Source organism: Cuculus canorus, chromosome Z, assembly GCF_017976375.1.
Source record: "Cuculus canorus isolate bCucCan1 chromosome Z, bCucCan1.pri, whole genome shotgun sequence".
Taxonomy (NCBI): Eukaryota; Metazoa; Chordata; class Aves; order Cuculiformes; family Cuculidae; genus Cuculus; species Cuculus canorus.
In genome coordinates, this window is record NC_071441.1 from 67,373,409 (window position 1) to 67,505,215 (window position 131,807).

Sequence of the window (131,807 nt, forward strand, 5' to 3'; positions counted from 1 at the left end):
TTATAGAAAATCCTATCTGTGACCCAGGCTCTTCCTCCCAGGCCGCAGCTGTGCCCCTGCAGGAGCTGCTGATAGCTGAGCCGAGCAGATACTGGCTTTACGGACGTGATACAGGCAAGAGAGTGGGAGAGAGCAGAACTGTCCCTACACACAGACAGAATGCCCCAACCTTTGACAGAAAGCCTGCAGGCAGCCCATCCCCTGGGGTTGAGAAGCAATGCTGGCGGGTCGCAGCAATAATAGCCAGCCGGGTCAGAAACTGGGCTGGCTTTAGCACCCGCTTTTGTCCCTTGCCAGCTGGGTCGGGACATCACTGTCCCTGGTGGCTGCCAACACAAGACAAACGGAGGCAGGCAGCCCAGGTGAGCTGAGCCCCTGTCCCGGCACTCCTGATCCCCTCCAGCCTCGCCACGGTGACCCTAAAGGAGAGCACCTCAGTCCCTCTCCATCAGACCTGGGCTGGTCTAGGGGGGCTGCATCCGGGACAGCCTGTCCTTCCTGGATTGCATTATTCCTCTGCCCAGGTGGGTGTAGGAACGCTCTCCCAGGGAGTGAAGAAAAGGCCATTTATCAGCCAGTGGCAGCACTGGGCCACCGCAGCGCTGCTCTGCCTGCTCCAGCTCCCAGGGCAGGCGAGGGCTGGGGTACAATCACAGCAGGGCGGACAAGCTGCTTCCCACCTGGCCCTAAAGGCGCTTGGGGGTTAAGCAAATTACAGCACACCTAAAGTGCGCAGAAAGACCTTGTAGCCAAACCTAGGGGTTGGTCCCTTCCCAAATCCTCAAAACCAGGCTGCTGCAGCCTCCTAGTGCTGTGGTGGCGGAGGAAGTCAGAAAAAGAAACGAAGTGCCCAGTCCTGGGCAGGGAAGCATATGATTTGGTCAAAGGCCAGCCCTGGGAACCACTGCTCCCCACAAAGATGTTTTCAGGAGGAACACTAGGCTCCTTGCCTTCCTCCCTGCCTTGCAGGTGAAGAGAGAAGAAGGGGCAGGTCTCTCATACCATCACCTCTCAGAGAGAAAGGCACATCACACTCCCATTAGCAAAACCCCGCAAGAGCCACCTTGTAATTAGGGCTTGCCTGCCATGCATCCCCTGCCCAGGAAGAAAAGGGGAAGCAATACACCCTCTCTGCTCTAGCCTGCACCCATGGAAAAGATGACACACAAGATGACAGAGACACAGCTGGATGAATTTATTAATATTTTAAAATGATTTATCCCCTATAATGATCTCCACTGCCCACCTCTGGTGCCAGCAGGGAGGGGTGCCACAGTACCAGGCCAGGACCTGCTGCTTGGGCTCCGATTGTCACCTACTGGGGATCCAGGGCTCCCCAGGGAATTGTATCTGCCACAGGCTCTCCTGGGGCTGGTGCCTTGGGGCAGAGCCAGCCTGTTTGCAGTGTCACGTAACGGAGGGACAGCTACAGCATCCAAATGCCTGCATGCACCAGTCCAATGTCCTCACACACACATACACTCACACATTTTTTATGCCTTGCAGGCCAGCTCCTTCATTACTCCCATAAAAGAGAGGTCTCCCGTAGTCCTGGGCAAGGTACCAGCTCCAGTGAAGGATGACTGGGAGTCCTGCAGGCTGTCAGAGCCCCGAGTCATAGAGAAGGGGAGGCACAGGCTCCAGTAGTGCTTCCTTATCCTGCCCCTCTCCTCTCCAGAGGCAGATCACCCACACACCTCTGGCCTCCCTCATGCTCAGCATTGGTGGCTGGAAGCCTCCTGAGGTGAAGGGAATGTAGTGGAGGTAGGGAAGGAAAACAGCAATGTGAATATTATCAAAGAGTGTGAGGGAAGGGTCCCTGTCCACCAGCTGAGGTTCCCCCTCCCCAGTCCCTCGGTGCACCCACTGCCCTGCTCCATGTCATCAGGCTCAAGGGCGGAAGGGGACCTGGGAGGGCTGTGCCGGTGCTGGTGCCTGGCTGGCTCTGCGCTCCAGGGCCAGCTGCATGCTCCAGATGCTAAGGGGCCGCATGTAAGCCAGTGAACGGTAGACTTTCTTCTCCCGATAGGCCTCTGGTGTCTGGAAAGCCATGCCCAGTCGTTCCCAAACTGTTCGGTAGCAGCCCTCTGCAGTACGAAAGCCTTCTTCCACCATTCCCTGCAGCAGATAGAAGACAACCATCAGCCCATCCTCAGGGTGCAAGGAAATGAGACACGCTGAGGAGGGCGGCATCAACACTCACCTCCTGGATCATGGTGGCAGCCAAGGCGTAGACTACACCAATCCACACCTCATCAGACTGCACACTAGAGGTGTCAGGCACACCATCAGGTCTCATGCCATTCACCGCTCCCATGCTGCCACCAGCAAAGCTCATGACATTCTTCTCAAAGATGGTCTTGAGTGCACTGACAATGTGACTCTTGGGGAAGACCTGCATAGAAAGAGAGGGGGCTTTGGGCTCAGCACTCACATGGACAGCTCAGACTGGATTGCCAGGGAGCAGGGTTAAGTTTTCCGTTAGAAAGAGGTTAACACTGCTTGCTGCAAAAATACCGACTTGTGGAAAACAACAGGGGGAAGTAAAAAAGCTTTTTTCCCCGAAGAGACAGGAAAAAAAGAAAGCAGTTGCTCAACAGGAGAAATGCTGAACTTCATCTTCTTTGTAGGGAGGAATACAGCTCATCCAACTAGTGTGTCCAAAAAGAGCCTCTTGCCTTAAGTCACTGGTCAGCCCCTCCTACATCTCCGGGGAATCTGCTTTGAAAACGTGGCCAACCACACCACCCTCATCTTGGTTTATGTTCTCCACTGTTAGTTTCTCAGGCTAACAACTACTTGAGGCCAAGGCTTTCCCCTGGTAAAACCACTGTGCTGTTCTCTCAGCCTGTTTGCACCAGCTACAAGAGGCACTGTAACACACCTACAGGAGGTGGGACACTGGTCACAGGTGGCCAAAGGATGGTCTGGGATCAGTTGAGGATAAAGGTATCTTCTGGTTGAAGGGGAAGTTTATGGGGAAACCAGTTTGAGGAAATCAGAATGAATCTTGCAGCTGCAAAGACAATGTTGTGGATATAGGTGGATTTGTTTCAGTAAATTTTAGAGGAAAAAAAAAAAAAAAGATTCAGCTTCAGCTCACAGTGAAAGCAAAACCAGAGCTTATTTTTTTCAGTGATTTCAAAAGGACTTTTAATCCTTCCAGTTTTGTAATCGGGTGGTGATGCAAATTTGTGGCTGGACCAAGGGAAGTTTGGGGTGAGAGCAGGGGCAGCCCAAGGATGAAGAGGTCAGACTGAGTTGCACAGGATACATGATGTTTTTCTGTGCCTGGTAGGAGAGATTTGAAACTTTCATGCCAAGTGAAAGTTAAAGACTCGTGAAAGGTTAATACTGCTCACTGGTAAAAAGCCATTTCAGGATATCACTAAGAGATAGTAAAAACCTTTTTCCTGCAATAAGGGAAAAAAAAATGTTGTCCAACAAACTAAGGCCAAGAGCTCAAAACAGTTATGAGAACAGACTGAAGTATCATGCTGAGCAAGCTCTTGACACACAAAAAGGAAAAAAGGAAATATCACAAATAAAAAAAACCAAACAAACAACCCCACCTGAGCATGAAAACACCTGCCAGACCAACAAAAAGCAGTGGAGCAGCAATGCAGTGAGAACTGATTTAAGATGAAAAGCCTCTGTGCGTAGCTGACAGTAAATAAAATCTGTTGCACCATTTCCGTTACTGGCAATAAAGTTAGTAAGTGTCAGTGCAGCAGAAGTCACTGCCTTGGTGAGAAAAGCAAAGGTCAAGACTTGGTGCAAAGGCTGGTTCCTCTCCATCCCACATCCACCTAACAGCAAGAAAGACATAAGAACTCCGCAGGATGACCAAGGTCAGAAGCGATATCATGGAACAAGTATGACATCTAACTGCAGGAAAGGGAACATCCAGGCAGCTCATCAGCACAGCCGAGGGATTTGTCAGACCTTTCTTGCCACTTTGGCACCACCAGAGCCAGGGGAAGCAGAAGATGTGAGGATACCAGGCAGAAGCTTGCCCAGGGGGCGCTGGGCAGTCTAACCAGACAGCTTTGGTGGACTTAAAGGAAAGGCAGATGATTATTATTTATGCTAAAGCATCCAACAGTCATTTTTCCTAGGGTGGCAGATAAACTCAAGTGCTTTTAGGGAGTAGAAGCCAGCAGAGAGCTGCTGTGAAGCAGCTGTCTCTGGCAGAAGGTTTCAGGGCACAGTTTCTTCATGACTGCGGTCACAGGTTTTTCTTACTTTGTATTTCATTACTGACCTGTGCAAGCAGCAGGAGTGCGTTAATGAGGTTACAAACAGGAGTGTTGCCAGCCAGGCAAGGGATCAAAGCACATGGAAAAAAACTCTCAATGCTCATAGTAAAAGAAGAGAAGCTCACCAATCCTATTTCCAATAAGCTCAAAGCTCACCAGAGAGCAGAGAACAGTGCCACCTTCAGCCACAGAAGTCCAAGGCTACAGACAGATGAGATTTTTGGATTGCATAGGGCTACTGTCCCAGTTCCCCCACCACCCTCCCAAGAGCGATATTCGGGTACTGCTGAATGAGGTCTGGGCCAGATCCTGCTGGGATTCCCACCACAGGCAGCTTTGATCTGGCAACAGTTTGTGGGTCATAAGTAGCCCATACAATGGCTCTCTGCTTCCCAGGTCTTCTCCAGGTGTTACCCCACCAGCAGCTGCTCTTACAGTCCCATCAGACAAGAGAAGTCTAGCCAATTAATTCTCTTGCAACTGAAAAGCAACAGACTTTAGGGCCTCAACCTAAAATCCACTTAAACCCACACCTTAATCCCCTTCCCCTATTGATTTACAACTTTAAACTGGACAGCAAATAACACATGGAAAGTTTCACACACTTTTTTTTTTTTTTTTTTAAAACCATTTCTAAGCCAACAGCGTTTTGCTGAGAGAAAACTGGCTGGAAACCTGCCCAACAGAAAATAACCTGGGAGGGCTGGTCGACAGCCAACAGAACATGAGCCAGCAGCGAACCCAGGCGGCCAAAAAGGCCAACAGCATCCTGGCTGATATCAGAAAGCGTGGTCAGCAGGAGCGAGGAAGGAATTGTGGCCCTGTACTCAGTACTGGTGAGGCTGCACCTCGAATCCTGTGCTGAGTTCTGGGCCCCTTGCTACAAGAAAGATATAGAGGGGCTGAAACGTGTGCAGAAGAGGGCAACAAAGCTGGGAAGGGTCCAGAGCAGAGGGGTTATGAGGAGCAGCTGAGGGAACTGCGGCTGTTCAGTTCAGAGAAAAGTAGGCTGAGGGGAGAACCATCACTCCCTACAACTCTCTGAAAGGAGGAAATAGTGAGGCAGGTGTTTCTTCTCCCAGTAAGCGACAGGACAAGAAGAACGGCCTCAAGTTGTGCCAGGGGAGGTTTAGATTGGATACAAGGAAAAATTTTGTTACTGAAAGAGTGGTAAAGCATTGGAACAGGCTGCTCAGGGAAGTGGTGGAGTCTCCATCTCTAGAGGCATTCAAAAAGCACTTTAGGACATGGTTTAGTAGGCATGGTTGTGTTGGGCTGACAGTTGCACTTAATCTTACGAGTTCTATTCAAACTTTATTGTCAGCCTCACCTCTGTGCCTGGGAAGATCATGGAACACATTCTTCTAGAAGCTATGCTAAAGCACAGAGAGGATGAGGAGGTGATTAGTGGCAGCCAGCATGGCTTCACCAGGGGCAAGTCCTGTCTGACCAACCTAGTGGCTTTCTATGACAGGGTAACTACAGCAGTGGAAACAGAAAAACCAACAGGTATGATCCACCCGGACTTCTCTAAAGCCTTTGACCCAGTCCCCCACAACATCTTTCTCTCTAAATATGGATTTGATGGGTGGACTGTTCAGTGGATAAGGAATTGTTTGGATGGTTGTATTCAGAGAGTAGTGGTCAATGGCTGGAAGTCCAGATGGAGATATGTGAAAAGTGGTGTCCCTCAGGGGTCTGTACTGGGACCAGCGCTGTTTAATATCTTCATCAATGATATTGACAGTGAGATTGAGTGCACCCTCAGCAAGTTTGCAGATGACATCAAGCTGAGTGGTGCAGTTACCACACCAGAAGGACAGGATGTCATTCAGAGGGACCTGGACAAGCTGGAGAAATGAGCCTGTGAGAATCTCATGAGCTTCATCAAGGCCAAGTGTAAGGTCCTTCACCTGGGTTGGGGCAATCCAGAGTTTCAACACAGGATGGGAGATGATGCGATTGAGAGCAGCCCTGCTGAGAAGGACTTGAGTGTACTGATCGATGAGAAGCTCAACATAAGCAAACAACATGCGCTTGCAGCCCAGAAGGCCAACCGTATCCTGGGCTGCATCAAAAGAACGTGGCCAGCAGGGCGAGGGAGGGGATTCTGCCCCTCTACTCTGCTCCCACAAGACCCCACCTGTAGTATTGTGTTCCATTCTGGAATCCTCAAAGTAAGAATGATATGGAACTGTTGGAACAGGTCCAGAGGAGGGCTACAAAGATGATCAGAGGGCTGGAGCACCTCTCACACGAGGACAGGCTGAGGGAATTGGAAGATAAGGCTCCGAGACCTTATAGCGACCTTCCAGTACCTGAAGAGGACCTACAGAAAAGCTGGGGAGGGACTTTTTATAAAGGCATGTAGTGATGGGACAAGGGGGGATGGCTTTAAACTGGAAAGGGACTGATTTAGATTAGACATTAGGAAGAAATTCTTCACGAGGGCGGTGAGGCACTGGCACAGGTTGCCCAGGGAAGCTGTTGATGCCCCATCCCTGGAAGCATTCAAGGCCAGGTTGGATGGGGCTTTGGGCACCCTGGTCTGGTGGGAAGTGACCATGCCCATGGCAGGGGAGATAGAACTGAGTGATTTTTAATGTTGCTTCCAGCTCAAAAGATTCTAGAATTCCATCATCCTATAAACCCCAGTGGGAACTTCCTCCAAGTGTGCCAGAGCTGACCATGGTTACCCACCCTCGCTATACAGCACTTCCAAGAGCTGTTTTTGGTTTAAGGTGGGTTGCACTGATGTGAATTCAAAAGGCTCCAGCCAAGCACGCAGTGCTGCAGGGGAGAAGGCTGCTCGCGCCAGCCCCTAACACTTAACCCATGCCACAAACTAGCCCTGCTGCTCTCCTCCCATACGTCCCATCTCACCCTGCATGCCCTTTCTCTCACCTCAAACTCCCCTTGGTCCAGGCCACAAGCCCCAAGAAACCACTGACCAGCACACTGGTCTGACATGATGCTGCTGGAAGTGTCACTCCCACTGCTGTCATAGTTGTAGTATTTTCCTGTAAAAAAAGGCAGGAAACTGCTTTAAATGCATAGTTTAGGACCCCAGGTCACATGCACTGTCTCTACACTCCACCTCGTGAGGCAGAAGTGTAGTAGCTTTTCTAGGAGGGTCTCCTCTTTCCTTTCCCAAACCACCATACCTTTCTGTTCCCTCCCTAGTACACGCTCCTTCACCTTTGCTTAGAGGGATGGCATCTACCCTCCTTCACCCATTCCCTGCAAGGCTCTGTGAGCCAAGGAGGAACCATCCCCTTCTAAAGGGACACGCATCTGCCTAAGCACAGCTCCCCACCAGCGAACACTCACCATTCCAAAGCATCCTTTCAAACGCCTCCTTGCCCTTGTTCAGGATGTCCTTGTATTTCTGCTGGATCTCAGCATCCCCAAGCACCTCTGCCATCTTGCACATCATGCAGACTGCGGCCAGCCACAGCCCACCACAGTAGGCGCTGCCAGAGCAAAGGAGAGAAGCATCAGCAACACAGGACACACTATGGGTTATACAGAGCTCCCACAACAGATGCAGACCACGGTCCAGCCCCAAGCTACCACCCCATCCCATGGTCCCTATCTCCAACCCCCATCTGCCTTCCTTGCTCACCTGGCTCCATTTACCACCCATGCATCGTATGTCTGGTCAGCAAAGCCACCATTTTCAATGAGTCCATCATTATCCATATCAAACTTCAGCTCCGACTCCATGACAGCCTGTGGGAGAGGCACGAGACTGTCACGTAGCTCCTGCATCCTGCCTGCCCCTCATGCTCCACTCAGGAGCGTCCATTCTCTTGGGATGTCACAGAGCTCCCAAGGGCAGTGAAAAGAGAGGCAATTCCTCATGGTCTGATCTCCTCCCCAGTACCTGGCAGACTGGCCACATGTCCCGCAAGTACAAGGAGTCATGTGTCAGGTAGTAGTCACGGTACACCTGCAGCACAAACTTCAGGTTGAGGTCCTTCCAGTCAGCTGTATCATGCATCAGGTAGGCATTGACACGCTGCCACGGCTCGTCACCTAAACACAAAGAACATGCAGTATGGCAGCAAGCAAGGCACAACGCCTCTCCTACCCAGCAGCAGAGTCCCAAGGGTGCCATGATCTACCACCACTAAAACAACACGTAGCCTGTGCTGTCTCTAGCAACAGCAGCCTTCTTGCCACTGCTCAGCTTCCCTCTGATTTCTGACACTCCATGCAGCATGGTCTTCCTCACTGTCACCAACTCAAACCATCCAATCTTTTAATCCCCAGCAAAAAACAACAACAGTGTACTCCATAGACTATACCTCTTTTCCTACCCTGAGAAAGTTACCTGAGCAGCCCTGCAGCCCCTCCGCCCCCAAGCCTGCCCAGCCAGACCCCTTACCTGGGTCTCCAATGTCATGCGGCACCACGTTCTTCAGCTTCACCTGGGCTGTCTGACCACACATCAAGTATTGCCGAGGTTGGACATCCTCGTTCACCACTGTGACAGCTAGAAAGGACAAAGTATGAGGGATGTTGGAAAGGCAGCAGGCACTACAGCAATGAGCTCCAAGCACAGGCACGGGCAGGGCCATCAACACTGGCATGTCTCCTCTGGCGCTCTGGCTGCAAGGTTGTAGCCCTCTGCACAGGACTGAGGGGACAACAGGCTGCTCCGGTTGGCCAGAAACACACGACTGCCACCACTCTTAAGCAAGGAAACTCCAGTGGGTTCAGCCTTGCTAGGAGGAAACTCCACTGGGTTCAGCCTTGCCATAGCCCAGCAGAGGGCTGTGTTCCACCACTGGCTGGGCCAAAGCAAGAAGGTTGGGGACATCTGGCAAGATCAGAGAATCCCCCAGGGCAGGCAGAGCCAACAGTGCACCACCAGTGTGGCATGGAGGCATCTCAGGTCTGGGCAGAGAGATGCCAAGAGGCACCAGTGTTGGTGGTCTGCAAGTTCCAGGGCCAGCAGAAGAGCTGGAGGGGGACTGGAGCTTGCTGTGCTCCACAGCACAGATTTCTATGGCGGATACTGTCCCAAATCCTTCTTCTCTTCCCTAGGTGAAGGCAGGCATATGCATCAAGCCAGAGCCTCCTGGGTCACTCACCGATGTCATACTGCAGACTGGTCTGCAGCTTGGGCCACAGCATGACAAGAGCAAAGGAGGCATAGAAGTGGACATCATAGGTGTTGTACATCCGGTACTCCTGGCCTGGAAAGATCAGGGAGATGGTGAGGGATGGGAGACCTGCCACAGGGAAGGGAAAGAAGGGGCAAGTCCTCCCCCACAAGTCACGCAGAAAGGTGGTCTCTTTCCCAGCACAGGCAGGGGCTCCTGTTAGAAGTAGGTTTTACTCTGTACAAGACCTCATGCAATATCCTACAGGGCTTGGCTTGGAACAGCACTGCTCCCCACACACTAGGGCGTGAAAAACATCCCCACAGCACGTTAAAAAACACCTGGTGACAGCAATAGGGAAGGGGTTAGTTGGGACCATCCATCACGTCCCTGCAAGTTACCTTCCAAATAAGCAAACCTTCCGTACTCCCGCAGGACAGGGAGGAGATGGGAGAGGCCAGCCCCCGCTGGCCCCTGCAGGTCCTCGGCACGGCAGTCCGGGGGCAGCTCCACCCAGATGGTGCCCCCATCCGTCACAAAGTACAGCTCATTGAAGAGGGCCGATTTGTACCAGGAAGGCAGCTGGCTGTGGGCAAGAGGCAAACTCAACCACAGCAGCCAAGGTGGTAACATTCCTGGGCTGACTGAAAAGGCGCTCCTGTCTATCTTACCTGTTCTCCAGGATGGGCTTCTGCCACGCTTCGATCTTCCTCTCCCACTCCTCATAGTGGGTCAGGGCATGATGTGACAGGGCAGGAGCAGCATCACCTCCACTGCCAAAAAAGCGGGTGTACCGCCTGCGGAGCAGAGCTTTGGTGAGTGTGCCACGGGCTCAGGCTGGGAAACCCACCCACACAGGAGAGGGGCTGGACTATGGTGAACAGCAGAATAACACAGCTGCTAGTGCGGGAGTGTTGAGGAGCAGGGGCTGGGAAAAAACCTCCTCCATGAGCTGGCACAGCCATGGCCACAGGGAATGGGTGGTACAACACTTCCCAGGCAGCACTGAAGCCAGGAGGAAGGGGGCTTTGGGCATGTGAGCCAAGTCTCACTGGAGACAACCCACCCACCTGGAGTGCAGCTTCTCCCTGGAGCCAAAGTGAACACAAGGCATGTCCCAAGCCATGGCCAGCTCCAACGTCCTGTGTTCCCGGGCAGGCACCCTGCAGCTGGTACACACTGCTGCCGCTGTCACCTCCCCCTTCTTCGTTGGGCTGCTTTTACCTGACATGAAAAAACAAACACATTTACAAGAGACCAAGGAAGCCCACGAAACAATGACTGATGCTCCTACACACCCCAAGGGCAGACAAGATAATTCAGGCATGCCCCAGCCCCCTTGATACCTGGATAGTACATTGAATCCTGTGTTCGGCTCTGGACCCCTCACCACAAGAAGGATGATGAGGCTCTGGAGCGTGTCCAGAGAAGAGCAACAAAGCTGGTGAGGGGCTGGAGAACAAGTCTTACAAGGAGCAACTGAGGGAACTCGGGTTGTTTAGCCTGGAGAAGAGGAGGCTGAGGGGAGACCTTATTGCTCTCTACAACTACCTGAAAGGAGGTTGTGGAGAGGAGGGAGCTGGGCTCTTCTCCCAAGTGACAGGGGACAGGACAAAGGGGAATGGCCTGAAGCTCTACCAGGGGAGGTTCAGGCTGGACATGAGGAAAAAAAATTTCACAGAAAGGGTTGTTGGGCACTGGAACAGGCTGCCCAGGGAGGTGGTTGAGTCACCTTCCCTGGAGGTGTTTAAGGGACGGGTGGATGAGGTGCTGAGGGGCATGGTTTAGGGATTGTTAGGAATGGTTGGACTCGATGATCCAGTGTGCCCTTCCCAACCTAGTGATTCTATGATCCTCAGGGTTTTAAGGAATGACATTACTGCACATGAGTAACTGCTTTTTGCAAGCAGGAAATAATACCTGCCATGGGTGGAGGGGTTAAAAAATAAGTCATCAAAGCAGACGAACAAATCACGCAGGAAAACTCACCAGGCATGAGTGGAAGGGATGGAGAACCCCATGACTTTGTAACTGAACTGCACTCAGAGAGATTGTGACTTTCTAGTGACAGTCATTGTTTCCAGCTTTTGGCAGGGCACTTGAACTGCACCCATATTTAAGAAAAGCCCTGAGGTGACTGCATAATTATACGCTGGTTGTGACATGTATAGCAGGTAAAGTCATTAAAACAACAATTTTAACAGAAGCACAGACCTTGACTATAATAATGCCTGGCACACATAAAGGAAAACCACGTCCCAGTAGCCTGGAGAGCTCTAAGTGCACCTAGGCAGGAAACTTAGTTTTCCAGAAATATTTAAGTAAATACTTTGTTTACATAATTTAAGCTTCAAGAAATCTTGCAAAGACCCAGTGCTAGCATCACTAGTTTGTCAGCATCATCCTTTTTCAAAAGCTCGCAGAGACATTAGGCAAATGGTCACTTCTTATTGATATAAGAGGTTAGCAGCAAGGACTGGGAGAGACTTCCCTGCTCCAAGGCTTCTGCCAAGGGAGGGAGCAGACAACTGAGGATGATGCAGAAGTATCAAAGGAACATCAGAGACCTTCAGGGAACAGATCTAGTAACAAAAGGACAGCAAGCAATGGCAGCACCAAGCCCCACAGAGTGCTAAACACCTGCTGGAACAAATCTGACAGGGCCCAGCTTGCATATCTGGCAATGAGAACTCAGGGAAGGTAGCAGGGCATCACCCTTGTTACGCGGGCAAAATCTCAGAGTGCCACCCTGCAGAGACTAACAAGACACTGACATGTGCAATCAGAATAGCTGAGGACAGTCCCAAGGTGGTGTGAACAGCTTTTGGGGAACCATAAGGACAGCACGACAAGCAATGGAAAATTCTGATACAGCCTAAAGCTACAAGCAAGCCACAGCATCACCAAGAGCCTTTTGCAATGACACCAAGGTGGACTTCCAGCCCTTTGGCCACCCTTGCTTAGGTGCCCTATGCTCCATAACCAGTGTGTCTACCCATGCTCCTGCTCCCCCTCCACATATCCCATAGAGCATGGAGGGACTCACCAGGGGAAGAATCCAACTTGCCATCCTGCAGGAGGTCCTGCCACACTTCTCTACCCAGTCCTGCAGGATTGAATGCCGTGAGGTGGGTGACTGTCGTGCCAGCCTGGTGGAAAGGAAGATTATCATCAGGGACTGGTACTTTTGGGGTGCAGATGCAGGTCGGTCCCCTGCCAACAGCTTTGGGACCTCAGACTCATTCCCCACATGATGCCCAGCAATGCTAAGTCCAAACCTACTCATCTGCTATTCTGCAAGCTTCATTCACAGCTTCTCTCCTAGCACCCACCCCCAAAAGAAAATGCCCTTGAGGAAGTCATGTTCTCATTGCAGCTCCAGTGGTCAGACAAGCAGTGAGGACAGGTGCCAACCCCAGCCCATCACCCATTCACCCTTCAGCAGCTTACGGGAAGCAGCCCCACTGTGTTCAGCAGGGTTGTACAACCCTTCAACAGCGAGAGCCACACCACCAGTGTCAGTCCTTTACCTTCTCCCGGGCAGAGATGGCGAAAGTAAAGGGGTTCACGCATGTGCAATGGTGCAGTAGGACTCCAGCAACTCGCTCGCCTTCCTTCTCAAAGGCAAAAGGCTCGTTCCAGTGCCCTCCGCTCCTGTCTTCTTTTGTTCCTGTGCCGTTCTGCAGGCTGAACATGATGGAGACCTCCACGTCCTCATCCCTCCCGTTCTCTACCTCCCAAATGAACAGTCCCACTGGCAGGCTGGAGTCCTGGTGGAGACAGACAACACTGTGTACAGGGCTGGTGCTCCACAGTCAGCCTTCGAAGAACCATTTCTGTGGCCAGGGAGACCACGTGGGATGCAATGGGAACAAAAGCACCAGGAACAACTTGGTCTTGGAATTTGCCACCAAGCTGGGGAGCAGCAGTGGGAGTAGGAATTTAGGTGACAGGCAATACAAAATTCAGATCACAAGCCCTGGGCTAGCAAACCCCACGCTGGGCAATACACAGAGGGAAAGCACCGTTTAAGACTCAGACAGGTGTCTCACCACTCATCTGCTCAGCAGGTTGACACAGGCTCACGTGCTTCACTGGGGTAAGAGGAAGGTCAGGTGTGTTGGCAGCGCAGCCTGACAGCCTCGCCTGGGGCTGTGAGTGAGCCAGAGCAGCATGCAGGAGCAGCAACACATCCCTTGCTCCCATCCCAAGCTTCCGCATTGCTGCAGGGGTTCCTCCTGCCTGGGAGCATTGCTGAGTGGAGACATGAGGAAACGTTGGGAAAGCCCAGCTAATAAGCAGCTCTTCCCTTGAGGATGGCAGGCAAGAGTCAACTAAAACGCTCTCAGAAACACACAGCCGACAACTCAACCAACAAGAACAAATCAAGAATTTCCCAAAACACTAGCATTGGGTCTTTGGGCAAAAAGGCCACAGCTCTCCATCTGCCATTGCAGGTTGACAGGAGCTGAGATGGACACAGGACAAAACCAGAAACAAGTAATACAAAGAGTCAAAACACAGGGCACAGGGGAAAAGATCAGCTGTGAGAGCTAAGCACAAAAAAGGGATAAACCTTCCAGCATCAACAGCCTCAAGAGAGGCAAAGTTTTTCAGGGTCCCACTGCTACTCTCCTGGCAGCTGGCACTGGGGACAAAGTCTGAGGACAGAAGAGATCAGGCTGGGAAAGAACTTTAACAAGGTGGCAAGCCTGGTTGTCTTCAGGCAACACTCAGCTGGGCAGGAGGGACAAGGAACTCCTCTACTGCAGCATCCCCAGACTCACAGGCAATGCTCAGGATCAAAAACTCACCAAGCCACAAGCCTCTGCTACCAAAACGACACAGAGCATCACAGAGTACAGCCCCATCTCTGCTGTGCCAATCCTTTTCTCCTTCCATGCATGCAGCTCTGCCACATCCCTGCCAACCTGTTCCATATAAGATGTGCTGCTGCAGCGCAGAGTGGCCCAGCATGGAGCCATCACTTCCTTACCTTATAGTCATGGGGGATGACAGGAGAGACCTGGCGGCATGTAAGCACCACATTTTGTCCTGGGAGCTCGTAGACCATCCAGGCACGGGGGTATAGGGCATGGTAGAAGGCATAGTGACCGCAGAAGCCCCAGTTCCAGCCCTGCAGAGCGCTGGGTCTCTCCGTGGACAAAACCTGCTGGTAAATCGTCTGCCCCTTGCAACGCAGACACACCGTGAACTGGGGAGGAGAGGAGCATGTGGAGGGGATGAGACAAGCCCAATAGCAGGCACCCTAACCACCCCAGCTGCTGCAGTGCAGCTTGCACCCCTCACAGGCCCTGTGGCACCTACTTGATTGGCGATAACTGTTTCGTAGTGATAAATGCCAGGGTTCAGCTGCCAGCGACAGAACTCGCCCCGCCAGCCACGGGTGATGGTGCCTCCCCCGATCCCACCCAGTGGACACCCTGGCAAAGATAGCAGAAATTAGCAACCCCATTCCTCCCCATGGTGGGATCTGGCTCAAAGACCCCCCACGTGCCCCTCAGTGCCACCTGCACTGCAGAAGCTACTTGACCTGCCTCTAACACTGTGATGGCCTCATATGAATCCCCGCCCACCCAGCACACCACACCATCCCAGTGCCCAAACTGGATGCTGACCATAGATCTGCTGCAGAGGAACAGCACACAAGAGGTCAATAAAAGCAGACTTCTTCTCTATGCGGGTCTTCTTGTACCACCACCTGAAGTATCTGCAAAGGAAAGAGATGTATGAAAGAAGAGGGGACCAGGTATCACTGTCCTTTCAGTGTCACTTGGCAGGACATGACCAGCACACATCGCAGCTGCCCCTTTTGTAGAGTGGTACAACAGGAACCTGTGTCCCAGGGTATGTGAGGTGGCAGCCCCTGCCATCCATCTGCAGCGTGTGTCAGCAGCCACAAGCAGGCAGAGCTCAGGAGTGCTGGCAAGGGCACAATGTGAAAACAAAGTGTTCTGATACTGGAGAGCAGGGCTCCCAGCTCATTCAGGAGCAGAAAGCTTTTCACTATGGAGAAGTGAGATTGCACACAAGGAATACCACCACAACTGGTAGGGCATGTGCTGCTAACGAAGGTCTGGGAGCAGAGGCACAAGCCCAGAGAGGCCATACACTGCCCCAGAGATAAGCCTTGCTCTTCCACCTCCGTGTTACCATTGTCTGACGCAGCCCTCCCACATCCCAGTGCCACATCCTCAGGTATAGATGGCACAGGGCAGCCTTGCCCTGGAGGAGGTGATGCTTGCTGTCCGCAGCTGGCAGGATCCTGAGGACTCACCTCTGCTCGCATGCCAGCTGTGCAGCTAGGCACTGCTCATCAGATAATTTCTCACCCAAAGGCTTGGGAAGAGACAGTCAAGCAGGGGCACACCTGCACCTGGGTGTGCCGGCACCACTCCAGGCAAACGGAGAAGGGCTGGGCCGCAAATCAGCACTCATAAAAGACTGGCTTTTGCTAATGAACCGCCCCAAGTTAAATCTTCCACGTGGAGACAATTACCATATGGAAGCCAGTTACCAGACCAGAAGAAGCTGCTGAAAAGAGACGTGAGACCCAACTGGCAGCTCCAGGGCCCTGGGTGTCAGTGGCATTGGAGCCCTGTGGTGGGCCACATCCCCAAGCTACTTGCAGGTACTGATGCTGTACTGCCAAGAGAAGAAAGCCTCCCTACCAGGGGGCACACAGCCTGTTCCGCTCAGGGACACAGAGCTCAGGTGACAGGCATTGGGCACACACTGATCCCCCAGGACACATACCCAAGCAGCAAGGGAGAGAGGCTTTTCCACAACACCCCCTGCTCCTACACACTTCTCAAGAAAAACAGCCCACAGTTGCCCTTTTGGCTGCATGGTCACTGGACATTCACCTTTTTTCACCAATATCTAAGGTCTCCAAATCCCTCTCAGGGTGAGATTTTCCAGGCTACAGTCTCACAGGACCCAGTTGCAGCCCGCTCTCCATTTCTACCTACTCACCTTCACATTTGACTGTTTAAGGACACTTTGCCTGCAGAGATCCAGGGCACCACAAGAACCCGCCTGTCCTGCATGACTGCCCTGAATCAGGGCCTGCTGCTATCTTTGAGCTACATCTGCTGCAACTGCTCTTCTCCCAGCTGAGACAGCCCCAGCTTTATGCTTTGGCAGCATACTCACTATCCCTCTCTCAAGGAAATTAAAATAATTTATTTTATCCCAGCATCAGGGAACCAACCCAACTGCTTCCCCAGCAGGTTTCTGGTGATGGGAAATAAGGCGTCCAGGCACAGTGGCTACGACACAGCCCAGCAGGGCATCATAGTTTCTTGGAAAGGAGGTGATGAAGGGATTTTAAAAAGCATTTTTTTCCAGGCGCATGCTGTGGGAAAGGTTTGGGATCTACAGCCAATGACAGCCTGAGCTGTTTTGCCATCTCAAAAGCAAACTCTTCCTCTGCCAGCTTTTCCCAAAAAGTGCATAGGCCAAGAGAAGAAGGTGTTTGATGCCCAGTTGCTGGCTATTAACAGCTCTGCCAAGGCTGCAGATTGACCAGGAGAAAGCCTTCATGTTCTGCAGCACCAAAAGCCCTGCCAAGGCTGGAGGGCATTTCTTTCCCTTCAAACTGGCAGTGGAATTAAGACCTGTCTAGATATCACCCAGCTGTTCCATACCAATGCCATGACCTGCTCCCACAGCAACACCATCCACCTCTGCAGAACACTGCCTCCTGGTGCTGCAGGAGAGGACAAGTATCAGCCAAAGGTTTAACTCAACACAACAGCATGTCAACCCAGTACATGGTTGCTCCTGCTGATCCTTGACCTCCTTAACCAAAGATGTACTCCCAGCCTTCCTGGGAGATGACTTTGCACTTGACACACCAAGCCATGCCAGATTTTGGCAATACCCCTCACATGGGTGCCCCAGATGCTGCTCATCATGGGTCAGGTCATTAGGGAGAGGACACACCAACCTGCAGGACTTCAGAGGTTCAGATCCACACACTGTGCCACAGGACAGAGCTCCAGGCTCCCTGTGCAGCACAATCACCCAGGCTTCACCCAGCTGCCTGCTTGCATCAGGCAGACACACAGGTGCCCACCAAAACCAAGAGCACACAGCCTCTCATGCATCCTTGCATTACCTGCCATTCCAGCAAACGCCACTGCCCTCAGGTCTTAATTCAGACCCAAGCAGGTATTTCTTGCTACTCTGGCCTTTCCTCTCCTCTGCTCTCTAGACTGGAGCCTCCTTGCAATGAAGCTTTGCCCTGCATAAATATTTAGAGACCACAACCAAATTACCTCCTAAATTTACACAGGGGAGGACACTGTAGTTTGACAGTTCACTTCTTGCTGAAAAGCCCTTAAAACCTTTTTTTGTGAGTGACATGAGCTGCTTCCATCCTGAGACACCAACAAGAACAAGCCAGGAGTGGCCTCTCCAAGCTGGCACTGAGGTGATCATGTTTCCTGCCTTCTCACTTCACTAGAACTTCACGCTTTCCCACATGCTCAGCTTGTCCATAACCCGCTGTGGCATCTTTTCCAGCCACCTTTATCTCCCATGCATGACCCATGCACTCTCTTCCCAAACAGCCAGGCTCACACCAGGAATGTCTCAGGTCAGATCGGCATGCCATGTACCACAAAGTGGTCCACTATCCACCCCTCCATCAGGCCTCACAGGAACCAGCCTGGTAAGCAACATCTTCCGAGGATGCCAACCAGAAAAGAGCTCAAAAATTGGAGACAGGAGATAAAAAGCAATTTTAAAGAAATAAATCACCCCAGCATTGGTTTCAAGGTTCAACGCAGTGGTTCCGAAGGTTAAACCAACACTGCTGTTCCCCATGCACATTCTTCCTGGTTACTTCCAGCAAAGCTGGGAGAAGTCCCCATTCTAAAACCCAAATGTGCACGGCACTAATAAAATACTGCCAATCAACCCCAAGTTTCATTTCCATCTGCTAATAAGTGCTGGGCCCAAAGGGCTGGGCACCCGGCAGCAGCCAGGCAAGGTGCAGCAGTGACAGGCACCAAGCCTTGAGGGTGGGAGGTGAGAGTCCTCCAACCACCACCCCCAGAAGTGATGCCCCACACCTTCCCAGCTCCAACTGAGCACCTGACAGCAGCCAGGCAAGATGCCATAGTGATGGGCATCAAGCCTCGGGGGTGGGAAATGACAGTCCCCTTCCCCCGCAAGATGCAATGCCCCAAGCCCTCTCAGCTCCAGCCCAGCACCTGACAGGGCCAGGCAAGATGCAGCGGCGATGGGCACAGGCAGGAACCCTCAGGGATGAGGTCCTTCTATCCCACAGGAGGGATGTCCCAAGCCCTCTCAGCTCCTTCCAAGTTTCAAGGAGCTCCAGCGCTCCCAGCTGCTATCCCTACCGCAGCCTCACCCAGCCCGTACCAGCGCCCCCAGCAGCGGCCGCTGCCCCTATCCCAGTCTCACCCAGCCCACACCAGTGCTCCCAGTGCCGGCTGCTGCCCCTGCCCCGGCCCCAGCCTCATCCAGCCCGTACCAGTGCTCCCTCTGGCCCATCCTCTCCCAGTCCACACCAGCGCTCCCAGCGCTGTCCATACTCCATCCTCTCCCAGTCCACACCAGCGCTCCCAGCGCTGCCCATACTCCATCCTCTCCCAGTCCACACCAGCGCTCCCAGCGCTGCCCATACCCCATCCTCTCCCAGTCCACACCAGCGCTCCTAACGCTGCCCATACCCCATCCTCTCCCAGTCCACATCAGTGCTCCCAGCGCTGCCCATACCCCATCCTCTCCCAGTCCACATCAGTGCTCCCAGCGCTGCCCATACCCCATCCTCTCCCAGCCCACACCAGTGCTCCCAGCGCTGCCCATACCCCATCCTCTCCCAGCCCACACCAGCGCTCCCAGCGCCGCCCCCGCCTCTCCCGAGACCCGGCGCTCCCCCCGTACCGCAGGCCGAGGCCGACGTGCCGCAGGACGTCGCGGAGCGGCACGTCCCCGGCGCCGTAGGGCTGCCGCGGCTCCTCAAAGCGGTGGGCCAGGCAGACGCGCCAGCCGGCGGCCGGCACGCCGCGGCCCCGCGCTGAGCCCTCATAGCACCGCACCAGCGCCGGCGCCGCCATCACCGCCCCCCACCCCCCGCGCGCCCTCTTCACCGCGCGCGCCGCCCCGCCCCTCCCTCCGCCCCGCGGCGACACACCGCCCCGCCCCCCGACCGGCGGCCCCTGGGGCGCCCGCCCAAGCGGCGCCTGAGAGTTCCCGAGCGGCGCCCGAGAGTTCCCGAGCTCTGCCGAGCGGATCCCGAGCGTTGCCGAGCGCCCCCGAGCGGCACCCGAGCGCTCCCGAGAGTTGCCGAGTGCTGTCAAGCGCTCCCGATCGCCTCCGAGACTTGCCGAGCAGCGCCCGAGCGCTGCCCAGAGTTGCCGAGCGGTCCCGAGCGTTTGCGAGTGGCGCCCGAGTGCTCCCGAGCGGCGCCGAGCAGGCCGGGAGGGCGCGGAGCGGCCAAGGGACGCCGGGCCTGGGCGCGAGCGGGACCGCGCGGGGCCGGTGGGGCTGGGGCCGGGCCCAGGCCCGCTGCGGGGCGGCCGCGGGTGAGCGTGAGGGGACAGGAGGAGGGTCGGTAAAGTGCTGCCCCGGGGGAGTGAGGCGGCCGTGGGCGAGAGTGCAGCCGAGTGAGTGAGTGAGTGAGTGTGTGTCTCTCTCTCTGTGTGTGTTTGTGTCTGTGTGTGTCTCTATGTGTTTGTGTCTCAGTGTTTGTGTGTGTCTCTATGTGTGTCTGTGTGTGTGTATGTCTCTGGGTGTGTCTGTATGGCTGCATACGTGTGTGTGTGGCCAGGACTGGGGCTGGCTTTGCCGTGTGTGTGTGTGTGTGAGTGTGTCTGTGTCTGCATGTGTGTGTGTGCACGTGCGTGTGTGTGTGAGAGTGTGTCTGTGTCTGCATGTGTTTGTGTGTGGTCTGCACGTGTGTGTGTGTGTGTGTGTGAGTGAGTGTGTCTGTGTCTGTGTCTGCATCTGCATGTGTCTGTGTGTGGCCTGCACTGGGGCTGGCTGTGCCCACCCTGTGTGTGTCTGTTTGTGTTTGTGTGTGTGTAAGAGTGTGTCTGCATGTGTCCGTGGCCAGGACTGGGGCTGGCTCTGCCCACCTTGTGTCTGTGTGCATGTCTGTGTGTTAGAGTGTGTCTGATTATATGTGTGTCTGTGTGGCCAGAACTGGGGCTGACTGCCCACCCTGTCTGTGTCTGTGTGAGCGTGTAAATGTGTGTGAGAGTGTCTGTGTGTCTGTTTGTGTGTGTCTGTGGCCTGGACTGGGGCTGGCTCCACCCACCCTGTGTATGTCTGTGTCTCTGTGTATGTGTCTATGTATGCATGTGTCTGTGTGTGTGTCTACGTGTAAGAGTGTGTCTGTATGTGTGTCTATGTATGCATGTGTCTGTGTGTCTGCATGTAAGAGTGTGTCTGTATGTGTGTCTATGTACGCATATGTCTGTGTGTGTGTCTGCGTGTAAGAGTATGTCTGTCTGTGTCTGTGTGTGTCTCTCTGTCTGTGTGTGTGGTCTGGACTGTGTGCGTGTCTGTGTGAGTTCATGTCTGTGTGTGAGTGGGTCTGTGTGTCTCTGTGTCTGCCTGTGTGTCTGCATCTATCCATGTGGCCAGGACTGGGACTGGCTCTGCCCACACTCTATGTGTCTGTATCTCTGTATGTGTGTATGTCTATGTGTCTCTGTTTGTTTCTCTGTGTGCGGCTGGGGCTGGGGCTGGCTCTGCCCATCCTGCAAGGCCAGGGCTGTCCGCCTGCACACATCTGCACACTGTGTCTAGAGCTGAGGCTCTCCCTCACCTCTCCGTGCCCATGTGCCCAGCCTGGCTGTTCCCATTCCCTGTCTGTTGCAGCTCCCAGCCATCTCTCCATTCCCACTGTTGGGGTTTCTTTGGCAGGTGTGCGGCAGGGCTGTCTGAGCCATGATCGAGGTGTTGGCCAAGCTGGGCCGTGGGCCCGTCTTCCTGGCAGGGGAAGTGCTGGAGTGCGTGATCACTTTCACCAACCCGTTATCGGCCTCTTCTACCTCCGCCAGCAGGTACGGCAGCCTGTGATGGTGAGCCCTTCTGTGCATGAAGCCTCACAGTCGCAGAGCTGAGGGAACATCCCTCCCTTCCTTCTGAGCAGCCACAGGTAGTCAGGGCTCGGTTGTGGGGCAGTGGTGCCAGCTCAGCTACTGTCGACTTCCCTGCCTGGGGTACTCCCTTGAGGATGTTTTGTGCCATTGCTATTGCAGGGCTAAAATTGACATCGTTATTCTGGTTTTCTGCCCCCAAGAAAGAGAATAGGCAAAAAAGTATGCTGTTTGAGATGCTTAACTGCCTCTCAGGTGAGCCCCCAGCGACAGGATTACTGGCAGAAAATGAAGCCAAACTGGCTGTCAAAGCAGGGTATCTGGTTACACCAGAGTGACAGTCTCACAGGGCAACATCCAGACAACGTCATCATTTCCTGCATTTATGGAAAGAGTTCTCTTTGCTGGGCAGCGCAGTGACGTACCAGCGTGCTCCCTGTCTCCAGAGCTGGCAGGGAAAGGGGCGAGCACTGCCTAGAGGGAGGAAGAGGCAGCCTTCTGCGGTGGCATTTTCTGTGGCCCAGCCTTTGGGCACTGCATCTCTCCCTATCATTAATGTGCCTGAAACAGGCGTTGAGGAAATGTGATAAGATAGGAGCTTCCTATATTGGCTCACAGGGGGTGACTCTGCATCATAAGTAGTCACCCGAAGCTTCCATATCCGCTGAGTGTGTTGCCTTGTGGATATCTCGGGGGGGTGTGGATCTGTTCCAACGATTCCTTATCCTTCTTATGTTGGGGATTCCAGAACTGGACACAGTAATGCAGGTTGGGGGGGTCTTCTGAGAGAGGAGTAGAGGGGCAGAATCACCTTCTTCAACCTGCTGGCCACATTTCTTTTGGTGCAGCCCAGGATATGGTTGGCTTCTGGGCTGCGAGCGCACATTGTTTGCTTATATTGAGCTTCTTGATGACCGGCATGCCAAAGTCCTCTGCAGAGCTGCTCTCAATCATGTCATCCCCCAACCTGTATTCTTGTACAGTGGTAGTGCTGTTTTTCCTGGTTCTGAAATATATACGAGTGCAAAGGTGGAACAGTTTTGGAGGTTTGCAGCACAGTTATGGGAGCTTCATTTGGGAGCTTCAGGTGTGTTGTGGTCCATAGAAACCCGCTCTTTGGAAAAGAGAAATATTTTAAATTCAGGCATGTGACCAAACTGACAAGACCTGGCAAGTGGCAACACTAAACAGATAAGTGGTTTGGAAATCAAAGCTGTGGGTTGCGTAAAGGCAGGTGCCACATTAAAGATCAGTCACTGCAAGAGGCAGATAGACTTGTCAGGGACTGGAAGCTCTCAGGGCTAGCAAAAACTGCTGTGCAGGTGAAGGAGCTGAGAGATGTGGGTTTCAAGCACAGGAACAGAGTTGGAGGGCAGTACATAAATGGCAGAAGGTGAATTTGATTGTAGTGTATAAAATGTACAAGAAACAAAGCTCTTCTGCCCAGAGGCTGCTTGGAGCATGGCTGTTATGGGCTCCAGGAGCTGTAGGGGGAGGTGAGCGAGGAGGGAAGCGACCTCAGCACCAGTGCAGGATCATTCTACACCCTGGGACAGCTGGATGAGCCAAGTCAGCTGGTGGGAAGGCACAGGCAGATTTTGTTTGGGCATCTGGTTGGAAAAAAATAGAACATTCCAGTGGCATATTGTTGGGCTGTACTGAAAATAGATGAGAAAATAAAATGATTCAAAATACAGTGTTTAAAGGTACTGTATTCATGTGGAGCTTATGTAAAATCAGTAAACATTGTCTCTTACAGAAGGGCATTTCTCTGTTTCCTTGTAGCAGGTAGGTTACAGCAGAAAACCTGACAGAAAAGTTGTGCTGGCACTTTGGAAGATACAGGATTACAATTGCGGAGTTAGAGATGACTGGGTAGAGTAAGCAACACGTGTTTGGGTAAAGGCAGCCAGCACATTCAAAAGATCAAATAGCGTGTTGTTAGTCAGCTGTAACGAATGCAGCATGCCTTTTTCTCTCGTTCGCCTAGGCATTTAACTGCTCCGATGTGTCACATTGAGAGATACCCATGTGCCACAGAAAAATCCCTGTGCCACCTAAAACTCTGGTGTCAGTGCTTACTAATCAGATCGTGATGTTAGAAAACACCGGAGGAACTGGATAAATCAGCAGGTCTGCTATTGACATAAAAATAGATGAATGTTTTAGGAACTGAAAGGTGTGAGTAATGCCATGGGAAATGCCCCGTGGAATGGCTAGGGTTGTAGCAGAGTCCAAATCATGAGGCTGGTTTTCATGCTGCATGCAACAAACTCTTGTGGCTGTGCAGAGACAGGGACAGAACAACACCTTCACATCCCCTGCAGCTGTCAGTGAATCTCTTTTTTGATGAGAAGAAAACAGGTCCTTATGAAGCACCCAGAAGTGTCCTCCTCTGGTCTGACACAACCAGCAGTTGATCTTCTTGAGGGAGATGGTGGTGCAGGGAGGGAGCACATCTGCAGCTTGCCTGCACTGGGGAGTGTCAAGCTTGGGGCAGGCAGGTGCTGCAAGCAAGGGCAGCTGAACCTGGGCTGCAGATATTGGCTGCTTTTGAGTCTGCCCACTTCCCTTGTCGTGCCTCGAGGTGCTGCTTTGCAGGTTACTTCAGGCTTGCTGTAATACAGGTTGAAAGCATAGTCACGAGTGTTGTCCCTTCTTTCCTCTTAGTGAGATGCTGGCATGGGCCAGCGCCCAGATCCACTGCCAGTTCCATGCCAGCGAGAACCGGGTAGCGCTTCCTCCCTCCGACAGCAGCAAGCATGACGTGCAGGCAGAGAACGAGACAGTGTTCGTCCCCAACAGAGGTGAGTGCCACTCCTGTAACCGTGGGTTGGGATAGTGAGAGCACAGTGGGATGTCAAGCAGACTATAACATGTCTAAAGTGAGTGGGAGGTCTGTGTTGCTTTTGTTGTGTGATTCCCTGGTTACACCTACAGGACCTTGTTAATACTGAGATCAAAGTGGTGCTATCTTGGAGGGAAATGTGAGGATCTCTGTCCAGCTGTTCCAGGAATGTCTCACAATCTGGCTGGGGCATGAGATATTTCCTCCTCAGCCCCTTCCCGTTCCTCCCTATGTGGGTAGGGCCTGGCTGGCCTGGGTGCGGATAGTGCCCCATTCGGCTTGGGCTCCGAGGTTGGGCAAGATTCATGTGGTTCTTCTCTTACAGGAGAGCGGGGTCAGTGTATCCTGTCCACTCCGCCAAAGATTCTCTTCTGTGACTTGCGACTGGATCCCGGGGAGTCGAAGTCCTGTGAGTCCTGCCTTCTCTTCCGTGCTCATAGAGTTTCTCTCTGGGAAGCACCACTCTCCACACAGGCTTTGCGGATCTGAGTGCTGCAAGGGGGAGACCCTGGTGCTTTCAGAAAGTGAGGTGCTGTGGTGGCAGCCTGAGTGCTATCGAATGACTGCATCATCCAGACTCTGTTCTCCATTGTAAGAGGGCTGCACGCTCTAACTTTTCCCTCAGTCCTGCTCCCGGCCCCTGTCCTTTGCTGCAGCTCCGTTGTGTAGCCATGAGGTATAAAATGTTTTGAAATACCTGGCTGCAGCTGAAGAAGTGGTTGCACACACCTGCGTTTCCTTGCCTTTATTTCTTCAGCCACACTGGAGCATTCTTGGGATTTAGGCTGGTATCCTCCAAAGGTCCTTGCTTCCTCTTCAGGTTGTGGCTGTCCTGAAGATCACAAAGCCTTCTGCCTGTGCTAGTTTTTCTCCTGTGAAAGTAGGAACTTTTCATCTTCTCTGCCTAAAGGCTCTCTGTGTCTACAAAGCCCTGAAGCAGTGTCCTTCTAGTGGGCCCCCTTTAAGCTCTCCTTCATCACTGCCATTGCTGTTTAGAGAAAAGCTCATCCTTTTCACCAGGAATTTGCAGCAACTTATTTTCATTTTTCCAGGCAGATGCTTCTACCTGAGTAGATAGCTGTGAAAATACAAGTTTGTGCTATTGTCTCTGGGTCAGTGGCTGTGTGACTCAGCCTGTCAGTTTGTGTCAGATCTCCTTTGCATTCCAGCGGCGCACAGTCCAGTGGTGGCTTGACGTTAAGTATTGCAGGCTGCACACGGAGAGCTTCCTCTGGTTATCCCAGGGATCTGCTGGGAATGGTTGACAGAGACCTCTCAAGTCACAGAGCAAGGGGAGCAGAGAGGCAGTGCCTGTGGTGGAGGGGGCTCTGCCATAGCATTGAGATCTGGGGAAGTGAGAGCAGAGCTGTAAGCAAGACCAAGGAGCCGTGGGCTGTGATGTGCTGGTTTTGAAGCTGGGATCTCCTGCCTCTCTAGGCTTGGAGGGGCCTAATGGAGGGAAAAGTGGACAGGGTGAAACCAGCCTGGCTTGGCCAGATGGTTCACAGGTTGGGGCAGTGCTCTGAGACTGTCTCTGCTAAACTGCAAAGCTTGGATCTGAGCATGTTTATTTACTTACTATTCTACAGCAGCATGTGAGGGAAAGGAGCTGTCTCTGCCGCATCAGAGCCAAGGTCCCCTGTGCTTTCTGAAAGTGGCTGTGTGAGGAAGGAGGAGGAGGCAGAAATCTCATCTGGCTTCAGGCTCACCTGGATTCTCCTGCACTCCTTGCTGCTGGCAGGTGTGGGGCTGGACCATCTGTTCCCCAGGAGCAGAGGAAGTCCCTTTTCCTGGAGTGTCTTTAGGCATATTTGGCAATCTCAGGGAGAGCAGATCAGTGACCACTGCCCAACCCCCAGGTGCCTGGGATGGATTGCAAGGATTTATTTGTGCATGGCTTTGCAGGCAGAAGCTAAGCTGGTGACAGTCTGTCCTTCCCAGTGACGCATTGTGTGTGCGTGTCCGCTCTGCTACTGGGTAACACTGGCACAAGCAGCCTGCATCTGCCTTGCACTCGGGTGCAGCACCATAGGAAGGATGAAGACTCTTCTGTCCTTTGAGGTTTCTTGGCGGTGTGTTTGAGCCTTTCCCTTGGCTGTGTGATGCATACATCCATGCCACTGTCTGGGGCACTGGGCTTTTTATCAGTGAAACCCCCATATCACAGGCCCGGCTCCACCAGGCTGCTCATACCGATCCCATCAGCATGCGGTGCAGCTCTTGTCATGCGAGACTGCAGCTGGCATGTTTGCAGATCATTCCTGGGGGCTCCTGCCAGCTCCATGGAGGCAGAGTTAAGGCTGTGTGGGTGTGTATCTTAATTCTTCATTTCCTGTTTTTCAGAACTTTTGAGTTCTTCTGCACAGTTTGGAAAGGACAGAAAAACTCCCCAAGAAATCTTAATTCTCCTTCAGCAAAGTACTGTGTTATTAAACTGTAGCCAGAGCTGGCACGTAAAGCTGAGGTTGAGTGGGGCTGTCTCTTGATAAAAGCCCTTGTTTTGAGTTGCTGACCAGCTTATTCCCCAGTATCTTCAACTAGTTATGATGTCTATATGTTGAAGTTGACTCACCTCCCATCTCTTTGATGTGCTTCCCAGACTGAGCCCTTTAAATTTGTCACCATAAAACATTTTGTCAAGCCCTCACATCATTTCTGTGGCTGGTTTTGCCTCCTCTCTGGTTTTGTAATACTTTTAAATATTTGGTAGATCACAGAGAGGGGAGGAAATGGAAGCAGCCTGGACATGGGCTGGTAGCCCAGCCAGAGGGCAGAGCGAGTGGGTAAGGAAGGCATCCTTAACACCAGGAATGTGCCTCCTTGTGGGATGTGCACGGAAGCTGGGACTTCCCGAGTCTCGGCATTCTTGTGCCAGGTAGCAAACCGCCTGTGTGCCAGGTGGCAAACTGCGTATCCTCCTCGAACGGCAGTGGTCTCTGCTGAGATTATGCTTAGTGGGCATGAAGGTCTTTGTGAGCACTCTTGTTAAGCCTGGCACAGTGAGTTACGGCAGCCTGCTTCCTTCCTTGGAAATACCTGATTTTCCTCCCTGTCAGGACAGTTCTCAGGTTTAGCTGCCCCCTGGTCCAGCAACACAGCTTTGTGTTTTAAGGTGTGACACAGCCTGTGGACACTGCACTAGCACGAGCTTTTTTCTTCCTTCCACTTCTGTTAGTTTAAATCTAGGACTTATATTTAAAATGTAACCCTGGCTTTTAATCTAGGCCTCAATGTTTAGGATGTGTCAGACATGGGGAAGGATCTGTGGTTTCACAGCAGGATGCTGCCCTTCCTCTGGCAGGGTCTATCTGCGTCACGGTGGGCAAAACAGAGAGGTGGAGACTTTCCACAGTTCACTGTTTGAGCCTTTCTTATTATACAGTGTGCGGTTTGGGAAAGCTGCAGAAGCATTCACGCTGTGTTGAGAAGCACTGGGGTTTGTGTGGTGGCCAAGAGGCTTTGAGAGGCTTGAATGTGGCGTAAAGCTGGGCCCTGGCACCTCAGAGGTCTCAGAATCAGAGGCTTTGTGGTCTTAAGTCGTCAGTCTGCCAAGGGGTCTCTGCCACAGATTGTTGTGAAGGTCTCTTAATTGTTTCTTGGCCATTTGGACCCAGTGCTTCAGAGAAAAACACAGGAAGAAACTAATTTTTGTTGCTGAGTTTGGGGTTTGTGTAAAGCAAGTATCAAAAGAGACCTGAGGTATCAATTGGCACCTCTATGCCTGTGGCTCTGCTGTGAAAGCAGTGTATGAAGGGAGTGCGCAGAGGCAAATTCAGGTTGAACTCGTGATCAGTAAGTTTAGCTCTCGTGTGTTTGTGTTCCTGGATTTTTCATCTTTCACATTCTTTCAAGGCAGGGTTTGTGTGTGTGGTTGTATGTGCTGGAAGCAGTGTCTGGATGACAGTGAATGGGATGTGAGGAGCAGTGCGCGGGTGCAGGGAAGTTGGGTATGTGCTTGGCCTGCTGTAGGGAAGAGGAGATGGCAGAAAGCACCAGGCAAGCACCAGAGCACCAAGCACCCAGCTGCTGATCCTAACCTTCAGTGCAGGGAGCCTGTGAGCGACAGCTCTGGGAATTTCCTTTTTGCCTTGGAAAGCAATCCTTTCTGCACTCTTTGCAGACTCGTACTGTGAGACGCTGCCCATAGATGGTCCTCCCTCTTTTCGGGGCCAGTCAGTGAAGTATGTGTACAAGCTGACCATCGGTTGCCAGCGTGTCAACTCCCCCATCAAGCTCCTGCGCGTTCCCTTCCGTGTCCTCGTGCTGCACGGTAAGGCCACACGCTGCTCTCCCTGCAGATACAGGCCTGGCTGCACCCTGCCCTGCTGATGTTCTCACCTTCTCCCCAGGGCTCAAGGATTACCAGTTCCCACAGGATGAGGCTGTTGCACCCTCAAACCCCTTCCTGGAGGAGGAGGAAGGCTTGAAGAAAGACTCTCGCCTGGCAGACCTGGCAACAGAACTGCTCATGGTGGCCACCTCCCGACGCAGCCTGCGTAGGTCATGTTCCTTGCTAGAACCTGCTGCCCTAACCTGAGTGTGAAGCACGGATCAGGGCTTGCTGCCAAAATCTCTCGCTGGCAAAGCAGAGCTCTGACAGAAGCTGTGGAGTGGCTCCATCAGTGCCCACTTGAGTCAGAGTTTCTCATGGATGATCCGTGCTACTCTCAGGCTGTTCCTAATTCAGCCAGAGAGACCCTCTCCCTAGCATATCACAGCCAGTGTGTGATTTGGTGTTGCTTACTTCGGTCATTTCCCAAGGGGAATGCTGCCTCCAGGGACTGTCCTTCACAGCCAAGCAGCAGGCGTGGGATCCTGTCTGCTGGGCTCCGTGATTAACCCGGAGTGCTGTATGGAGCAGAGCCTCATCCTGCTGCAACCATTTACCCTTCTCTCCTTGCTCCACAGACCTGTATAACATCAGCAACACTCGTGGGAAGGTGGGGACATTCTGCATCTTTAAGACTGTGTACAAGATTGGAGAGGACGTCATTGGGACCTTTAACTTCTCGGAAGGAGACATCCCATGTCTGCAGGTCATTTCAGGCTTTGGGGTCACTATGGGGAGAGGCAGGGGATTTGGTTTGGGGAGACAGAGAAGTGATTGGGCTGGCATTGGGCTGCTGTGGGGTTTCTAGTGGGACCTTGAGGGTGTGAGGTGTGGAAGGGTTTGAGTTCTGAGCTTGTTTGGGAAACAGAGGCTCTGGGACTTTGCGCCAGGGCTGGGTGAGGTGATGAGAGCGAGCAACCTGTCGATTGCCCTGCAGTTCTCTGTGAGCCTGCAGACAGAGGAGAGCATCCAGGAGGAGTTCCAGCACCGGCGAGGGCAGCCAGTATCCTTCAGCACACACGCACGCCATCAGGAGGCCTGCCTGCACACGGCCCAGAGCAGCTTCAGCCTGCCCATCCCACTCAGCTCTACCCCAGGATTCACCACCAATATTGGTTAGTGGCCGCCAGGGAAGGACCCACTCCTGCTTGTCTCTGTGGGAGAACTGTGATGTCCCCAGCCCTGTCATTGCTCAGCTCAGGGTTATGTCCTGTGGGAGGGAGCTGGCTTGCATGAGTGGGCCTGTTTGCACATCCTTTTGCCAAGACAGCCAGTGCTGAGGCAGCTGCTGTTCTTGTCCCTTGTGATGTTGGCTGCTGACCCCCCTTTTTCCCACAGTGTCCCTGAAGTGGAGGCTGCACTTTGAGTTTGTGACTTCCAGTGAGTCGGCGGGGACTGGCTTGGTTCATGGAAGCCAGTCGGAGGCTGTCACCTGGACTGGGGTGGAGCAGATGGAAGTGGACACTTTCAGCTGGGACTTGCCCATCAAGGTCCTTCCCACCAACCCCATCCTTGCTTCCTATGTATCTCAGTTCTCCAGCACCAACTCAATCACCATCTGAAGTGGGGAGAGCTGGAAGGGGCCTGTGGTTCTGCAGGCATGTGTTACTGGTGGGAATGGCAGACAGGACTGTCACTGGAATGCTGCGGGACACGCACCCCAGTGTCCTCTTGGGTTCATCTGTGATGCTCTGGTGGGCACCGGGCAGGTCTGTCCCAGCTGCGGGTGGAGGAGCATTGCGCTTGCTGCAGTGTCTTGTGCTGCAACCCTCAGCTGGGAGCTGGACTCTTCAGCTGGAAGCCAGACCCTGCCTGCCTACGTAAAGGCGTGAGTCTCAGCACTCAAGGAAAGGAAATCTGCCTCCCAGGGAACAGCCCAACGTGCCTTTATCTTATGAGGGGCATCCAAGAGGGGAACGCCCAGCCCAGGGTGAGGAATCATACAATCATAGAATAGTTTTGAGTTGGAAGGGACCTTAAAGATCATCTGGTTCCAACCCCCCTGCCATGGGCAGGAACATCCCACTTAGATCAGGCTGCCCAAGGTCCCATCCAACCTGGCCTTGAACACCTCCAGGGTTGGGGCAGCTACAAGTTTCGTGGGCAACCTGTGCCAGTGCCTCACCTCTCTCATAGTGAAGAAATTCCTCCTTGTGTCTAGCCTAAATCTCCCCCTCTCCAGTTTACACCCATTCCCCTTCGTCCTATCACTACAAGCCTTTGTGAACAGTCCCTCTCCAGCTTTCTTGTAGCCCCTTGTAGGTACTGGAAGGTCGCTAGTAAGATCTCCTTGGAGCCTTCTCTTCTCCAGGCCTAGCAACCCCAACTCTCTCTGCCTGTCCTCGTATGGGAGGTGCTCCAGCCCAGTCATCTCTGTAGCCCTCCTCTGGATCTGTTCCAACAGTTCTATAGCCGCCTTGTGTTGAGGATTCCAGAACTGGACACAGTATTTGAGATGAGGTCTCACAAGAGAGGAATAGAGAGGCAGAATCCCCTCCCTCATGCTGCTGGCCACGCATCTTTTGATGCAGCCCAGGACACAGTTGGCCTTCTGGACTGTGAGCACACATTGCCGGCTCATGTTGAGCTTCTCATCTACCAGCACCCCCAAGTCCTTCTCTGTGGGGCTGCTCTCAATCACATCATCCCATTAGTTGTTAAGCACCTCAGCCTTCTAGTCTGTTGATACGAGGTCACCATTCCTAACCATCAGTGGGGATATGTTTTCTTTAACCTGTCTTTTCTTATTGATGTACCTGTAGAAGCCCTCCTTGTTAATCTTCACCTCCCTTGCCAAGTTCAGCTCCAGCTGCTTCTTGGCCTTCCTCAGTCCATCCCTACACAACTGGGCAGTGTCCCTACACTCTTCCCAGGTTCCCCGTCCCTGCCTGCACTGCCTGTGCAGTTCCCTCTCAGTCTTCAGTTTGAACAGCAGGTCTCAACTCAGCCACGCTGCTCTCTTCCCTTCCTTGCTTGATTTCCTGTGTCTGGGGACTGAGCACTCTTGTGCTTTATGGAAAGCATCCTTAAATATTTGTCAGCTCTGTTCTGCTCCTGTGTTCCTGAGGACCATATCCCAGGGGGTCCTACTGACTAACTCCTTGAAGAGCTGGAAGTCTGTTTTCCTGAAATTTAGTGTCCTGACTATACTCCTCACCTGTCCCATATCTCTCAGGATCTTGAACTCCACCAGTGCATGATCACTGCAGCCCAGGCTGCCTCTGATCCTAGTGTCACTGATGAGTTCATTTGTATTGGTGACCATCAGGTTCAGTATTGCCTCCCCTCAGGTCAGGGTCTCTATCAGCTGGACTAAGAAATTCTCTTCGATGCACTCCAGGAGTCTCCTGGATTGCGTACAGCTTGCGTTCTACTTTTCCAGCATACATCAGGGTGAAAGGAGAGAGGAGCTTTTCCAGTGAAGCCCTGTATGAGCCCTGGGTGAAGACTATTTCCCTTCAAAGACACCCCATGAGCAGAGGTCTGGTGTCCAGGTGAGGCACGAGGACTGGGTGGGAGCCCGTGCTCCTGCCCTGCTACTTGTAAGGGATGTTTCCTGCGCACAACCCAGCACCCCTGCCACTCTCTCCCAGGGAACTGCTTGCATGTGCTGCAGCAGCACAGCAGTGATGATCTGAAACAGAACCACTGAGCGCCTGTGCTGTTCTCAGCCTGCACGCCTGGGCGCAAAGGCATCCTGCTGGTGTCGGGATCCCTGGGGAGCTGCAGTGAATGCGTGCTGTGCATTCAGGAGCTGGGAGGGAGGTCTCCCTGCTCAACATCCAGCTTCCCATTTCTAACCAATCTTTCAAAGAGTTTTCCTCTTTGCATGGAAATCTAATAAATGTATGAATGTGCAAAACTTAGCCTTCCCAAGAGCCTTATTCCCATGCTGTTCCGCATGGTGGATGCAGCCCACTCTGCACGACAGTCACAGCCTGGAGACCTCCTCTTTTGTTTAATACCTTTATTGCAAGAACAGAAACATCTACACAAGGCTCTGCACAACACAGGCATGGCACCAGCTGGGGCAGGCTGCCAGGGTGGCCGGCTTCACCCTGGCAGATGCGGATTACTTCATCTCCCTGAACTCTTAGCAGGGCGCCCAGGTCCCCTCCCTGCTCACCTGCAGCTGGGATGGGAGTCTCCCCTGGGGGCATCTTCTAGTGGTTTCCCCTGCTCTGCTGCCTGCCCCAGGCTGGCTCCGTTGCAGTAGTGCCCAGGGCTGGCCTGCAGTGCCAGGGACCCACTCTGGCCCCAGGAGCTGTGGGAGCAAGGGTGTTAGTGGTTCCAGAGGTGGGTTGTGCCCCTTGTACTCCAGAGTGGAGAAGGGGCTGGCTGGAACATGCAGGTCCTATATGAAGGGCTGCAGTGCTACCCAGTGAGATACTGTCGGCTGCTGTGCAGGGTGACAGGATGCTCAGGGGGAGAAGGGAACTGCTTAGCTTGAGGCTGGATGCAGGAGTTCAGATTTAGATGCAGGCTAATTTCATCCTGCATCCATTTCTTTAGCAGCTGGAGGTTTTCTGCCCACCTGGGAGATCTCTTGGGATCCACGTTCCTACCATGTACAGGATGTCTCTCGGGGAGGGGGCCCAGTTTGGTTCGGGAGCTGAAGGCAGAAGCAAAGCCATACCGTGGCAGCGCTAAGGTGTAAATGGTGTAAATGTTAACTCAGTACCGTGGTGTGCGGATAGTGGTTTCTCTCAAAGGTGGCAGCAGTGACGTCTCTACAGGATGGGGCAGGTCTGGAGCATGCGGGAGGTGCTCTGGAGGAGGGAGGATGATGCTGGGGAGACACAGGGTGCCACCAAGCCTCTTATCTGCTCAGCCCCGCGCCCAGCACCTTGTTGATCAGTGGCTCAGGGGTGCCAGATGAGCCCCACTCGTGCTCCATGCTCTTCACACAGGGCAGGCTGGGGTTGGCCTTCTGCACCACCGAGATCTGGCAGGTCTGCGTGTCGTAGTGGGCCTCGCACCAGTCGGGGAAGTCGATGGGGTGCTGGGTTCTGTGGGAGAGGGTATGGCCCTGTCAGCTCCCCAGGTCTGTGCCAGGGGATGTTGGTAGGGCTGGGTAGCTTCCTCTGCTACCAGCATCCCTGGACAGGGTGTTTCCAGGGCAGCTGAGACTGGCTGGACGACAGCTCCTGGCATCTCGCTGTGCTGAAACACCCCTGGCCCCCACTTTTATCTCCACAACTCACCCCACCACCCTCAGCGCCCCGGTGAGCTCCTGGCCACCTCTGAACCTTATCCCCCAGGGTCTGGCGCACCACAGACCCCCAGCGCTCTGACATTTGCTCCACTGCGTTTGAAGCCACCCAAAACATGGGACCTCCTCCCTGCTTTGGGTGCAGGGGTGCTGTGGCAGCATCACCAGCAGAAGCCCACCCCAACCCCTCACTCACGTCTCGCAGCAGCCCACACCAATGGGGTGCAGGCAGGTGCAGAGCAGGCAGTTGGTGCTCAGCCACGACTCCCCCAGGGAAAACTGCTTCCCCTCGTACTCACATGGAGCTGCAAAGGAAACAGTGAGGATGAGCACACATGAGCCTGTGCTGGTTGTTTTTGAGCCTCCTTGGCACTCCTTTGCCTTCGAAGAGGGGATGTCACGACCTCCCCCTGCCCCAAGGTACAGAAAGTACTTGGTGGCCTCTCTGCCACACTGCAGGAATGGGATGCCCAAGTGTCTGCCAAGGGAGATGCTCCTTCCCGTCCTTTTGTGGCCATCCCCTGCAGCTCTCCCCACTCCCCTGGGGGCCTGGGGCAGAGGCAAATGGCTCTTGCTTCCCTGTAAAGGGCAAATCTACTGCTCCTTGGAGTCTGAGCATCTCTGCCCTGAAAAGAGGCAGCAGAAGAAAGGCGGGCAGTCCTCCTCCCTTTGATGCTTGTCCTGCACACTTGGCTCCAGCGAGGCTCCTGCCAGGAGCATTTCGTGGCCCAGTGAGCTGTTTCTCAGCCAGAGCCCTGGGGAGCTGTTCTGTGGTTTATAGACTGCTCCTTCCACTCATCACTGGCCCACGGTTGTGCTCCCAAGCTCAGCACAGTCCCTTCCACTCTTTGCAAGCACACAGGGAGAGCCTCACCACCCCATGGAAAGCCGAGGCCTTCTGTTCCCATCAGCACCCTCCCAGCTTACATCCCTGCTTACCTTTAGCCTGGAAGTAGCATTTGGCCTGGGAGCCAGGCAGCTGGAGGATGAGAGAGAGCAGCAGGCAAACCCTGCCCCAGGCACACCCCATCTTCTGTGCTCTGATGGCCATGGCTGGCGTTGAGCTGGGTTTCTTCACTGAGGTTGCCTTACTTCTCTATTGCCTTCACTCTTGTCCCTTCTCTCACTCTCTCTCTGTCTCTCTCTCTGCCTTTTTAATGCTCTTCCCCTGATCCCAACCAGAGATATTTATAAAGTTCAGCTTTACGACCCTGGCCACCAGCTGTGCCCCACTGGAAAAGTTGTAAAACTCATTTCCTGATTTGAAAGGCATGAAAACAAGAGGTAGGATCAAGATTTTTAACAAGCTGTGAAAAGCTGATTCATGCCCTCCAGAAATGTCTCCAGTTGGAAGCCCCTGTGGGTGCAAGGCTCCGCAGCGAGAGGAGATCCAAAGGACCCCAGCAGGGTTGCCCTTGGCAAGGTGGTGAGCACACAAGCGGCAAGCACGGGAGCCCCTAGCCCTGGAACGTCAGAGCTCCAGGCTCCCCGGGGGTCGTGCTGAGCTCTCTCTGACCTTGCACAGTGGTCAGGACCTCAAGAGCGTCCCATCTTGCAGCAACTAGAGCAGCACAGGCATCCCGTTAACAACCAGTGTGGGATGCAATGGCACCGTCCTTGGTGGAGATGGAGGTGCTATCACCCAGCTCCTGGGTACCACAGCATGGAGTTTCGCCCCAGCCTGGGCTGTAGCCCGTGGGCCACACACTGGCTGGGGGTGGCAGTCGCTTTTTTTCAGCCAAAAAAGCAGGTACTGCGGTGATTGCCACTGATGTGGAGTGGGTGAGGAAGGCTCTGTGCAAGCCACAATCCCAGGCTTATCTGCACGGTGCTCGTGAAAGTAGGGTTGCGTACGTGCAGCACCCATGAGACACCAGAATGGAGCAGCCACTTTTGGAGGCTGGAAATCAGCCCCAGCAGAAACAGGGAACAGGAGGGGTAAGATCAGTAGGCGAAGGTGCATTTAGGCGACAAGTAACTTTCGAGGGAAATGAGAGGCTTGGCTGGAAGCAAGAAGCTGTGGGAAGATGCCACAACACCCAGGGACATGCCCATTGTTTGCACAGACCCTTACTCAAGGAGCTATCTCTGGGTTGAAGTGGCAAGGCTGTTATCAGCAGGCAAAGCAAGAGGATGGGTGAGACGGCCCTGGTCATGAAAGCAGGGCCACGACTCTGAACATGCAGCACCCATGAGACGCCAGAATGGAGCAGCCACTTTCGTAGGCCAGAAATTGGCTCCAGGAGAAACAGGAGGGATGAGATCAAGTGGTGAAAGTGCATTTGGGCAACAAACAATCTGTGAGGGAAGTGTGGGGATTGGCTGGAAGAAGAAAGATGCCACAACACCCAAGGACATGCTCGTGGTCTGCACCGACCCTTACTCCAGAGGGGCTGTCTCTGCGTTGAAGTGATAAGACTGTTATCAACTGGCAAAGCAAGAGGATGGATGAGATGGAGGAGGTCAGAGCCCCTGGGAGCCACGTAGCCCAGGGGTACTACACGAGAAGGGCTGAATTGCCAAGAGAAATTCACAGCTCTTGTCAGAGGTGCTGCCAGCTGCAGGAAACGGGGCTCCAGACATGGTCCAGCCAGCATCTCAGCCAGTGCAGGGCCATGCTCACAGCGAGGCGGTGGCAGTAGCAGTAGCACATGTGGGTTATCTGCTCCTGCATTAAGCTCCCTGCTTTCTGAAAGTTTGGGATAGGTTTACACCCTGACGCGTGAGGCTTAATATCCCTTCCAGAATTTGTGTTGGCATCCGCTATTATAGCTGGATATTTTTGTTATCCCCATAAATGCCCAATTCCTCCCTGAATCCTGCTAAATTTTGGCCTGAGTGTTTTCCTGTGACAGCCTAATTAAGCATGAAGTGAAAAAAAATGCTTCCTTTTATCCGCTTTGGATTCGCCACCTTCAGATTTGAAGGCATAATCACTTCGCACTGCTGTTCCAGGCACACTCCCTGTCCAATTGCATCCCCATCCTGCAGCTCGTGCTCTCCTTCTGAGGGAACAGCTCCTGCTTTTCATCCCGTCTCCCCATCAGAGAGTCACCCCAGCCCTCTTATATTGCCCAGAGCAATGCGGTGCCCACCAGGGTGGGGTGGCCGGAGGCGCAGAAAGGGTGGTATCAGTTGGAAAAGGCTGATAATAAATCAGAGAAGCTCAGGGTACCCATGAATAACCTGCCAGCTGCAGGTTGTGAGCTGGGAGGATGAAGTGTGTCAGTGACAAATGAAACACCCTTTGGTGCAGAGATGTTACTATATAAGGAGGATAAAAGCATTCGTAGTCAGAGCAGTAAATGAATATCCCTATTGTGTGTTTGGACAAAGAATCCTGGCAACCACAATGAAGTAATCCATCATCATTTCATCACTGGGTATGACAAACTTTAAACAAAAGTGGTGGGTTTGATTTAGAAGCCCGCATGATTTGACCAGGCTTCCAGAAGGGCAAGTGAAAATCTGAGGCGAGAGCATCTTTCGGCGGCGTGTAGGGGCACTGCCCCTGCTCTGCCGAGCACATGGGGAGGCATTCCTGAAATCTTTGTGGCTCAGTTATTCCGGTTTCCCAAAGAGAAGGTTAAGGTTACTGGCCCACTCACAGCCTTTGGGTATTTTGTCAAAGCAGTTTGCTGGGTAAATGCAGAGGAGGGGTCAGGACACCTTTTATCATGTTGCAGAGACCCAGGTGTTGAAGCACCCTTTCATGCCATGGCTGTGCATCAGGAGATGAGGCTGCTGGTTCCTCACAGTCTGTCAGTTCCACTCTTCACCCTCCCGGCTGCCCTCCTTCCCATGTTTCTTCATCCCCAGGAACATGCCTGGCCCCACCACACACCTCCATGGAGGTCTGGAGCATTTCAGTCCAGCTTGTAGAGGAGGGAGCTGAGCTGGTAGCTTGGAAAGCTGCAGCTGGAAACAGACTTGATGCTCAAGAGCTCTGGTACCCAAGGGATGCTGTAGCTGGAGGAGCTGCACCCTCTCTGCCTGCACTAGCCAGCAAATCCCAGGGGAGGTTTTATCCCAAGCAGTGGAAGTAGGAAGAGAGTATGGTTGCTTACATCTCGGAGGGGATAACCAAGACCTGAAGAAGAGCCACAGAAAGGATGTAGGGTCTTGGAAGAAGTGCCTCACTGTAAGTTCAGGCTCTTTATTTTATTAGGTAGTTGCCAACAGCAGGAACTAACTGCATTTCCTGGCTTGGTGGAAGGAGCAGTCTCCAGCCTTGAGCACCCCAGAACGCTGCAGGAGAAGGTCACATCCATGTCCCCTCATCCCCCCAGCAGGACCCAGCTGCTCCTGCCTGGCCTGGCCCTGGGAATACAGCTATGCCTGGGAAAAGCTGGGTGCTGCACCCTGCTGAGGGCACAGCATCGCAGGACTCGTCCCAGCAATGGTTGGGTGCTCTCTCCATGGAGCTGCAGTTCAAGCTCCTGGTACCAGAGAATGGGACCCTGTGGATGGGCAGGGATGAGCACCCAAGCTGGTGGGTGCTGAGGTGAGTTGGCAACAGCCCAGCCCTGCAGGAGGTAATAAGTGATGCTGGACAAGTTACCATCAGCAGGATCCAGGAGTGCAATAAAACCTGAATCTCCTGAGCCTTCAGCTGGGACTGCAGCTGCAGAGCAGGAAGCAAACAGGATCCCGGCTGGCATTGTGAAAGCAAACACCATAAATCCGAGGAAGTGCTGCGATTGCTGTTTTAGGCACTGGGGAGCTTGGCTCCTGCTCCCCTCAAGCACTTTATTTTCTCTCTAAACAGCGAAAAAAAAAAACACACCAAAAAAACCCAACCAACCCCATCTTATCACTGGCCGAGCTGCTCCAGCTGGATCCCAGTGCTGCCTCGGGCCCTGGGGTGGCTGAGGGATGTGGGGACCTCTTCCTTGTCCAGCACCTTGAAGGTGCTTCAAGCCACAGCATCCCCAAGGCACAGGGCACTGTGCAGGCAGATGCCAGCTCTAAGCCACATCCACTCACATGAACACTCAGTGCGCACGAGAGCATCAGGGCCCCAGGAAGAGTTAAGCAGAGGGATCAGAGGGAGCAGGGCAACCAGGAGCTGTGAAGAGGGACAGGAGAGGACATAGGACTACCCAGAGATCAATTGGCTCACTTCATCCTTCCTCCCACAGCTGGTGAGCCAGACAAGGCAGCTCCCAGAGTCTGGAACTACAGGTGGAACCAGAGCCGACCCCACTAGGGCTAAAGCTGTGAGGTTGTTGCTCCAGAAAGGGAACGAAGGGGAGAGTAGTAGAGAAAACCTTGATGTCACCTTGTTCTGCGGGCTGGCTGGCTGCTGGCTGGTCCTCAATGGCACTGAAGAAGCATGGGCTGGGAGGCATGCTGGCATGCCTGGTGTGTCCTGTGGGTATCCCTGGCCTTGGTGCTCACACCCTGCTCCTCCTCACAGGTTAGAGATGTCTCTACTCCTGGATCGGATGCAGTGTTTCGTAGGGGCTCTACAAACCTGGGTCAGATGGTGTCTGTGGGTCCCCATCTGTGGGATGCGGTCATTGTAGAATCATAGAATTGCTGATTGGAAAAGACCTTTGAGATTATCAAACCCGGCTCTACCTGTCCACTACTAAACCATATCCCTGAGCACTTCATCTACCCATCTTTTAAACAGCCCCAGAGATGGGGACTCAACCACCTACCTGGGCAGTTTCTGCCAGTACACAATGACCCTTTTGGTGAAGATATTTTTCCTGATGTCCAACCTGCCCTGGCACAGCCTGAGGCCATTGCCTCTTGTCGTATCACCTGTCTCTTGAGAGAAGAGACCAGCACCCACCTCTCTACCTTTCAGGTAGCTGTAGACAGTGATAAGGTCTCAGTCTCCTCTTATCCAGGCTAAACAACCCCAGTTTCCTTATCTGCTCCTCGTAAGACTTGTTCTCCAGCTCCTTCACCAGCTTCGTTGCCCTTCTCTGGACACATTTTAGGACCTCAATATCTTCCTTGTAGTGAGGAGCCCAAAACTGAACACAGGATTTGAGGTGCAGCCTCACCAGTGCTGAGCACAGGGGCACAATCCCTTCCCTGGTCCTGCTGGCCACACTGTTTCTATTACAAGCCAAGATGCTATTGACCCCCTTGGCCACCTGGGCACGCTGCTGGCTCATGTTCAGCCAGCTGTCAACCAACAACCCAGGTCTTTCTCTGCCTGGCAGCCTTCTAGCTTCATTGTGGGATGGGGTCATCAGGAGATGGCGTCCGTTGCTCTCCAGTGGTGGGACGGGGTCTGCCCACCACAGGCGGATGGCCTCCTCCCTGGAGCTCATGGCAGGCAGTGCTCCACAGTCCTGGCATCTGCCCGTTGTGGCTCCCTCAGGCTCGGTTACCTTCTTGCCCTCCCTCGCGCAGTCTCATCCTCCATTGCTCACCTCCATGCTCCATCCTTCTCTACCACCTTTGGCTCCCTCCCAGGCCATTTATCCCATGCCAGGCCAGGCTTTGGCACCTGTGTGTTAGCCGTGTATCCCTGCAGCCCTGGTGGGGTGCTGGCACTCACCCTGGCACCCCAGCACCCTAAGTGTGCTGCAGCCCATGCCTCTGTGAGGGGCCCATAAAGAAAACGTGCCAGGATGGTGCAGGGTGTTTAGGAAAACAGTCCTTGGCACTTGCTGGACATCCCGAGAAAATAAAAACATCCGGGCGGGCAGCCGTGCAGCGAGTGCGAGAGGCCAGCTCTCCATAAATCCCCTGGAGCAGGTGCTTTGCAGTCGGCACAAGGAAATGAGCACATTATTTAGCTCGGCTTAAACCCTGAAATGTTTCCTATGAGTCAGAAATAACCCTCAGAGATCATTCCTGGGCCACGCAGGAGCTGCACCAGCCAAAAGAGTGCCATGTGCCTGTGGGGCCTGGGGACCTGCCAGGGAGGTCAGTGGTCCAGGCACCCCACAATGGAAGGGACTTTGCCATGGCAATGCCATGCCACCAGCACTGACCCTGGCACGTAACTGCTCGGAGACGTGCTGCGGAGCTCCTGGGGTCTCCCAGGTCTGTCCTGGGCACTGTGCTCCAGTTGTACAAAGGGACAAGGAGGGCTCCAAGAGATACTGGAGCTTTCTGGGTCCTGGATGGATCCAACAGGTCTTTTCTGGCCTCTCTCTGGGATCAGAAAGACAGATCCCATGCTCCAGCTGTAGGTTTCCTCTGCATTGCTGTTGCATCACAGGATGTTGGTTGTCACCCACTAGAGCACCCTGGGGTGCTACCCTTCTTTAGGGACACCCTACAGGATAAGCCATGGATGGCTAGTGGATTCATGGTGGAAGAGAGCACTTGGGCACAGGGCTGGTCCCTCTCATAGCTCACTTGGGGGTCCCGAAGCAGATGGGGGGGAAGGCAACGCAGCAGGGCAGCAGGTGCCCCAAGCTTGGCACGGGCAGCGCCTGCTTGAAGGTGGTCGCAGATGAGATGTCTTGTCCTGCTGCCCTGCAAGGACACTTGTAGGGTTCCACTGTGGGTTTGGGACATGGAGGGGTGTGGGTGCTGGGGACTCTCCCCACAGACACACGGGGACAACTCCTGCCCTGAACCAAGAAGATGACGTAGCTGCATTTTTCCCTTTAAAATATTTGCCTCTGCTCCATCTTTTCTGCTATTGGCACACAGATCCCAAACCTAGACAAGGAGACCTTCAGGAGCACAGGAAGCCTGTACCTGCAAAGGTCATTTTTGAATGGCATCTGCATGCCTCTGCCGTTCCCTATGTGTTTTGCGCCCACCTGGTCAAAGCCACTTCAGCCTTCTGGAGATGATCCTATCCCATTCGGGAAGGGGTGTCTCCTCCAGCACTGCGAATGGCCCTGGCTCCTACTTGGATGGAAAAGGGGACACTGAGTGGTGCCTTTCGGATTCCTGCCCTCTTCCCATGCCCCACCTTTGCCACCCCATTTACTGCCCCCAGCCTCCAGCGGGGGGGAGCCTGCTATCCATCCATGCTAGACCTCCACGTGACCCAGTGCCATACATGCCCTGTCGCAGCAGTGACTGCACAACTTCTTCACCTGGCCCCTGTGGAGCCAACCATCCTGCAAGCAGCCACCTGTGGTGCCTGCAGTGCTCTTTGCTGCCACCTCCCAAGGCTGACAGGTTTCTGGCCATGGTCTTGGTGCGAAGGTGAAGGCACTTGGCAGGGCTCTGCAGCCCGTTACCTCGTGTTGCTGTGCTCCAGGAGGTGGAAAAACATTTTTTAGCAATTAAACGATCACCAGTACGGGAGACCTGGAGCTTGGTTTTGCTTGCTGGGAACATGGAAAACAAGGTGGGAACGTCTTGGGCGGGAGCTTCCCAAGGCAGGCAGGTGTGGCTGTACCTTTGGTGCTCACCATGCTGTGGTACAGTGCAAGGATGACAATGGAGTACCATGGGCCACCACAGTTCACTATAGAGCATCATGCAACTCCAAGGACTGCCATGGACCACCACAGACCACCATCGAACACCAGAGACCACGAGGGACTATCACAGGTTGTCATGGACCATTATGGACTATCATGGACCACCACATACCACCACAGCCCATTGTACATTACCATGGAACTCTGTGGACTTCCATGGACCACTGCAGTCCAGTGTTGACCGTCATGGACTTCCATGGACTGCCGTGGACCACGACATCCCACCACGGACCACAACAGACCATCATGAAATGTCATGGATCACCACAGACTGGTATGGACTAGCACAGACCACCACTGACTGTCATGGACCACCCTGGATGACCATAGATTATCATGGACCATCACAGTCCACCCTGGCTCACTGTAGAGCACAAAAGTTCACTACAGAACATTGTAGACCTCTGTGGACTGTCATGGGCCACAACAGACCACCATAGGCTGTCATGGACCGCCACAACTCACCCTCATGGAACTCCATGGACTGCCACAGATCATCAGAGATGACTATGGACTTCCGTGGACCACAACAGACTGCTGTAGACTGCCATGAACCACCACGGACCACCAGGACCAGGATACTTGTCACAGCCCCATTGCAAGAAAACTTGTCAGCTCCAAGATGTGGGATGCCAAGCGCAGAAAGACTAAAACTCAGTGTGAGATCAGGGAACGGGGAAGGTGAGATCAAGTTACAGAAACCGTAAAGCATGATGAACCCCAGGCCCGCACACCCCAGGGAGCAGGCTGAAGGTACAACAAACGTACCAAGCCCCAGGAGACACCATACACACCTCAATTCCTCTCCCCACACCTACACTCGTGGCAGGATGCCCTGGTCCCACAAAGAATGCAGAGCCAGGGCAGCTGCCCCTCATGCTCTGCGCTGCCGGAGTGTCCAAGGGCAGCAGGCAGAGATGGTGGGTTACATCTGGCATGCAGGGGTTGCAGGGGTGGACAGTGGACAGTGGACAGTGGACAGGCAGCAGTGACCAGGCCCCCTCTGCTGGCACACAGGTGCAAACACGGGGTGCCCCAGCACCATGGCCCCTGACCTGAGGCACCTCATGCACCCCATCCCACCTCTGGCAAGACCATCTCCCCCCAAGGTGGGCACCCCACACATCCCACCCCACTTCTAGCAAGTGCTCGCCTAGGCTTCCCCCATGCTCCCTCCAATCCACTCTGCTTATTTCCCCTACATTTCTCTTTCGATTTGCAGGCTCGTCACCACTGCTGGTTGCACCCTGCCCGCGGCACGTCCTGCCAGAGCATCACCAGCTCCCAGACAAGTGACTCCTGCCTGTTCCCTGTCTGCTGCAAGCAGGGAAAGGACAGAGTTTAGAGAAGGCTTTTCTCATCCAGCCCCTCTGCCCCTTGCTGCACCCTGGTCTGTGCCGCTGAGTGAGCCCAGCCCAAGGCTCAGAGACGCTGTCGCGGCTCAGGACACAAGCCCTGAGGCTGGGCTGCCTGGTGTGGGGACACATGGGGGCACAGAACCAGGCACCATCCGTACCCTACGAACGTCCCTCAGCATGGGTGATTTCAGAAGGCTGTGTTCCACAGTGGGACCATCACCATGCTCAGCCTCACGCTCCATGGGGAAGATCTTCCAATCCTTCCCAGCATCTTCTTTCTGCCCTGTATTCGCTGCTCGTTGGATTTCGCTCTCCTGTGGCAGTGTCAGCCTTCGGCTCAGGCACTGCTGCCGACTCCATGCCGTGACCAGACCAGCGTATTTATAGCCGGCAACCCAATCCCCCTGGATCGGGTGAGCTGAGCCCCATGCCCTGCATTGGGAAGGACGTGTCACTCATGGGGGGGGCAACTGCAGAGGCACCGGCAGGGACAGCACGAGGGGCCGTGATTGCTGGAGGGACCCGTGCCAGGGCACCCAGGGGTGCCATGCCCGCAGCTCTGCTCTGGTGGCCTGTCTCAAATCCCAGGAGGGGAGGGGGACACTCTACCTGCCACTCAGCACAGCATCTCCCATGCATCCGATCCCCAAGAGACCTCGCAGGGACAGTGGTACCAGCAAGATGTGTGGGGTCCCTAGCTTTGAGCCATAGGGCAGGGGCTGGCATCACCCACACCTCCCCACACTCCCACACTTGCATGATGGAAGCAGGCAGCAGGCTGGGAATGCGAGGAATGCACCGCAGGCATGCTGCCCCCACCGAGCCCCCCCCTGCCCCGCGGAGCCCCCCCACCCCCCCGGCAAACACAGGGTAGCTCTGTGTTCCCCCAGCCTCTGACCCCGCCTCGGGACCTTTCCCAAATCTCCATGGTATCCATGTGTCCTGCAGGGAAAGGCAGCGTCCGCTGCTGGGGGTACGTCCTGCGTGTCAAGAACATCTGGATCCCCGTGTCAGGAACATCTGGACCCTCAAGGCATCCCACTTCTCAGGGCCTTACTCCAAATGTCTTTCTGCATGCCAAATCCCCAGAGACCAACCTCCCCGCGGTGGGGATATAAACATCCAGGACACCCAGATCCCGGGCTCACACTCCCGGTCCCCAACTGTCCCTCTACACCGGAGTCCGAGATCTCCCTAAAATCCCTAGTGAGGACACCAGCACCTGGGATGTCCCTTCTCCTGTTAGCTGGTTGCATCCCTCAGCCATGCATCTCCTCGACCCTCATGCACAGTGAGGACTTCCCTCCCCAGGATGACACCCCTCTCCAGGACACCCCTGTCCCAAGGACCCATCACCCCTCTGCACCTCATTTCTTGGGTCTTTCCCCAAAGCCTGCTGGAGACCCCCAGGACAGGGTGCCCCCTCCTCAGTCTCCAGCCATGGGGAACCCCTAGAACCTGAAGTCCCTTCCCAAGCCCTTCTCATTGGAACCCTATGAACCGAAGTAGCAGTTCCACAATCTCCTACCCACTGGGGACACCTCAAGCATGGATGCCTCCTCCCCAACACAACCCCCCTTCCAGGACCCTTATAACCCAGACACTCCCTCCTCAATTCCCAGCCAGTGGAGCCTTCTAGAATCTAGAACCCCCCTCCCAGTCCCTCCTCACTGGACCCTCTCAGAACCCAGGTACTGCTTGCTCGATACCCTACCCACTAGAGATACCCCGAGCCCAACCCAGCCCCATTCCTTGTCTCCCTAGAACCTAGACACCCCCTCCTCAATCCCAGCAAACCAGGGACTGCCAGACATGCACACCTCCCTCCCTAACCCTCTACTGGGGACACCCATAAGGTGACTACATCTCCCATGCCCTGCACTTAGCCTCCTCCAGACCTGGATTCCCCCTCCCCAGCCCAACACCTCTCCTGGAACCCCTAGAACACAGACACCCCCTCCTCAATCTCAGACAGCTAGAGGCCGCCCTCTTTGGGGACACCCAGAAGGTGACTAACTCCCCTCCCACCCCATAATGGGCCTCCTCCAGACTCAGTCCACCCCTCCCCAGCCCCATCCCACTAAAATCATAGAATCGTTTGGTTGGAAAAGACTTTTCAGATCATTAAGTCAAACTGTACCTGTTGACCACTAAACCATATCTCTGAGCACCTTGTCTACATGTTTTTTGAACACTTCCAGGGATGGAGACTCCACTACTTCCCTGAGCAGTTGTTCCAATGCTTGACAGACCTTTCAGTAAAGAAACATTTCCCAATATCCAATCTAAGCCTCTCCCGGTGCAACTTCATAGAATCATAGAATGGTTTCAGTTGGAAGTGACCTTAAAGATCATCCAGTTCCAATGGCCCTGACATGGGCAAGGACACTTCCCACCAGACAAGGCTGCTCAAAGTCCCAGTCTAAACTTCCCCTAGTGCTACTTGAAGCAATTTCCTCTCCTTCTATCACTTGTTACTTGGGAGAAGAGATCAACACCCATCTCTCTACAACCACCTTTCAGGTAGTTGTAGACAGTGATAAGGTTTCCCCTCAGCCTCCTCTTCTCCAGGATAAACAACCCCAGTTCCCTCAGCTGCCCCTTAAAACCCCAGGGCTCCTGACACTTCACCAGCTTTGTTGCCCTTCTCTGGATGCTCCAGCCCCTCAATGTTCTTCTTGTAGTGAGGGACCCAAACCTGAACACAGGATTCGAGGTGTGGCCTTACCAGCACTGAGTACAGGGGGAAGGATGACTTACAGAATCACAGAATCATAGAATCACTAGGTTGGAAAAGACCTTCAAGATCACCAAGCCCAACGATACCTGTTCACTACTAAATCATATTCCTAAGCACCTAATCTACCCTCCTTTTAAATACCTCCAGGGATGGGGACTCAATCACCTCCCTGGGCAGCAGTTTCAGTGCCCAATAACCCTTTTGGTGAAGAAATTTTTCCTGATGTCCAATCTGAACATCCCCTGGCACAGCTTGAGCCATTTCCTCTGGTCCCATTGCCTGTCCCTTGGGAGAAGAGACCAACACCCACCTCATCCACTCTCCTTTCAGGGAGCTGTAAAGAGAAATAACGTCTTTCTTAGCCTCCTTGTCTGCAGCTAAACAGTCCCGGTTCCCTCAGCCGCTTCTCATAATCCCCATGCCTCTGAACCTTCACCAGCTCCATCGCCTTCCCCTGGACACACTCTGATGTCTTTCTTGTAGTGAGGAGCCCAAAACTGAACACAGCATTTGAGGTGTAGCTTCACCAGTGCTGAGTATAGGGGAAGGATGCCTTCCTCTGGATGCAGCCCCGCAGAGAAGGACTTGCGGGGGCTGATTGATGAGAAGCTCAACAGAAGCCAGCAGTGTGCCCAGAAGTCCAATCGCATCCTGGGCTCCATCAAGAGAAGTGTGGCCAGCAGATCAAGGGAGGTGATTCCGCCTCTCTACTCTGCTCTCACGAGACATCTCCAAGAGTATTGTGTCCAGTTCTGAAATCCCCCAACATAAGAAGGATATGGAATTGTTGGGATGGGTCCAGAGGAGGTCTATGAAGATGATCTGAAGGCTGAAGCACCTCTGCTGTGAGGACAGGCTGAGAGAGTCATTCAGCATTGAGAAGAGAAGGCTTCAAGGAGAACTTAGAGCAGCTTCCAGTACCTGAAGGGGCTAAAGGAAAGCAGAGGAGGTACTGTTTACAAGGGCATAGAGTGATAGGATGAAGGCAAATGGTTTTGAGTTGGAAGGGGGAAGAATTAGATTAGACATCAGGAAGAAATTCCTCATGATGAGGGTGGGGAGGCACAGGCACAGAATGTCAAAGGAAGCTGTGGATGCCCCATCCCTGGAAGGGTTAAAGGCCAGGTTGGATGGGGCTGTGAGCAGTCTGGTCTGCTGGGAGGTGTCCTTTACTGGTGGCTTTACAGTCCCTTCTAACCCAAACCATTCTGTGATTCCGTGATCTTTAGGGTCCCTTCCAACCCAAAACATTCCGTGATTCCATGATCTTTACAGTCCCTTCTAATTCAAACCATTCTGCCATTCCATAATCTTTAGGGTCCTTTCTAACCCAACCCATTCTGCGATTCCATGATATTTCACGTTTCCTTCCAACCCAAACCATTCTGTGATTCCACAATCTTTAGGGTCCCTTCCAACTCCAACAACTCTGCGATTCCATGATCTTTATGGTCCCTTCCAACCCAACCCGTTCCGTGATTCCACGATCTTTACAGTCTTTTCTAATTCAAACCATTCAGCAATTCCATAATCTGTAGGGTCCTTTCTAACCCAAACCTTTCTGTGATTCCACAATCTTTATGGTCCCTTCCAACCCAAACCAATTAGTGATTCCATGATTTTTACGGTCCCTTCTAATACAATGCATCCTGCCCTTCCATGATCCTTACGGTCCCTTCTAACCCAAACCATTCCACGATTCCACGATCTCTACAGTCCCTTCCAACCCAAACCATTCTGTGATTCCACGATCATTACGGTCCCTTCTAACCCAAACCATTCGCTGTTTCCATGATCCTTAGAATCCCTTCCAACCCAATCCATTCCATGATCTTTAGAGTCCCTTCCAACCCAACCCATTCTGCGATCTCACGATCTTTAGGGTCCCTTCTAACCCAACACATTCCGTGACCCCATGGTCTCTACAGCCCCCTCTTAACCCCACGCATCCCCCCGACCTCTCCTCTCCCTCCCACCCCGCGCTGCCCCCGCCGCCCCCGCCGCCGCCCGTTCCGCCCGGCAGGGGGCGCTGCGGGTCCCGGGGCGGCGCCGCGGGGCGGGGGAGGCGCCGGGGCGGGCGGGGGCGCAGGAGCCGCGGGCGGCGGCCGGGGCGGAGGAGCCAGCGCGGCCCCATGGCTCGGCGGCTGCCGGTGCTGCTGCCGCTGCTGCTGCCGGCGCTGCTGGTGGCGGCGGGCGGCGGACGGCGGGCGGCGACCCCCGACGGGGCGGACGCCAATCTGACGGTGGCGGTGGTACTGCCCGAGCGCAACCTGAGCTACGCGTGGGCTTGGCCGCGGGTGGGTCCCGCGCTCAGCCTGGCTTTGGAAGCCCTGGAGCGCGGGGAGCCGCCGCTGCTGCCGCGACCCTTCTCGGTGCGCGTCGAGTTCATGAGCTCGGAGCTGGAGGGCGCCTGCTCCGAGTACGTGGCACCGCTCAACGCCGTGGACCTCAAGCTTTACCACGACCCAGACGTCCTTTTCGGGCCGGGGTGCGTCTACCCCGCCGCTTCGGTGGGGCGGTTCGCCTCGCACTGGCGGCTGCCGCTCATCACCGGCGGCGCGGTGGCGGCGGGCTTCAGCCGCAAGCGGGAGCATTACAGCACCACGGTGCGAACGGGACCCTCGGCACCAAAACTGGGAGCCTTCGTCTCCCACCTGCACGCCCACTTCAACTGGAGCACCCGCGCCGTCCTCCTCTACGTCGACCGAAAAACCGACGACCGACCCTACTACTTCACCGTCGAAGGCGTCTACCAGGAGCTGCAGGACGGCAGCAACCTCACCGTGCGCCACCACATCTACTCGCCCGACGAGGGCGGCCCCGACACCGCCGTGCACTTCATCAAGTCCAACGGGCGCGGTGCGTGGGGCGGCGAGGGGAGGGGGGGTAGAAACTGTGGGGAGGGGGTAGGGAGTGTGGGGAAGGGGGTAGAAAGCGTGGGGAGGGGATAGAAAGCCTGGGGATGGGGGTAGAAAGCCTGAGGATGGGGTAGAAAGCCTGGGGATGGGGGTAGAAAGCCTGGGGATGGGGGTAGAAAGCCTGGGGTTGGGGGTAGAAAGCCTGGGGATGGGGATAGAAGGCGTGTGGATGGGGTAGAAAGCCTGGGAAGGGGGTAGAAAGCCTGGGGAGGGGGTAGAAAGCCTGGGGAGGGGGTGACAGGCATAGGGACGGGGGGTTGGAAGCGTGAGAAGCGGGGCTTAGGAGTGGGGAGGGGGGTAGAAAATGTGGGGAAGGGAGTAGAGATGGAGAGGCGGAGGGTGGAGGGTGTGGGAAGGGGAGTAGGCAGCGTGGGGAGGGGGTAGAAAGCCTGGGGAAGCAGGGGTAGAAACTGGGGAGGGGGGCAAGCCGTGGGGAGAGGGTAGAAACTGTAGGGAGGGGGTAGAGAGCGTGAGGAGGGGGTAAAGAGCATGGGGAGGTAGAGGGCAGGCGTGGGGAGGGGGGTACAAGGCGTGAGAAAGGGGACTTAGGAGTGTGTGGGGGGGTAGAGAGTGCGGGGAGGGGGTAGAAAGCCTGGGGACGAGGGGAGCAGGCATGGGGAGGGGTGTAGAAACTATGGGGAGGGGGTTAGAAACTTTGGGGAGGGTGGCCAAGCCGTGGGGAGGGGAGTAGAGAGCATGGGGAGAGGGGTAGAGAGCGGGGGGGGCGGGGGGCAGAGAAGGGGGGGTAGAAAGCATGGGGAGGGGGTGGCAGGCATAGGGAGGGGGTTGGTAGGTGTGAGGAGGGGTGTAGAGAGTGTGGGGAGGGGGGTAGAAAGCATGGAGAGGGAGGTAGAAAGCGTGGGGAGGGGGTAGAATGCCTGGGGAGGCCGGGGGTAAGGGGGGTAGAAGGCGTGAGAAGGAGGGCTTAGGAGTGGGGAGGGGGGCAGAAAGCCTGGAAAGGGGGTAGAAAGCCTGGGAGGGGGTGGCAGGCGCAGGGAAGGGGGTAGGGAGTGTATGGAGGGGAGTAGAGGGCATGGGGAGAGGCTTGAAGAGAGAGGAAAGGGGGGTAGAAAGCATGGGGAGGGGGTTGGCAGGCGTGAGGAGGGGGTGGCAGGCATGGAGAATGGGGGGTAGAAAGTGTGGGGAGGGGTCCTAGGAGTGGAGACGGGGTATACGGTGTCGAGGGGGGATAGAAAGCATGGTGGTGGGTAGCTTGGGAGTGGGGAGGGGTTAGAAAGCGGGGGGGGGGGTGGCCTCAGACGTGGGGAGGAGGGGGGACAGGCATGGGGAGGGAGGTAGAAAGCATGGGGACAGGGCTAGGTAGCGTGGGGATGAGGGCCAAGACATGAGGAGGGGGTGGCAGGCCTGGAGGGAGGGGACAGGCATGGGGAGGGGGTAGGAAGCTTGAGGGGGGGGGTGGCAGGCGTGGAGAGGGGTCTTAGGAGTGGGGAGGGGGGTAGAAAGTGGGGAGGGGGCTTAGGTGTGGGGAAGACGCACAGGCTTGGGGGAGGGAGAGAAAAGAGTGAGGAGGGGGGCTTAGGTGTGGGGAGGGGGTAGAAAGCGTGGGGCAGGGGGGCAGGCGTGGTGAGTGGATGGTGGGTGTGGGGAAGGGGTTTGGATGTGGGGAGGGGAGGGAGAACATGAGGAGGGGGGAGTCAGGCATGGGGAGGGGGCTTAGACGGCTTGGGGAGGGGAGAGAAGGGGAAGGCATGAGGAGAGAGGGAGGCTTGGGGAGAGGGTTTGTGTGGGGAGGGGGAGTGGGAAGAGGAGGGGGGTGGAAGACAGGGGAGAGGCACGAGGAGGGGAGTGAGAGTGTGGGGAGGGGGAGACGGGGACATAGAGAGGGAGGGGAAGGTGTGGGGGGACCCCACGCGGGGCAGGGTTGAGTGCCTGGGATGAGGGGAAGCAGAGGGGGCTCCCCGCGGGGGAACCATGCAGGGCTTGAGGAAACAACCTTCTCCACGGGGTGCAGCCAGGGGTTGAGGATGCAGAGGGGTGCGTGTGGGCACAGAGAGGGGACAGGGGAGCAGTGGGACCCATGTGGGGCACAGAGAGGGGACAGGGGAGCAGTGGGGCCCGTGTGGGGCACAGAGAGGGGACAGGGGAGCAGTGGGACCCATGTGGGGCACAGAGAGGGGACAGGGGAGCAGTGGGACCCATGTGGGGCACAGAGAGGGGACAGGGGAGCAGTGGGGCCCGTGTGGGGCACAGAGAGGGGACAGGAGCGGTGAAACCTGTGTGGGGCACAGAGAGGGGGCAGGGGAGCAGTGGGACCCGTGTGGGGCACAGAGAGGGGGCAGGGGAGCAGTGGGACCCGTGTGGGGCACAGAGAGGGGACAGGGGAGCAGTGGGACCCGTGTGGGGCACAGAGAGGGGACAGGGGAGCAGTGGGACCCGTGTGGGGCACAGAGAGGGGACAGGGGAGCAGTGGGACCCGTGTGGGGCACAGAGAGGGGACAGGGGAGCGGTGGGACCCATGTGGGGCACAGAGAGGGAACAGGAGCGGTGAAACCTGTGTGGGGCACAGTGAAGGTCCAAGGAGGCAGTGGGCACATATATGGTGCAGCAAGGGGTTGGGGGTGCAGTGGGACCTGTCTGGGGCACAGCAAGGGGATGGGGAAGCAGTGGGACCTGCATGGGATACAGAAACATAGTGGGTGCCAGAAACATAGTGGGACTTCTGTGGGGCACAGCAAGGAGCCACAAACACAGTGACATCTTTGTGGAGAACAGTGAGGGCTTGAAGGTTTGAGGATACCATGGTGACACCTTTGTGGAGAATAGTAAGGGTGTGAGTACACCATGGGACTTGTGTTGGGTGCAGAGAGGGGTCAAGGATGCAGTGGGACCTGTGTGGGGCACGCATTGGGACTCACATGGTGCATCTGAAGGGATGGGCAAAGCAGGTTGTGTGTAGTGCTCGGTGAGAGGTGAGCACATCTCGTTGCAGTGGGGCTTGGGGAGCAGTGAGACCTACACGGGGGGGTGGATGCACAGGGGACAAGGCAGCACGTGGGACCTCCAGGCCACCTCAGTGCCACTGGTGGGGGGTCCAAGGCAGGGTTGGGGGCCGTGAGGTCTCCTTCTTTGTCTCCCTGCCCAGTCACTCTATGCTGGGGAAGAGCTGGGCTGGACCCTCACCTTGGTGGACCAGGTGATGTGAGGGACGCTGGGGCCACCCTACCCTCTGGCGTCAGCAGGATCAGGGCGCTGCCAGGGGCAAGCGGGACCCAGCCACCTCCTTGGAGGCTGCAGGTGACAGTGTGGACGTGGGTGTTCTGTAGTTAAGTGACCAGAGCAGCCTGGTGCCAGTGTGCCAAGATGGTTGTACCATGCTGGGGCAGAGCCCCCCGACCCGGCATGTGGGTTACTTGAGTTGTGCCCGTCCCTGCTGTGCCCCAGGGACAGGGCTGGGAATGGCCCCACCCTGCTGATGGAAGGGTAAATCAATATGGTGCCTTGTGAGCATCCCAGGAGAGCAGCTATATTGGGAGCAGGAGGAAATGGAGGGGCTTACGAAGGCAGCTGGAGAGCAAGGGCAGCCTGATTCTCTTTCATTATTGATGAGCGGGATGTATCGATCCCGGAGCCAGCCACTCTGTGGTGCTTCTTAATGGATCCTGAGATGCTGTGTCATTAAGAAGGACATCGAGCCCAGAGAAGTGGAGCCAGATGGGCCAGCAGGAAACATGGCCGAGGCTGAGGGACCAGGCTGGTGACGTGTGGCTGGTGTGCTTTGGGGTGGTGGACTGCGTTGCCAGGGACTCAAGCTGGTGGGGCTGGGTCCATGGGGCTGGGAATACCATGGTGGGCTGCAGGAGCAGCTTGTGGCTGCCCTTCTCGTTTGCCTGGCCAAGGGGCTGGGATGGAGGCTCCCTGGTGGGCCATCACCAGCCATGGGATGTGAAGCTTCGTGTGGGACAGAAGCAAAGGACCATGCAGGGGAAAAAGCTAAAACTACCAATTCCCATCAATGTTTCCAGCTTAGTGCTGTAAATCACCCTGATGGGAATCGATCCTTCCTGATGCAGGCAGGGCGTCGTGGCTGCTGGGGGTTGAGGAAGGAGACCAGGTGTGGGCAAAGACCTGGGGCATCACCGAGCCAGCCAAGATGCAGGGGAGACTGGTCTCCTCTGGCCACAGCCCAGAGATGGGGGCAGAGTGTGGGGCTGAATGCTTGGCCCTACAGGGTGGGTTCTCAGGACTCTGATGCTGATGTTAGGTGCTTTCCTAATCTGGGAATGTGGGGCAGGGAGTGGGCGCAGTAAGGCTGTCCCATGAGTGCCCACCCTGTGTGGCATGGCATGGAGAGAGAAGCAGGAACTTTGGCTGTGGCCACGTCCATGTCCATGCAATGCAATGGCCCCACATGAAATCCCTCTTGGTCTCACCTTCCTTCTCCCAGGTCGGGGCAGGAGGTTGTTAAAACTTTCCCGGGGGAAGTTGGTTCCCTGTCCTACTGCGTGCCCTCAAAGCTGCCAGTGCCCGATGTTCGCAGCACTAAAGAGTGGGTAAGGGGGCGCGTTGCCTTGTATGGCTGCCTTGTGCTTCCCACTGCCCCTCTCACCGGTGCCTAGGCGACGTGCAGGGGCCCACGTCTCTCCTGCCACTTGTAAAAGCACTGATATAATTAGAGCTGTGGTTGAGGGAATTACCAGAGCATCTGCCTGCAAAGCCCAGGTCCCCTGCCTGGGGAGGTGGCTGGGTGCTGCTGCCGGAAGGGGAGTGCATTTGATCCTCACCCTTGCAATCCCCCTGGGCGTGGGACGACTGCTTGGCCAAGCGAGGACCTCTGTGCCACAGTGCTTTGTGCTGGTGGGGCTGCTCAAAACTGGATTTGCTGCCCCAAACTGGGATTTGCCCTCATTTCAGGGTTATCTTCCAACATGCAGCAGTCAGACATTACACTGCCACCCTGTCCCCAGATGTGTGGACTGTGCCTCCTGCATCGTGGGCACCCCCTAAATGTCAGTGGGCTGCTTGCACACCAGCCTTGCAGGACACCATTCCTCTTGTCGTCGATGATGCTAAAGCTGCCTTTGAGCATTTGCCGACCCCCCGGGGGTGTGTAAGCAGGCAGGGGTGCTGCTGGCTAGGCAGGAGGCTGCCAGCTGGAGGCAGCTGCCAGCATCATGGAGAGCCCTGAGTGCTGACCCTTTCCGTTTGCCTGGCTCATGCAAGCTGACTCTGGGGAGTCGTCCAGGCGCCATCAATCCCCTTGCTTGGTGGCCTTTGACCAGGCAGGCTTTTGCTGACGCCGTTGTGGAGGCCGGCTGCATGGGGTGTCCCACCATCTGCCACCAGCTGTTGTGGCTCCCCAGCCCATGCAGTGGCGCAGGCTGCCTTTTCTTGGGGCCTATGATGAGATTCAGAGGGTCCCACACTGCATCCCCATGGGGACACCCTCAGGCTCCATGCCAGGGAGATGCTGAGCTTCTCATTGTGGCCAAGAAATTTGAATCCGGCACATTTCTGGGTGCACGAATAGTGAGGTAGGAAAGTGGAAAGTGTTTATTTGAAGTATTGCAGCACTCGGAGGGAAACCATTTCTGACCATGAAATGGGCTTTTGCTCATGCAGGGCCCAAGCTGCTGTAATTTCTGTCTCTCCTGAGCCCAGAAGCAGCTGTCCACATTGTTATGGGTTTCTGATGCCCAGGATGGCTGTGCTGTGTTTCTTCTCCCACCTGTGGTCTCTCTTTCTGCTCCTGCAAATGACCCATTGCCACCCCAAATGTCTGTGTGTCCAAGTGCCTGCTGGCAGTAGGGACCCCATCCCAGGGCACGGGGACCCCATCCCAGGGCACAGGGACTTCCTTACTATCCCCAGCCCTCCCTGCACTCCGGATCGGGCTGGGGCACCGGGCCCCATGCAGAAGATCTGTGCGCTGGGGCCAGTGCCCGATCATGACATTCCTTCACCGCCACCGCCTCCTCCGTTGCTCAATCCTGGGTTCCCAGCCAGGCTGGCTGGAGCAGGGGCCCTGGTTTTCCGGGGGGAGGGAGGAGGCAATGGCAGGATGCTAAGCAAAGACGAGGAGGGCCCCTGCTTGGGGGGGTTTCGGACACTCTTGGGCGCCTGTCCGCACAGCCGGTGGTGCCCTGTGCCAGCCCCATGGTGTCCCCATGCAGTATCCATGTGGGCATCCCGTCGGGGCTGGCTGAGGCCCCGGCAGCAGGTAGGGGCACATGGGGTGGCTGTTCGGGGCCCAGGCACCCCCTTGCTGCATGGGTCACACCAGTGAGATGCTCTGTTTCCAATTAGTGTCGGCAGCCGCTGAAGGTGCTGGAATCCGGGAACCTGCACATTCCTGCCGCATGGCCGGCCAGCCACGAACCCAAACATGGGTTTGTCCTGTTCCCCAGCCTGGATTCCCCAGGGGCCTCCAGCACACAGCCCTGACGCCTCTCCTGCCTCCTCTAGTCCGCTGGCTGGGGCTGGCAGGGAGCAGCCAGGGAGCTGATGCCAGAGGAGGCATCCTCTGAGTAGCTTTTGCTGGAGCAGGGTGTGTTGGTCTGTGTGTGGAGTGTCTGCCCCACATTTTGGAGCAAAAGTTCCCCTGTTCTCCTTTTCCCCTTCAGCCCAAGGCAGCTAATGGGGCAGGAAAGGGTCAGGGCCAGCGACAGCGGTGGAGCTGAGTGTGCTCTGCTGCCATGGGACATGTGGCATGCGAAGGTGGAGAGCTAAGCCCTGCCCCATCTGCCTATTCCATGCTCTCATCCACCACCGAACATGCCATTGGGGCTCCTGTGCACCGTCACCCCAAGAGAAAGCATCCTACCCTTCTCCTGAGTGGGATGATGGTTTTGGCATTGTCCCTCTGATGCCCCTGTCTCCCCGCAGTGGTGTATCTCTGTGGGCCGCCAGAGATGCTGCAGCAGATCATGCAACTGGCTCAGCGGGAGAACCTTACCAATGGTGACTACGTATTCTTCTACCTGGATGTCTTTGGGGAGAGCCTGCGGGGTGACTCTGGCCGCGATGCCTTCAAGCCCTGGCAGCAGAGTCCGGGCCAGGACTCAGGGCTGCGTGAGGCTTTCCAGGTGAGCTGCACCTGCCTGTCTGGGGATGGGGATCTCCACAGCCTGGCTCTGTTGTGTAAACCAGGGTGCTGTGCTCGGTTCCAGATGGTGCTGGTGATCACCTACTACGAGCCCCAAAACCCTGAGTATCAGCAGTTCCAAACCCAGCTCATCTTGCGAGCTAAGCAGAAATTTGGGGTGCAGCTCAACTACTCCCTGGTGAGTGAGTCTCCCTGTGGCATGGGGCGGTGGCACCTCACCAAGGTTCCAAAGGTGGGACAGGGCCACAGGCAATGCCAGAGGAGCCATTCCTGGTGGAACAGCCACAGGCACTGCCATGCCTGTGGCGTGTGTGTTGGCCCTGGTTTGGGTCTGTGGAGCCATGGGTGGGTGCATGGCCCTGTGTTGGGGTCCTGAGGTCAGGGTCCCCTGGTGCATATGGCCATGGGGGTGCTGAGGTTCCTCTTGGCAGATGAACCTAGTGGCGGGGTGTTTCTATGATGGGATGCTGCTCTACGCCACGGTGCTGAACGAGACCCTCTGGGAGGGCGGCTCCAAGAAAAACGCCACCCACATCATTGAGAAGATGCGGGACCGCAAGTTCCAGGGTAATGTTGGGACAGGAGCGGCTGGCCTGCATGTGCCACAGGGGTGGTGGGACCCAGTCCCTGTCCCACTCGGGTCTCTCTTCTCACACAGGGGTCACAGGGCTGGTGAGCATGGACAGCAACAATGACCGGGACACTGACTTCAACCTGTGGGCCATGGGTGACCTTGAGAGCGGGCAGTATGAGGTGGGAGCCAGCACCAGGATCCTACCAGCAGCTGGGACTGGGGGACAGGATGCTGGGGAGTCCTCAGCTTGCTCTGTTGTAGGTGGTGGGACACTATTCGGGTGTGGAGAAGCAGATCCATTGGCTGGGACGACCCATCCCCTGGGTGAAAGGAGCACCTCCTTTGGACAACCCACCCTGTGTCTTTGACGTGGAAGACCCCTCCTGTGATAAAAGTGGGTAGACTGAGTTCCCACATCCCTCAGTGCCCAGCACCCTTCCCTGTGGGTGCATGACAGCCTGGCCATGCTGACATCTCTTCCTGCCTGCAGCCCCACTCTCCATGCTGGCCATCGTGGCTTTGGGCACTGGCCTCACCTTCGTCATGTTTGGCATCTCCAGCTTCCTCATCTTCAGGTCAGTCAGGGCTGGGGGAGCCTCTGCCTGGGCACTGGGTACCCCTCAGCCTGGCTGGGGGCCAGGCAGGGCAGGGGTGTCTGGGGACCTGACCCCAGTGTGCACCCCAGGAAACTGATGCTGGAGAAGGAGCTTGCCAGCATGCTGTGGAGGATACGCTGGGATGAGCTGCAGTTTGGGAGCCCCGAGCGGTACCACAAGGCAGCTGGCAGCCGGCTCACCCTGTCCCTGGTGAGAGCTGCCAATCCTAGATTGCCACCCTCCTCCAGCTCTCCTGCCCCTCTGCTGCCCTCTGTCCCTGAATGACTGTCCTCCTTTGTTGATCCCTTTGTGGTCCTGCATCCCCTACAATACCACAGCCTGTTGCATCCATCGTCCACACAGTGTTCCCTCCCTACATAGCTCTCAATCCTCGAACCATACATCATCCATTCCTTGCATGACCTTCCATCCTCTGCAGACCCTCATTTGATCCATCTTCTACACAAGCCTGAATCCCTTACAGAGCTCCATACCTAATCAAGCCTGCACGTGGCCCTCCACCCCCTTCACAGACACCTTATCCATCCTCTACACCTCTTTACATCCCCTGCAGCACAGCATACCTTACCCTGTAGGCTTCACCCTCTCTAGGTAGCATGCAGAAATTGTCCTGACTCTTCAGAGCTCATCCTGCACCATCTCCTGCTCACCCATGGCTGTCCTTGCCCTGCTTCATTGGTGTCTGTCATGCTGTATGCTGGGGCCCCCATCCCTAATCCCCTCCTTCCCTGTAGCGCGGCTCCAGCTATGGCTCATTGATGACCACCCATGGCAAGTACCAGATCTTCGCCAACACCGGCCACTTCAAGGTCAGTGTGGCACTTGGGGAGCTAAGTCCTCTCTCAGAGATCCCCCCAGCCCTGCTAGGGTGCTCCCCGTTGGCTGCACCCCCACTCTATGGGATGCCAGCACCTTCCTACCCTTCCCAAATCTGACCAGCGAGCACTGACTCATTCCCCTTCCCTTGCACCCCAGGGCAATGTGGTGGCCATCAAGCACATCAACAAGAAACGCATTGAGCTGACGCGGCAGGTGCTGTTTGAGCTGAAACATGTGAGTTTGGGGTCTTTGCTGTGATGGACACCCTGCTTGGGAGTGCAGAGGGCACTTGTAGCAGAGGATGAGGCTGGTGAGAGCAGCAGTGCATGGACCTCTGACCTGAGTGCCACTTGGGTTCTGCTTCCACCCCCAGATGCGGGATATCCAGTTCAACCACCTGACTCGCTTCATTGGGGCATGCATTGACCCCCCCAACATCTGCATCGTCACAGAGTACTGCCCACGGGGCAGCCTGCAGGTAGGGGAGCTTGGAGGCACCGTGGGTGACATTTAGGGACTCCAGGGGACCTGGCTGGGCTGAGTGTTGAGCACAGGGCTGTAGATGCTGGTGGCCATCTGAGCCCCAGAAGACACTCAGCAAAACTGCCCATGCAGGTGTCAGAAGCCAGTGGAGGGGAGGGGGCGGGTGCAATGGAGTTCCCTGCAGCTGGGTGTGCGGCAAGGCTGGTGCTGTGCCACCATCCCCTGCGTGCTTGGTGGGGTCCACTCATTGTGCTGGCCCAGGATGTCCTGGAGAACGAGAGCATCAACCTGGACTGGATGTTCCGCTACTCCCTCATCAACGACATTGTCAAGGTACCCAAGCGAGGGGCAGGATGGGTTGGGGGGCCTGAGGGATGCCAGCTTCACTATATCCGATCTCTGCCCCAGGGAATGGCCTTCCTGCACAACAGCATCATCGGCCACCATGGCAGCCTCAAATCATCCAACTGCGTGGTGGACAGCCGCTTTGTGCTGAAGATCACTGACTACGGGCTGGCCAGCTTCCGCACTCCCTGTGATGGCGAGGACACGCACGCCCTCTATGCCAGTGAGTGCCTGCTCATGGGGCCTGGAGCGATGGGGTGGCCTTGCCTCACCACTCCATGGCTGTATCCCACCAGAGAAGCTGTGGACAGCCCCAGAGCTGCTGCAGAAGGGACGCCTGCCCACCCTGGGCATGCAGAAAGCTGATGTCTACAGCTTTGGCATCATCGTGCAAGAGGTTGCACTGCGCAATGGCCCTTTCTACATCGAGGGCATGGATCTGAGCCCCAAAGGTGAGAGTTGGGGGCAGGTATGGGGTGTCCCATCCCCACTGGGGAGGTCCAGTGTTCACCATTAGCCACTCCATGGCAGAGATTGTGCAGAAGGTGCGTAACAGCCAGAAGCCCTTCTTCCGCCCCTCCATCGACATCGGGGTGCACAGCGAGGAGCTGGCGGTGCTGATGGAGCGGTGCTGGGCACAGGAGCCAGCTGAGCGCCCTGACTTCAGCCAGATCAAGATCTTCATCCGTAGATTCAACAAGTGGGTGGCTGGCAAGTGGGGAAGGTGGTCCTAGGTAGGAGTGAGGACCACCTTGGGGGCAGTGGTTGGGGGGCACCTCTTTCTGTGTTGCCACTGTCTGCACCCCCTGCAGGGAGGGCAGCACCAGCATCCTGGACAATCTGCTGTCACGCATGGAGCAGTATGCCAACAACCTGGAGAAGCTGGTGGAGGAGCGGACGCAGGCCTACCTGGAGGAGAAGCGCAAGGCAGAAAACCTCCTCTACCAGATTCTGCCCCAGTGAGAGGGGGAGAGATGGGACCACGTGGGGCTGAGAGTTGGCGTGGGGGCAGTGTGCACCCACTGCTGTGCAAGCATGGGGACCCTTAGCTGGCTTTCCATGCAGGTGTAGGGCAAGGGGAGCAAGGGGAAGAGGGGCTTGTGGTGGGAGCTCAGCACCATCTCTTCTGTCCTCACCAGCTCCGTGGCTGAGCAGCTGAAACGTGGGGAAACGGTGCGGGCTGAGGCTTTTGACAGCGTCACCATCTACTTCAGCGACATTGTGGGCTTTACTGCCCTCTCGGCAGAGAGCACTCCCATGCAGGTGAGAACAGGGCTTGGAGGGCAGCCTCTCTGTGGGGCTGATAAGGGGGCTCATAAGCTGGCAGTGCCATTTCTGGGGCTGGGTCTACATGCCCACTCCTGGCCCCACACCCACTAGGTCGTGACGCTGCTGAACGATCTCTACACTTGCTTTGATGCCATCATCGACAACTTTGACGTGTACAAGGTGAGGGTGCGGTGAGCAAATGCAGCCCCCTGAAGTGAGGTGGGCAGTGAGGAGCCCAGGATGTACCTGCTCTCCCTGACCTCATAGGTGGAGACCATCGGGGATGCCTACATGGTGGTGTCAGGGCTGCCGGTGCGCAATGGCAAGTTGCATGCTCGTGAGATTGTCCGCATGGCCTTGGCACTGCTTGAGGCTGTCAAAACCTTCAAGATCCGGCACCGGCCCAATGACCAGCTTCACTTGCGCATCGGTATACACACCGGTGAGTCTCCGTACCGGCCAGCACGGTGGGTGCAGAATGCTTGCCCACCCACCCTGCCGCAGCCCCAGGCATCTCTGTGCCTGCAGGTCCCGTGTGTGCTGGAGTCGTGGGTCTGAAGATGCCACGGTACTGCCTTTTTGGGGACACAGTGAACACTGCATCCCGCATGGAGTCCAATGGCCAGGGTGAGCCATGGGGGCTGGCAGCTGGCACTTGTGCCATGGGTTGTGCCCTGTTTCTGGACCCAGCCATGTCTCTTTTGCCCCTCTGTGGCATCCAGCCCTGAAGATCCATGTCTCGTCCACCACCAAGGAAGTCCTGGATGAGTTTGGCTGCTTCGAGCTGGAGCTGCGTGGGGATGTGGAGATGAAGGTGAGGGTTTGGTGGCTGTGGCAGGGTGCCAGCCCTTCCTGCCACAGGGGCATGTGATGGGTGGGTGAGTCAGGGCTGGGATCCCTTTTCCCCTTGGGGCTGCAGACGGCACCCACAGAGCAGCACTGGGGGCAGGGAGGGTCTCACTGCTCCACTCTGACCTCCCAGGGCAAGGGGAAGATGCGGACGTACTGGCTGCTGGGTGAAAGGAAAGACCCCAAAGTCATCTGAGCCTGGCAGCAGTGGCGGAACCCCCAGCCTTGATGGGGCCACCATGCTTCCCAGTGCCTGGCCCCTGGGATGCACTGCCAAACCCCTGTCACCGCAGCCCCACCAACAGCACCGCAGCCCTCCTGCTTCAGCAGGGCTTGGGCACGGGGTGGGGGAGCAGTGGCCATGGTACCACCAGCACCCCCTCCACTGGCACCAGCAAAGCCCACCTCCCCCTGCAGCATCCACTGGAGCGGGGAAACTGGTCCCAATCCAGCCCGGGGGCTGGATCCTGCTCTGTATCCCCTCACCCTCTGGGGTTGCTCTCCCCCCTCCACTCTCTCCCCCATGGTTCAGCTGGCTCTGAGCCACTCCCGGGGCCTGGCTGCCCCGCAGGGTATTTTGCCATCCCTTTTAAGTACCTGGCCCCTGGCAGAAGTTGTGCCCATGTCACCCCGTTCTCGGGGCAGTGGGTGGAAACAGGGGATCCTGCCAGGATTGACCCCTTGGCCAGAACAGGCTTCAATGCCCTATCTCTCTCCCCCTCCTCAATCTCTTCCTCCCTGTATATAGCCCCATCGGGTCATGTAAATACGCCCCCAGGTGTAAATATAGGAGTCGCTGCGAACTATTTTGTTGAAATACAAACTTCCCCAAATTCCTCTGTCCCCTGTCTTCTGCTTCCCTCTGCTCTGGAGCTCCAAGTGGATTGGGGGCAGACCCCAACATTCTGGAGCATCCCAGAGCAGCATCGTGCTCTGCGGGTCTGGCTGTGGTGCGGGGTGGGGGTCCAGGCACGGGGAGCCGGTGCACAGCGGCTGCGGCAGTGGCTGGTGAGGGCTCAAGGCGGTGCTGGGACAGCAGGGCTGCCACGGCAGGGTTTGCTTTGGCGCAAGGGCTGCAGTGCGTTCCTCTGAGCTCATGCTCTGGCTGCACTGCCGCTGCCTCTTACTGGAACCCACCTGTGCTGGGGGACTGGGATGGGGGCCACGTATCACCCACTGTGGGTGCCAGGCGACTGCGTGTCCCAGGGGACAGGACTGTGCCAGAGGCTCTCTCTCCCTGATGAAGAAGGGGAGCTTGGGGGGCCATAGCATGTTTTGGGGCAGCAGTGGCTGACAGAGAGGCTGTGGGTTGTCATTGTGCCTGCACTGCATGGCACCATGGGGATTGGGACGCCGGCGACACTGTTTCCTCTCCAAATGTCCTGAGGGCAACCTTGAGGCAGGAAGGACACAGGACCACTGTGCCACCCTGCTTTTTATTGCTTGTGAGGCTGGAACTGCCTGCTCGTGGGGGCAGAGGGCAGGGACAGCCCCAGGTGCTCACTAATGGGAGTGGAAAAGGCTGCCTTCCTCCGAAAGGGACTTTTCCCGCTGCATATGCTGGTGACATCCTGGAAGAGAGGGAAGTGGAGAGGTGCCTGTCAGCAGCCTGTCCCCCAGGTGCTGGCAGGGCAGGGTGCCGGGGAGCTCACAGGCAGGCCGCGGGCTTGCTCCAGCCAGAAGCTGCAGGGCTGGTCGTTGTAGTAGTTGTGGCGCTGCACGTGGAAGCAATGTGACAGTCAGCAGGGAGAACAGAATGCCCGGGGAGGAGAACACAGGAGCTTTATGAGCTCCCTGGGGACTGCCACAAGCTGTAGGGGTCTGTCCCCTGCCTATACCTGGGTGGTGGGCTGTGGTGTGAGCTGTTGGTCCCTGGCGCAGTAGTCCCGGTGCGTGGTGGAGACTGACTCCATGCGCATCTGTAGGGGAGACATCTCCTCCAATACCTCCTTCCTGCTGGCAGAAAAGACCCTGCACCCCTCAGCTCCGGGTTTCTCCCCAACACAGGCAGGCACCCGCAGCAGCAGGGTCCCCTCCTCCAGGGCATGGCTCCAGGGGTGGGTGGCATGCAGAGGCATGGGCTTGCCTGCGTTTTTGATAGAGCCTAGACTCCAGCATGGACTCCCGCTGTCCTGCAGAGGGAAGGTGCCATCAGCTCCACAGACAAGAACTTCCTGCTGCCTTTTTGCGGGGCACATAGCTCAGCCTCACCTCGCCTCAGCTGCACATCCATTTGCGGTGGGCGGTAGGCATCCTTCATGGTGGTGCTGCTGGGGGACGAGGAGGGGAGCTCGTGCGTCAGCAGCCCATGGTGACCGTGCCGGTAGATGTAGCTCTCATTGCCCAGCTCCTGCCCTGGCACGTAGTCCAGATGGTTTGTAGCTCTCTGGGGATAGAGAGTGGGGCTGCAGGAAGGACATGAAAGCCCAGCCTACAGTGTCCCATGCCCTCTCCCAGCTTCCAGGCTTTTGGTAGTTCCATGGGGCTCTGGACATGGTTGGGAGATGGCGACAAGTCACCCTCTCCTGCTGAGCATCCACAAGTTGGGCTTTGCCCCATACGTAAGGCTGTGCCATGCAGACAGGTGCCTGACACAAGTCCTGGGGCAGCCCCAGAGGCACAAGCTGCAAAAAGGGAGGACAGTCTTTCTAGCCAGCTCCCTGGAAAAGCTGGAGCAGGGGCACCTGTGGCTTGGGCAAGACTGCTGGAGGTCAGCCAGCCTCATATGACCACCCTGGTCCCCTGGGTGGCCAGGCTGGGCAAGCACCCTTACGGCACTTGAACAAACCATGGTGTCTGCAGGCTTGCAGGTTTGGGCAACGACTGGTGTTCTTCAGAGGTCTGTATTGGGAATGGTGCTGTTCAGTATCTTTATTGGCGATGTGGACAGTGGGATTGAGTTGCACCCTTGGCAAGCTGGCTGATGGCACCAGACTGTGTTGCACGAGAAAGGATGCTGTCCAGAGGGACCTGGACGTGCTGGAGAAGTTTGCCTGTACAAACCTCATGAAGTTCAACAAGGCTAAGTGCAAGGTCCTAAGAACAAATACAGGCTCAGTGGAGAATGGATTGAGAGCAGCCATGCAGAGAAGGACTTGGGGATGTTGTTTGATGAAAAGCAAAACGTGACCCAGCAATGTGCACTTGCAGCCCAGAAAGCCAACTGCATCCTGAGCTGCATCAGAAAAAGTGTGACCAAGACGTCAAAGAAAGTGATTCTCCCCCTTTACTTCGATCTTGTGAGACTCCACCTGGAGTATTGTGTCCAGTTCTGGGAAGCCAAAATAAGAAGGACCAGTGGGTCCAGAGGAGGCCATGAAGATGATCAGAGGGCTGGAGCAGCAACCTGAGAGAGTTGTTCAGCTGTTCAGCCTGGAGAAGAGAAGGCTCTGGGAAGACCTTATGGTGGCCTTCCAGTACCTGAAGGGGGCTTGTAAGAAAACCTGAGAGGGACTTTTTACAGAGGTTTGGGGTGATAGGACAAAGGGTAATGACGGTAGGTTTAGACTAGATATAAGGAAGAAATTCTTCACTATGAGGGTGGTGAGGCACTGGTACAAGTTGTCCAGAGAAGTTGTGGCCAGGTTGGATGGATCTTTGATCAGCCTGTTCCAGTGGAAGGCATCCCGGCCCATGGCAGGGGATTGGAACAAGATGATCTTTAACCCATGCTATGTCCTCCCCTCCCCAGCGATGGGCTGCAACACTCGATCCTGCTGCCCCAGCAGTGAGCTCTCGGCTCTCCTACCAAAGCCTCGCTGTCACTTCCCACGTGCTTGCCCATGCCTTTTGTGCTATTGAATGTCATTGCTTTTCCATCCCACTGGGCTCAAGGTCATCCAGGGAGCTCCAGCTTGGCCAAGGGCAGCTATTTAAAGAGAGGGGGCTGTGGAGGAGCATGTGGGACACAGTGGCATTTCCCCTTATGGCCCCCCAGCCGGTGGTTACCTCCTCCTGCCAGTTGTGGATCAAGCATCTCCCCCGGCGCAGCGTCTGTCTGGGATTCTCCACTGGAGTTTGTGGGGAGGCAGGCACCGCTGGCACCGCAGTGGGGGGCACATCACTGGGGCAGGTGCCCGGAATTCCAGGGCAGGGTGACAGCTTGATTCCATATGGCTCCTTCCCAGCCTGAGCAAGTGGCAGGACAGCTGGTGTGGCTTTGGGTGGCAGCTCAGCCACGTCTGATGGCATCTTCTGGGTTGCCTTGTCAATGGCTGGTGATGGCTCTCTGTGGCACAAGAGTTTCTCCTTGGGCACCTCAGGCACGAGGACATTGTTGTGGACACTGCCACATCTTTCAGCCCCTCCCTTGCTCACTGTATCCCACGCCACACCAGTGTGGGCCAGGCTCTGAAGCTGGGGACACTGCTGGGCTGGGTGACAAGGGACTCCCGTCCCTTTGGGAAGGCAGTGGCAGCAGTGCCTCCCTCTGGGTCTGCACTCCCCGGGTTCTCCTGCTCCATAGCTCCCATCTCCTCCCCTTCCCCCCTCCAAAGCAACATCCCCGCAGTGTCCCCATCCCAGGCTGTGCCCCCAGTGCTCCGCACCTCCAAATACCCCTGTCTGGGCTCTGCCCCCTCGCAGCACCCCCTGTCTGGGCTCTGCAACCCTGCCAGTACCCCTTTCTGGGCTCTGCACTCTCGAGCACTCACTGCCTGGGCTCTGCACACCCCCAGCACCCCCTTTCTGGACTCTGCCCCCTCCCAGCACCGCCTGTCTGGGCTCTGCACCCCCCCAGCAACCCATGTCTGGGCTCTGCCCCCTTGCAACACCCCGTCTGAGCTCTGCACCTTACCCCATCTTCCAGTGCTCCCTCCCTCCCCGTCCCTCTAACGCTGCGCAGGCCCTGTCCCCAACCCACCCAGCCCCCTGCTCCCCAGATGTCACTCCGGGGGTCACCCCACGCTCCCACACCCCTTAATGCCCCCCACCCCAACCCTACGTGCCTCTCGGCCCCCGCAGCCGCTTCGCTCCCGCCTCTACGGCGTCTGCGCGGGAGGGGGGGTGGGAGGAAACCGCTCTGTCTCCATGGAGACGGTAAACACAGGCGGCTCCGCCCCACCCCGGCCGCAAGCTCATTGGCGGGGCCGGGGCGTGCACCCCTCCCATTGGCGAAGAGTAGGGCTGGGGGCGGGGCATCGGGGCAAGAGCAGAGGGCGGGGCTGGGGCAACAGGGGATGACGAGGGGCGTGGTCATAAAGAGGGGGCGTGGCAGGGGTAAATGAGGGTGAATGGGGCTTGGCCTTGACAATCTGGGTGTGTGAGGGAGTGCGGTCAATGCAAATGAGGGGTGGTGGGGCAGGAGGGCTGGTGGGGGCGTGGCCATGACAAGGGGGCGTGGTCGGGGCAATTCGGTTGTGTGGGGACGTGGCCAGGAACGACTGGGCGTGGCCTATGTAAATTGCAGCGTGGCTCGGATAAATGGGTCTGCGATGTGGTGTGGCTATAAGGGGGCGTGGCTAATGCAAAACCGAGTCGGTGGGGCGGGGCCATGGCCAAATATGATAGGTGAGGGAGCACAGTGAGTGTGAGTGGGCGTGGCCAGTGAAGGGGCGTGGTCATGACAAGGGGCGTGGTCATGACAAGGGGCGTGGTTATGACAAGGGGTGTGAGCGAGGCAGGAAGGGGGCAAGGGGCACAGGGTTGATCCCCAAGACCAGGGTTGTCTCCACCCCAGGTTCCATATCCCCCAGCCCCAGGCGCCTTGGAGCACCATCAGGAAGGGCCAGGCAGGGACCCTGGACCTGGCCAGATGTCCCAGGGCCTGGCCAGGGGGGATAGCAGGAGGCATGTGCCCTGCCCTGGGCACATGGGGACACACGGATGTCCCCAGGGCTTTACCCAAGTGACCCCATTCCCACCATTTGGGTCTGGCCCTCGGGCACACCCGTCTGCCGCAAGGACCCACGGATGAGGTGGGGCAGCTCCCCTCGCCACCAGCCCTCACCGGGCCTCCCTCATCCCCAGGGAGCCCAGGGAGAAGAAGGGCCCTTTGACAGCACGCAGCAGGCTCCAGCACGACGGCTGTTATTCCATCCCTCTGTGGTGTGCGCCGCTGGGGCCACCGAGTGCTCAGCGCTGGGGCCTCTTGTTTTTCCTGGCTGGGGATGTGCCTGGCTTCTCTGGCCTCAGCTGGCCGGGGCCCCCAGCGGGGACCGTTCCTCCTCACGAGTGCTCGGCCCTATGCCGAGCCAGGGGTTCATTGGAACCCATCTGGCACGCAGCTGCAGGGAAGAAGGAGAGATGTTCAAAGCGGCCCCCATGGTGGGACCGCAGCAGCCCTGCTACTGGAGGTGGGGGCGTGGGTGCTGGCGTGCACGCTGCTGGTTGTGCCCCAGCCCAGGCCTGGCTTCTGAGGTGCTCCTGTAGCCCAGCTCATGCACCCCAGGAGCATCCAGAATCCCACTGCAATTAGCAGCAGCGTCCCCTGGTTCCCCACCATGTGTGGGCTTGTCCCCAAAAGCCTGGCTGGGCAGTACGGGTGCCTGGGGGACACTAAAGGGACACCACTGACATAGGAGTGCAGCATGGGACAGGGACCCTGGTGATGACAGACTAGGGCTGTGCACTCACCATGGGGCAAACCATCCTGGTGTGGCATCTGGGCCATTGCCGTGGGGCGGCAGCCCTTGAGCTGCCTTTCACCAGCTGACACATCCCCCGCCACCCCCCCCGCCCGACTCTTTTGGGAACTTGCATCATTTGGGATAGTCTTAGGCTAAGCAATAAAAACAGCCCTGCCTTTCACCCCCCCTGGCCCCTGAGTCCCATGGGGCCGTGACCGCCGTGCTGCAAGGGCACTCACAAAATAAACCCTGAGCAGAGGAAAATGCCCTTGCAGGCGTCCGTCCCCTGACCTCGTGTGCCAGAACTCCGCTGGACATGGTGTCCCTGGGGGGATGCTCTATGTGAGCCCTAAGGAACGATGCACCAGGGATCCCCTGCTCCTTTTTGGGGTTCCCACCTCCCAGAGACAGCCATTTGGGATCCCCAGTCCCAATCTAGTGTCGCAGCCCCAAGACAGTGCTGTCCCACGTCCAACAGTGGCACAAGCAGGTCTCAGAGGCAGGAAGCAGCGGCATCCATAATTTTTAAGGTTCATTTGCACCCCACAAACATTTTTAAGGGTCATTTCCACTCCGAAAACATTCCCCATGCTGCACTGGCTGCATTACGAGAGGGGAGCGACCGGCACTGCTACAGCCCCTCGCTGCTCCCAGGGGCCCCGCTGCCAGCGCCACGGAGCCGGAGGACGAACAGAGCACTCATTCTCCCTGTCGGACTGCGGTCCCCTGCGTGGCTGGCGGGGGCCCAAGCGGCCACGCCGGCGCTGCCAGGTGGGCCGCACGCTGCTCCGGCACTGGCCCCCGCCGCTAAATATAACCATGGCATCCAGCCATGGACCAGCGTGCACCGGTAGTGAGTGAGCACTCCGTGTGCCTGTGGCGTGGCGCTGGTGGTGAGCACGCTGCTGTCTGGGCAGAAGCCCCCCAGCCATGCGCACCCCACTCAGGATGGGCACGGCCACGTGCGGGCGCAGGTCTGTGGTCAATGCACATCAACAAGCGCTTGCGAGTGCTGCTGCGCGTGTACGGCACTGCCCATTCGCATACATGGGGCAGGGGGGTCTGCAGGGTGCAATGCAATGTTTTGCACAGCCACGCACACCCAGGTGGTCCTGGGTGTGCAACGCAATGTGTTTTGCACTGCGGTGGATGTGCAGGTCCTCTGGGTTGTGCGCTGCACTGTGTTTTGCACAGGAGTGCATGCGCAGGGACTCTGGAGTCTGTATACCAAACAGTTTTGCACAGTGGTGGGTGCATGAGGGACCTGGAGTGTACAACACAAGTGTTTTCTGCAGTGGCGCACACCCAATGTGTTTTGCACAGTCGTGGATGCACAGGGTGTCTGGGAAGTGTAGTGCAACATGTTTTGCACAGCAGTGCATGCACAGGGTACCTGGGGTGCACAATCCAAAGTGTTTTGCACAGGGGTGAGTGCACAAAGGGTCTGCAGTGTGCAACACAATGTTTTCCACAGTGATGCACACCCAGGTGGTCAGTCGTGCACAGCACAATGTGTTTCACACTGTGGTGGATGAACAAGGGGCCTGGAGTGTGCAAGCCAATGGGTTTTGCGGCCTCTTCTGAGTGCAACACAATGTTTTGCACCATGCTGCATAGGCAGGGGTGTCTGGGATGTGCAATGGCACTGTATATACGAACAGGGCATCTGAAGTGTGCAGCCCTGTTTTACACAGCGGTACACGCCTGGGGGTGCAATCCAATGCTTTTCACACCATGGTACATGGTCGAGGGGGTCTCAGATCAACAATCCAATGCATCTTGCACAGCAGTGGACATGCAACAGCTCTAGGGTGTGCAGTGCAATGTGGTTTTGCACAGTAGTACATGCACAGGGCCTCTGGGGCAGGTAGCACTGTTTTACACAGCAGTGCAAGCACAAGGGGCCTGGGATCTGCAACCTAACGCATTTTCCACAGTGGTGTGCGCAGAAGGAGTCTGCTGAGTGCAACACGTTTTGCACTGTGCTGCACACACCGGGGAGGGGGTTGTCTGTGGTGTTTAGTGCCACCGCGGTGTATGAACAGAGGGTTTGAGGTGTGCAGCGCTGTTTTACACAGAGGTGCATCCATGCTGCACACATCCCAGGTCTGGGATGTGCAATGCCATGTGTTTCACACAGCGGTGAATGCACAGAAGGTCTGAGGTGTGCAGTGCTGTTGTAGCACAGCGCTGCCTGTACAAGGGGTCTGAGATCTGCAGTCCCATGTGTTTTGCACAGTGACGAGTGCACAGCGGGTCTGGGGCCTGCAGCACTGTTTATACACAGTGGTGCATGCACAAGGGCCCTGAGCTATGCAATCCAATGCACTTTACACATCAGTGCGTGCAGAATGGCTCTACTGCGTGCAACATAACATTTTGCACCACCCTGCATGGGCAGGAGGTGGGGCTGTGACGTGCAGCATGGTGAGTTTTGCACAGCGGTGCACTGCACACGTAGGCGATGCAGCAAGTGTAGTGTGCAGCAGTACAGGGTGTGTGTAAGTGCAGTGTGTGTGGGTCTGAGGTGTGAGCGCAGAGAGACAGGGCAGCCACGACTTCTCCAGGCAACCTGTGCCAGTGCCTCACCACCTTCACAGGAAAACATTTCTTCCCAAGATCTCATCTCAATCTCCCATCTTCCATCTTAAAACCATTCCCTTACTCCATCCCCACAATCCCTGATAAAGAGCCCTTCCCCAGCTTTCCTGTAGCCCCTTCAGTTACCGGAAAGTCGCTATAAGGTCTCCCTGAAGCTTTCTCTTCTCCAGGCTGAACAACCCCAACTCTCTCAGCCTGTCCTCTATGGGAGGTGGTCCCGCCCTCAGATCATCTTCGTGGCCTCCTCTGGACCCACTCTAACAGATTCATGTCCTTCCTGTGCTGATGACTCCAGAACTGAACACAGTACTCCAGCATCTCTCTACAAATACCGAAAGGAGGTTGTGGAGAGGAGGGAGCTGGCCTCTTCTCCCAAGTGACAGAGGACAGGACAAGGGGGAATGGCCTGAAGCTCTGCCAAGGGAGGTCCAGGATAGATATCAGAAAAATTTTTTTCACGGAGAGTCATCAGGCACTGGAACAGGCTGCCCAGGGAGGTGGTCGAGTTGCCTTCCCTGGAGGTGTTTAAGGAACGGGTGGATGCAGTGCTTAGGGACATGGTTTAAGAGAGTGTTAGGAATGGTTGGACTCAATGATCCAGTGGGTCCTTTCCAACCTGGTGATTCCATGATTCTATGATTCTATGATCTCCAGCATGGGCAGGTTGGGACACAGGGAGCCCCCTTCTCCAAGAAGCAGGGCACCAAGTCCCACCTGTGCCCCCACTTCTAGTCTTGCTGGGGTGACAACAGAAGCTACTGCTGCTGTCTCAGGCCGGCCACCCTGAGCTCCGGGAGGGCCGCAGACACAGAGCCACCGAAGCCACTGCCAATGAGATGCTTTATTGGAGAGTGGTGGGCAGGAGGGGCTCAGCCAGGGGGCCAGCCCAGCTGCCGTCCCCCCAGCACGTGGATGTGCAGGTGGTAGACGGACTGGGCACCATGCTTCCCATCGTTGATCACTGCCGAGAGAGGGACAGAGGGGTCAGGCCAACCCTACACCAGGTCATCCCACGCAGCCCCACTACCCTGGGACCACCTGTGAGGGTCCTTCCCCACAGCACAGGATAGGGCCACCAACTCACCCAGACGGTAGCCATCGCCCAGCCCCTCTGCCTGCGCCGTGCGTGCCGCCACCACCAGCAAGTGCCCCAAGAGCTGTGGGGGGTTCAAGCAGGAGGTTCAGCAGGAGGGTCAGCACCACCTGCATGTCCCCCCGCCATCCCAGGGACTGCCCCCAGACTCACCTCAGTGTCCTGGGGACCCACGCGGCTGATCCTGGGAATGGGGCGCTTGGGGATCACCAGGAAATGGACGGGGGCTTGGGGAGCAACATCACGGAAGACCAGGCACTGCCGGGGCAGCGGGGGAACAAGATGAGGCCCGCATCCATGGGTGCTGTTCCCCGTCTCCATGGGGACACACACCCTGCTGTCCCCACTACCTTCTCATCTTCATAGAGGATGGTGGCAGGCACGCTGCGGTCGATGATCTTGCTGAAGATGGTGGGCTGCCCGCTCGCCTCCTTGCTGGCTGTCGCTGCCCGCTGCGCCTTGCCCACCTCCCCGTCCTGCCCGCTGGCTGCTGCTGCCACCCATCGCTGGGGACAGGGGCACAGCAGGGCTCAGCGCCTGAGCCACCCAGGATGGGGACATCACGGCGTAATGGGGACACAGGGCGTGATGGGGTGACAGGGGAACATGGAAGGGGATGCACATGGGGAGACGGGGGGATGCACATTGGGATAGTGGGGGATACCATCAGGGTGACAGAGGTACACATGGAAGTGATGAGGGATGGACACCGAGGTGACGGGGGTGCACAGGGCAATTAAGGGGGGTGTACTTAGGAGTGACAGGGATATGCATGGGAAGGATGCACATGAGGTGGTGGGGAGGATGCACATGGGGGTTATGTGGGATAGAAATGGGGTGATGGGTACACATAGGGCGACAAGGGGAGCACATGTGGTGACAAGAGGTGCACATGGGAGTCACGGGGGTGCACAGGGCAATTAAAGGGATGTAATTTGGGGTGATGGATATACATGGGAGGGATGCACGTGAGGTGGTGGGGAGGATGCACGTGGGGGTTATGGGGGATAGAAATGGGGTGACGGGTACACATGGTGGTGACAAGGGGTGTACATGTGGTGACAAAGAGTGCACATGGGGGTCACAGGAAGTGCACAGGGCAATTAAGGGGGGTGTAATTAGGGGTGTCAGGGATATACATGGGAGGGATGCACATGAGGTGACGGGGAAGATGCACATGGGGGGGTCAAGGGGGATGGAACTGGGATGACAGGGGTACACATAGCGATGACAAGGGGTGCACATAGGGGGTACACATGGGGTGATGGGGGATGAAATTGCAGGCGATAAGGGTACACGTGGGGGATGCATGTGAGTGTGATGGTGGAATAATGGGGGATGCAATCAGAGTGACGGGTACACGTGGGGGTGACAGGGCTACACATGGGAGGGTGCACATGCAGGTGACAGGAGGATGCAGTAGGGGGTGATGGTGGCACACACAGAGTGATGCACATGGGGGTGCAGAGGGTGGTTATAGGGGATGTAATTAGGGGTGACAGGGGTATCCATGGGAGGTGCACGCAGGGATGATAGGGGGATGTAGTTGGGCTGTCACAGTACACAAGAGAAGATATACATGGGCGTGATGTGGGGGTGCACTTGAAGGTTATGGGGGATGCAATTGCGGGTGATGGGTACACATAAGGGGGAACACACATGGGGTGATGGGGATGAAACGGGGTGACAGCAGTACACAGCGGGGGAGGTACAGAGGGTGATGGGGTACACATCAGAGGGATGGAGGGATGCAGTTCAGGGTGATGGATACACAAAGGGGGTGAACACAGGGGTTATGGGGAATACAGTTGGGGGCAATAGTGGTACACACAGGGGGATATAGACGTAATGGGGGGTGCATATGGCGGTTACAGAGGATGCAATTGAGAGTGACAGGGGTACACATGGGGCATGTACATGAGGGTCACGGGGGGATCAAGATGGGGGTGACAGGCGTACACATGCTGGGACACACAGGAGTGATGGGGGATGCAACTGGGGGTGTCAGGAGTGCACATGGGGCACGGACATGGGGGTTACAGGGGATGCAGTTGGCAGTGATGGGCATATACATGCTGAGACACACACAGGGGTGACAGGGGATGCAGTTAGGTATGACAAGGGTGCAGTTGGGGTGCTGGGTACACATGTAGGCGTGCATATCGGGGTTACAGGGGATGTCATTGGGGGTGACAGGAGAACATGGGGTGCGTACATGGGGATTACGGAGGATGCAGTTGGCAGTGATGGGTGTTCACATGCGGGGACACACATGGGGTGACAATGGCAGTGACAGGTGCAAATGGGGTGCTGGGGAATGCAGCGGGGGTGACCAGTACACTTAGGGGGTGCATACTGGGATTACAAGGGATACAACGGGGGTACAAATGGGGGTGCTGGGGGATGCAGTGGGGGGACAGGGGTGCTATTGGCGGTGCTGGGGTATGCAATGGGCTATGCCAGGGGTGCTGATAGGGGTACTGGGGGATGCAATGGCGGGTCAGAGCTGCTAATGGGGGTGCTGGGGGATGTATTGGGGGCACAGGGGTGCTGATGGGGGTGCTGGGGGATGCAGTGGGGGGACAGGGGTGCTAACAGGGGTGCTGGGGGATGCAGAGGGGGGACAAGGATGCTGATAGGGGTGCTGGGGGATGCAGTGGGGGGACAAGGGTGCTAACAGGGGTGCTGGGGGATGCAGAGGGGGGACAAGGATGCTGATAGGGGTGCTGGGGGATGCAGTGGGGGGACAAGGGTGCTAACAGGGGTGCTGGGGGATGCAGAGGGGGGACAGGGATGCTGATAGGGGTACTGGGGGATGTAGTGGGGGGACAGGGGTGCTAACAGGGGTGCTGGGGGATGCAGAGGGGGGACAAGGATGCTGATAGGGGTGCTGGGGGATGCAGTGGTGGCACAGGGGTGCTAATGGGGGTGCACACTGGGAAGCAGTGGGAGGACAGGGGTGCAGGGGGTCCCTCCCCGCCCCGCGCCCACCTGCCCCGCGCGCCGCACGCCCCGCGCCGCCCAGCCGCGAGACACCGCGCGTGCCAACCCCAGCGCCGCCGCCATGGCCGCCGCGCCCGCCCCGCCCTGTTGGACCCCGCGCGCCCCCTTGGCCACGCCCACTGACCGCGTCGCTCCATTGGTCCCCGCCTCTTGACCACGCCCCTGTTCGTTTTACCACGCCCACTACCACCGTCCCTCGGTCTCATTGGTCCCTCCCCCTCACCGCTTCATTGGCCCCTCTCACTGACACCGCCCCCCACCCCCGCTGACCCATTGGCCTCACTCCCTTGACCCCGCCCTTCTTTCTCTTTGGCCGCGCCCCTACTACACCGTCCCGTCACTCCATTGGCCACCGCCCTTTGGCTCCGCCCCCTCGCCCCATCAGCCCCGCCCCACCACACACTGCTCTATTGGCCCCGCCCACCGCCCCTGCCCCACCGCCCCATTGGCCCCTGTCCCTGTCACTCAGGCCTGGCGCCTTAAAGGGACCGCGCGTGGGTGCTGCGGGCACGGGGAGTGTTGTGGGCACATCTGAGGGTTGTGGTCTTGGGTGAGTGCCACGATCACACGTGGGTGCTGTGATCGCACGTGAGTGTCGTGGTCACAAGTGGGTGCTGCGATCATTAGTAGGCGTGGTGATCAACCCTTTGGATCACGGGTGGGTGCTACTATGTCACAACTGAGTGCTGTGACCACACGTGGGTGCTGTGACCACACGAGTGTGGTGATCATTAGTGGGTGTTTTGATGACAGGCGGGTGCTATGTTCACAAGTGGGTGCCGTGACCATGTGTGGGTGTTATGGTCACACATGGGTGCTGTGATCGCATGTGGGTGTTGCGATTGCACGAGTGCTGTGATCATACATGGATGTTGTAGTCATGGGTGGGTGCTACGATCACGCATGGGTGCTGTGACCACACATTGGTGGGTGTTGTGACCAAGCATGCATGTAGTGATCGCGTCCGAATGTTGTGATCGTGTTTTGATCATGGGTGGGTGCTACGATCTCATAAGTAGCTGTGAGCACATGTGGATGTGTAGTGTTCATGCTTGGATGCTGTGGTCACACGTGGGTTCTGTGACCACATGAGTGTGGTGATCAGGAGTGGGTGTTTTGATGACAGGTGAGTGCTATGTTCACAAGTGGGTGCTGTGACCATGTGTAGATGTAGTGATCATGAAGGGCGATCACAAGCGGGCGCTGTAGTCACAGGTGGGTGTTGTAATCACATGTAGGTGCTGTGGCCAGACCTGGGTGCTGTAATCGTGCATGGCATTGCAGCCTCCCCCCACCCCCAAATCAAGGAGGGCACCTGGTGCAGAAGAGGGGTTTATTGGGTGCTCAGAAGCCCATGCGTGGGCGCTTGCGGCGGGTCTGGGAAGCAGAGGAGAGCTGACTCTGGGACGAGGGTATGCAGAGCTGGCTAACCTGGCTGCTAGGGAGCTCTGGTGGCTCAAGGGGACTCTCAGTCCATACCCCCAAGTAGTCCCGCAGCGTCTTTCGACGCTCTTTAGGGATGCCACGGATGCGCAGGCTCTGTGAGGAGAGCAGGGCTTCGTCGGGCACTGGTGATGGTGGGGGGCTGCCTCTTGGTGGGAAGCCCTCCTGAGGAGGCGTGGGGGAGAGCGGCGGCAGACCAGTGTCGCTCAGCTCAGACAGCTCTGACTGGTAGGTGAGGGAAGAGGTGAAGCTGGCTGAAAGGCTGCGCCGGCCACGGGCTCGCTTCTGCCGCCGCCGCCGCTCCCGCAGTGCCCGCTGCCTCTGTGTCCTGTAGAAGCTCGTCCTCTCTTCCCACCACTGGCTCCAGTCCCCAGACCACGCCGCCGTCAGACGGGCGCTCAAGGAGTCTGGACCCTCCACTGGCTCTGGCGGCTTCAGGATGGCAGAACTTTGGCTGTCCAGGAGGTCCCAGCATTGGATGCGGCCCCCCTCCCGCATGGCCTGGTGCATCCGCTGCCGTGCCTGCTGGTGCAGAATGCTGGGTCCCGCCTGTGTCTGCAGCTCTTCACGGGTGAAGAGGCGCTTCTGGCCACAGGTAGTAGGACAGGAGGGCCAGGGAGGCTCCCCACAGCGCTTGGAAAGGGCCTTCAGCCAGCGGCGGTACCGCAGGGCTACAGCCTCGCTCAACACCACTGGGGAAGGCTGGGGGCTGGCGCAGGGCTCCTGGGTCAGTTCAGCTTCCTCCAGGAATGCTGGTCTGCCCCCGTCCTCCTCCTCGTTGATCATCACTTCCAGGTTGGACAAGTAGGAGGTTTGTTCATCCTCTTCTTCCTCTTCTTTTTCTTCCTCGCTGCCCAAGTGCTGTGGGCTGCTGGCTGGATCCTCGAAGAGCGGCGAAGAGCCAGGGGCTGCTGTGGGCTTGTCCCCTGAGGTGCGTGCCAGGGGTTGAGCCACCTCATGGGTCAGCCTCTGGCAGAAGATGTCCCCAGCCTCGGAGAGCTGGAAAACCAGCAGGGATTCCCGTGGCCCATGCTTCTGCAGCACAGCAGCCAGCCCTGTGAGGATAGAGGGAGCATTGCCATTGGGTCCTGCCCCTGAGAGCCCTCCTGGGGCCCAGCTGGAAGTGGGGACTGCCCCCACAGGCATGCTCATTCCTGGCTCCTGTCCCCCACATCCTCTCTCAGCTTATTAATCTCCCACTCTGTGCATGGAGTGGTTCAGGGCTTTGCTTTTTCTGTTTCAGCCTCCACCCTAGGGCATGGCGAGGGCTGTACTCCCCTCCAACCTATGTCCTTCACCTCCCAGAACCCAGGATACTGCAGGATACCCACCGGCAGCTGGGATGCCAAGGCGCTGCTGGAGGAGGCAGTGGCGGTGTGGGAGCTGGGTGGGAAAGTGCTCCAGGCAGCCGGTGATGGTGTGCAGCTTCTGTGGAGGTCCCACCAGCCGGCAGGCCAATTGGCCACCTCCTGTAGAAGGACACACCAGAAACAGGCTGGTGGACACCAATGCCAGGGCAGTAACATGTCCCAGAGGTGAGGAGGCTGGGATGTAGGCGCAGAGGAGACCTGGCCCCACAGCACACCAATCACAGAATCACAGAATCACCAGGTTGGAAAGGACCCACTGGATCATCGAGTCCAACCATTCCTAACACTCCCTAAACCATGTCCCTAAGCACTTCATCCACCCGTTCCTTAAACACCTCCAGCGAAGGTGACTCGACCACCTCCCTGGGCAGCCTGTTCCAGTGCCTGATGACTCTCCGTGAAAAAAATTTTCCTGATATCCATCCTGGACCTCCCCTGGCAGAGCTTCAGGCCATTCCCCCTTGTCCTGTCCCCTGTCACTTGGGAGAAGAGGCCAGCTCCCTCCTCTCCACAACCTCCTTTTAGGTAGTTGTAGAGAGTAATAAGGTCTCCCCTCAGCCTCCTCTTCTCCAGGCTAAACAACCCCAGGAAAACCAAAAGCCACATCTCTCACCCTGGTACTGCAGCAGCATCATCTCCTGGGTGCGGGATGCGCCAAGCAGCAGTTTATGGCTCCTTCCAGGGTCCCCTGGTGTCAGGTGGGCGAAGAGAGGGGGGGCCTTCATCATGTGCAGCCACTTCAACACAGGCACCAGCGGCAACCGCTCGTCTACCACGTACATGGAGAACTGGGATGGAAGGAATAGCTCAGCCAGGTTCACCCCAACGCACCACAGCAACCCCCCTCAGCTGGGCAACAGCCCTATCCTTCGGGTGCTGGGAGGCTGGGCTGTGCCGGTGCATCTCTTCCCAGTCTCTGGTCCCCTGGGTGTGATGGGACTCACCTGGGTGGTGACAAGGTGTTGGGAGGGGTGAGCCCTGCCCAGGTACATGGGCAGCACCACACGCTCACCCTGCTGGCAGCTGGCTTCCTCGCCCACCTTGAACAAGTCTAACTGGCACCTCTCAGGGGCCTGCAGCAGCAAATCGAGGAGCTGTCAGCACACTGGCTGGGGAGCCCCTCTCCCCTGCTGGCCCTGTGCCCACCCTGCCAGCCTCACCCGAGCATCCAGGCACTGCAGGCCGGTGCGGTCGGCACAGCTCAGCACCCGTGGGTGGGCAGTGAAGTCACACCAACGCCAGGGCGAATGGTCCCGAAAAAACATGGTCTGGGAGTCATGACGGAGCCGCTGCAGCCTGTGAGGAGAAGGCAAGACCATGGAGGACAGAGCTGCCTCTCCTACTTGGCCCCCACATACCCCCTAGAGAAGCAGGGATCAGTGTGAAACTCTACCCGGCCCCAAGCGCCCCATCTCACCCCTTCTCGATGTTCCAGAGGTAGGTAGATCCACTTTGGGTGCAGACAGCTAGCTCCCCAGGGATGTGAGGGCTGTGGGATGGACAGCACAGGGTCACCATGGGGGGCAAGAGCATCCCCGGGGACAGGTGCAGAGGCAGTGAAACACCCCCCTCACAACGCTGTTTTCCCCAGTGCCTACCTGACAGTGAGGCAGGAGGCAGGCATGCTGGTGCGGATGACCTGCAGTGGGGTGGGGGCTGCCCCTGTCCTGCCTGGCACCCTCCAAATGCCACAGTGATAGTCTGAGCGGACGCCAACAAAATCTAACATGGGATAGGAGGCGGCACGTGACACACAGCAGTGTCCTGGGGGCTCCCTGCTGTGCCCCGAACCTGGGGTACAAAGCCTTCTGAGGTTTGGATGGCTCACCTTCCCCGTTGGTCCGGGCAGCAGCTACTTGCCGAATGCGCCCATTGAGCTCAAACTCTGCAGGGGAGCCTCGTGCACTGGGCAACTCCTTCAGCACCACGTCCTGGAAATCTGTAGTGCCTGCTAAGGGAGGTGCAACATAACCCTACTCCTTCCCTCCCCAGCAACCTCAGTGGGAAGGATACAGAGATGGTTCATGGCCTGCCCTCCAGGGTACACCAGGCGGCCTGTGCGTGCTCCTGTGTCTTCAGCAGGCAGCCAGGCCAGTGCCCCTCCAGTAGGACCATCATCGAAGAGCAGGCCGGCCCACTGCAGCAGCAGCTCCTCATGCACGCAGTCTGCCAGCAGCCCTATTGGCACCTCGAAGAGCCAGTCACGGGACAGATGGGAGAACCAGCGCAGGCGGGAGGCCAGATACTTCTGGGGGCAGCCACTGCAGGGGTAGAGACGGCGCTGAGCTGGGGGAGAGAGCATGAGGCCCCCCAGCCATCTCCAGGGTAGAAGATATGGGGTCGCTTACCGCCTGGCGTCCAGACGGTTGATTTCTTCCATGAGGGCCGTCATCCGGATGGTGTTGTCCCGAGCTTCTCTCTGTGGGGAGGAGAGGCTGGGGCTGGCAGCTGTGATGGGTGAGGGATGGTGTCTTTACCCCCAACAGACACTGACCTTCACACCGGAGTCACCCAGGTGGAAGTTCTTGTGGAGCAGGCACCCCAGGGAGCCAAACGCGTCTTCTGGGTGATCCACAAAGAAGTGGCTCAGCTGTGTGGGAAGGACAGGTAGGGGTTGGGATGTGCAGGGATCCCATGCTATCCCCCTGGGTCCTCAGCAGGACACAGTGTCCCAGGCCACACCTGCTTCGTGAAATCCACAGCCGGTCCAGAGATGCTTGCCTGGAGCTTTCTGTGCAGAAAGCTGCGGTAAAGGATGTCCTGAGGCGCAAGCAAAGGAAGCCAGCAGGCTGTGGAGAGAGGGCAGGAGCTGGCTTGTACCACACAAGTATGGGGACACTGCTGCAGCATGGCAGGGCAACAGCTCTCCTGCGTGAGCAACCGCGGGGATTGCTGCTGAAGTACCACATGCCAGCACACCAGAGCTAGCAAGGATCTCAAGTTGCAGGGCAGCTCCGTGGGCAGGTGGAACAGGATGTGGCCAGCATCCTGGGCAGCATTCCCCGCTTCCATCCCCCATGGTCCTCACTTGCATTGGGAGGCAGGAAGGGCACAGCAGCAACATCAGCGGGTTCCCAGCTTTCGCCAGTTCTGCCATGGCGGGGCACAAATCTTGTCTCAGCCTGCAGGGAGAGGAGGTGGAAGGTAAGAGCAGCCCCTGCTCAACCCCTCCCGGGCTCCCCAACACCCTGACCCGGGCAGGGTGGCCTCACCTGGTGGTGGCCGCGGCCGGCTTCCAGCACTTGCCCATACTCGCCCCAACCAGCGGCCGGAGCAGGGCCCCCCTCGTCCCGGGGTGGGCCGGTGCTGAAGGAGGAGGGGAAGAGAGTGGCCGGGAACTCCATGGACGTGGAGGGCTGGGTGGGGGGCACCGGTACCGGACAGAGGGCGCCTATGCCGGGCGTGGGGTGGGGGCGCCTATGCCGGCACCGGGCGGGGGCCGTTTATGCTAGGGCGCAGGTACCGGGCGGAGCGGGCGTTGGTACCGACTGGAGGGCGCCGGGACTGGGTTGGGGTGCTCCGGTACAGGGCGGTGGGGGGCGCCTATACTGGGCTGGGGGTACCGGTACCACGCATGGGACCCCGGTACTGGGCGGTGGACCCCTATACCGACCAGAGGGATGCGATGCCTGGCACGGGGGCGCCCGTACCGAGTGGGGAGGCACCGGTACCGGGCGGGGGGTGCGCCGGGGACGGGGCAGGACCAAGTCTCTGAGCAGGCCCCGGCGCTGCCGTTCCCACGTGGAGCCGCGCAGACCCGGAAGTTGCGTCACGCGAGGGTCGCGCGAACCAATCAGCGCGCGGCAATCGAGGAGAGGGGCAGAGCGGCACCGGCTGAGGCGCAGGGACTCTGGCGGCACGGGGAGAAAACGCGCCGCCGCCCGGCCCCGGGGACACCAGGGGTCTGGGTAGTGTCCCCCCATCCATCAGGACAGCAGACGGAGCAAAGGCGCCGAAAATGCCTGGAAATAAAAGCTCTAAGGTTCGTTTTGGAGTTTTAGGAAGCGAGCATCCTTTAATCAGGCTGGGCAACGCGAGGGAGCAGTCTGCATCCATCGTGTGCAGCGAGACACGATGCATTTCCCACTTATAGGCACATGGATAAACTTTCCCAGAAATCTTTTTAATTATACTACTATCCAAGGACTAATTTTGATGTTGTTATAAACTTCACAACAGTAAAATCTCGTGCTAATTTGGAGCTTTGGGGCCAGCTCTGCTTGATCTCGCCTCTGAGATAGGGAGAAATTCCAAACAGAGGTGATAGCAGAAGAGCCAACTGCTCAGCACAGATCATACTTCACACAAGACGTTATCATCTCCAAAGATTGAACGGTATCTGGAAAAACACTGTTTGAAAGAAAACACTCTGTCAGAGGGACATTCCATCTAAGTTTCAAAGAACACAATTACTTAGATGAAACTTAACTGTATCTTAAATAAAAAATATTCCACGTTTTGTAACAGTAACTACTTCTTGTATCAGAGGGAGCCTCAGGAATGAAACAGGACTGGGACAGGGCAGCCATGAGGACAGGACCACCAAGGAATGGGCAGGGTGTGGGCAGTGTGTGTGTCCCCCCATTCAATACAGTAGAGGGGGGGACCCCCTCACAGGTCCTGCTGTGGGCGCTGAGTGGGGCACCCCACGTACCTTGGGGATGTAGGGCTGTGGGGCAGCTCCTGGAAAGCTTGGGAAAGCAAGACTGCTTTAGCTTCCCCTGCCCCTCCAGGTGATTCCATGATGACTTGGCCCTAGGATAACCCACTCCCACCCCAGGTCTGGTGCTTCGTCCTCCTCTCTGAGACAGATGTCTGGTGGGGCCCTGGAGCCTTTGAGGGTTATCCTGGGAGACAGACCCTCACACACCGAGGCAGCCAAAATGTGTTGTGCAGAGCACCCCTGGGAGTGGGGCTGTGCCCAGAGCTCACCCCCCAGCCAACGGAGATGGTGATGTCAGGGAAGCACAGGGATGATCACAGAATCCTAGAATGGGTAGCATTGGAAGGGACCTCAAAGATCACCCAGTTCCAACCCCTCCACCATGGGCAGGGACACCTCCCACCAGACCAGGCTGCTCAAGCACCCCTCCAACCTGGCCTTGAACCCCTCCAGGGATGGGACATCTACAGCTTCTCTGGGCAACCTGGGCCAGGACCTCCCCAGCTTTTCTGGAAAACATTTATTCCTAAGATCTCACCTCAGTCTCTCTTTTCAGCTCTAAACCATTCCCTTTCATTCTGTCTCTGCCCTCCCTGGTCAAGAGTCACTCCCCAGCTTTTCTGGAGAACCTTTCCTTACTGGAGGGCTGCTATAAGGTCTCCCCAGATCCTTCTTTTCTCCAGGCTGAACAATCCCAACTCTATCAGTCTGTCCTCCTACGAGAGGTACTCCAGGCCTTGGATGATCTTTGTGGTTTCCTCTGGACTCACTTGAACAGATCCATGTCCTTCCCGTGCAGGTTATGATTGGCTTTCTGGGCTGCAAGCCCACTTTTCTGGCTCATGTTGAGTTTCGCATCAACCAGTGCCAGGGGAGTTTGGGGATGATGTCAGGTGAGTTCAGGGGTGATGTCAGGGCAGTCTGGGGAAGCAAGATGAGATCATTTTCAGTCAGGATGTCCTCATGACTGCGCACAGTGCTCAGACTCCTTCTGGACACCACCTTCTCCCTGAGATAAGTATTATGATTTATTATAATCACATGGCAGTCACTGTCACGATCCCACCTGACCCCACTGAACAGTCCCTACAGGTCCCCCTAGCCCTGTTCCCTCCCCACAGAGTACCCACTTGTCCCCTGGTGTGTATCCCCCATGTCGCTTTGCACCCCATCCCCACAGCCTCTTGCATCTCTGTCCTACATCCCCCTTGTAGAATGGTCCCATGGCCACCCGCATCCTGACTCCATGTCCCCTGTCCTGCAGCCCTGCATCTCTGATCCCAGCTTGTGGCTCTGTTCCCCAGCTCTTATACCTGTTCCCAGAGTGTACCATGGTCCTCAGCCCTAGGTCCCCATTGCCCCTAGCACCCTGTCCCCAGGATGTATCCCAATCCCTAGCCTATATCCTTGTTCATAGCCCCATATCCCTGTCCCCAGCCCTGTGTTCCTGTCCCTAGGCCATATCCCTGTCCCCAGCCTCAGACCTCTGGACCAAGCTTTGTATCCCTGCCCCCAGTTACTGTCCCTGTCCCCAAGCCTCATATATATGTCCCCAGATCCATGTCCCTGTCCCCATGTCCCTGTGTCACAGCCTTGTATCTCTGTCGTCAGCCCCATGTTCTCTGTGCTCTGCCTCTTGCCCCTTTCCCCAGCTCACGTCCCATCCGCAGCCCCACGTCCCCAACCCCAGCCTTGTATCTCTATCTCTTACTACATGCCCCTGTCCCCAGCCCTGTGAGCCTGTCCCCAGGCCATATCCCTGCCCCAGACCATGTCCCTTTTGCCAGCCCCTTGTACTCATCTCGGTCCCCACACCCTTGCTCTGGACCCCATCCTCTTATCTCTGTTCCCATGTGCCTGTCCCCAGCCCCATGTCCCCATCACAACCTGTGTTCCTGTCCCCAGGCCATACACCCGACCCAGACCATGTCCTTGTTGCCAGCCCTATGTCCCTGTCCCTGTTCCTAGCCCCATGTCTTGTCCCGTCCTCAGCCTCATGTGTCCATCTCCAGCCCATGTTCCTGTCTCAGCTCAAGTCCTTTTCCCCAGACCCATGACCCTGTCCCCAGCCTCATATCTTTGTCCTCAAAATCCACGTCCTTGTCCACAGCCCTGTGTCCCTGTCCTGAGGCCTGTGTCCCTGTCCCAAGCCCTATCTCCCCAGTCCCAGCCCCATCTTCCTGTCCCCAGCTTCATATCCCTGTCCTCAGCCCCACGTCCCTTTCCCCAGCCCTGTGTCCATTCCCCAGCCCCCTGTCCCCATCCCCATATCCCCATCCTGCTCTCCCCAGCCCTGTATCCCTGTCTCCCAGCTCCATATTCCTGTCCCCCATCCCCATGTCCCTGTCCTAAGCCCCATATTCGCATCCCCAATCCCCATCTCCATCCCCATCCCCCATCTCCCCATCTCCCAATCCCCATTCCCATCTTCCAATCCCCATCCCCATCCCTATCCCCATCCCCATCTCTCCATCCCCATCCCCATCTCCCCATTCTCATCTCCCCATCACTATCTTCATATCCCCATCTCCCCTTCCCCATCTCGATCTCCCCATCCCCATCCCTATCCCCATCCCCATCTCCCAATCCCCATCCCCATCCCCATCTCCCCATCCCCATCTCCCCAACCCCACATCCCCATCACCATCCGCATATCCCCATCCCCATCTCCCCAACCCCATCTTCCCATCCCCATCTCCCCATCCCCATCTCCCCATCCCCATCTCCCCATCCCCATCTCCCCATCCCCATTCCCATCTCCCCATCCCCATCTCCCCATCCCCACATCCCCATCCCCGTATCTCCATATCCCCATATTCACATCCCCATCTCCCCATCCTCATCTCCCTATCCCCATCCATCCCCATCCCCATATCCCCATCCCCCTGTCCTAAGCCCCGTATCCCTATCCCTGTATCCCCGTTTCCATCCCCATATCCCCATCCCCATCTCCAAATCCCCATCCCCACATTCCCATCCCCATCCCAACATCCCCATCCCGAAATCCCCGTCCCCATCCCAACATCCCCATCCCCAAACCCCCATCCCCACATCCCCATCTCCAAATCCCCATTCCCATCCCCACATTCCCATCCCCATCCTCATCTCCCCAACCCCATGTTCCAGCCCTCAGATCCATATCCCCGTCCCCATCCCCGTCCCCACATCCCCTTATCCTCATATCCGGGTCCCTCTCCCCATGTCCCCTTCTCCACCTCCATGTCCCCGTCCCCACCCCCGTGTCCCTGTCCCCATTCCCACATCCCCCTACCCGTGCCCCCCTCCCCTCCCGCGGGGGGCGGGGCCAGTGCCGGCGCGGGGGTGGTGCGGTGACGTCACGGCCGGCGGCGCGCAGCGGGGCTGCGGGCGGCGCGCGCCCCTGGGCAGGCGGCGGGGCGGCATGGGCCGGCGGGGCGGCGGGGGCGGCGGGCAACGGGGGCCGACAGCGGCCCGCCTCCGCCTCCCGCTGCCGCTCATGCCGCTCCTCCTGCTCCTCCCGCTCCTCCCGCCGCCCGCCGGTGAGTGCCGGGGTCAGGGGGGAGAGTAGGGGGTGTAAGGGTAAGGTGAGCGGGGTGGGGGGGGGGCGGGAGGCAGCGGGAGGAGCAGGGCATGTAAGGGGGGGAGCTGGAGGAATAGGGGGTGGAGGGGGGCAGAGAAAGGACTAGGGGGTGTGAGGGGGGCAGAGGGAGGAGTAGGGAGTATGAGGGGGGCAGAGAAAGGAGTAGGGGGTGTGATGGGGGCAGAGGGAGGAGTAGGGGTTGGAGAGAGGCAGAGAAAGGAGTAGGAGTTGTAAGGGGGGAGCGGAAGGAGTAGGGGGTGTGAGGGAGGCAGAGGGAGGAGTAGGGGGTGTGAGGGAGGCAGAAGGAGGAGTAGGGGTTGTGAGGGGCACGGAGAAAGTAGGGGTGTGATGGGGGCAGAGGGAGGAGTAGTGGGTGTGGTGGGGCAGAGGGAGGAGTAGGGGGTGTGAGGGAGGCAGAGGGAGGAGTAGGGGGTATGAGGAGGCAGAGAAAGGAGTAGGGGGTGTGAGGGGGTCAGAGAAAGGATTAGGGGATGTAAGGGGGGCACGTGGAGGAGCAGCGGGTGTGGGGGCAGCGGGAGGAGTAGGGGGTGCAAGGGGTACTTGTGCGTTGGCGGGGAGGTGCAGGAGGAGTAGGGGTAGAAGGGGAGCAGACGTGTGTGTGCTGCAAGATGTGGGGCAGCAGGAGGAGTAGGGGACGTGGGTTGGGCAGAGTGGGGAGTAGGTGGTGGGGGAGGAGAGTGAGGAGTAGGGGGTGCAAGAAGGCAGAGGGAGGAGTAGAGGGTGCAAAGGGTGCGTGTGCGGTGGGTGTCGGGCAGAAGGAGGACTACGGTGTGTGTGGGGTGCATGTGCTGTGGGGCACAGGGGACAGAAGGAGGAATAGGGGACAGGGTGCAGGAGTGCACCAGCATGGGGTGCATGTGCCCTGTGGCACAGGGGTGCACATTGAGAGATGCATGTGCGAGGGGTTTGGGATGCAGGTACAGTGGGGTGTGGGATCTGTGTGCCATGAGGTGGCCGTGTGCAGTGGATGGGAGGTCTGCGTGCTGTGGGGCAAGGATGTGTGTGTGGTGGGGTGCAGGATGCTTGTGTTGTGGGACAGGGAGATGAGCTTGCAGTGGGTGTGATGTACGTGAGCAATGGGATGTGGAGAGTGGATGCAGTGGGGCGAGGTGTGGGTGAAAATGGGGCACAGAGGTGTGTGCAGTGGGGCAGTGTCCAGCTGCTGTGGGACACAGTATACTCTTGCAGTAGGACATGGTGAGTATGCAACAGGGCACAGAGTTGCTTTCATTTGGATGTGCATGAGGTGTGTGTGCAGTGGGACTGGAGGTGCACGTGCAAGAGAACATGAAGTCCATGTGCGATGGGACACAGAGTTGCGTGCGTAATGGGCTCTTTGCATAACGGGGCATGGAATTGCATGTGCAGTGAGTATCAGGTGCCTACAGAATGGGGCAGAAGGATGTGCGTGCAGTGGGGCATGGTGATAAGCATGCCATGGGAAATGGGGTACTCATGCAGTGGGGCACAATGTGTGCACACCAGGTGGATACAGGCAGTGCATCTGCAGTGGAACACACAAGGGGAATAGAGGAACATGGGTGAAAAATGCAAGGCAGAGGGTTTTGTGCATGCAGTGGGGTAGCGGGGATGGACAGCCTGCAGAGAGGGGGATGTATGCGTGGCGAGGCATAGGGGTGTGTGGGGCGGATGTCCACAGGACTAGGTGAGACGACAAGCATGCTGTGGAGCATGGGGAACTGGCTTGGCGACGAAGATGCGAAGGGGTACCCGATGGCGTGGAGAGGGCATTCCCTAGGGAGGGGGGCAGTGGCCGGGTTTGTCTGTGCCGGGGGTAGCCGTGGGGCAGCCGCGGGAGCTGTCCGCGGTGCTGACCTCTGTCCGCGGTGCTGACCGCCGATCGGGAGAACTGACCGCGGTGCTGACCGCCGGCCGCGAGAGCTGTCCGCGGTGCCGACCGCCGGGCAGACTTGGGCTGTGGTTCCGGAGTCGGGGGTCCCGCGGCTACGACCACCGTCCTAAGGCAGAGAAACAACTGCTTTCCTCCTTCCGTGGGTGGGAAATACCAATCCATCCTCCAGCAACCGTGTTCTGGCCATGATGCTGCAGGGTTAAAGACTGACCCTTCTGCCTGCAGCTGGTTCCCCCTGCCTTGCCTGGGCAAATAAGCAGGAGGAACCACACTGGGACTGGAAAGCTCTGAGTACTTCCCCTCATGCCACCTCCTTGAGTTGTGTTCAACATCCTCTCCTCCCTGAGATCCCTGACCAGATCACTGTCTCCACGTGGGGAAAGGAGCTGTGGAGTGTCTTGGTGGTTCATGGTGGGGAAGCTGGGATTGTGTGCTTTTGCATTGAGACAGTTATTTTGTGTCTGGCTTCTGTTGGCTGTCAGTGAAGAGGAGGGGGAGCTGCTTTTGTTCCAGGCAAAGGAGCAGATGCATGTCACTGTACAGCCAGCTGGGGCTGCACACACGCAGCAAAAACACATGTGCATATAAGCACATGCACGTACTTCAGCCAGGCACACACTGTACAAAGCAGCCCTTCCTCTCAGCTATCCCACTGCCCACTGGATGAGTTCTCCTGTGTACAGTCCTGCTCCCAGTGCATCCTCTGCTGCCATCCCCGTTGCTGAGACTTGCTTGTTTGAGGTACATGTTATCCTTTGTGCATCTCTGGGGAATAATGAATGGGTCTCCCAAGCTGGAACTGGGGAATTGTATCTGTGGTAAGATGACATTACAGCTGCTATCTGAAGACCAGGTCTCCCTTGTCTCTACTGTGCTGAGGAAGTGGTGGTGCCTGCTGACAGGGCTCCTGAAAATCCCTGGAGATCAGTCAGACAGTTGGGCAGGGAGAGTTGGCCTCAGTGGGTGACACTGGGCTTGCAGGAACTGTCTTGCAGACATGAGGCTGTGCACAGCCATGCACACCTTTGCGTGTGGGTGTGTGCGCCTCCACTTTGCTATACACGCAGACAGCACCCACATGAGCATATGTGCACACATATGTGCACTATTCCTCCTCCGCAAACCATGGAAGAGCTGTGCAGGAAGAGCACTACTCAGTCCTTCTGCTTGTGGATCTAGTGTAGGACTTGTTGGTTTATGAAGGGCTCTATGCTGAGCCTTCTCAGCAGACAGAGAAGAGGAGGGGAGTTTCTGTCCCTGTCAAGAGCTGACCTGTTGTGGTAAAGCTGGAGCTGTGAGGAATGGCCCTTTGTTATAGATAAAACGCAGGGGAGCAGGTCCTCACTGAAGAGGATGGTGAGCTGAAAGAGTTGCATTGCACCTAGCAGAGCCTGAGCAACCAGGGCCCAGGGTTCCTCAGGTTCTGCAGGAGGAGTGCCCACAGCCCCAGGAACTGAGGTCGAGGCAATGCTGAACTAGGCACGATGCAGACTGTGCCGGGACTGGGAGACATTGTTGGGCACAGCTGACATTACTTCTGGGGACACACTGAAATGGCACAGCCCTAACCTCTCCTGCCCCACCAAGGGCTGCTCATTCTGGGGCGTGTTCAGAGCCTGGGGAGGTGAGCCTAGTCTGGGAGCAGTTCTGCACCCCCACAGGCCTCCACCCCACTGAAAACACCTTGGGTCTCCTGTGCAGATGGGCTCTTTGTGACTGACTACTTCACCCGCACACCACGCAAGCTCAGTCCCTTCCGCTCCTTTGCCAGCATTGAGCTCTTCCACTTCCATATCCCTGAGGACACAGTCATCGCTGTCTGGAACCTCATCACTTTCAAGGAGCAGGGCGGCACATTTGGGGATCAATGTCCAGACCGTAGCATCACCGTGTGAGTAAGCAGCCTGGCCTGTCTGTTTCCTTTCTACCTTCCTCTGCCTGTCCCCTGCTTGGAATCGCCTTGGAGCCTGCATGCTCTCTATGTTTTTCTTGCTTGCACGTGCACATGTGCATGTATGTACACGTACGCACACATATGGAGATGCACTCATGCATGCGTATACATGCAGGCAGTCATATGCAGGCACACATGTGTGCACAGATGCCTATCTACACAGGCAAAAATGCACATACATGCACACAAATGCACACATGTTCTCTCCTCATGATTCATCTTCCCAGGACTGTTGCAGGCTCCTCTCTTTTGTGCATCTCATATTCCAACTGTTCATAAACTCCAGCAAGGTCCCACCTTACAGGTGGCTTCCCATGATGTCTTTGAGCTTCCTAATAGTATGAAGGACAGACTTGCACGTGTAGGGCAGAGTGGCCTTGCCACTGCTAACTGCTGTCTCTCCTGCAGGTATTTCCGCTCAGGGGCTCCCTCTGTAATTAACCCACTGCACACACACTTTCCCAGGGACACGGCTGTCCCTGGCTCCTTTGCACTGACTCTCACCTGGACCTTGCCCAACCGCACCACAGGGGTGTTCAACGTCACCAGCCCTCTGCCTGGGGATTGGTTCCTGGCTGCCCACCTGCCCAAAGATGAGGGCAAGATATCCGTCAAGGTGAAGGGCTTGGGGGGGATGATGGGGTGGCAAGGCTTGCTGCAGGGCTGTGCTGGGGTCTAACTGTCCTGGGCTGACAACAGTCAGGGAGGATGTCCCAAGTGGGAACGCTTCCCTGTGATACTTACCTTGTACTACTGTCCTGATGGTACAGGGGCTCTACGAGGAATGCCAGTATCTCTTCCAGCCACAGCTCATTGTGCAGCGCCTGGTGAACATTGCCGTGCTGTACCCTGGTTTTGTCACCGAGCAGAGCATGGCTCCCCACAATCGCTCCTGCCTCTACAAGTGAGTATGAGAGGATCTCCTAAGGAGGGGGCATCCCCAGGGTGGGGATATTAGGGTGCCCCATCCCTCTGGCTTGCCTTCCTAAGCCCTGTTGTTCTCCACTGAGGGACAGAACCTGACTCTGCGGTCCCACAGGGTGTTCGTGCCCAGCTACACATCACGAGTGCTGGTGGAGGTGCTGCAGTGCCGTGGGTCTGAGGGCTGTCCACTGTGGCTGCGTGTGAGGGCCAAGGCTCCCCCTCTGCACAACTCCACAGCGCTGGACTGCCGGGAGCATGCTCCCTGCAAGCTGGTGCTGGACCTGCCCTTCTGGCAGCACTGGTACTATGTGCTGGTGGAGAAACACCCTGGGGTGCCAGGCAGCATCTCTTTCCAGGTCACCGTGCAGCTCACAGGTAAGTGTGCATGGGGAGGCAAGAGTGAGGGACATGGTCTTGACTCTGCTGGGGTTGCTGGTGGGGGATATAGGGTCTGGCCCCAGCTACGTGCAGGGTGATACTTAGCTCTGCTGGGATAGGGACACTGGGAGGTATTAGGGCTGGGCTGCAGATGGAGGTGAGTGATGGGAAGGAAGGGGAGGTGGGAACTAAGAGGGGACTGGAGAAGCTGTGTGGTGCCCAGGCTGATGTCTCTGCCCCCCAGACTGCTCCCGACCCAGCCTGGCCCGGCCACCTTTCCTGCCCTCCAGCGCCTCCATGAACATGCCCCATTCCTTCGGCTCCACGGGTGGGCTGGCACTGGGGGATAGCCCTCCGCCTGCTGACCCCAATGGCACGAAACGCTCCGTTCCCATCCCCACCACCTCTCCTGCTAGCGAGCAGTGCTGGCCGGTCCGCCCCACACTGCGCAATGAGCTGGACACCTTCTCCGTCCACTTCTACATCTTCTTCGGGCCCAACGTGTCGGTGCCACCTGACCGCCCTGCTGTCTTCGTCATCAACCTCCTACCAGTGCTGGACAGTGGTGGGGTGCTCAATCTGGAGCTGCGACTCAATGTGGTGAGCCCCAGGTGGGACAGGGCTGCCAGTGGGGGGACAGGCCCGGGGGTGGGTGATGTCAGGGCTGCAGTAGGGCAAGGGATAAGATTTGGGGTGCTCTTGGGTCACAGGTCATGGTTTAGGAGCTCTTGGGTGATACAGCACAGATTAGGGCACTCCGAGGGAAGGATGATGGTCTGGATTTGGGGTGTTCAAGGGTGATGGAACAACAGGTGCTCTAAGGGCAGCATGGTGGCCTGGATTTGGGGTGTTCATGGGTGATGGACACTGCTAGGGGTTGTGCCATGACCTAGGTGCTGCTGGCTGTCCCCCTGCTCTTGCTTAGGACTATCTCCTCCTCTATCAGAGCTCCCTGTGTGGCGAGAACGTGACAGTGTTTGGGTGTCTGAACCATGAAGTCCCACTGACGTCCAGTGACAATGCATCCGTCACCTGTGAGACGGGTAGGCTGGGCTGTGCATGTCCCTCCTGCTGTGACTATGAGTTGCCCCCAAGCTTTCTGTGAGAGGCTGGATGGAAGATAGCAGAGACCCTGGGGGCATCTGGCACAGCGTTCTCTGTCCCCATCTCATCTCTGCTCAGGGAAAGGGGCTGCCCCCTGCCCTGCTCACCTGGAACTCTTCCTGCCCACAGAGTCCATGGCAGGCTTTCTGCTCTCTGTCAATGCAACGGCCAGCCTCAGCCGCCTGCGGATACCCTACCCCCAGACAGGCAGCTGGTACCTGAGCCTGCGCTCACTCTGTACCACGGAGCATGGGTAAGAGCTCTGACTGTCCCCTCCCTGCATGCCCACTGGGGATGTCCCCACTGTGGCCTGCATCCTTATGTGCTGTGGGTCCGTGGGCATGCCTAGCCCATGTGCTGCTTGCCACCTCTCGTGTTTGTGCATGTGGCTTTGCGAGCTGTGTGTCACCGTGTGAGTGCCTGCGTGGGCATGGATGGCTCTATCTAGTGCCTGCTTGGCCATCTGTGGATCCCCACAGCTCTTCCCTCTGTCTCTCGGTTAGGAAGCGCCTGTCAGCTTGTGAACGCCGTGCATCTGTTGATGCCTGCTCGTCTCCGTGGCAGTGCCCATCTGTACCCATGCCCAGGAGAGGACTGGGATGTCACTACAAGGGCAGGGCTTTTCTGTGTGTTGAGGGGGCAGCTCTGGTCAGGCAGCTGTGCCCCTGCTCTGCTCACTGTATTCAGGGCCTGGTCTTGTGTCTGCAGCTCAGCTCTGGGCCTGTGTATTTGCCTGAGAGCCCTGCGGAGGAGAGAGGCTGTTGTGTGCGTGTGTCTCTACATGTGAAAGTCCATGTGGGGCTCTGTGCTGTGCAGATGGTGCTGTGTATGTGTCCAGTGCATGCATTGCAGGTGGCACTGGGTGTTCGGTGCCTACACAGGGATAGTGCTGCATGCACATTTGGTGCATGCATGCAGACAGAACTGCATGTATGTTTGGGTGTGCACACAGACAGCTCTGTGTGCCTGTTTGGGTTTGTGCAGGCAGACAGGGCTCTTTGTGTTCTTTGTGTGTGCAGCTTTGACTGTGTGAGCACACGCAGGGACAGCGGACACATGTGCAGACTCACCTTGTGCATGTATGCAGATGGTGCTGTGTGTGCAGGTTTGTGCATGTTTGCATGCCTCTATGTGCACAGGCAGCAGCTGCTGTGTGATGCTGAAAGACGGGCCTGTCTGTGCTCCTTTCCTGCTGGATCTGCACAGGCGCTGGATGTGCCCAGAACCCTTTGCACGGACAGCGTGTGGCAGCAGGGGTGCTGTGCCTGCTCTGACTCCTCCACTGCATTTCTGGTTCACATTGCACGGCTGGTTGCAGTCAGTCTTCCCCAGACACAGTCACATGCAGGCATTGCAGGGCACGGTGTTTGCACAGCAAATTCCAATTGAAATAGGAGCCAGCTAAGTGTGTTGCTAAAGGCAAAGCTGGTCTAAGTGAGGCCGCATTCCTCCTGCTCACCCAGCCTGGCACAGACATTTGCAGCACAAAGATCTGTGGGGACCAGCTCTGAGCTGCCGTGTGTAGCACCAAAGCAGCTCATTGCTGTACTTGCCCAGTGTCTGGTCTGTCATAGCCTGCCAAGTCTGGGTGTGACAAGTGTCTGGGTGCAGCTCTGGTGGAGGCAGGAGCTGCTTGAGGGGTGCAAGGCAAGGGCTGACTCCCTTCTCCTGCACCGCAGGTTTGAGCCCTGCAGCAATGTGACGGCTGAGGTGTATCTGCGTGCCTACCTCTCGCCTTGCATCAATGACTGTGGCATCTATGGCCAGTGCAAGCTGCTGCGCACCAACAACTACCTGTATGCTGCCTGCGAGTGCAAAGCTGGTGAGAGCTGCCCCAGACACTCATGGTGCCTACTGCACCCAGGGAGCCACCCCTGCTAGCATCCTCCCTTCCTCCCCAGGGGCTGTGCACCTCAGTACCCACCCCATGTCAGCTCTCTGCAGGGTGCTGGAAAGGGGCATTGCCTCTCCTTCCCCAGCCCCTGCGAGTGCTGCAGGGGTGACGGTGGCTCTCCCTGGCCACAGGCTGGAATGGCTGGGGCTGCACAGACAACGCCGAGGCTTTCTCCTATGGCTTCCAGCTCCTCTCCACGCTGCTGCTCTGCCTCAGCAATGTCATGTTTGTGCCTCCTGTGGCCATTGCTGTTCGCAGCCACTACCTCCTGGAAGCTGCCGTCTACATCTTCACCATGTTCTTCTCCACTGTGAGCCTGGGAAGGGGTGGCTGAGGAGGCAGGCATGGGCCAGGGCTGTGCAGAGTGACTCTTACACCCTTTCCCCTCTACCCCAGTTTTACCATGCCTGTGACCAGCCAGGCATCGTAGTGTTCTGCATCATGGAGTACGATGTGCTGCAGTTCTGTGACTTCCTGGGCTCCCTCATGTCTGTCTGGGTCACCGTCATCGCCATGGCCCGGCTCCAGCCTGTGGTCAAGCAGGCAAGTGCAGGGAGAGGGTAGACAGGGCAGACACAGAGGGGACCCATTCTGATGTGTGCCTGGCTGCCCCACAGGTGCTGTACCTGCTGGGGGCTATGCTGCTGTCCATGGCTCTGCAGATGGACCGCCACGGGCTGTGGAACCTGCTGGGACCCAGCCTCTTCGCCTTAGGGATCATGGCCATTGCCTGGGTAAGGAGATGCTGCCCCTGTCCTCTTATGTCCCCATCCTAGCTGTGCTCAGCATTCTGCCGAGCCATCCAGTCCCACTACCCTGCTATCATCTCCCCATCTGCTGTACTTCCCCATGAACTGTCTCCTGGGGATGTGGCACCATGGCAAGGAGGCCATGCCCGTCCCTGCTGGAGCTGCCCCTTCCAGACCTCCCTTTCTCCACCGCAGACGACTCGCACCATCCGGCGCCGCCACTGCTACCCACCCACCTGGAAGCGCTGGGCTTTCTACCTGTGCCCGGGAGCACTGATTGCAGCGGCCGCCGTGCTGCTCTATGCCTTTGTGGAGACAGAGGAGAATTACTTCTACATCCACAGCATCTGGCACCTGCTCATCGCTGGCAGTGTCGGTTTCTTGCTGCCACCCCGTGCCAAGCCCAGTGGGCGCCTGGGGCCGCTGCCCCGGCGCAAGGGCTGCGGGTACCAGCTTTGCGTCAACGAACAGGAGGAACTGGGGCTCGTTGACCCGGCTGTGGCCTCCATCAACAGCATTTGTACCAGCTGATGCCAATGGCAGCCCAGACTCCTTTGGCATGGACAGCAGCCCTGTGGGGATTCTCTTTGCTGAACACTTGTCCCCTGGGAGTGCCAGGACTTTTCCAGGTGGGCTCACAGCTGCTCTTGCTGCCCTGTTGTTGCAATTACAGCCTGGTTGAACTTGTCTCTGGGAGTTGCTGCGGCTCAGTCCTGTGCAGAACTGGGGCCACGCTCCTCTCTTTGCATGACCATGGAGGTGCCCAGTTGTAGAGGCAGGAATGGCAATGGTCTCTAGCTCGTGCTCAGGGGTCTGTAGGAAGAGCTGCTGCTCTGTGGAGGGCTGCTTTGGGGCTGACACAGCTCTGGCACACAGCAAGGTGGCCAGCAAGAGGTGTGGGACCAGATTCTGCAGTCTTTTGGCTTGCTGCACGATAGGCTGCAGAGCTGGGGTCACTGCTGTGGCACTGTGCTCTCACAGGACATCTGTAATGCCTGACCCATGGGCAGTTCTGCTGTGCCAGGGTACCCTGTAAGCTGCTAGGACTGCAGCGAGCCCATAACCCTGGGGCAGCTAACGCTGGGGAGTGTGCAGTTGTTGGCAGCTGTGCTGATGCATGGGACTGAGAGTGCTCTGCCTGCAAAGGCCACATCCACAGGAACCCACAGCCACACTGATGTCCCAGCACTACCCAGAGCATCCCCCCTCCATGCCCGAACAGAGCAGTGACCTTGCAGCCCTATTGGTGCCACCATGATTAGTTCCTTATTGTCCTGTCTCTGCAGGGCACTGAGCGTCAGTGAGAGGGGGCATTGCATGGACTGTAGCCACCCATGTGGCTGGGACAACCTTATCTAAGCCTTTATTCCTCATCTTCCCCTGTGGCCAGACTCATGGGCTCAGCACCCACCTGAGCTGGTGATGACTGTGGTTTAGTGGTGAACACCCACGCTGTGTGTACAGCTCAAGGACAGGGCATTTCCACCTTGCTTGTGCAGCGTGGAGCGGCCAAGACTGACCAGAGGGGAGAGGTGAAACCCAGAGCCTCTTCTTACCCCACTGGGCACTGCTCCAACCCCTTGGACTATTCCCAGCCCTGCAGATGTCTTTGGAGGTAAGTCCTCAGGCAAAGTTCTGCACCCCAGCGGTCGCATCCTGTCTCAGCAGAGCCCACTTGCCAGCAGCCCCCCCCCTTCCTGTGCCCTGGAGCCCGTCACAGGGAGATTTACTGGATGCTTAACAGGATTAGCAACTGCAGGCAGGCAGGCAACTCCTTAATAGGATTGCAATCCAATTAAACCTGCTGCTTGGGGGCTGGGCCCCAGCTGGCTGAGGTAGGGTGGGCACAGCAGGCTGCAGGTGTGGCTGGAGGGGGTGTCGGGAAGGGGGTGTTGGGGATGGGGTGGGCAGGACAGAAAGAGTGGTGAGGCCCACATCAGCAGAGATGGTATCAGTGCTTTGCTGACAGCATCTTTGGGCTGTGCAAAGGATGGTGGCTGCTGGGAAGCAGCCTGGCATAGACATGTGCCAGGCAATCCATGGCGGCTGTGCACAGCTGTGGTCACTGTGCAACGAGGGTGGGGGACCTACACCTACCATCCTCCTTCCTCCAGGAGCTCACCCTTGGGCTCTTTCTGTGCCACGAAAAATGCCTTGTCTGGTCCGACCAGGCGGGTGATTAAGGATTAATTGTTTAATTAAAAATGTTACTCACTTCAACAGGTTCAATCACATCCCTCCCAGCCACCTGGCAGCAGCAGCCCCCAGAGAATGAGCAGCTCAGCTTTAGCTTTGACAACAGCAACACACTGGAACATGGCACATGCGGAGCGGAGGGCTTGTGTCACCCCAGCACCAGTGGGGTGGCTCTGCGCAAATGCACCCCAGTTTCACAGAGACATCAGTGCTCCACAGAGCATCCTTACCCATCCTTCACCTCCTGGCTCACCGCTACAAGGCTGAAGTGCCAATCTAGTTCTTGCCAGGTTTATGTAGACCCTACAATAACTGAGCCTAGTGAGCATGTAGTGGAATGTGCGTTCCCTAGTGAGCATGTAGTGGAATGTGCGTTCCCCTTGCCAGGAGCTGCACAGCCCCTGGCCAGTGCCATGGCAGGCACCATGGGGAGGCACACGCAGGTCTGGACCCAGAAGAATCCTGGAAGAGGCAGGCAGGAGTTTTAGCCTGCAGACCTGCCCAGGGGAGCCACCACAGGAGCTCTGCTGGACTCTGTTTTTCTCTGCTGCCGGGGCAGCTAAGTGCTCCCTCTCGATTTAATTAAACCTGTGAGTGTATTTTTCATCTCAAGGACAGGCCAAGCAGCCAAATGTGCTGCTAGGGAGGAAGCTTGGCCAAGAACCACTGGAGGGGATCCAGGCACTCTTTTTCAGCCCAACTTATCTCCTGGGGCCTGTAGACAGCCTGCTGGGAACTGGGAATCCCTCTCCCCACTTAATCTCCCAGCCCTAGCAGGACAAAAAAACCTTTCCCTGCCCAGGAGGCCAGCACAGCTGGGGAGCCATTGTGGTGGGGTGCGAGTATATGACCTGCAATCCTGCAGGGCTGATAAAACCTTTTTGATCATTGGTCCTGGCATCAAGCACAGTGAAGCCTTTCCCTCCTGTGGGACACACAGTACAGCGCATGTAGCACTGTCCCTCCCACCAAACCAATCGGGAGTTTGCTGGCACACCCCATGGGAGACCCCTCATCTCCTTAGCTACCTCTCTTTCATTGTAGGTTCAGGCTCGTGTGCTCGTCCGCTCCTATGGGGTTGGATGAGCTTTGCTAGTACGCTCCTCATGGTCTCCAGCTGCAGCTCCGTGGGGATGTACTGGGGTCGAAGGCTGGATTCTGACTTCTCCACTTTCTCAGCAAGTTGTGGTCTCTCGGACTCCCAACCCCCATAGGGTAAACAGCTTTCCTGATGCTCCATCCCTGCCTCTGCCAGGCATAGCAACCGCATAACCATGGTAACAGTGTCCCTATAACAACCAGGTACATCTGACATCCCCATGGCAACCGACTCCCAGAACAGCCAGGCAAGAGCATTGTTTCCCAGTGCAGTGGAGGGATGGGGGTGCTTAGCCCCACTAGGGCTGATGGCTGCAGGGATATGGGACAGACACAGCAAGGAAGTGCTCAGGCTAGATGTCTGGAAACAAGGCTTTGTGGCCTCTGTCCTGCCAGCAAGGCTGCAGGGGACACAGGCGATAGAAGACAATGAGGCGGCTCTGGGGACAGCATTGGTCAGCTCAGCCTCCTGCATCCCGGCTCCATCTTGCCTGTTGGACTGTGAGGGTCATTGGGATAACTTTCCCCACTCCGACATAAGTTACCTGGAAATGAATATCTCAAAGGCCGGGGCCATACTTCCACCCAAAACCTACTCCCTTCCCTAAGTCTCATTGCCTTTTGCCCACACTCTGACCTCCTTGTGGAGGTGCTGGGCCCTTCCACCACTGCCTGCCCGTGTCTGCTGGGCCAGGCTCACCAGACGGCAGCGCTGACGCAGTCTGTTGTTGCAGACGGCAATTGCACACCATGCAACTTTAATGTGTCAGGCCTGAATTATTGAGTCCTGCAGCAGGCTGTGTGCGTGCAGGCAGGAACCATCATCCCTCCTCCTCTCCCTGCCCACGCACACTCAAGCAGGCGGCAGCAGGTATGGGGTGGCAAGAGATCCCAGCCTTTGGGGTCTCCCTGGATGCAGGACAGTGTCTTGCCCAGTGCTAATCCTGGAGGGTCTGAGGTGCAGGGGAACAGTTGTTGCTGCCAGCTTGGTTTCCTAGGGATTGCTGGTCCCTGTTCCACGAAGCCACAAGGATGGTTTTATTTGTGCTGGGACAGTTGTAAAGACAGGGGTGCACCATGTTGCTCTGTCCCACCTTAGCATTTGGTCCCTGCATCCTCATGAAACCCCACGGCCAGAGGCAGCAGCTCCCTAGTGCTTCCCTGGGAGGTCCTTGCCCCACTCCAGCTTGCTCTGGCCCCAGTGAGAAGAAACCTTTCCACTGCAGTCAATGTAAATCCTGCCATGGCTGCAGCCAGAGCTTGCTCCCTGGCCTGGCATTGCTGTCACTGTGCTTGCTCTAGGCATGACAGAAAGCTGGGAGAGTGGTCGAGCTGCTCTCTTTTTTTGCAATTTTCCCAGTGTACCGTGCAGCTGCTTGATGATTTTCTCATCAGAGTAGCAAGCTTTGACCGCCCTCCCTGCTCAGACCCATTTGTCACCCATGGCTGGCGCTGCCACGCACATCACAGCCACCGGAGCCACCTGCCCGGCTCTGTCCCTGGCCATCCCTCAGCCCTGCAGACAGGGGCAAGCGTGCGGGGAGCATCTCTGAGCATGCAAAAGGACATCATTCTTCCTGGTGCAACCCACATGAATCCTGCTGGTTCACTCCTTCTTCTTCTCTATCCTCTAGCTCCATTTCTCACCTTCCTGCTCCCCATCCCCAGCCCTCATCCCATGTCAAGGACCCCTCAAAGCTTCAGCCCCAGTCTTCCATTGTGCTAAGTGACAGCCAGGTGGGAGCTGTGCACCACGAGTGGGAGGTTCATCTACAGACGGACGAAGCCCAGCCCCAGCGCATGGTCCTCCATTGCTCCCAGCATGGGGCATCTCTCCAACCCCAGCGCACGGTCCTCCATTGCTCCCAGCATGGGGCATTTCTCCAGGTCCCTGCTCCAGGCCGGCACCATGGCATGGGTACTTATCCCATGCAATTGGGACAGAGCTCAGCATGACAAAACCAGCCCAGAGCAGGGACAAGGGGCTCAGAGATGGACTCAGGGCATCAGGAGTCTGCATTGCCTCAGCAGTGGCCTGTGCCACAGCTCCTGGAGGTATGAGAAAGCAGGGACTTGAGAGGGGATGCCCAGTTTTGCATGAGGGTATGAGTGCAGGAGCCATGGAGATGAGGGGCAAATGGCTTAGCTGTATCCACAGTGACCGGAGCATTGTGGTGCGGCTATGTCAAGGAACAAACAGCAGCTGCCATGGTTGCATGCCTGCAAGGGAGCAGCAGACAGGGAGGGTCACACTGACACAGGAGACCAGGCAAATTGTGAGGCAAAGTACCACGATTCTATGATTCTATGATTTTTAGCTGCTGGTAACTGAGTTTCTTGGAGAGGCTGGTGGGGGAACCCATGGAGGGAGGGGCAAACTCAGGACTTCATGCTTTGCGGTTTCGAAGATGGCTGTTAAAGAGCTGCTCTGCCAAGCAGAAAAGCCACTTGAGTTGTGCTTAACTTCATCAAGGGAACTGCATAGAAATCAGGGAGCTTGCTAAAGGAAATTAATAGAGCATCCAGGAGGCCAGAGCACCTGCAGGCAGCAGAAAAATTGCTCAGAGCAGCATGATGGAGACTTCCAGTAAATGAATGCAACCTCTAATGAGATTTATGGGGCCACTGTGGCCGAAGAGCAGAGTGGAGAAGGCAAATGGGTGGGAAAGGGCATTCCCTAAGGAGAGGAAATCGTCAAAATGAAGAGCACAGGAAGGGGTGACGATTCATGGAAACCCAGAGAAAAATAAGCTCCCAAAAGGCTTTGAGGAAGGTCTCAGCCACAACGTAAAATTGCAATGCCAACTTTGAGGTCTTGCTCTACCAATGAGTCTTTGAGGGTGCCCAGGGGTGCACCACAGTGCTGCGGTCTAGATTTGCCTCCTGCAGATGAATCTTGGGGTAGGACCTGCGTGTCCTGCAAGCCTTTGCCTTTTGTGTTAGGACAAGAAAGTCACATGTTTCTAGTGCCAGAGCAGACATCCAGTGCCCGTATATTGACACAGAGGGATGCTGCTGTACGAGCAGCCTTGGCGCGATGTGGCAGGCGAGCAGAGGAAGGATCTCCCATGGGCTGCAATCGCAAGAACAAAGTCTACAAGTACAAAGTGCAGCTGCGCTTGCTGTCAAATGGTAGGAAATTAAGGCAGTTACTCTCGTGAGAAAAGAGCCTTGCAACAACAGAAATCAAACTGTTACACCAAATGCAATCCTGGATAAATTTATCTTAAGAAGCAAGCCTGCAGAGGAAGATAAAACCATGTTAGTGGAGGCTGAGAACATTTTCCATGGGATGCAAAGCCACCATTCCCTTTATGGCTTCCAGATTAAAGTTTTCTCATAAAAAACATTTTCCCCCACACAAATGCCACCACTAAAATTTCCCTTGAGAAAAACAAGTGCTAAGCAATATGTTGTTATGTATGAACAGTGTTCTCTGTGGAAGCAGTGCTAAAGAAACCACATTGAATCTTCCTGTTGGAGTATGAGTGATGCCTACACCCAGGAGAATATCACAGTTTATTCTTACTTCATACAAAGGTGCTTCAGCAACTCCCTGGCTAAAAGCCAGGGCTTCACATTTGGAGGACTATTTTGGCTAAAATTAAATGGACTTGGAACAAATGCAATCTGCCTTTGGCTATCTCAGACCCTTCCCCATCAGTGTCCCTGCTGTGCCAGCCCTGGTTCCCCTTGCTGAAACCACCCAGTGCATTCATAGAATGGTTTGGGTTAGAAGCAACCTTAAAGATCATCCAGTTCCAACCCCCTCTCCGCAATAGGCAGGAACACTTTCCACTAGATGGCCTGGGGACCTGCATCCCTGGACAAGGAGCTCATGAGAGAGGGACTGGTGTCCAGCCCTACCCGGAGTTTGTGCCCTCTGAGGACAGAGGGTTGGGGGGAGGACAAAGGTTACTCCAAACCCTATGGCACGGGGTGTTTTTGGAGTGGAGCAAGGGGTGCATTGTGAGAGCCACCACATGGCCCTGGCAGGACACCCCCATGCCTTCCCAGCCACTCACATTCCGCACCCTGTTCCAGGAGCAGGGAGTGAAGCTAATACAGAAAACATGAGCAAATAAACTCTCCAGGATTTGTTTTGGAGTTTAGAAAAGCAAACATCCTTTAATCAGACCTGGACAACGTGAGGGAGTGATCTTCATCAATCATGTGCAGTGAGACAAGAGCTGGGGACAGAATGTGTTTCCCACTCACATGCATCTGTATAAATTTATGCATATTCTATTACTTTCCAAGGACTAATTTTAGTGTAATTATAAACTATATAAGAGCAAAAACTATTGCTCACTGGAGCTTTGGCACCAGTTTGCCAGCTGACATTGCCTTAAAGATAGGGAGAAATTCCAAACAGAGGTGATTGCAGAAGAAGACACAACTGCTCAGCACAGGTCACACAGAAAACAGAAGAAGCTATCACCTCCAAAGAATGAGCAATGTCTGGAAAGACACTGTTTGAAAGTAAACACCCCATCAGAGGGACATTCTATCTAACTCTTAAAGAACACAATTACTTAGATTAAGCTTTACTTTATCTTAAATAAAAAGTATTCCATTTTTTGTAATAGTAACAGGTTGCCAAGGGAAGTTGTGGATTGCTCCATCCCTGGAGGTGTTCAAGGCCAGGTTGGATGGGGTCTTGGGCAGCCTGATTTAGTGGGATGTCCCTGCCCATGGCAGGGAAGTTGGAACTAGATGATCTTTAAGGTCCCTTCCAACCCAAACTATTCTATGATTTTATGATCCTAGGACCCCTCGAGTACCCCGAGGACCCACTTCGCAGCCCCACTGCTGCCCTGCATTGCAACCCCACTGCACCCCACTGCACCCTCCCTGCACACCCAAGAACCCCAGTGTCCCCTCCTGCACCCTCTCTGCACACCCATGAATCCCAGGGTGCCCCCATGCACGCCACCAGACTCTCACAGCACCTCACTGCACACCCGCAACCCCCAGAGCACCCCTCTGCACCCTCCCTGTGCAAACCCCAGGGAACCCCATTGGACCCAACTGTACCCTCACTGCACACTCACAAACCCCAGTGCATCCCAGCCTACTCCACCCTCCTTTTGTGCCCACGAAACCCAGGGCACCCTCCTGCACCCTCACCGCATCCTCCCTGTGCACCCACAATTCCCGGGGCACCCCGATGCATCCTACTGGACCCTCACTGCACCTCACAGCACATCTGCAAATCCTAGGCCACACCAGGGCACCCCCCCTACATCCTCCCTGTGCACCCATAAATCCCAGGGCACCCCACCAGACCCAATTCAACACTCACTGCATGTCACTGCACACCCACAAACCCCAGTGCACCCCAGCGTACCCCTCCCTCACCACACTTCCACTGCACACCCGCAAACTCCAGTGCAGCCCCTGCACCCTCACTATGCACCCGCAAACGTCATTGAACCCCACGTATCCCACTGTACTCCTCTGCAGACTCCCTGCGCTCCTGTGAACCCCAGGGCACCCCACTGGACCCAACTGCCACCTCACTGCACCCCCATAAACCCCACTGCACCCCAGCATACTCCACTGTGGACCCACGAACCCCAGGGCACCCCAGCATACCCCACTGCACACTCACAAACTCCAGGGCACCCCCAGACACGCCCCGCCACCACCATTGCACCTCTCTGTGCACCCAGAAAACCCAGTGCACCCCAGTGTCCCCCACTGCAGACCCAGAAACCCCAGTGCACCCCAGTGTACACCCCCGCACACTCTCTGCATAGCCACAAACTCCAGTGCATCCCAGTGCACCTGACAGGACCCAAATGCACCCTCACTGCAGACACATAAATACCAGTGCACCCCTGTGTACCCCACTGCAGACACACAAACCCCAGGGCACTCCAGTGTACCCACCCTGCACCCTTGCTGCACCTCACTACACCCTCACTGCAGACACGCAAACCCCAGTGCACCCCAGTGTAACCCCTGCACCCTCACCACACCTCACTGCACCCTCACTGCAGACCCTCAAGCCCCACTGCACCCCAGTTCGCCCCCTTGCACCCCTCTGCACTCTAGGCACCCCCTTACACAGTCATAGCCCCCCGTTCCCAGTTTTGCATGCTGCTGTCTCCCACCGCACTTCCAATGCCACCCTGAGCACCTTCCATCTGAAACCCAGGATCCCTGCTGCACCCCATCCCGGGTCATTTCACCTCCTGTGGGGAGCTGCCCCCTCTCTGTGGGGAGGAAAAGCCTGTCTCACTGATGTGGCACCCTCAGTGTCCCAGGAACAGACAGAGGAGCCTGCAGCCTCGGGTGGGGAGCATGGCAGGATGGCAGGGAGCAAGGCAGGGTGGTACAAAGAGTGGTGGGATGATGAAGATCACAGCAGGGTGGTAGGGAGCACGAACAATCGCAGCTTAAAGGTGTGTTCTCATTGCAACCTCACTGTTGCAAGCAGAAGGGCTCAGGAAGGGAGAACCCACCTTTCTCATACCTTCACCCACCCCTCAGCCCCCGGGGAAGACAGGGCAGAGCTGTTTGCAAGCAGCGTCCCCACCAGCGAGGCTTGGGGCCAGAGCTGCTGGCTGGCAGCCACGCGCTTTCTGCCTCCCCGCTCGGGAACACAGAGGAGAGTTTGTGTGTGACTGTGAGAGAAACATTCCCTCCGGGGCTGGCACTGCTCCCCGCAGCTCCTGCCTCCCTGCCCGCTGTGCCACGGCACTGGCGTGCCCCCGCAGCACGGCCTTTCTCTCTGTCCCAGGGCACACAGCTGGCGTGGGATGGTGCTGAGAGAGGTACTGGGCTTTCCTGGTACTGCTCGCCCACGCTTCTCCCCAGCCAGACGCTGCCCGGGCTGCGATGTTGCTGCTCAGGGATGCCATAGCACTTGATGCCCCTGAACACTTCACTGGTGGCCCTATTGGCTATGCCCCCAGCCCTTCACCATGGCTTGGCCACACATACGATGCTCCAGCCAGCTGGTATCTGCTACTCATCCTGATGACGTCCATGGTGGGCCATGTGCAGGCTCAGTACCTCATCTAGAGGATCTGGAGTGCCTTGGAAAGCCCCTAGAAGATGGTATTTCTGGTGGAGCAGGCATGTGAGGCAGCCGTGGGCTGGGCTGCACAGTGGGAAGGGCGAGAGCTCAGGGATATCTTGCTACAGAGATGTGCACAGCAACCTCATTCTGAAGCAGGCCTTGCTTCAACATTGACCGCTTGCCACTTTGCTGGCTGGGCTTGACCTGGCACGGATTAGCAACTACATGGGAGAAGCACCAGGTCACCCGCCAGCCTTCTAGCAAGCAGCACATTGCACGGCAGAACTACAGTGCCGACATCTACCCACCCTACACCAGCCACATCGGCTTCATCCTCTCCCTGGATATGGCCAGGCCATCCTGGAAGCAGCTGTCACATTCACACCATCTCCATGAAGAATGTAGGCATCCTGGTGGTGGTGGTGATCTGGCCAAGAGCACAACACGCCACAATGCATCTCTAACTACTGCCACTCAACGACGATCCATCCTCTGAGCCTGAAGGAGCAGGAGGGGACTCACTGCTGCCTGCTGCAAGCCCACAGCACAGGCTGCAACAGCCACCAGCTCACCTATCAGAAATGACCCACCATGATGGTGGGAACCAAGGCACCACGGCTGTAGCACGCGCTGCCTCCCCAGTCTCAGTGCTGCCCACCATTACGACCTCAGCCCCTTTCCTTGCAGAAGGATGCATTCCTTGACTCAACCAGGATACCTGTCTTCCCCACATTCAGCAGCAGGCTTGCTCGTCCCTGCAGTCCTCTGGGACGGGGTCCTACCATCCCCAGGTGCAGCTGGAAGCAGTCAGGAAGCAGGTAGGGGCAGAGAAAATACACCTGCCCAGCACTTTGTGGTCTGGGAGTTTCTCAGAGTCTGTAAATAGCAAAGTTCCCCTTCTGCTCATCTTGAAACTGAGAAAGAGAACATCCCTCAGAGAGGGGGAAAGAATTTGTCGATTGTTGTCAGTGGTACAAAAGCTATTTTTAATTTTATTAAAATGAGTCTCTTCTATAAACTTCCAAAATATCTTTGACCTCTTCTAAAAAGATCTGTGCACGGTTGCATGGCAAAGACGCCTTCCCTAGGGCTGGGGATGGTGGCACTCATGGCAGGGTGCAGCCAGTGGTGGGGGACATCTGAGGATCCTCTTTGTGATCCAGGGAGATGTGGGGAGTGCCAGGGGAGCAGGACACTCCAGAATCACCCTCAAAAAGTGGCACGTGGGGAATGTAATGGCTGAGGGGAACAGGGTAGGCCTGTGGCCGGAGCAGGAGCTGGTGCAGGGTCTCACCCACTTGCACCAGGCTGTGGGAGAGGAGGTTGAGGTGGGAGACGGTGTCACTGGCCAGGCTTTCCAGCAGCGCCTGCTGCTGCCGTGATGTCTGCAGGATCTGCACCAGCAGCTGCTGGACGCTCTGTAGCAAGCCTGACACACTGGAACCTGTAGCAAGAGTGGGGTCAGTGGCAGCAAACCCTCAGCATGGCTCTGAGAGCCCCTGTGAAGCTGTAGGGATGCTGCAAGGAGGACTCACCATGCACGCTTGTGTCCAATGCCTCTTCTCCTGTTGCTTGCTGCTCACTCATGGCAGCCATCCCTGGGGAGCCCTGAGCTGCCGCAGCCACTGGCAACATTTCGTTTCCATTTCCCATACCCAGGGACGCCTCATCAGGAAAACCTGCCATGATGGTTTAGAGTGGAGGGAGCTACCAGGGTGCTGGAATCACCCAGGCCCTGTGCTCAGCCTGCAGAGCCCCAGTGGACACCACCTGCAGGAGCCTCTGCTCTCCCATCTCCACAGGCAGGGCAGAACACAGCTGCCTCCTAAAGCAAGGGGACTTGCCTGAAGCTGCAGACCCTTACCAGGCTTTTGCTCAGCTCTTTCCTGCTTCAGGGCAGTGTGGGTTCCTGGAAGGAGAGAGAGAGACCCACAGAGATCCAGCCTGTGAGCTACGGCTGCCTTCTGCCTTGGGGTGCACAAGCACAGCTGCCCGGGAACAGTACTCACCCAGGAGGGGAGGGAGAGAGAAGCAGCGGCTGGTGTCTGCAACAAGAACTGTATGAGACACTGCTCACAGGGCTGAGGGGGTTTACCAGGCCAAGTGGGACATGGAAAGCCTTACGTGGCATGGCAGGGGGAGCAGGAGGCACTCCAGTGACACGGTCCCCACTAGCTGCTGGGAGAGAGCAGAGAAGAGAGATGCACCATTTGATGGGACCTGCCAGGGGATCACTACCAGCCTGGGGTCTGCCCGGCTTGTCTCAGCCAGCCCCGCAGCCCGACATGCCCTAGCCACAGCTCCACAGCACCCTGCAGGGCCCCAAAGCATTTCACAAGCTAGATACAAAAGCAGGAGTCACTCACCCACCACTGCAATGCAGCCAGCTCTGGGCTGGAAGGCAGCAGCGGCGTAGCAGCGTGCAGCAACGCTACACAACAGATTAGGACTGGAAGTGAAGGAGAATCCCACATCCACTTGAAACTGCAGGGGGAATTTATGGAGACAGATGGTAATTACCCAGCGTGGATGCTGGCTGGGGCACCCACACAAATCAGATCCAGAGACATATCCTTCATCACCTCAGTGCCAAAGCTCTGGACCTGTGCACAGCGAGGTGGGTGCAGCAGCACCCCGGGGTGCGCTGTAGGGCAAGGGAGCTGCAGGCACCTCTGGCCCTCACACACAGTCCTAACGCATTCAAAGCTTTATGGTGTCACTGAGAAAGAGGGAGCCAAGACCCGCCAAAAGAAGGGGAGTCACATGCCCTGCAGTGCCACACAGCCTCGAGACCCCCTGAGCTGGGCTGAGGCCATTGTCCCTTAGAGACATTGAGCCCCAAGACCTGCCCCAGGGCAGCCAGCAGCGTTGCCATGCCCTCTGGCTTGGTCAGAGCCGGAGAACCCTCCTGCACCATCCATCCCCATTCCCTCATGCTCTAGGGTGGTTTGGCGCCAAAGCCCCTTGGGAGAGAAGTCCCAACATCCTCATCTATGAGCATCCCTGCTGAGGGATTTGTCATGGGGCCCCCCAGACCTCTAAGTACCCCCATTTCCACCATGCTGGCATAGGCTTGGGCTGGAGCCGTGGCTGTGCAGCCCGGTGCAGCGGGGCAGACCAGTACTTACAGCTTTCTGGCTCGTCCTTTGCACACTGCAGTATCGGGGACAACAGCACACCTGCGGCATCTTCGCCAACGTCGTGCTCTGCACAAGGAGAGCGAGGGGATGAGGAAAAGAGCTTCAATAACTGGAAGATGAGTGGTGTCTGCCACTCCACAGCCAGTACAAGCCCCGCTCTGGCTGCCTGAGCCCACAGGTACCTGGCGGCTCTGGTGAGGATGGAGAGCGGGTGGCAAGGGTTGACCTGCGCTTCCTGGGGGGCAGCTTCACCAGGTCTAGACGAAGAGAAATTGTCAAGGGACCTCGGATGGCCATGCAGCACCAGTGCTTCCCCAGCATCCTACTTCCAGCCACCCTGGCTAAGGCCACCCACCCAGCACCCACCTGGCATTCTCCGCTCGCCAAAGACGGGTCGCCCAGCTGCTTTCCAGATGCTCTTCATGGCTCGGTAGTGTGGAGGCAGGCGAGGCGAGTGGCAGCCGGCTCTCCGTCGTGTCTCCCGCTCCGAGTGGAAAGCCTGCTTGAGCGCCTTCCACTTGGAGCGGCACTGGGCCACGCTGCGCTTGTAGCCGGCCACCGCCAGCCCTTGGGAGATCTCCCGCCACAGTGCCTCGTTGGGTCGCGATGTGGAGGCCATCAGCAGCGTGGCCTCTCCCGAGCCCTCCACCAGCGCCAGGAGGCTGCTGACCTCCGCCTGCGTCCAGGCTCGCCCGCGGGGCATGCTGCTGGGGACCAGGATGGGTGCCAGGGAAAGCTCAGCCCCGAGCTGCTGCTGAGGCTGGGATGGGCACGGCTCAGCCCCGGGGCTCAGCCGTGCGCTCCCAAGGGCGCACTGGGAGCCCGCCACGCTGTGCTGGGAGCTGCACCGGGAGCTGCACGGGGACTGGGAGCTGTGCTGGGGCCGTGCACAGGAGGCCTCCCCGGGAGCTGCTGGGAGCTGCACCGGGAGCTGCACGGGGAGCTGCTGGGAGCTGCGCCGGGAGCTGTACCGGGAGCTGCGCTGGGGGCCGTGCGCTGGAGGCCTCCCCGGGAGCTGCTGGGAGCTGCACCGGGAGCTGCACGGGGAGCTGCTGGGAGCTGCGCCGGGAGCTGCGCCGGGAGCTGCACCGGGAGCCTCCCTGGAAGCTGCACCGGCAGCCTCCCTAGAAGCTACACTGGGAGCCCCTGGGACCTACACCAGCAGCTGTACCGGAGATGACCGGGAGGCTTACCGACCGCCCCGACTGTGCACCGGGAGCTGCCGGGAATCGCCTGGAATCGCACCGAGCATGTGCAGCCCCGGGAGGAGCCGCTGGGAAACGTAGTCCGGGTCAAATAATCCTCCTACCAGCCCGGCGGAGGGGGTTATAGCCTGCCCGCGGGGATCCCCGCCCCTGCCCGGCCGTGGAGGTGCACGCAGGGGTCCCCGAGCAGGACCCTCCCTCGGGTGACACTGCTGTCCATCCGCGGGGCACGGCAGGGGTGCCTGTCACCGCGGCTCTCAACGCTCAGGATGGCAAGGAAAAACCCAGCCCTCCTCAGCTTTCCAGAGCGGAGGTGCAGCTGCAGCCCCATGCAAAAAGAGGCGGCAGGAGCCACATGTGAGCAAACACCCCATGGACTTGGTGGTTTTGAGGGTGCAGTGCTTGGGGATACAGACAGGACCCCGTGTTCTGCTGCTCAAGGATGCCCAGGTCCCTGCTGAGCATTGAGAGGTCAAGACAGAGAAAGCAGCCTCAACGCATCTGTCCAACCCAGTCCCAGCCACATGTCTGAGCCAGCAGCCATCCTCACCACTCGCTGCCCCAAAACCAGGGGTGCAGAGTTCCCTCGTACTGCAAATGCCTGGGTGGGAGCCTGCCTGGGGCTCCCCCTTGTCCCCCACCCCCGTTGCTGGCAGCATTGCCATCCCCCAGGGCTGTGGCCCAGGTGGTGCCTCCGGGGACTCCACCAGGAAGTGACACTTTCCATTTTGCATCACACTCTGCTGCCAAAGGGGGCTGGGAGAGGGTTGCCACGTCCCCTGTGGAGCACAGAGCGAGAGACCAAAGGAAGGATGGAAGAGGAGGTCACATACGCTGATCTGCGCTTGCCACCCCCACCAGGTAATGAATCCCTGCCCCTGGCAAGCCAGGCTCTCCTGGTAGGTCTCTTGACCCTCTGCAGCCCTTTGATCTCTGCAGGGCTGTTCCCCTGGCTCTGCTTCCCTTGCTCTCTCCTTTTGGGAATCCTCTCCCAGACAGCTCCTCTCCAGCACCTCTGCAGACTGCCTGCCCTCAGTGCGGGGGACAAGAGAAACTCGATGGCAGAGGATGTCCACTGCTCTCCAGTGCCACAGCTCACATAGTCACCCCCTGTTCTGCTCTCCTGCCCCATCCCAAGTGCTGTCTGCAGGGACACAGCTTCTGGGAGGGTCAAGGTGCTGCAGAAGGGCTCTCCCTCAGTTTTCCTGGGCTTCCCCACTGCCTCCTGAGACCTTGCCCAGGGTTCACAGACCTTTCCTGGGTAGGGGTTCCACACTGCTCCTACGAAGCCCACAGGGCACAGGTTAACTCCCTTTCTCAGCTCCTCAGCAGCCGGTGCGTCTGCCCTGGTGCTGGGCAGCCCTCAGCCTGGGTGTCCTCTCCCTGCTGCTCCTGCTGGTACAAATCATCCTCGTCGGCCTGAGCTTCCACTGTGAGTACCTGCTTAGAATCATAGAATGGTTTCAGTTGGAAGGGACCTTGAAGGTCATCTAACTCCACCGCCCCTGCCATGAGCAGCAACATCTCGCTAGATCAGGCTGCCCAAAGACCCATCCAACCTGGCCTTGAACACCTCCAGGAATGGGGCATCCACAACTTCCCTGGGTAACTTGTTCCATTGCCTCACCACCCTTATTGCGAGGAATTTCCTCCTTATGTCTGGTCTAAATCTGCCCCCTCTTCAATTTATAGCCATTCCCCCTAGTCCTATCACTACATGTCTTGCGACTGAACCTCTTTATCCATGTTTTTGGCGTCCAGGTTGGCACCTGTGTACTGACAGGCAGAGCTACAGCTTGCCCACAGAGCTAGGCCCTCCTGCTTGGGGCTAAGGATGTTGTGGGTTCTGGGGCAAGAAGGAAAATTGATGAGGCATGACCTTGCCTGTGTGGCTGGGAGAGGAAGGTGGGCAGACAGCATGGGCTCGGGGACAGTGCGGGGGCATCCCACTCCGTCACGTGGCAATAAAATGAAGACAGGAGGAGAGTGGTGACACTGAAACTGAAAGGCAGAAGTACTTTCCCCGAAAGCTTGTCCTGTTATGGGCTTCCCAAACACAGCAAAAGCCACAAGGACCTTGGTGGGTTTGAGTGGTGGGTCACCTAAAGGGAGGGATAACCTCTGCTGCAGCCATGAGGCTGTCATGTGGGAGAGGGCACTGGATGCTGCTGGGTGGGAGCGGGAGCCCAGGATTGGTGTGGGCGTTCCTGTTCTTTTCTGTAGATTTAGGGCAACAGGCGAGATGCACCCATGGTTCCAGGAGCATGGAGGAGAGTCCCAGCTATGGACAAGAGACAGTGCGAAGTAAGAGAGCCTGGTGGGCTCCTGGGTGAGGTTTGGAAAGGTCCAGGCTGCTCCTTTTAAAGGGCAAGATCTACTTGCCCTAATCCAGAATGTGCTCCCTCCCAAGTTTTCCTTCACCCTTGTTGTCTGGTCCGCTGGCTCATGGTATGGAGAGCTGCCCCCGTATTGCTGAGCCAGGCTGAGGGCTGCTGAGACCCCTCTGAAAAAAAACCAACAAACACCTCAGTGCAGTTCAGCATCACCTGGGCATGTCACCAGCACCAGACTCATGGCTGCCGTGAGCATCCATGTGCTAAGTGGCGCCTGGTGCTCTCTTTCAACCAGTCTCTAATGAAGCTGAAGTCTTGACCGCTTTCCCAGTGCTTTGCAAATAATGTTTGTATCCCACCCCCAAATTAGGAACTCTTCCCCTTGACCCACCTGCTTGATGCCAGCACCCACCTCCCCTGGTGCTCCTGCTGGGGAGCTGGGGCTGAGATGGGGGAGCTAAACTCCAGAGCAAGGGCAAGAGGAGAGCCCTCCCTGCGGGGCAGCCATAGGAGTACACTGAGCTACTTGGTACCCTTTGGCTGCCCCTTGTCACCCTTCTGTCCCCTGGGCTAGGGGCTGGTGGCAGCCTTTGTTGGCTGCTCTGTCCTGGCTGCTTCCACAGACTCAGTTTCTGGTGTGCAGGGCAATGCCAGTTCTGCCCAGCCGGCTGGCTTTGGGATGCAGGGCAGTGCTACTACTTCTCCTCTTTCAAAAAGAGCTGGGAACAGAGCAGAGAGGACTGCTGCTCCAGAGGAGCACAGCTGGTCACCATCAGATCCGCTGCCACCCTGGTGAGTACACCCAGACCAACCCATCCCACTCCCTACAGGCATAGGGCTGTATTGGTGACCAACTCAAGGTCCCTGAGCAGTCATCCAGCCATCACCAGCATTGTCTCAGCTCCCTGTCTCTGGCTTATGTGCCCAAAGCCCAGCTGAGCCTTTAGGCAGGGAACTGGCGATACTCTGCCTGTGCTGTGCAGCCCCCATCGTTAATCATGTGGCGGGGTCTAGGTGTTCCCCAAGGGAGCTCATGCAGGTTCTCTATTGCTCTAGGCTTTCCTGGTGCGCACAGCTAATGTGGACAACTTCTACGTGGGTTTGAGGTTGGACAGCTCCAGGTCTGGCTGGAAGTGGCTGGATGGCACTCCACTGAGAGGGTGAGGCTGTCTCCAACCAGGGCTTGGGGAGGTGATGGACAAACAGGCAGACTCCTGGCACAAAGTGATGTGCCTCGTCTTTTGGCCACTTCTTGTGTTCCCAGGGCTGCACTGAGGTGTTGTCAGAAGGGGTCTGACCCTGCTGACCACACCCTGATTGGATGAGGAGCTGGGAGGGTCCCCCAAAAGGAGGGTCCACCAAAAAGGCTTTGCTTGGTGCATCTGGTGTTGAGCCCATCCAGGAGGGATCTGAGGGTGCTGCATGCATGATGGGGGTGAGGGCTGCATGCTGAACCAGCAAGGGAAGGGTGATGGGGGATCAGAATGTGTCTCCCAATCGTTAGCAGGTTGGCTGGGGCAGTGCTTCATGGGGAGGGTGAGCTTTGACCCCACAGCATCTCTGTGCAGCCTCTGGTCCCTGCCTGGAGGAGTTGCTGATGCCAGACCTTGCTGCCCATCCCATCTCAAACCGTTCTTTCCCTGCAGGCTCTTCCCAATCCAGCGCTCCACCAGCTCCTTCCCAGCCTGTGGTAGGGTGTCAGGCTCGGGACTGTCAGGCGGTCAGTGCAGGGACACCCTTGGCTGGATCTGTGAGCAGAGTGCAGTCACCCTGCAGTGGCTCCAATCCTCAACCCCTGCCTTCCTTTGGGGAAACACCACCTACATCTGTGTGGGACCCTGATAACTGTGAGGACCTCCGGGCTGTCCTACCATTGTGTTCTCTGCCCATGTGCAGTGTCTGGGCATCCCCAGGTGCTGCCGCCTCCTCGCTCAGTCCTCTTTACCCCCAGTCTCTGTATTTTGCCAATAAACTCTGACACTTGGATCCTATGGCTGGCTTTGGAGAATGAGGGTAGTGGGGTGGAGATGTATCCTCCAGCTCACTGACTTGGTTGCATTGCTGCCTGATGGGAAATTGTGGCTGCCATGGCACTGAAGGAAGTGACCGGGAGCCAGCATCCACCCGAGTGTTCTCATGGCCTATTGGCAGCTTGGAGCAGCTTCTGTGGGCTTTCTGATCATGGTGGCTGCTTGGGGTTTATGCTTGTCAGGAAAGGCAGCTAAGAGGTGACCCTTTGCCTCTCTCGTCTCATGGAGGGCTTGGTCTGGGTAGCAGCTTGTCTCCTAGTGTGCGCTCAGTTAATGGAGGTCACAGCAAGTGCCCTCACTTTGCTTTGCGGCTGGGTGATGTGTGAGAGCCTAAAAGGCTTTCTGGGGCTTGGCTTGGAGGTGTTTGGTCCTGGGGTCTGTTATGGTTTTGATATAGACCACTTGGGTTCTGCCAGCAGCGTGCAGCGAGGGTGTGGGGATCCCTGGGGGTCCCTCTTGGCACAGGCTGAGAACCAAGTTCCCACAGTCACCACATCCTGTCTCCCAAGCAGAGTCTGGGATGTAGAAGGTGATCTGTGAGGCAGCATAGCGCCACTGTGGCCAGTACACACGGGCTCTCAAAGCTCCTCACAGCCTGGGGAGGCAGATATAGAGTGTTCTGCTTGGGATGAAACTCATTCCTCCACCGCCCCCTCCCCAAAGCAAGAACAAATTTAGAAATAAAAGCCCTTTTTGCAAATAAGGCAACTACTTCTGCTTTTCTGCACATGAAAAAATAGTTCCACCCCATGGTCTTGGTCACAGCCTACCACTTGACTGTGCAGAGCAGGACAGGACGACTCTTTGGACTGCTGCTGCCTGGGGCAGCACCTGCCTGCATGGCCCAGGGCGTGGTCTATGCTGACCTGAAGTTTGCTACGGCCCCACCAGTCACCACCCCCACCTGCCCCACAGCCCCTGATGAGGATGACAGCCCCTATGAGAACTTGCCGCTGGGGCCCGTGCCCACAGTGCCCAGCCCAGGTGAGACCCCAGCTGTGGCCGTGGCCACGGGGATGCACTAACGCAGGGTGGGTAGTGGGTGGTGGTGGTGGGACCACAGTGTGGTGCCTGGGCGCTCTCATCTCTTGCAGGGCGCTGGCCCCGCCGTTGGCGCATCCCCAGAAGGCTGCTGGCAGCCAGTCTGCTGGTGCTGCTGGTGCTGCTGGTGGTGGCTGCTGTGTCCCTGGGGGCTTGCTGTGAGTTGGGGCAAGGGCTGTAAGGTGCGGGCAGCTGGGGAGGAGTGGGGTTGGGCCAGGGGGTGCTTGGGGCTGGTTGTGCAGGGCAGGGTGCTGTCTCTTGCATGGCCCCCCTGAGGTACCCTCCGTCTGCCTTCACTGCCTCCCACTGCCTCTCACTTCTTTTCCATTGCCTTCTCCTTGCTCCCCACTGCATCCCAGTACCTTCCCACTGCCTCCCACTGCTTTCCACTGCCTCCTATTGCCTCCTACTTCCTCCAACTTCCGCCCACTGCCTCCCACTGCCTTCTCATTTCCGCCCCATTTCCTCCTGGTTGCCTCCTACCAGTTTCCATAGCCTTCCCATTAACTCCCACCATCTCCTATTTGCTCTCCTCCCCTTACCACCACTAGGGCTTCCTTTCCTTTACCAGTGGCACCCTCAGGACAGTCTCTGCTCACAGGCAGACACTCTTATCCCACTCTCCTTTGCAAAGGCCATGTCCTGAGCAGGGTAACCCCCACAATTGCTGCCCAGGCTGTCCCATCCCTGTGTCCCAGCTCACCCACCCTGTTCCCAGACTGGCAGGTCACCCAAAGCCTGCAAGCTGCCTCCCGGGAGCACGCGGCCGAGCAGGGCCGCCTGTCGCAGGAGGTGAGCGCGAGGGAGCAGAGCCTGGAGCAGACACGCGTGGAGCTGGCGTGGGCCAGAGCGGAGCTGCAGAGAGCGTGGCAGGAGGGCAACAGCAGCCAGAAGGAGCTGGGGAGCCGGGATGCTGAGCTGGGGCGTGCCAGGCAAGAGCTGACTGTGCTGCAGCAGGAGACGCAGGAGCTGCGGGGAGCGCTCAGGGACAGCAACAGCACTGTGAACATCCTGCGTGCCTGCGTGAATACAGGTAGGGCTGTGGTGGGGTGGGCAGATGGGCAGTGATGCTGCCAGGAAGATGAAGGGGCTGATGTTAGGCTGGGCACTCCAAGCATCCATGCGAGAGTGATTGCCTGACCTGTACCCTTGCCCCTAGATTGCTGCCCCTCAGGCTGGGTACTCTACAGGAGTAAGTGCCTCTTCATCTCCATGCAGAAGACGACTTGGTTTGAGAGCTCTGAGGACTGCAGAAAGAAATCTGCTCACCTGCTGGTCCAAGGCAGCTGGCCATCATGGACGGTGCCGGTACTGAGCGTGGGGGCAGCAACACCCCAGAAGTGTGGGATGATGATGGGCTGGGCAGACACTGTGGGGCCAGTGGACAGAGGCATCTGCAGAGATGCTGGGGTGGCACCATGAACCCTGGGTGCCCGTCCCAGGAGTCTGTAGGGATGAGCACAACCAGGCCCAGGGCTCCTGTGTACCAGGGGAGTACTGGATATAGGTCTGGTGGTTAACAGCTCCTCTTCCTACAGGATTTTACACAGCAGTATGGTGCCAGGTACTGGGTTGGAGATACATACTGGAATACGTACAATGAGTAAGTTGTTCCATCTTGGCCACTTGCACCTCTCTCACCTTCACCAGCCATGGGTGAAGGTGCTGGCTGCTGCCCTGGTGTTTTTTCTGTCCATGAGACTGAAGTCTGGGCATGGGCAGTGCGCTGGCCTGTCTGCCCAGACTCTGAGCCTCTGGGTCTCTAGCTGTGTGTAGGGCACCATGGGGCTGGCAGCAGGCTGGGAGTCTGGTGGTGGCACTGCTCACATGCTCCTTCCCTTCCAAGAACAGTAGGATCTTCTGTCGATGTATGTTTTCTGGGAAGATAAGCAGCTACTCATGCAGCAGACCGCTTCCATGGATCTGTGAGAAGCCCCCAGATTTGAGCAGCCCATCCAAGCCCCTCAATCCTCTCTCAGCCAAGAGGTGAACTCTGAGACCCCCCTCTCCATCACAGGACTGGGACTGAGGAACAGGAGCTGGAAGTGCACAGCAAAGACGCTCTTCCCCTCCTGGACAGCTGTACCCCCACACTGTTGCCTCAGCTGCATTGCAAAGCTCTGGGGATACAGGTTGGGAAGTGTCTGCATTTTAAAATAAGACTTACAGAAAAGAGACTGTATTTGTGTTTTCCACACTCATACCCATGCCCACATCCCCAACCCTTGTGTTCCAGCCCCAGCTCCTGTGACCCAGGGAGGGGACACCAGTACTGAGCCCTGCTCACCTCTGCTGCCTTTTGCTGAAGTTGGTTTGGGGGGTGCCTCTTGCACATTCTGAGGCTGCGTATGATGGTGCTGTTGGTGTGCCCAAACTGTCCCCTTCAGGGAGTCCTTTGGTTTTACTGCGTGACCCTCACCTCTGTCACTGAGTGCTGCTGGTTCCTGTCCTGCCCTCTCTCCTCCCTCCATTACCATCACCTGGCTACAGCCTCACCCAGAGCTGAGCTTTGTCCTCCTGGTCAGAGAACAGCCTTGATCCCACGAAGATGGAGTGTGTTCTCCTGGGCATGTGATGCTCCAAACCCAGGAATTATATGCTGGTGGATGTGAAAAGACAGGCAGGATTTATCAAGGCCAAGTGTTGCCTGTCCAACCTGACTGCTGCTGTGGAAATGCTGGGCTGAGACGAAAGAGAGAACAGTGGGATCCATTTCCGATGAACCTTTGAGGTCTGGGACATAGCTTCGCATGGTTTCCTCAATGGCAGAGTGAGGATGTGGCCAGAAGAGAAGAAAGTGGGTGGAAACTTGGATGGTGGGAGGGCTGCAGGTGTGTGTCAGCCATGCCCTTGTACAGGTGGCAACATCTCTGTGGGCGTCTCCTAGGACTGATGCTCCTTGAAGCCTTCACTAGTGCCCTGGATGGTGGGACAGAGATGGCCTCAGCCAGAGAGGCAATACCAAACTGGGCAGTAGTTAGTATATTGGAGGGCAGGACTGGTGTTCAGAAAGGTCTGGAGAAACTGCATGATGGGAGCCTGCTGATAACTGATGGGAGAAAGGGTGAGTCCAGCTGTGAGGAGGAATCCCGTGTGTCAAGATGGGCGAGCAAGCTGAAGACGCCTGGGTGAAGACGCCATGATCCAGAGGCTAGACAGCTATCAGCAGCATGTCTGTGTGGTAGAACCCAATGACGCTGTGGGCAACAGTGGCTGGAGCTCAGGGCTCTGGGTGCGGGGAGCCTGCACCTATGTGGGCACAAGGGAGACAAATGTCTAGGATACCCAGGACAAGCCAGACGCAGTGAGCCCTTGTTTTGCATGATAGCTGAGAATGAAGGGGACTCACTGTACTCCTGTCCCATTGCTATGTCATGGGCTGGCTCCATCAGTCTTCTTCCACACCTCCCCTCCCAGGAGATGCCCACAATCAGCTTAGCAAAGTGGTCCCCTCCTCATTCCTGTCTTTGCAGAAACACTGGGTGAGACAGAGAGGGTCAGATCTGCCCCTGACCTCCTCCAGCCCCAATGCTAGCTGGGCAGGGGAAAGGGCTTCCTCACCACTCGGTAGCTCAGGGTAGCTCAAGTCTGACCATGGTCTTTGGGATCTATACCCCATGGTGGCAGGGGTCTCCCCTTTCCTCTATGTTCCTTATGGCCTTGGAGCTTCCTCATTTATCTTCCATGACCTCAAAGATCATAGAATGGTTTCAGTTGAAACGGACCTTAAAGATCATCTAATTCCATCTCCCCTGCCATGGGCAGGAACATCCCACTGGACGAGGCTGCCCATGGCCCCATTCAGCCTGGCCTTGAATACCTCCTCCAGGGATAGGGCAGCCACACCTTCCCTGGGCAACCTGGGCCAGTGCCTCACCACCCTCATTGTAAGGAATTTCCTCCTTCCATCTAGTTTAAATCTGCCCCTCTTCCAGTTTAAAGCCATCTCGCCCCTCATCCCATCACTCCATGCCTTTGTAAGAAGTCCCTCCCCAGCTTTCTTGTAGGCTCCCTTCAGGTACTGGAAGGTCACTCTAAGGTCTCCTCAGAGCCTTCTCTTCTCCAGGCTGAAAGAACCCATCTCTCTCAGCCTGTCCTCATAGCAGAGGTGCTCCAGCCCTCTGATCATCTTCATGGCCTCCTCTGGTCTCGCTCCAACAGTTCCATATCCTTTTTATGTTGGGGATTCTGGAACTGGGCACAATACTCCAGATGAGTTCTCACAAGAGAGGAGTAGAGGGGCAGAATCACCTCCCTCCACCTGCTGGAGGTGTTCTTGCTCTTGTATCTTCAGCTGGGCCCAGAGAGACGACTCCACACTTCTTTTGATGCAGCCCGGGATGTGGTTGGCTTGGGGTGTGAGTGCACATTGTCAGCTCGTGTTGAGTTTCTCATCCATCAAGACTCCCAAGTCCTTCTGTTCAGGGCTGCTCTCAATCACACCATCCCCCACCCTCTGTGGAAACCACAGATTGCCCCAACCCAGGTGTAGGACCTTCATTCGGCGCAACGAGGAACTTCATTGCACTCTCACTTCCTCCATGGCCTCTGGGCCTCCTTAACACCCCTCCATGGTCTCAGGACTCTTCATTGCACCCCTTTCACCCCCATGATCTCAGGGTTCCTTCATTCACCATCCATGGCCTCAGGGCTCCTCAGTGCTCCCCCATCTCCCAGATGGTTTCAGGGCTTCCCAGCAGTTCCTTGTCTGATGGCATTGCTGCCTTGCACCTTCCCCATGCAAGGCCCAGCCCAGAGCCCTCGGCAGGTGATGGAGGCAGGAGAAAGAGCAAGATGGGGGCTGTTGATGCTGAGGAAAGGGACAGGATTCCCTGAAGAGGACAGGATAGGGTCACCAATGACGCTATCACTCCCCGGCTCCAAAAAGATGCACATGGCACATCCCCCGCCAGCACACTGTCAGCAGCCTTAGGTGAACACAGCAGCATTCTGCTCCGGAGTTCTGGATCACCGTGAGCTGCACTGTCCAGGGCACACGGGGACATGCAGAGGACCAGTCCAAGGTTATATAAGTGTATGCATGAGTGTCAGAGAGGGTAATAAGGTATGTTTTCCATGAGCCTTGCTTTCAAATGCAGACAGTCTTTCCCAGAGATTTGCATCACAGTTGAAGCAACGTGTGCCCAGGAGAGAGGGTCTCAGGGTGCACCCGCTGGTCCTGTCTCTGAGTCCTGTGACAAAGTGGGGTGACAGTCTAGTCAGTTCTTGACTGAGAATGGAAGGAGGGTCTCAGATGCTCAGCTTCGGGGGCTGCTCACAGATCCACTGGTACTTCTTGGTGCACTTCAAACTCTCTATACTCCCGTTAGCTGATAGCCTGCAGTTTGCAAGACGGCTCTTCCTAGGAAACAGGGCACATCTCAGAGGGGCAGTGACAGCATCCTCACTGTGGACATCTCTTCCCACGGATCCCACTGCTACTGAGACAGGCAGGGTGCCTGGCACTGGGACCAGTCTTAGGAAGGGCCGCTTTCTTCCGCATGATCACGTCCTGTGCCAGTTGCAGACCTGGCAGTGCACCCTGCAGGTGGGCTCTACGCAGAGTGTCCTCTCTCAGGGCATTGCTCATTGGAGCATAGCCCTCTTTGCCAGGATGGCCTCATAGGAGTGAAACAGGACCTCCCCAACATTGCTGAAGGAGGGAGCTGCAGGTCTGCTCCACTTATGGGTTGAACTGCTTGTTGTCCTGCCATAGAAGACTACTCTTCAGGGCAGAAGAAACTATCCAATCCAGTACTCCTGCACAAAATCCTCTCGGGAGAGAAGCTGTTAACTGCTGGGTCCGTGCATCCCTGTGATGTGCAGGAGCCCTGGGCCTGGTTGTGCTCATCTCTACAGTCTCCTGGGACGGGCACCCAGGGTTCATGGTGCCACCCCAGCATCTCTGCAGATGCCTCTGTCCACTGGCCCCACAGTGTCTGCCCAACCCATCATCATCCCACACTTCTGGGGTGTTGCTGCCCCCATGCTCAGTACCGGCACCGTCCATGGTGGCCAGCTGCCTTGGACCAGCAGGTGAGCAGATTTCTTTCTGCAGTCCTCAGAGCTCTCGAACCAAGTCTTCTTCTGCATGGAGATGAAGAGGCACTTACTCCTGTAGAGTACCCAGCCTGAGGGGCAGCAATCTAGGGGCAAGGGTACAGGCCGGGCAATCACTCTCGCATGGATGCTTGGAGTGCCCAGCCTGACATCAGCCCCTTCATCTTCCTGGCAGCATCACTGCCCATCTGCCCACCCCACCACAGCCCTACCTGTATTCACGCAGGCACGCAGGATGTTCACAGTGCTGTTGCTGTCCCTGAGCGCTCCCCGCAGCTCCTGCGTCTCCTGCTGCAGCACAGTCAGCTCTTGCCTGGCACGCCCCAGCTCAGCATCCCGGCTCCCCAGCTCCTTCTGGCTGCTGTTGCCCTCCTGCCACGCTCTCTGCAGCTCCGCTCTGGCCCACGCCAGCTCCACGCGTGTCTGCTCCAGGCTCTGCTCCCTCGCGCTCACCTCCTGCGACAGGCGGCCCTGCTCGGCCGCGTGCTCCCGGGAGGCAGCTTGCAGGCTTTGGGTGACCTGCCAGTCTGGGAACAGGGTGGGTGAGCTGGGACACAGGGATGGGACAGCCTGGGCAGCAATTGTGGGGGTTACCCTGCTCAGGACATGGCCTTTGCAAGGGGAGGACAAGGATGTCAACAGGAAATGATGCCAAGCAATGGTAAAGCAATAGGTATGAAAGGAAAGGCAGTGGAAAGGCAATAGGTGGCAACGGGGAGGGAAAATGAAGGTAATGGGAGGCAGTGGGAAGCAAGTGGAAAGCAAGGAGGAGGTGAGGGGTGGGCAATGTGAAGACAAGGGGAAGGCGAAGGGAGAGCAAAGGGAAGGGAAATTAAAGGTAATGGGAGGCAACGGCAAGGAAGTGAGAGGCAGTGGGGGGCAGTGAAGGCAGATGGAGGGTACCTCAGGGGGCCATGCAAGAGGCAGCACTCTGCCCTGCACAACCATCCCCTTGGCCCTGACAATCCCCCAGCAGCCCAGACCTCAACCAACCCCAATCCACTCCTCCCCAGCTGCCCGCACCTCACAGCCCTTGCCCCAACTCACAGCAAGCCCCCAGGGACACAGCAGCCACCACCAGCAGCACCAGCAGCACCAGCAGACTGGCTGCCAGCAGCCTTGTGAGCACACGCCAGTGGTGGGGCCAGCGCCTTGCAAGAGATGAGAGCACTCAGGCACCACGCTGTGGTCCCACCACCACCACCCACTACCTGCGTTAGGGCATCCCCATTGCCACAGCCACAGCTGGGGTCTCACCTGGGCTGGGCACCGTGGGCACAGGCCCCAGCAGCAGGTTCTCGTAGGGGCTGTCATCCTCATCAGGGGCTGTGGGGCAGGTGGGGGTGGTGACTGGTGGGGCCGTAGCAAACTTCAGGTCAGCATAGACCATGGTCTGGTCCATCATCTGGGCTGCCCCAATGGTCCTGACAGCTCCTGATCTGCCACAGTCACCCCTTCTTCTGGGGCTGCAAAGAAGAAGTGCGACTGGTTTCTGCAGAAGCAAAAGTTTGCTGTGAAGTGTGACAGATGTGAACAGGAAAGCCACGGGCACCAGTGCCCTGCCATTGGTCTCTGCATCACCGTCCTGTCCCCTTCCACGCCCCTAAACTGCCTAAAAGGCGTTTCTGTGTTTCTGCATGAGCTCCTGCTCTTTTGCTCTTCCCCTGGCTACATCTCCACACTATCAGCAAGTTCACCACAGGGAAACATGCCCCATACCCCAAAGGGTCACAATAAATGGCCTCTATTGTTCTCTGCTCATCTCCAGACCAGTGGTCCCACAGCAGCAGGCAAGCAGGTCAGGCAGGTGATACTGGTGCCTGGTAAATCCTGCTGCCACCCCCCCAGCCACTACCATGTCCTTCCTGAGCCTGGACCACTGCATGCTCAGGAGGATGATCTCCATCTTCTTCCTGGGAACTGACTTGAAGCTGCTCAAATTTTACTTTTCCGAAGCTCCTTTCTGTCCCCTTTGAAGCTAGCCTTGATTTTTGCCTTTCTCCAGTGACGAAGGACTTTCCCTGCTCTTGCAGAGAGTATGGAGAGTGGCATCACAATGCACACCACAATCCACTAGAGCCCCTGAACATGCCCAGTCCTATCTCAGGAACTGACTGTGGCCTGACGTGGCTAGTCAGTCCTCATCTCAGTGACCCTACTGAAATCTTTCTCTGGATGCACAAAAAGAGTATAGATCTCTGAGATGCTGAGGGGCTGGAGGCTGGGACTGGGGAAGAGGTGCTGCGAGTCGTGGGGAAAGGAAAGCAAAGTAGGCGTCATTGCTGTTGGTAACTCTCTGCAGGGAATTTGTAGTGATTCAAAACCTGAGGTCTTCTAGGAGAAGACCACGAGGAGGATGAGAGGCAGTGGCACAAGCTATATCATGCACTGTGGCGACTGAATGGCACGGACTCTGCTGAAGGTGAAACCAAAATCACTTTATTGTGCAAAGGCAAAGGCTTGTATAGTGTTTCTCTACCTAGCTAACGGCTACCCCGGTGAATTTCAACATCAAAGATCCCACAGATATGGCGATAATGTGCAACAACTACTGCTACAGATGTGCCCCTTATCTTCATGTTTTCCTCCTTTTCTTGTTCCTCTTACGCATTCTTTTCTTACTACCCCATGGGTGTTGTGCTAACAATTCCAAGGTCTCAAGCTAGCGAGCATGAGAGCATCGGCCGCTTGCTCTGTGCTTGCTGTTGATACCGCAGGTATGCCAAGGCATCGGCCTCTTGCTTTGGCATAAACGTGGCAGTGGAACCTTTTGTACCCGCAATGCACAAATTCCCATTCCCAGAGACCAGCAGGGGAAATCTGCATCTGTGAAGACCGCTGGGCTTCTACACGGCTGTCCATAAAGCTGTCCTCTGAGCAATGTGCTCCTGTGTCCAGGCTGGCCCTGCTCTCCTCCAGCTCTTCTCTGGTCTTGGCATTTGGATCCATCCTTACTCTGCTGCTGCCCTGACTTCAGGACATGCTGCCCTGACCCTGCCGTGTGACTGGGGAGACTGTGAGCACTTCTGGGGCGTAGGAGGGGATGGGCTAGTGGTGCTGGGACCAATGAGAGGGTACTGGTCCCTGCAGCCTTGCCTCGCTGGTCCCATCTGTTGCATCTCACAGCAAACTTCTGCTTCTACAAACATCAGCTGCATTTCTCTTTTGCACCTCTGAGAGAGGGTGCAATCACTGGGGAGCAGGACCATCCCAGAAAGGCATCCCAAGGGTCGGGTAGGAGCCAGCAGGGCTCAGGGCTTGCCCAGCATTTGCTGACATGGCCCAGAGCGTGGTTTATGCTGACCTGAGGTTTGCCAAGGTGATGGGGGGCCGTGGCACGGCCAGCCAGGCGCTGGAGGCAGGTGAGAGCCTGTGGAACCCCTCACACTTCCCCTGCCACGCCAAGCCCTGTGGACTCAGCTGCTCTCCCCTGCCTTCCTTCAACAGTCCTCGGCATGGATGAGACGGAGAGCCCCTACGAGAACATGCATCCAGCACCAACAGGGCAGGATGAGGACAGGTCTCAGCCCAGTGCCGGTGAGTGCCTAGCTGGAGACCAGGATAGCTGGGGAGGTCCTCTTGCAGGTGGTTAGTGTTTCAGGGTGCTCCCACTCCTGTCCTTGAAGAGGAAGCACCCACACTGTGCCACCATGCACCCACACCATGCCACCTGTGCCACCATGCTGCTACTCCGCTGCCTGCAGGCAGGAGGTATGGCGGCTGCCAGGGGTTTCCTGGCTCACCAGGTGATGTGTGTGGCTGGTTTTGCCTTGCAGGGCGCTGGTCCAGGCACTGGTGCATCTTTACGGGGCTGCTGGCAACCTGCCTGCTGCTGCTGGTGACCACCGTGGCCCTGGGAGCTTGCTGTGAGTCGAGGGGCTGGGCAGTCCTGAGCTGGCTGGGCAGCACAGGGTAGCAGTCAGGCTGTGGTGGGTGCCATGGGTGAACAGGGGGGTGAACAGAGGCATGCCCTTACACGCTGCTTGTGGCTGTATAGCTCTGCCTTGTCTGTCACAAGCTGGCTTGTATCCCTTGCACATCATGGATGCCTCCCTTGCCCCTCATTACATCCTTTCCCCACCTCATTCTCTGTTTTTGCTCCTTTCCCTTGTAGGCATTTCCCAACCTCTCATTGCTGTGCCCTCCCTGCTCAGCTTCGTGTCCCTACACCCTGTCCTGCCTTGCCCCACTCTCACCTGCCAGGTCCTACCAAACCCCTGACCATACAGTTTCCTGCTGTGCCTTTTCTATCCTTTCCCACCCAGAATGGACACATCCCTGTCTTTCCCTACCCTGCTTGATCTGACCATACCTACCCTACCTGCTAAGCAGGATCAGTCCCAGGTCCTCCTTCTTGGGCTGTCCCATCCCTGTGTCCCAGCTCACCCACCCTGTTCCCAGACTGGCAGGTCACCCAAAGCCTGCAAGCTGCCTCCCGGGAGCACGCGGCAGAGCAGGGCCGCCTGTCGCAGGAGGTGAGCGCGAGGGAGCAGAGCCTGGAGCAGACACGCGTGGAGCTGGCGTGGGCCAGAGCGGAGCTGCAGCGAGCGTGGCAGGAGGGCAACAGCAGCCAGAAGGAGCTGGGGAGCCTGAATGCCGAACTGGGACGCGTCATGAGGGTCCTGGGGAAGACGGAGGAGGAGATGCAGGAGGTGCAGGGGAGGCTCAACAACAGTGAGAGCACTGTGGCTATCCTGCGCTCCTGCACCGTTATAGGTAGGGAGATGGAAGACCAGGGATGGGATGACCCAGGGGACTGTAACCGCTCAGCAGGTGCTGTCCCAAGGCACGGGACCTGCCTTTTTTTGGCCGTCTGGTAGGGACAGGGTGGTGCAAAAGCAGAAGCTCTGCCTGGAGGAAGGCTGAGCCTGTGATGTCTGCTGGGAAGACGTGGGTCTGTTCCTGGTCACCCCACAGGCTAAGCAAGGCATCACTGTTGCCCCTAGATTGCTGCCCCTCAGGCTGGCTGCTGCACAGGGGCAAGTGCCTCTACGTCTCTTCGGAGAAGAAGACGTGGGAAGACAGCAAAGATGAGTGTGAGAAGAAATATTCTCAGCTCCTGGTCACCAAATCCTGGAGTCGCTGGACTGTGCCGGTAGGGTACTGGGGGAACTAAGGACAAGAGCTGATGCATCCATCCCTGGGCACCCCATGGTACAACGTCTGAGGACTCCTGCCCTGCCAGATGTTGAAGGGTGCAAGGCTGATCTGTGGAGCACGTGGCTGGTGCTAGACAGAGAGCAGAGAGGCTCTGGATGCTGTCCAGGCTGGAGTAGGATACTGGGGCTGCTCAGCTGGCCTGACACAGGGAGCTCCAGCCACAAGAGATCGTTGGGGTCATGGCAACACCTTGCATACATCACAGCATGTAGGTAGCATGGAAGAGCCACTAGAAGGTCCTTTTTCTCCTTCCCCAGACCTTCCTGAAGAATGCGGACATCCCATACTGGATCGGGCTGCAGAAGAGCAGCTTCCCCTGGTATGAATATGGCTGGCTGGAGGAAGAGGACCCAGAAGACGGCGGAGTTTCTGATGCCTGGTTCTGGGTAGATGGCTCCCTTTATGAAAGGTACCAGGCAGAACAGCCTCTTGCTGAAACCCTCTCTTCCTCAGCATGCTTTAGGAAGTGTTTAAATCCCACCAGCAGTCAGTTCCAAGCATGAGGACTGGGCAGTGAAAAACATGAAAGTGGCTGAGGCCAAGGGAAGGTCTGTTTGATGACATGATTGAAGGCTGTGCAAATGGAAAGCCAAGACCTGGAGAGCGGGGTTGTGGAAGGTTTATGCAGGGCTTGCACAAGCAGGAGATAGACAAAAGAAACCACAAGTTTTATTTGGGTTCTGGACAAAGCTTTTGATTATAACCTCTATCATCTACGCGCCTCTTTAGTCTCTCCTCAAGGGAAAATCAAGCCTTCCTGCCTGCAGAAGGTCCTGGGCTTCCCCCCTGCCACGTGCACCCACTGCCTGGCTCACCACTGCTTCCTCTTGTGGTGTCTGAGAGCACTGAGGAGGAACAGACCCATCTGGCTGGGTGCTGGGTGCTCTGTCCCTGCCCGTTTCCTGCCCCTCCATCCTTAGCCCTGCTGAAGGGGGCTGCACCCCACAATGGACCCATGGCCAAGGGCAGCTCCTCTGTCCATCCAGGTGCTCCCAGGAAGGACTAGGCTCTCCCCATCACTGGGCACTGCAGGGATGAAATATTCCCCAGTGGCAAGACTGAGATTGAAGCAGAGGGAAGGCTGAGGTGAGGTGCAAGTGGTGCAAACACTCTGTAGATGAGTTACTTAAATTGCCTGAGGAAGGGCAGGAATTCTCTGAATGAGGCTTCAGCCTGTGAAATCTTTAGGGCAGGACTGGGGGATCCCCTCTTTGACTGCAGCATTCAAGCCCTCCCACACTGAGGCAGACTTAGCTGCTTCTGAGGTGTGGTGGATATGGCAGTAGCAGCCCCCTGATGTGTTGTTTCCCCATCCAGGCCATGGCAGTCGAAGTCAAATGGGTCCTGTGCCGTAATAAGCCGTGGAAACATCAAACCTGCCCAATGTGCTGGTCCGGATGACGTGCACCTCTGGATCTGCGAGAAGCCAGTGGGGCCGAGCTCCCCGTTCATGTGACGATGGCTGCTGACCCCATCACTGCTGTGGTGAGTGTGCCCATACCAGGCTCTGCTGAACCCCGAGGTGCATGGGTCCCTTGGGGTGTGCAAGGAGGGAAGTTGGGGAGCCTGGACCTCAGCATGGGGCTTGTTGACCCCCTCCCTTGGAAAGGGAGAGTGGTGCACACGCATCCCTGTGCTGGATGGAGCCTGCTTGCATCCCTTCACTGCCATTGGCGCCCCTGGTGTGCAATAACTCAAGCAACACCTCCAAACTGGGGGGCAGCAAAGGGGCAAGACGAGAGAAATCCGCTTGCTAGCTGCCTTCCCAGCCCCACTGTGTGTGGTGGAGGCTGGGCAGTACCTCACCCTCACCTTCAGCCTCTGCCTTCCCTTGCAGCACCTGCACCCCACACCACTTCCACTTCAGCCTTGCTGCAATCCTGCCCAGGATGTCCTGTCCATATGAGCAACTCCCTTGACTCTTGCAGACTCCTGCCCATGGGCTGCCCAGGTTCTTCCCAGCAATGCCTAGTGATGCTTTGGACATTACACATATTGGGGGATGTAGTAGTGTTTTCCCCCAGCAAATGTGCTCCAGCAGAGCTCTATGGTCCCCACATTCCAGCTCCCAACCTACGCAGGGTCTTCCTGAGAACGGCTAGTGTGAAAAGGTAGAGCCCAGACCCAGCTGCAGAGCAGAACAAGCCCTGACGCTCGGCACTGCAGCCATACAATATTCTCAGCATGGAATGAGCTGTGGTGCTGCCACACAGAGATGTGGAAGAGGGGGACAGCACAGCCCTACACCCGTCCCTACCACAGGGCAGGGACTTTATGCCTGGCGCCATCCCAGGAGCAGCTTGGCCATGACTTTCAGGCAACTCTGCCAGTGAGTCCAAGTTTCCCTCAAACTGCATTTGAACTGCCCTTCGCCTTTGCCGGCAGTTGTATTTTTTTTTTTGTATTTTGTTTTTCTTTTTGCTAATTAGGAAGCAGAGCAATGACCTTTAGGACTGTACAGTGTGATGGTGCCTTTTGAAAGCAAAAGCAACTCTGGCACTTGCAGCGGACCAACGCTTTGTGAGACAAGTCATCAGGACTTTAAATAGCTACTACACACGTGCACATGTAAAGATTACGCAAAATAGCCCTGATGTAACATTGCAGTCAGGCAACAGCAGAGGAGGTCATGTTCAACCAGGTGAAGATGCTCTTATTTCATTACGGGGTTGTGTGTGCCATATATAGTTGATAAATTGCTACGTTGAGTTCGCTTGCTTGAAGAGCAAAAGCGTGCTAAATGCAGGCTCTTTGGAGGTGGCACGTGTCACTTGTCTGTCTTGTCCGGTTTCTGAACCCACTTTGTAGCAATAAAGAGACACAGCTTGTCTGCTCTTTGCTTTCTTGTGTACCACCACAAACACAGACTGAAGTGCATAAACCCAAAGAGCCTAAATAATGAATGGGAATTTGATCAAAGCCATTTCAACTGAGATGGATTTGGGGGCTTTGAGATCCTGGGCTAAGCCAGGCCAGCTTGCAGGCCCGGAAAGGCAAAAGAAACTCCAGACAAGCCTGTGCAGTCTTTTGGGGCCAGGGTCCCCTCCCCTGCACTCAAGAGACAGAAGCAGCAGTCTGAATTGCTGGGACATTCAGTCTTTAATGAACACTTTAAATAAGCTGAGTATATATTACTAGCAATTAATAGTAATAATAAAAAACACGAGAGTTCTGCATTCACCAGTGCGTTGTGCAGGAGGGAGGAAAGCCGGCTCCCACCCTTGCCAGGGGCCGGGCAGCCTGATCACGCTGCCCAATGACCCCTTATCCCCAGTGACAGGATGGCACCCCGGCCCCTCTGCCATCACCTGGCTCCTGATCCCATGTGTCAGGGCAACAGGAGACCATACCAGCTCAGCACCAAGCCCTTGGTGCTGGGCAGGCTGGAGCAGCTCCACTGCTGGTAATCCACCCTGTGCATTCCCCATGTGCATTGCCCCTCTCCTGGCCCCTCGTATGTCTCTTCCCACATCAGGGTCTGGCTGCACTCCCCACAGTTCTAGAGAAGCATGGGGACTTGCACCAGCCCAACAGGATCCTCAGATACACACCCCATTCCTCTGCCCACAGCCCAGCCCTGCTCATCCCTTGGCCTGGGGAGGGGCTGTGGGGAATTTCTGGTTTTCCCTAGCTCATTGCACACCCCTCCATGAGACCAAGCAGAAGGGTGAATGCTTGGGAAAGGGAGGTCCTACAAGTAGAGTTTGAGACCCAGGGGCATCCTGGAGGATCAGCCCTGCTGCCTTGAGGCAGCACTTGGAGTGTGCTTGGAGCAGGGGTGTTATTGCACTTCAGTCCCCGGCAGGGACCCAGCCCACCCCTGGACCCCCCCGCAGACCTCCCTAGAGGCTGATAGTGGTAGTATGGGTGCCTGAGGACCTGGGCAGCACTGTGGTGGCCACAGCTTAGGGCTGTCATCACCAACAGTCATCAAGTGTGGTGGGTGCGAGGATGTACCCCAGGCTCCAGCACTTGCTTGGTGCTGCAGCCACGGGGGGGTCCGAGAGGCAGCCGGAGAGAGCCCCATTCCACAGGGGACCCCGGCACTAGGACTGTGCCTCCGGCAGCTTCAGGCTGGGCTCTGTCAGCACTGGCCCTGTGGATTTCTGTTGGCGGCCCTGGTCGTGGTAGGGGCAACTCTTAGCCTCGCAGTTGAGGTTCTGGTAGCGAGGTGAGCTGGGTGCCGGCTGGTGGCAGACAGAGGCAAAACTGAAACTCAAGGGACCCAGGCAGCAGTCGGGACAGTGCAGCACCTCATCCTGCTCCAGTGTGGTGCTGGAGCCGTGCCCGGGCAGCATGGCAGCACGCTCCGTCTGCTCCAGCGCCGCTGTGCAGGCAATACTGAGCTCGGAGAAGCCGTGCCTTGGCCCGCTGCCCCAAGACAGGGGTTTGCTGACCACCACATGGTTGTTGTTGAAGAGGATCCCACTGGGGGATTCATGCCCTGGGTGCCAGGGTGTGGTACCCGAGGATGCTGTGCAGATGAAGTTGCAATTGTTGGGTGGTGGTGGGGGCTGTGGCAGCTCAAGGCTGTCGGTGCTACAGTCCATCCGCTCCTCTGCCCCGGGACTGGGAGGGGAGGCTCGTTCCCAGGCCGGGGGTGGGAGGAGGGTGGGGCTCTGGTGGTCATCAGCTGGATGAGGGGACCCCACACCCAGTGCCAGCCCCCCCCGGCGGGGCAGCTCGGGGGAGGTGGGCAGCGAGTGGCACTTGCGGGGAGTAGCAGTAGGGGCTGAGAAGTCACACTGCACCTCCATGGTGGGCTCAGGTGTCACAGGGGAGCTGAGCTGGAGTGGAGCGGGAGGTGGCAGGTCGAAGGTGAGTGAGATGACAGACTTGCTTGGCGTATCAAAGAGTTTGATCTTCCCCCCCTTCAGGTCCTCACGCTGGGAGAAGGGGTTGATGCGGGGGGACGTCTCCTTGGTCCTGGCCCCACTATAAGGCTCCAGTGGCCGCAGCAAGGTGGGCGATTTTGGAGAGAACACATCGGATTGGCTGCGGGAGAGGCGCTGGTCTGGCTGCAGATGCTGCGTCCCTAGCTCGCGCAGGGGTGACTGCTTGGCATGGCTGGCTGCCCTCCCAGCTTCTAGTGGGCACACACAGAGGGGAACAGATCACCAACTGCCAGCAGCTGTCAGTACAGAGTGCCAAGGGGTGCTGGCACCCAACAAACAAGGGGTGGAAAAGCTGGAAACAGCGACCATCTCCATCCTACAGACTTACATGTAACCTCCCTGAAGGCTGCTGGGGTAGGACGGGACACCCCACCTCCCTGCTCCTTGCACTCCCTATACCCTGTCCCCTGGGTGTCCACATACCGTTAAGTGTAGCTGCAGTCCCAGGCGAGGGCAGGCTCTCCATGCCGCTGAAGAGGGTGGCCCTAGCACCTTCAGCACTCAGCTGGTGCTGCAGGATGCCCTCCAGGCACTGCGTGATTTCCAGGAACGAGGGCCGGGACGTAGGCTCCATCTGTGGGCAGGAAGGGTTCTCTGTTAGGTCTGTGGCTCCCCCAGACCTCTCAGGGAGCCCTGCCTAACCAAGGCAGCTTCCTGCCTCTCCCCTGGTGCAGTCAAGGCTGCACATCCTGCCCAGCTGCCCTTGCAGGGAAGGTAGATGGAGATGGGAGACTCACACTGCAGCAGTGGAAAGCAAGCTGGAGGAAGGCCGCTGGGCAGTTGACTTCCACCATTTTGCGAAAAGTGGCGACATCCAGACCAAAATCCTGTGCCAGGGAAAGGAGTAAGAGTGAAGGCGGGTTCTCCGGGGCACCACATGGCACAGAGGACCTGGGATAGCCTGTCTGTCCCTCCCTGCACTGATTGTGTGCCATGCAGGGCTGTGGACATGGCAGCACCCCATCTGGAGCATAACAAGGAAGGACCCTGGGGTCACTCCAAGTTGGGGCAAAGCTGAGGATGCCGGAACACAGACCCCACCTACCCTCTGCCTGAATCCAACTGTCCCCTTCTCCCACTCAGGCTGACTATGGGCTCTGAGGACAGC

The 131,807-nt window shown here is 56.8% G+C and overlaps 14 protein-coding genes and 1 long non-coding RNA gene across 24 annotated transcripts in view; 6 read left to right on the top strand and 9 right to left on the bottom strand.

Annotated features, from left to right (window-relative positions):
• Nucleotides 1–1,180: 1,180 nt before the first annotated feature.
• Nucleotides 1,181–19,518, bottom strand: GBA2 (glucosylceramidase beta 2). Its single transcript, XM_054054882.1, has 17 exons — nucleotides 19,310–19,518; nucleotides 15,010–15,101; nucleotides 14,699–14,814; nucleotides 14,367–14,585; nucleotides 12,901–13,140; nucleotides 12,417–12,519; nucleotides 10,441–10,594; nucleotides 10,042–10,167; nucleotides 9,772–9,956; nucleotides 9,359–9,463; nucleotides 8,650–8,757; nucleotides 8,146–8,297; nucleotides 7,885–7,991; nucleotides 7,590–7,732; nucleotides 7,164–7,279; nucleotides 2,204–2,395; nucleotides 1,181–2,118 (listed from the first exon to the last, which is right to left on the bottom strand). Exons 1-17 carry the CDS (start codon nucleotides 19,480–19,482, stop codon nucleotides 1,891–1,893), a joined length of 2,559 nt encoding a protein of 852 aa, XP_053910857.1. The 5' UTR covers nucleotides 19,483–19,518; the 3' UTR covers nucleotides 1,181–1,890.
• Nucleotides 19,519–19,713: 195 nt separating this feature from the next.
• On the top strand, nucleotides 19,714–33,330 carry RGP1 (RGP1 homolog, RAB6A GEF complex partner 1). Its single transcript, XM_054055012.1, has 9 exons — nucleotides 19,714–19,950; nucleotides 21,296–21,435; nucleotides 24,142–24,278; nucleotides 24,645–24,728; nucleotides 28,440–28,589; nucleotides 28,669–28,815; nucleotides 29,228–29,355; nucleotides 29,587–29,764; nucleotides 29,988–33,330. The coding sequence occupies exons 2-9, from the start codon at nucleotides 21,320–21,322 to the stop codon at nucleotides 30,209–30,211; spliced, it is 1,164 nt and encodes a 387-aa protein (XP_053910987.1). The 5' UTR covers nucleotides 19,714–19,950; nucleotides 21,296–21,319; the 3' UTR covers nucleotides 30,212–33,330.
• A 129-nt stretch (nucleotides 33,331–33,459) lies between these two features.
• Nucleotides 33,460–38,132, bottom strand: MSMP (microseminoprotein, prostate associated). The gene is made up of 3 exons (XM_009557817.2): nucleotides 34,801–38,132; nucleotides 34,058–34,166; nucleotides 33,460–33,658 (listed from the first exon to the last, which is right to left on the bottom strand). The coding sequence occupies exons 1-3, from the start codon at nucleotides 34,910–34,912 to the stop codon at nucleotides 33,469–33,471; spliced, it is 411 nt and encodes a 136-aa protein (XP_009556112.1). The 5' UTR covers nucleotides 34,913–38,132; the 3' UTR covers nucleotides 33,460–33,468.
• A 10,331-nt stretch (nucleotides 38,133–48,463) lies between these two features.
• Nucleotides 48,464–62,142, top strand: NPR2 (natriuretic peptide receptor 2). Its single transcript, XM_054055180.1, has 22 exons — nucleotides 48,464–49,238; nucleotides 56,141–56,340; nucleotides 56,425–56,538; nucleotides 56,792–56,927; nucleotides 57,019–57,113; nucleotides 57,196–57,328; nucleotides 57,425–57,509; nucleotides 57,620–57,740; nucleotides 58,286–58,360; nucleotides 58,527–58,604; nucleotides 58,744–58,848; nucleotides 59,115–59,186; nucleotides 59,262–59,421; nucleotides 59,495–59,650; nucleotides 59,730–59,898; nucleotides 60,011–60,157; nucleotides 60,338–60,461; nucleotides 60,579–60,647; nucleotides 60,735–60,909; nucleotides 60,996–61,094; nucleotides 61,190–61,281; nucleotides 61,450–62,142. Exons 1-22 carry the CDS (start codon nucleotides 48,512–48,514, stop codon nucleotides 61,510–61,512), a joined length of 3,195 nt encoding a protein of 1,064 aa, XP_053911155.1. The 5' UTR covers nucleotides 48,464–48,511; the 3' UTR covers nucleotides 61,513–62,142.
• A 677-nt stretch (nucleotides 62,143–62,819) lies between these two features.
• Nucleotides 62,820–66,306, bottom strand: SPAG8 (sperm associated antigen 8). The gene is made up of 6 exons (XM_054054823.1): nucleotides 66,263–66,306; nucleotides 65,265–65,544; nucleotides 63,528–63,702; nucleotides 63,332–63,448; nucleotides 63,155–63,235; nucleotides 62,820–63,031 (listed from the first exon to the last, which is right to left on the bottom strand). The coding sequence occupies exons 2-6, from the start codon at nucleotides 65,505–65,507 to the stop codon at nucleotides 62,820–62,822; spliced, it is 828 nt and encodes a 275-aa protein (XP_053910798.1). The 5' UTR covers nucleotides 65,508–65,544; nucleotides 66,263–66,306.
• Nucleotides 66,307–71,309: 5,003 nt separating this feature from the next.
• On the bottom strand, nucleotides 71,310–74,690 carry HINT2 (histidine triad nucleotide binding protein 2). Its single transcript, XM_054054508.1, has 5 exons — nucleotides 74,568–74,690; nucleotides 71,927–72,082; nucleotides 71,730–71,834; nucleotides 71,568–71,640; nucleotides 71,310–71,444 (listed from the first exon to the last, which is right to left on the bottom strand). The coding sequence occupies exons 1-5, from the start codon at nucleotides 74,640–74,642 to the stop codon at nucleotides 71,353–71,355; spliced, it is 501 nt and encodes a 166-aa protein (XP_053910483.1). The 5' UTR covers nucleotides 74,643–74,690; the 3' UTR covers nucleotides 71,310–71,352.
• A 1,196-nt stretch (nucleotides 74,691–75,886) lies between these two features.
• TAF1C (TATA-box binding protein associated factor, RNA polymerase I subunit C) lies at nucleotides 75,887–80,807 on the bottom strand. The gene is made up of 14 exons (XM_054054924.1): nucleotides 80,605–80,807; nucleotides 80,421–80,514; nucleotides 80,075–80,181; nucleotides 79,887–79,982; nucleotides 79,741–79,811; nucleotides 79,406–79,653; nucleotides 79,221–79,331; nucleotides 78,991–79,114; nucleotides 78,810–78,881; nucleotides 78,553–78,688; nucleotides 78,337–78,465; nucleotides 78,006–78,180; nucleotides 77,354–77,491; nucleotides 75,887–77,077 (listed from the first exon to the last, which is right to left on the bottom strand). Exons 1-14 carry the CDS (start codon nucleotides 80,734–80,736, stop codon nucleotides 75,924–75,926), a joined length of 2,787 nt encoding a protein of 928 aa, XP_053910899.1. The 5' UTR covers nucleotides 80,737–80,807; the 3' UTR covers nucleotides 75,887–75,923.
• Nucleotides 80,808–81,214: 407 nt separating this feature from the next.
• Nucleotides 81,215–85,374, bottom strand: LOC128850482 (uncharacterized). Its single transcript, XR_008447892.1, has 3 exons — nucleotides 85,327–85,374; nucleotides 82,826–83,064; nucleotides 81,215–81,742 (listed from the first exon to the last, which is right to left on the bottom strand). It is a non-coding gene; the product is annotated as an uncharacterized LOC128850482 (long non-coding RNA).
• Nucleotides 85,375–85,400: 26 nt separating this feature from the next.
• Nucleotides 85,401–96,335, top strand: TMEM8B (transmembrane protein 8B). Of its 4 annotated transcripts, XM_054054925.1 has the most exons (13): nucleotides 85,401–85,573; nucleotides 89,210–89,399; nucleotides 89,871–90,078; nucleotides 90,233–90,366; nucleotides 90,502–90,761; nucleotides 91,009–91,364; nucleotides 91,711–91,807; nucleotides 91,998–92,121; nucleotides 93,548–93,690; nucleotides 93,894–94,072; nucleotides 94,159–94,305; nucleotides 94,380–94,496; nucleotides 94,707–96,290. In XM_054054925.1, exons 1-13 carry the CDS (start codon nucleotides 85,456–85,458, stop codon nucleotides 95,040–95,042), a joined length of 2,409 nt encoding a protein of 802 aa, XP_053910900.1. In that variant the 5' UTR covers nucleotides 85,401–85,455; the 3' UTR covers nucleotides 95,043–96,290. The 4 variants fall into 4 exon arrangements, with proteins under 4 accessions (XP_053910900.1, XP_053910902.1, XP_053910904.1 ...); XM_054054927.1 differs by lacking the exons at nucleotides 85,401–85,573; nucleotides 89,871–90,078 and having other exon boundaries at nucleotides 86,610–89,399; nucleotides 90,473–90,761; nucleotides 94,707–96,335; XM_054054929.1 differs by lacking the exons at nucleotides 85,401–85,573; nucleotides 89,871–90,078 and having other exon boundaries at nucleotides 86,616–89,399; nucleotides 94,707–96,304.
• Nucleotides 96,336–105,794: 9,459 nt separating this feature from the next.
• Nucleotides 105,795–108,826, bottom strand: LOC128850528 (uncharacterized). 2 transcript variants are annotated; one of them, XM_054055347.1, is made up of 8 exons: nucleotides 108,342–108,826; nucleotides 108,158–108,232; nucleotides 107,964–108,041; nucleotides 106,960–107,010; nucleotides 106,845–106,880; nucleotides 106,700–106,744; nucleotides 106,371–106,514; nucleotides 105,795–106,279 (listed from the first exon to the last, which is right to left on the bottom strand). In XM_054055347.1, exons 1-8 carry the CDS (start codon nucleotides 108,676–108,678, stop codon nucleotides 105,942–105,944), a joined length of 1,104 nt encoding a protein of 367 aa, XP_053911322.1. In that variant the 5' UTR covers nucleotides 108,679–108,826; the 3' UTR covers nucleotides 105,795–105,941. The 2 variants fall into 2 exon arrangements, with proteins under 2 accessions (XP_053911322.1, XP_053911321.1); XM_054055346.1 differs by having other exon boundaries at nucleotides 106,960–107,013.
• A 479-nt stretch (nucleotides 108,827–109,305) lies between these two features.
• On the top strand, nucleotides 109,306–113,502 carry LOC104056589 (killer cell lectin-like receptor subfamily G member 1). 2 transcript variants are annotated; one of them, XM_054055351.1, is made up of 6 exons: nucleotides 109,306–110,041; nucleotides 110,502–110,612; nucleotides 111,404–111,484; nucleotides 112,157–112,305; nucleotides 112,570–112,673; nucleotides 112,778–113,153. In XM_054055351.1, the coding sequence occupies exons 1-6, from the start codon at nucleotides 109,705–109,707 to the stop codon at nucleotides 112,836–112,838; spliced, it is 843 nt and encodes a 280-aa protein (XP_053911326.1). In that variant the 5' UTR covers nucleotides 109,306–109,704; the 3' UTR covers nucleotides 112,839–113,153. The 2 variants fall into 2 exon arrangements, with proteins under 2 accessions (XP_053911326.1, XP_053911325.1); XM_054055350.1 differs by lacking the exon at nucleotides 112,778–113,153 and adding an exon at nucleotides 113,160–113,502 and having other exon boundaries at nucleotides 109,308–110,041.
• A 635-nt stretch (nucleotides 113,503–114,137) lies between these two features.
• Nucleotides 114,138–116,736, top strand: LOC128850529 (B-cell differentiation antigen CD72-like). 2 transcript variants are annotated; one of them, XM_054055349.1, is made up of 6 exons: nucleotides 114,138–114,527; nucleotides 114,638–114,742; nucleotides 115,303–115,617; nucleotides 115,744–115,892; nucleotides 116,123–116,187; nucleotides 116,431–116,736. In XM_054055349.1, the coding sequence occupies exons 1-6, from the start codon at nucleotides 114,293–114,295 to the stop codon at nucleotides 116,471–116,473; spliced, it is 912 nt and encodes a 303-aa protein (XP_053911324.1). In that variant the 5' UTR covers nucleotides 114,138–114,292; the 3' UTR covers nucleotides 116,474–116,736. The 2 variants fall into 2 exon arrangements, with proteins under 2 accessions (XP_053911324.1, XP_053911323.1); XM_054055348.1 differs by having other exon boundaries at nucleotides 116,436–116,725.
• A 2,816-nt stretch (nucleotides 116,737–119,552) lies between these two features.
• LOC104056588 (B-cell differentiation antigen CD72-like) lies at nucleotides 119,553–122,124 on the bottom strand. The gene is made up of 3 exons (XM_054055352.1): nucleotides 121,902–122,124; nucleotides 120,857–121,171; nucleotides 119,553–120,730 (listed from the first exon to the last, which is right to left on the bottom strand). The coding sequence occupies exons 1-3, from the start codon at nucleotides 122,047–122,049 to the stop codon at nucleotides 120,468–120,470; spliced, it is 726 nt and encodes a 241-aa protein (XP_053911327.1). The 5' UTR covers nucleotides 122,050–122,124; the 3' UTR covers nucleotides 119,553–120,467.
• A 193-nt stretch (nucleotides 122,125–122,317) lies between these two features.
• CD72 (CD72 molecule) lies at nucleotides 122,318–128,719 on the top strand. 2 transcript variants are annotated; one of them, XM_054054699.1, is made up of 8 exons: nucleotides 122,318–124,006; nucleotides 124,092–124,181; nucleotides 124,421–124,510; nucleotides 125,046–125,360; nucleotides 125,591–125,739; nucleotides 126,062–126,213; nucleotides 127,122–127,289; nucleotides 128,234–128,719. In XM_054054699.1, exons 1-7 carry the CDS (start codon nucleotides 123,922–123,924, stop codon nucleotides 127,258–127,260), a joined length of 1,020 nt encoding a protein of 339 aa, XP_053910674.1. In that variant the 5' UTR covers nucleotides 122,318–123,921; the 3' UTR covers nucleotides 127,261–127,289; nucleotides 128,234–128,719. The 2 variants fall into 2 exon arrangements, with proteins under 2 accessions (XP_053910674.1, XP_053910673.1); XM_054054698.1 differs by lacking the exon at nucleotides 128,234–128,719 and adding an exon at nucleotides 127,642–128,216.
• Nucleotides 128,720–128,909: 190 nt separating this feature from the next.
• Nucleotides 128,910–131,807, bottom strand: part of TESK1 (testis associated actin remodelling kinase 1) — a 12,385-nt gene continuing 9,487 nt past the window's right edge. For all 3 annotated transcript variants that reach the window (XM_054054695.1, XM_054054697.1, XM_054054696.1), the window contains exons 8-10: nucleotides 131,437–131,526; nucleotides 131,123–131,273; nucleotides 128,910–130,890 (exon numbers count right to left, since the gene is read on the bottom strand). In XM_054054695.1, coding sequence (XP_053910670.1) covers nucleotides 129,851–130,890; nucleotides 131,123–131,273; nucleotides 131,437–131,526 — 1,281 coding nt within the window. In that variant the 3' untranslated portion in view covers nucleotides 128,910–129,850. The remainder of the gene's footprint in view (nucleotides 130,891–131,122; nucleotides 131,274–131,436; nucleotides 131,527–131,807) is intronic.

Bases quoted from the DNA above. Each gene is read 5' to 3' on its own strand.
- GBA2 (XM_054054882.1), bottom strand. From the start codon at position 19,482: ATGGCGGCGCCGGCGCTGGTGCGGTGCTATGAGGGCTCAGCGCGGGGC. The intron at 14,586-14,698 runs GTAGGTGCCACA...TCTCCTCCCCAG, and splicing joins AAACAGTTATCGCCAATCAA to TTCACGGTGTGTCTGCGTTG. The intron at 8,758-9,358 runs GTGAGTGACCCA...TGTCCTTTCTAG, and splicing joins CAGTCTGCAGTATGACATCG to CTGTCACAGTGGTGAACGAG.
- RGP1 (XM_054055012.1), top strand. From the start codon at position 21,320: ATGATCGAGGTGTTGGCCAAGCTGGGCCGTGGGCCCGTCTTCCTGGCA. The intron at 28,590-28,668 runs GTAAGGCCACAC...CCTTCTCCCCAG, and splicing joins CCGTGTCCTCGTGCTGCACG to GGCTCAAGGATTACCAGTTC. The intron at 29,765-29,987 runs GTTAGTGGCCGC...TTTTTCCCACAG, and splicing joins AGGATTCACCACCAATATTG to TGTCCCTGAAGTGGAGGCTG.
- MSMP (XM_009557817.2), bottom strand. From the start codon at position 34,912: ATGGCCATCAGAGCACAGAAGATGGGGTGTGCCTGGGGCAGGGTTTGC. The intron at 34,167-34,800 runs GTAAGCAGGGAT...TTTCCTTTGCAG, and splicing joins ATGCTACTTCCAGGCTAAAG to CTCCATGTGAGTACGAGGGG. The intron at 33,659-34,057 runs GTGAGTGAGGGG...CCTCTCCCACAG, and splicing joins GGTGTGGGCTGCTGCGAGAC to AACCCAGCACCCCATCGACT.
- NPR2 (XM_054055180.1), top strand. From the start codon at position 48,512: ATGGCTCGGCGGCTGCCGGTGCTGCTGCCGCTGCTGCTGCCGGCGCTG. The intron at 60,158-60,337 runs GTGAGAGGGGGA...TGTCCTCACCAG, and splicing joins CTCTACCAGATTCTGCCCCA to CTCCGTGGCTGAGCAGCTGA. The intron at 60,910-60,995 runs GTGAGTCTCCGT...CTGTGCCTGCAG, and splicing joins GCGCATCGGTATACACACCG to GTCCCGTGTGTGCTGGAGTC.
- SPAG8 (XM_054054823.1), bottom strand. From the start codon at position 65,507: ATGCCATCAGACGTGGCTGAGCTGCCACCCAAAGCCACACCAGCTGTC. The intron at 63,703-65,264 runs GTAACCACCGGC...CTCTATCCCCAG, and splicing joins TCCACAACTGGCAGGAGGAG to AGAGCTACAAACCATCTGGA. The intron at 63,032-63,154 runs GTATAGGCAGGG...TTCCACGTGCAG, and splicing joins CACCACAGCCCACCACCCAG to CGCCACAACTACTACAACGA.
- HINT2 (XM_054054508.1), bottom strand. From the start codon at position 74,642: ATGGCGGCGGCGCTGGGGTTGGCACGCGCGGTGTCTCGCGGCTGGGCG. The intron at 72,083-74,567 runs GTGGGCGCGGGG...CCCTGTCCCCAG, and splicing joins GCGTGCGGCGCGCGGGGCAG to CGATGGGTGGCAGCAGCAGC. The intron at 71,835-71,926 runs GTAGTGGGGACA...CTGCCCCGGCAG, and splicing joins TCCTCTATGAAGATGAGAAG to TGCCTGGTCTTCCGTGATGT.
- TAF1C (XM_054054924.1), bottom strand. From the start codon at position 80,736: ATGGAGTTCCCGGCCACTCTCTTCCCCTCCTCCTTCAGCACCGGCCCA. The intron at 80,515-80,604 runs GTGAGGCCACCC...CTCTCCCTGCAG, and splicing joins CCGGCCGCGGCCACCACCAG to GCTGAGACAAGATTTGTGCC. The intron at 79,654-79,740 runs GTAAGCGACCCC...CTACCCCTGCAG, and splicing joins AACCGTCTGGACGCCAGGCG to TGGCTGCCCCCAGAAGTATC.
- TMEM8B (XM_054054925.1), top strand. From the start codon at position 85,456: ATGGGCCGGCGGGGCGGCGGGGGCGGCGGGCAACGGGGGCCGACAGCG. The intron at 94,073-94,158 runs GTGAGCCTGGGA...CCTCTACCCCAG, and splicing joins TCACCATGTTCTTCTCCACT to TTTTACCATGCCTGTGACCA. The intron at 94,306-94,379 runs GCAAGTGCAGGG...GCTGCCCCACAG, and splicing joins TCCAGCCTGTGGTCAAGCAG to GTGCTGTACCTGCTGGGGGC.
- LOC128850528 (XM_054055346.1), bottom strand. From the start codon at position 108,678: ATGCCCCGCGGGCGAGCCTGGACGCAGGCGGAGGTCAGCAGCCTCCTG. The intron at 107,014-107,963 runs GTAAGTACTGGT...GCTCTCTCCCAG, and splicing joins AAAGGACGAGCCAGAAAGCT to CAGCTAGTGGGGACCGTGTC. The intron at 106,280-106,370 runs GTGAGTCCTCCT...CTCTTGCTACAG, and splicing joins ATTGGACACAAGCGTGCATG to GTTCCAGTGTGTCAGGCTTG.
- LOC104056589 (XM_054055350.1), top strand. From the start codon at position 109,705: ATGTCTGAGCCAGCAGCCATCCTCACCACTCGCTGCCCCAAAACCAGG. The intron at 110,613-111,403 runs GTGAGTACCTGC...TCTTTTCTGTAG, and splicing joins CGTCGGCCTGAGCTTCCACT to ATTTAGGGCAACAGGCGAGA. The intron at 111,485-112,156 runs GTAAGAGAGCCT...TCTGGTGTGCAG, and splicing joins TGGACAAGAGACAGTGCGAA to GGCAATGCCAGTTCTGCCCA.
- LOC128850529 (XM_054055348.1), top strand. From the start codon at position 114,293: ATGGTCTTGGTCACAGCCTACCACTTGACTGTGCAGAGCAGGACAGGA. The intron at 114,743-115,302 runs GTGAGTTGGGGC...CCCTGTTCCCAG, and splicing joins TGTGTCCCTGGGGGCTTGCT to ACTGGCAGGTCACCCAAAGC. The intron at 115,618-115,743 runs GTAGGGCTGTGG...CCTTGCCCCTAG, and splicing joins GCGTGCCTGCGTGAATACAG to ATTGCTGCCCCTCAGGCTGG.
- LOC104056588 (XM_054055352.1), bottom strand. From the start codon at position 122,049: ATGATGGACCAGACCATGGTCTATGCTGACCTGAAGTTTGCTACGGCC. The intron at 121,172-121,901 runs GTGAGACCCCAG...CCCTGTTCCCAG, and splicing joins GCCCACGGTGCCCAGCCCAG to ACTGGCAGGTCACCCAAAGC. The intron at 120,731-120,856 runs GTAGGGCTGTGG...CCTTGCCCCTAG, and splicing joins GCGTGCCTGCGTGAATACAG to ATTGCTGCCCCTCAGGCTGG.
- CD72 (XM_054054699.1), top strand. From the start codon at position 123,922: ATGGCCCAGAGCGTGGTTTATGCTGACCTGAGGTTTGCCAAGGTGATG. The intron at 124,182-124,420 runs GTGAGTGCCTAG...TTTGCCTTGCAG, and splicing joins CAGGTCTCAGCCCAGTGCCG to GGCGCTGGTCCAGGCACTGG. The intron at 126,214-127,121 runs GTACCAGGCAGA...TTCCCCATCCAG, and splicing joins GATGGCTCCCTTTATGAAAG to GCCATGGCAGTCGAAGTCAA.